Source organism: Geotrypetes seraphini, chromosome 3 (genome assembly GCF_902459505.1).
Source record: "Geotrypetes seraphini chromosome 3, aGeoSer1.1, whole genome shotgun sequence".
In the NCBI taxonomy this organism is placed as follows: Eukaryota; Metazoa; Chordata; class Amphibia; order Gymnophiona; family Dermophiidae; genus Geotrypetes; species Geotrypetes seraphini.
Window position 1 is genome coordinate 333,370,851 of NC_047086.1, and position 144,179 is coordinate 333,515,029.

The following is a 144,179-nucleotide window of genomic DNA, read 5'->3' on the forward strand; positions in this document are numbered from 1 at the left end:
CTAATGCCTGGCAACTAAAATTCAATGCAAAGAAATGCAGAGTAATGCATTTGGGGATTAATAATAGGAAGGAACCTTATATGCTGGGAGGAGAGAAGCTGATATGCACGGACGGGGAGAGGGACCTTGGGGTGATAGTGTCCGAAGATCTAAAGGCGAAAAAACAGTGTGACAAGGCAGTGGCTGCTGCCAGAAGGATTCTGGGCTGTATAAAGAGAGGCGTAGTCAGTAGAAGGAAGAAGGTGTTGATGCCCCTGTACAGGTCATTGGTGAGGCCCCACTTGGAGTATTGTGTTCAGTTTTGGAGACCGTATCTGGCGAAAGACGTAAGAAGACTTGAGGCGGTCCAGAGGAGGGCGACGAAAATGATAGGAGGCTTGCGCCAGAAGACGTATGAGGAGAGACTGGAAGCCCTGAATATGTATACCCTATAGGAAAGGAGAGACAGGGGAGATATGATTCAGATGTTCAAATACTTAAAGGGTATTAACGTAGAACAAAATCTTTTCCAGAGAAAGGAAAATGGTAAAACCAGAGGACATAATTTGAGGTTGAGGGGTGGTAGATTCAGGGGCAATGTTAGGAAATTCTACTTTACGGAGAGGGTGGTGGATGCCTGGAATGCGCTCCCGAGAGAGGTGGTGGAGAGTAAAACTGTGACTGAGTTCAAAGTAGCGTGGGATGAACACAGAAGATTTAGAATCAGAAAATAATATTAAATATTGAACTAGGCCAGTTACTGGGCAGACTTGCACAGTCTGTGTCTGTGTATGGCCGTTTGGTGGAGGATGGGCAGGGGAGGGCTTCAATGGCTGGGAGGGTGTAGATGGGCTGGAGTAAGTCTTAACAGAGATTTCGGCAGTTGGAACCCAAGCATAGTACCGGGTAAAGCTTTGGATTCTTGCCCAGAAATAGCTAAGAAGAAAAAAAAAAATTTAAATTGAATCAGGTTGGGCAGACTGGATGGACCATTCGGGTTTTTATCTGCCGTCATCTACTATGTTACTATGTTACTTATTTATTTATACAACATTCAAATATATAATACTATGATTGTTTACCTTTTATTTTCTTATTTTTTTCAAATGTTAAATATGCTCTTTTTGAATTATACAGTATCCTTAAGTGCAATTGCTTACATGAATTTCACTATTATCAATATAAACTTTGTTGGGTGAAAGATATCTTTACAATGTATTCAGTGCTCCTCCACTCAGGTCATTAGCTATATGTTGAGACCATGTGTGTGACTGCTGGGAACCATCACTGCACATGTATGTTCCCACCTATACATATAATGATATTTACTAAATTGTTTTGTATAAACGCCTGTAAAATCCAAGCAATAAGATTGCTACTTATCTTTAGTGTAGTTATTCCGTGGCGGAGTTTTACGATGAGGTTCTGCAGTCCACAAATTCTTATGTTCCCAAAATGTGCTTGTGCATTGTTGTTTTGACTGGTGATTTATCCTATATCCTCAGTTGAATAAATAACTTTGCAACTCTACTCTAAATCATTCTGCTGTTCTCCATTTTTCGTGTCTTGGTTCTCCATTTTTCGTGTCTTGGTTCTCCATTTTCGTGTCTTAGTTTTCCAACTCCAGCTGAGTTTAGTCTTACATCAGAGAGACTCCATATAGATATATCAATATTATCTAAACTCCCGTTGTCAGCAGCACGCCAAATTGGGTTTATTCAGAAATCAAAATTTGAAACCAGACAAAATTGACAATAAGTGTGATTCTATAAAGGACCAAAATCTTATATAAGTGATGGTGCCTAAGTTAGCTGCATATACTCAGTATTCTATAACTTTGTGCATAACTTTTTGGAATGCCCCTGATATACCCTTGCCTCTCCCATGGCCTCAACCCCATTTTGAGATACACATTATTGGTCTCATAATCAAAACACAAATATGTCTAAAAACCCGCCAAAATCGGCACTTGGATGATCTAAAAGACAGGTCGTCCATGTGCCAATAATCGAAATGGGTTTTTAGATTGTTGCAACCCACGGGCTCCTGATCACCGCAGTGAGCTGGGTTCCCTGCGACCTTAACTGCTCCCAGCGCATTCCCTTCTATCAGGGAATCCTTCAAACTATCTAGGCAACCGCCTAGGGTGAAAATAACAAGGTCCAATGTTGACAGTGAAGACAGGCAAGGGAAAACACACCCACCTAGGAATGTCCAAAAGTAATGGTGTACTTTTATTTTTGACCTCTAGTTAAACTTCCTGGTATTATTAGCAGTTTGCAGTGCTTTTCAATACATTTTGTGTAAGAACCAAAACATAGAGCTCTGGGCCAACCTGGCCACACTGGTTTCACAAACAACAGCCTGGCTCCAATTTAAAACACAAAATCATAAAAGACTTTGTCTGGACTTTAGTCTTTCTACCTCCGTCCTCTTCACTTGCCCCCTGAGATTAGGATAGTCCCAGTAATATTCCCTCACCACGAAAGAGCAGGAGAGAGGAGCAAACAAAACTCTTTCAGTATGAAAAATAAAGTTTTACAAAACCAAAAAGAAAAACTGCTAACCTTGAAGCTCTCCCACAGAATACCTGCAGATAGGGAACTCATTCACATGGAGCTCCTCCGTGTCTTACGTTCCCTTCAGTATCTTATCTCCAACAAATTAGCCTCCAGCTGAGCTGAGAGGGAAGAGCACAAATGCTCCCTAGTTTGGAATGTTACACAGTCCAAGGCAACAGTTCAGGTTCTTGAGTGCTTCAGAGGCTAGCTCTGGGAAGCTCAGACAATTCAGCATACAAACAAACTTAGTCCCAAAACTTTCAGACAAAAAGGTAAGAAACAAAAATAGCAAAAAGACTTCCAACCTTGCTCAGCTTGTGTTCATTGCATCCAGTCTCCATCCAGGAACAACCGGCACACTAATGTCCATGGGTTTCCAGCCTTCTAGCTGCCTCTCAGCTGTAGTCTCAGGCTCATCTGAAATGTCCACCATGTCCCAATCCTTGCCCAGTTCATCAGAATTCAGCTGGAGAGGCAAGCCATGCTGCCTCTGAGGCTCTCATTGCAGCCCCCTTTGCTCCTTCCCCTCTCTGGGTCTCAGCTGCCTGGTTTTAACAGCCTCCAATTTGCCCCTCCCTGCTCTGAAGAGGGGGAAGGGAGAAAGCTCCCTCTGCAGCTGTGTCTGCTTAGCTGACAGCTTCCTTCCAGTTCTCTGGCCTTCTGGGAGATGTAGTTCCCTATCTTCTGAATTTCTTTGAGCTCTAATAGCAGGCTTGGGAGAGTAACCTGCAAATGGACTGAACTCTCCCTGGCAGTCACTGTCTGACTTATCAAAGTTAGTACAAGGGAAGTCAGTGCTTTCATAATCAGCAGGGCCAACCTGGTCAGCTCTCCTTCATAGGGGTTTATTGCTCTTCCTAGCTAACCCTGTGCCAAAGCTAGACGGAGAGCTAGATTTGTCACAAACTTTTTAGGCCTCTGAATACTGCTGTATGCCCAGAGCTGAAAGGGCATTTTAGGAGGAGTGGTGAGGGCAGAATTTTGGTGGGATATGAGCCGACCTAGACTTAGTCATACCATAGGGATAATTTAAAGTTTTACAAGGCTGCCTAGATGGAACTTATACGTTGTGACTTAGGCGATCTAAAAACAAGTCTAAGTGCCCAGAAGATATCCAAAGTGACCAGATAACCACTGCAGACCCTCACACATTCCCCCAATGATCACTGACACCCCTCCCCTACGCCTCCACACACATACACACTGCCATAAAAACCGGAATAAAAAAATGTACATACCTGCCTCCAGAATATTAGCACCTGGCATAGAAAAGCCTAGTAAAGCTACACATAGGTAGCTTAAGTAATCTGGGGGGTGGGCTAGTGAACAATGGAGAGGTGGACCCAGGCCCATAAGCCACTCTAGCCACTGCATTCATGATGGAAAGTGTTAGTCCACCTCAAAAACAAACAAACCTTACTGTACTGTCCTAAAGTTGGCACCTGCAGCCATAAGAGCTATTGGGGTTGTAGACAGGTGGGTTTTGTAGATTTGGGAAGGGCTTACTATAACCTGCAAGGAAGTTGTGATAAAATGTTTATGTGGTTTCCTTTTTGTAAAATTCACAGCAGTGCCCTGTAAGATGGCTCACTACTCTGTTGCCATGTCTGGGTGGCTTGTCCATCACTTTGCTGGTCCCTCCCATATCCAAAAGGTCTTGTTCTAGGCGTTTGGGACTTGGACAAATATTTGGCCAAGAAAGTAGTATAAAGATAGACATACTTGCGATCTGGACAATCAAATAGCTGGACGTAGAAGATGATTTTCAAAAAAAAGATTTTGGATGTATTTTTCGAGAATGGACTTTAGACACTGCCGACTTTGAGCGACTAGCGCCCTAGGCCCAAAACGGACTTAGATGTATTTTTTTATTATGCCCCTCCAAGGGAGTTTGGTGCCTTGCCTTATAAAATAGTGTTCAGACAAATGCACATGCAAATTTTAATGAGCGATAATTAGCATCAGTAATTAATTGTTGGCACCTACTGTAATTATTAATGGATAAGAGCTTGTTAGCCAATTAATCTGTGCGCACAACTCATCAGCGTGTCCAAACTTAAGCATGCTGTATAGAGATAGATTTTAATAATATTTCAGTGATAGAATGGCATGTGAATAGCATAGAGAACCAAAAAAACAACCGGTGCTAAATATTCAATGTAAATTAATCAGGCAGGAGTGACTATAATCTGGTTATCTCATGATGATTGGGCTAGGGCTGATATTCAGCAGAACTTTTTTGAATAGTGCTGCTAAATATCTTCAGTCCACTGTGACTCTAGAGCAAGTTTAAACCTTTTCTGGGCTCTAAGAAAACAATCTTAGAGAAACAGGAGATGAAAACTTCTCAAAGAATGGAAAAAAAGAACAAACAGCGAAGGAAACTCTGGTGTACAATCACTTTTATTGTATCTCAAGAGTCAACACGATCGTGCTTCGGCTCCAACTGGGCCTGCCTCAGGAGTCTGAAAGTTTTTTCAACATATTAGACCTTCACCAACCTTTATCAATCCTTTGACAAAAATGGAATGCCTATATGTAGGCCTCTGAAATATAGCTCTGCAATCTGATGTGAACACCTTTCTTGAAACCTAATAAAAAAGCTCTGAAGATGTGTCACTAAATAAAATATATAAAGCCCAAATGGTATAAACCTCCAAATGTAAAGCTTTGGATCATTAATGCAAGGTTTGGAGAACATAAAGAGCTAAAAAACACACACACTCTCAGGATGTGCCTTCTACCTTGAGACTACCTGGAAAAGATCTTACTCACACTACCTACTGCACCTCTGGAACAAACTACACCTCTGGAACAAACTACCAACCCACATAAGATCATTAGAAGGTCTATTGAACTTCAGGAAGGCAATAACAACTCATCTTTCCCCTTGACTCTCTATGAGAGTGTGCCAACCCAAATTTCCTGGACCCTCAGTGAAAGGACACTGATCCTCCACTGTATTTCACTATCTCTCTTCACTTATCTAATCTAATCTAAGGCTTGTAGAAAGCTCGACTTGGTTTACAATAATTAACTTAAATAAAAACCATAAAAAATTAAACTAAATTTGGGGAAATTAATTTTCAAAATGTTTAGCAAATAAAGTAGTTTTTAAAGAAGTGAGAAGTTTTTAAAGAAGTGAGCCGGAACTCAAAAGAAATGGAAGATCATTCCAAAGTTGAGAAAACTTAAAGATCATGGATTGACTAAAAATCTTGACTCCTTTAATTCCTTTTTTGGAAGGAAGAGACAATTTAAATCGTTGGTTACCTCTTGCAAAAGAAAGTCTGTAAGCATTCCAAGATAAAGGAAGGAGAGGAGCAAAGATACCATATAGGATTTTAAAAACAACACAAGCACATTTAAATTAACTCTAAAATAAACTGGGAGCCAATGCAGACTCTGGAGCAATGGAGTCACGTGATCAAATTTATGTTTTCCAAAGATCAATTTTGCAGCAGTATTTTGAATCAGTTGCAATTTATAAAGACAAGATAGATAACATTGCAGTAATCGAGGCAAATTAATATAATTGATTGAACTAATATGGAAAAATGACGATCATGAAAGAGGTGTCTGACCTTCCTCAACAAACACAGATTAAAAAAACATTTCTTAACCACAGAGTTAATTTGATCCTTAAAAGAGAGACTCCCAAAACCTTGCCAGAAAACTCAATCTGTAAGGAGGATCCAGAAACCAAAGCTACAGAAAGGGGAAGACAATCCAATTTTGGGCCTAACCATAATAATTTGGTTTTAGTTATATTAAGCTTCATCCAGACCGACTGAGCCCAGGCTTGCCTCTACGTTCAGCTGTTTAAACGCCCAGACCACCACTGCGTCTAAACTTATACCATATAATCAACCTAAAAAAGCCTAAGCTCCAAACGTCCTAAACAAGGGCTTTTAGGCAAAGGAGGAGCCAGTTCTTCGCCTAAAAGCTGGATTCTGTAACCGGTGTCTGTCAAAAACAACACTGGTTACAGAATCCACACACCCCCCCGCCACGACATCGGGGCAAGAGGGAGCCCAAGCCCTCTTGCCCCGCGATCTCCAACCCTCACCAATGACATCGAGGCAAAAGGGAGCCCAAGCCCTCTTGCCCCGTGGCACCCTGACCTTCCCCGACTCAATGGGACAAGAGGGAGCCCAAGCCCTCTTGCCCTGCGATCCCCAACCCCCACCGACGACATCGGGGCAAGAGGGAGCCCAAGCCCTCTTGCTCCCCGATCCCCAAACCCTCCGTGCCGGGGCTCCCTCTTGCCCCATCGAGTCGGGGAAGGTCAGGGTGCCACGGGGCAAGAAGGCTTGGGCTACCTCTTGTCCCGATCATACTCGGTGGGGCCGGGAGGGCTTGGGCTCTCTCCTGGCCCGATTGGGGGGTGGATCACTGCAGGAAAGATGGGTCATCTCTCCTGCCACTTTAGGGATCCCAAGTGCCGTGTTTGGTGGCACTTGGTGGTATCACTATTGCAGCAGGGGAGATGACCCTTCTCTCCTGCCCCGATGGTTGCAGTGGGGGGTGGGTAGGTTGCCGGGCCGCTGAGCTGATCGCGCCAGCCGCCATCAGCTCAGTGGCCCCTTTTTCGGCACTTATACCTGTTTTGACTTGGTCTAAGTCAAAACATATAAGTGCCAACTAGGCAACCTGTGAAATGTTTTGGTTATACCTGTTGTACGCCTAGATGTAGGTCTGCCCACCTCCTGCCCACCGCCCACCCTTTCCTCTCCTCTAAAAACACCTCTTTTCTCTCTGTGCGTTTAGAGGCAGGGGAAAGGCCTAAGCTGGTTTTAGATATGTCTAAAACCAGCTTTTACAATCAATAACTGTTCTAATAAATGTCTAAAAAGTTTTCAATAAATTACCTCAGATCTCAAACCCCTTTTTCATACATTGTTTGACCTCTTCCCACACCCCTTTGGGGATTCAGGCACCACCAATTAAAACCCCCTGACTTAGAAGGATAACTTCTAGCCAGATCTCTACATCCCAGCTACAAATGATCTGTGGAATAGTGTTTGTCTTTAAAAGAACTTATGTGGTTAACAACAGATGTTAACCACATAATTCCTTTTGAATATTGACCTCAATGTAATTACCTTGGAGTTTTGGTCAGTAATTGTTCATCTTGAGGGAGCTGAAATAATTCATTTGATCTTTAAGGCAGAAATCTATGGAACAGAGTGGAAGATTGCAACACAGACTGTGGTTATTAATTAGGCTCTGAGCAGTTCTTTACAGCAGTTGAAGAATCTACAGACTGAGTGATTCTTTTGTTAGATAGTATTTCTATGAGGAAAAAATGAAGAACAAGGAACATCAAATTAAAGAATGTAAAACCTTTTGAAATTTCTAGCATTTTCATGTAGAGGTTCTCAATATTTCCAAGGAAAATCTGTTCTGTTGATGAAGGTTCATTATTTATACTCTAATCTCTCTTCTAAAAAAAAAGCGAGCAGGGTCAAACTTGGCAATGGAGGTGGGAGAAATTTAGGGGTCACTTTTGGGTGAGTGTGTGTGTCTTCAAGTCAAATTTTCTCAGATATGATCATGGTGTTTAGAGAATTAGTAATGGTTTTGAAATCAGTTCAAAACTCAACTCACTTGCCCTGACAATGCATTATGTGCCAACAAGAACTGTACTGTTAACATTTTCGTAAAGTCAAATTTGGTTCAGAATATTTTCAGATAACGTTTTAGTTACAACTTTAGCATATATCTTTGTATATTTTGTCCAATTTAAGGTAGGCGAATAAAGGGGTCCTCAGCCCAACCAATATGCGAGTTTTCCCATGAAGGCCATTTTTTTTATCACAGCTGTAAAAATGTCCTTATTGTATTTTTTTGTATTAATGGTCATGCACTGTTGACATTAGAATGTGGCCATTAAAACATTTTACTGCATGAGCACTTACCAACACCTATTTTGTAGATGGTAAGGCCAGGTTTCAAGCAGCATTCCTGCGCTAACCAGATAGCACACGGTAATGTAGCTACAATAACTGATTAGTGCAGGATTGTCCACTCATCACTTCTTGACATGTCCCTCCCCAAAAAATAAAAAAATTCATTTTTAGTGTATGATTAGGTCCTGATTCTCTTTAGGACACTGATCTTGGCAGACATCTAAGAGGCAGCTGCCGATGCCGTGCAATCATGCGTCAGCATCTTAAAAAGAATCACATCTGCATTGTTGAACAGACCCCTTAAATGTAAGCCAGCATTTTGCAGGCCTACATTTATACTTGCATAGATGCATCGGGATGCTTAAGCATGCCTAAGGCCACTTCTGGGTGAAACCATGCCCATATCCCGCCTTGGGTGTGCTTAAGCATCCCTCCGTGTCTCCAAAGATGCACAATATACACCTACAATGTAGGTATCCTTCACCTAAAAAAAAAAAGGGTGACCTGATTAGCTGACAGACTTTAGTAGAACGACTACCGTTGGGATGCGTGTTTGCAGAATCAGGTCCTTAGTGCATGCTAATATGACTAAATATCAAGTTGTGATGTAAGTAATAAGGATAACAGTTGTTGGTGCTGATCACATACTGTAGGTGCTGAAACAAATTTGCTACACTTACTAAACTGCAGAGACCAATCAGACCATCTTGTCTTCCCAATTTTCTGGTCCACACTATCTAGTATGTAAACTATCTACCAGCTGAACAAACTTGACTATATGTAGGATACAATTTCTTATCCAAGTTAGGTTTTGTTTTGCATCTCATTGGTTTCCCGCAGTCCTCAGTAGACAAATATGCCTCAATACTTAATATCCACCATAAATTCTCAATGTCCCCTATATTCTTTATACTTATATAAATTCTATTTAGGGCCTCAGATTTGCCATTAGGTGTCAGACATTTCTATGGTTACCATACAACTTTGGCTATGGCTTCCTCACTAACCCATCATACTTTTTTAATGTTTTTTTATATATAAAGTGCTCAGTGCTATTTTTATAACTTAATTAGTTATTTATTAATGTAAAAACTTGCAATAACTTAATAACTTATCTCAAATCTTTTCTGTTAGTAATATCGGGAAAGGACCTGTCATTCGACATGTTTCGCCCTCAGGCTGTTTCAAGAAAAGTCCCCTAAAAACATAAAAGAAAAAATAAGGGCATTAAAACTCAAGGCATTTTCATGTATATATCCATACAATCTCAATATCTAGGAACAATCTGGTTTAAAAAGTTTAAAAACCTCTTACCCCTTTCCAAATATTTCCTTGTCATCCCGATCTGCATAACATTTCTGAAGAAAAGATGGACGCGGCGTTTTTTGTTCCCTTTAAGTATCTCCTCCCTTTTTATTGATGTCAATGGTATCAGGCAGCCAATCAGGATCATTCCAAAGACATCCACTCGATTTCTTGGTTCAGCCCTCCTGGTTCCACCGTATTTAAAGTGTATATCCATTTTTGCTTACTGAAAGGAAAGAGATAGAGGACCTAAATGGTACATGTTTAAGGGGAGAATTCATCAAAGGGTGCTCACTGATTTAGCATGTGCTAACCATGTTAGTGTGTGCTAACAATAAGCATGCATTAAGGCCCTGATTCTCTAAAGACGCCTAAAAATTTACAAAGGACGCCTATCTTGGACGTCTAAACAGTGCCTAACTTTAGATGCGTTTTGCAGAATCAGGGCCTAAATGGTAAGATGCCCTATGGCATTTAGCATGTCCTAATCATTAGCTCACATTAACACAGTTAGTGCCCCTTGATGAATTCCCCCCTAAGTATTTTTTTAAATAATACTAGATGAATTCAATTATTAATGGCAAAATAGTTTATATGAAAGTTTGAAAGTTCTAGTAGAAATACAAGTAATCACATAGCTAAGGCTCTCTTTTACTAACCTGTGGTAGAGGTTTCTACCAAGGCTCGGGGTGCTAAATGCTCCGATGCTGCTCCGACACTCATAGGAATTCTCTGAACATTGGAGCAGCATCAGAACATTTAGGGGTTAAACCGCCTGCCGCACTAGCCGCTAACACCTGCATTGATCAGGTGTTAGTTTTTTAGCCGTCCACGGGAGTTAGCGCGTGATGAAATGTCTGAAGCACTAACCCCGCTAGTGCGACTTGATAAAAGGAGCCCTTAGTGTTACAGACTGCCGTAGAAACCTGTACCATGGCTTAGTTAAAGGGGGGTAAGTTTGTCTGGCAGACTGCAATGGTAGAATCAATTAAAGCTGACTGTGCAGTAGGTTCTAATACAGAAAATATATAGAGAAAAAGAGCAAAAAAAATTTTTTGGGGGGGGCAAATAAATAGAAAAAAAGTTTGTCTATCTGAAATTACTAGAAATCTAACAAATAGGAAAATAAACTTGTATAAAAGTCCTGTACAACTTTAAATATAGCCTTTGAGGCAAAGGTTCTAAACCGCCCCCCTTATACTAAGCCAAATAGTCACCCTGAAGCCCATTGGGAATTAATGGGCTTCAGAACCATTGCCATGTGGCGGCTTTGTAAAAAAAAAAGAAAAAGGGGGGGCGGGCAAATTTTGTGATATATTTTTCCTTTCAAAAAGATAAGGAAATCAAAGTCATTGATAAATATATGCCTACTTTATACTGTGCAGCAAAACTATCTTGCAGTTTTTATACATTTTTTTTGCCAATTGGCGCATGATCCAGAAAAATATGACTCTATGGGACAGTATCAAAAAACATAGACGTCCACAAAGCATCCTAAATTAGCAGTTGGACATCCAAGTGCCGATAATCAAAACCGTCTTTCTGTACATCTAGCAAGGTGTTCCAACCTCGGTATGTTCAGAGCACAAGATGGGCATGGTGGAGGCATGATTTTGGTGGTCTTTGGGTGTTCTCAAGGATGGGTTCTACACGGACGTCTTGCAGAGATAATCAAACATTTTGCAAGACATCCTGGACGGAACTTATACGTTTGGAACCATACCTGTTTTAGAAGTGTCTAAGTGCCACAAAGGTGCCCAAACTGACCAGATGACATACTGCATGCATCAAGGTAAGACACCCCCACACTCCCCCGATGCTCACTGATCCCCCTCACACCAGAATACAAATGGACATACCTGTCTCCAGAACATCAGCACCTGGTATAGGAAAGTCTAGTACAGCTGCACACAGGTGTCTTAAGAAGCCTGGTGGATGGGCTAGTGAAACATAGAGAGGAATAACAAGCCCCATACAACACTCTAACTACTGCATTTATGGTGGAAAATGTGAGGCCCCCCCCCCAAACTCTGCTATACTGCCATATAGGTGCCACCTGCAGGCATAAGGGCTGTTGGGGTTGTAGGCAGATGGGTATAGCGAGTTTTGGGGGTCTCACTATAACCTATAAGGGAATTCTGGTGAGATGTTTATCTGGCACCCTTTATGTGAAGTTCACAGCAATGCCCTCTAAGGTGCCGCTCTGTTTTGTTGCCATGTCTGGGTAGCCAGTCTATTACAGGACTGGCCCCTCCCATGTCCAAATGGTCTTGTTCTAGGTGTTTGGGGCTTGGATGAAATTTTGGTCGAAAATGTGGTATAAAGATAGATGTCCTGGCGGTCTGGGCATTCCAATGGCCTGAATGAACTTCATTTTTTGTTGTTTTATTTTTCACTAGCTGATGCCCCGGCGTTGCACGGGTATTTAATTATAGCAATAACACTGTAAATGGATTCAAATAAAGATACTTTATAGTGATGAATGAAATTATTTTTTTACAGCTTTATAAAAAGTACAATATTCAAATTATAATGTGAAATATTTGACAAAATGAATTTAATACAACTAACACAAAACTTGATTATAAACAACATTTTTAGTTTCACCTCCAGGAGCAAGAACATATAAATTCTTGGGTGAACCCACCCTTGAGCAAGCAACATAGAGTTGTCCATGGGAAAAACAGGGGGATCTTAAATCCACTCCACAGTATGTAATAGTCTGTCCCTGTGATTTGTTGATTGTGATAGAGAATGCAAGTCTCACTGGAATTTGCAATCTCTTAAACTGAAAAGGAAGATGTGTTGCAAGTTTCGTTCAAATCGGGCAAGCCGTTTTTGCGTTGGCAGCTTTTTACATTTTTTCCATTGACATGAATGGTTGAAATCTGATTTTCTGTTTGTAGCTCCGCCCATGTGTGCAAGTGGGCCGCAAGACCCCCAGAACATATCACCCCAGGTAGTGAGGGATCTGCATACCAAGTTTCGTTCAAATCGGGCAAGCCGTTTTTGCGTTGGCAGCTTTTTACATTTTTTCCATTGACATGAATGGGTAAAATCTGATTTTCTGTTTGTAGCTCTGCCCACGTGTGCAGGAGGGCCGCGAGACCCCCAGAACATATCACTCCAGGTAGTGAGGGATCTGCATACCAAGTTTCGTTCAAATCGGTCAAGTCGTTTTTGCGTGATCGCGGCACATACACACACACACACATACACACATACATACCTCCGATTTTATATATATAGATTGTTTTTATTTTTTTTTTATTGGAACAATAATTGTAGTGAGCAGTCTTGTAGTAAGATTGCCCTCTATTTTGTAAAAGCACACACTTTTTACAAAGAGTATGCACTATTCACAAAGACTATCTTTTTTACAAGAGTGCACACCTTTTGGATACTGTGTGCATAACTGCGCTATTCACACTTTGAATTGTGCATGCATGCATGTATTATGGGGGAAAATGGCACAGAGGGCAGAGCAGAGGGGCATCCTAGGGGGCACTGCAGTGAACTTCACATAAAAGGTCTCAAGTGAACATTTCACCACAACCTCTTTGTGGCTGAGTCCAGTCTGGGTTTTCCTGGAGCCTGTGCACATTCACCCAAACATTCCCAAATAACCACTTAGAAGGTGTAACAAAAGCTTTTCTTGTATTGCTGTACAGCTCTGAGTCTTGTTTCTTCACAGGCTTAGGGTTCAAAGCAAACTCTTAATTCAACACAAAGACATCAATATTTCCACAGACTGAGGCTCTTATAATCATGTGCTTTACCAACTATTATGGTATTCAGCCTTTGTCATGTTCCAAGACACTATTCCATATAGTTTGTTCAGCATAAGGTGATTTACCTTAGCCACCCAATCAGCAATCCAATCAACAACCATCTCACCTTGACTCTCTCTTATTCACTTTCTTCCTAGGGCTCTGCTCCAACCCACAGCTAGGAAAGTCTTCTCTCTCTGAACTTCTCAGCTCAGGGAAGACTCCTCAGTGACCTCTCTCTCTGGGACTTCTCTGGAATCACTCCATACTAGGGCATATATCCTCCTCCCTACCTGACTCCTGTCCCTCTGACTCAATAGGGTTGCATTACTTCACTTCTTGTGGCTCAGTTCTGTGCTGCAGAGCTCAGCTCATTCTGGGACATATAGTTTACCCCCTTTTGGGCTCTCCCCCCTGATGCTCAGTGGAATAATTGCAGCCTTAGTGAGGGAGAACTCCTTATTCCCTCACACCCTTATATGGTATTGTGAACCCTCCAAAACCCACCCAAAACTTACTGTTCCTACCACAACAATAGCCCTTATGTCTGCATCTTTATGTAGTACAATAGGTTTTGGAGGGCTCACATATTTCACCAAAAGTGTACCAGGTATATTGGGATATGGAACTGGGTCTCCATCTCCATAGTCTACTGCACTGACCACTAGCCCACTTCAGTAACCTGCTTGCTGCTCTAATAGGATTGACTATAACATCTGAAACTATCATACAGGCTGATATGTACTGTTTCTTTCACATATTTGGGTGGTAAAAGGAATCACTGACCACCTGGGGAATAAGAGGGTTCATGCATTAATCCCTCCAGTAGTCATCTTGTCAGTTAGGCACCTTTTTGACGCTTTTTTGTTACTGAAACAGATCTTGCCTAAAACATCATTTTTTAATTTTTTTTTTTTTTTTTTGCCCAGATCATGTTCTACAATTTCCCATTATTGTAGAAACAAACCAGAGAGAACTGACCACAGGGAATCCACAGAGAAGAAAGTCCAAGAAAAATTTTTAAAACCCCCCCCACTGTGGAGCATTGCTTTGGGTTTAGCTAAGCAATGCTCCACAGTCTTTCCACGTATCTACCACCATAGGACTCTTAGGGACCTCTGAAGAAGACATTTTGTCAAAATGCGGACCGTGTTGGGTCCTGCGCTATCAGCGGACTAGGTCCTTTAGGTTTTTATGTGGATTATTGTATCTTTACGTGGACTGTTTTATTGTGCATTTAGAACTTTGAGTCTTTCATTAAAGTCCATTTCAGGATCATCGTCGCTCCACAGTGTTTTTTTGATTTTTCCATTTTTGTAGAAAAACATCCAAATGATAATCTTGCCCTAATCCCACCCAAACCACACCCCCAACATGACCCCTTGAGATTTAGATGCACTGCAGACAAATTGTACAGAAAAGCATCTAAAATATGGGTCTTGAAATTAGTGATTTGGACACTTTAACAACAAAAAAGTCCAAATGCCACTTTATGATATTTTTTTGAACATTTTTCTCTTTTGAAAATGAGCCCCATCACATGTTTCATGGGAAGAAGTTGAGGCTTTTTTCCAGACTTGAATAAGGTGAAAGTTTTTAGTTATTCATGATTCATTTTCTCTGTAAATGTTTTATTCTAAGTATATATTCTTTGAGCTCTCATGGCTTAGATTTTTTTTTTTTTTCTGGATTCAAAGAGGTCAAATACCTCATCAATTTTGAGTCTTAATTATAATTTGTATTGTACGTTCAAGGTATATAACCTTAGACAGCAGGGGGTGAGACTCTGTTCTTATGATTTCTTTTACCGTTTTTGCTATAATTCATGCGTAGTTTCCAGGTTCTCCTTTGTTGGATCTCTCTATTTGTGGCTCTAAGTGAAACACATTATTATTTCTTTATTGTTTAATGAATATTCGGTGTATCTTGACTTTTAATGTGCTTCTTTCTATTTCAAGTTCTTCTTGATGTATTTAATTTTTGAAATGCCAACAAAAAAGGAATTCATCTTATTGTTATTGCATAGCATGCTAGAGAATAAAGGGACACACCAACTTTCTTGTCCCAGCATTTGGCACAATTCAGCTCTAATAATAAAATGAATGTGCTGCAGCAAGAAAGAAATCTGTTAAATTAATTTTCTCGTCTGAACATATGGCATTCTTTGAATACTTCCCTAGACATACAGATCAAAATTCAGTGACAAGGACAAATAAAGACAATTATGAAAATGAAAAATCGAAAAGTAGTACTTATCCTCCATCATATACACCCCTAAAGGATACCTTAATCAGAGAATTTAACAGCATGTCAGCCTCAGAAAGTTATTTATTTTAGTTTGAGTAGTTTAGAGGTGGGCCACCCAGTTCACGATCATTTTAACACTGCATGTTCAGCTTTAATCTGATAATTATAAACCTGCTAAAAATTCAAGTTGGCCACAGATGACTCATTTATCCTTAAAACAGTTGCTTTATGAATCCACAGTAATTTACCAGCTCAGGCTAATCACATACAAATTGTTTTCAAATGTACACTAAAAAAAATATCCTGTCCCATTTCTTCTCTACACTGTCCATACATCTCAGTCACAGATTGCCCTTGAAATGGGCTTGTAACTTTATTTGGCACAAGAGATTGACACGGGAACAAATGTGTCCCCGTCCCCGCGGGATCTATTTCCCCATCCCCGTGGTTTTGCCCCTGGCCCTGCCCTATCCCTGCAACAATTAAGGGTTTGAGGCCTATGCAGATGTAGACAGAGCTTGCAGGGATAGGGACAGAACTCGCGGAGATGGTACGGGGATTGATCCCTCGAGGCCGGAGACAAATTTGTCCTTATGTCATTCTCTAACTGGCACTTGTTTGAGTAAAATATATATATATTCATTTCTATTTGTTTTAAAAGTATTCTCATGTAATTTAATTATGTGTCCCTTGGAGTTGAAGGAGACGTACATAGATGGATCAGAAATTGGTTGGCGGGTAGGAAGCAGAGGGTTGGAGTAAAGGGCCGCTACTCGGACTGGAGAAGGGTCACGAGTGGTGTTTCACAGGGGTCGGTGCTTGGTCCGTTGCTATTCAATATATTTATAAATGATATAGAAACAGGGACGAAGTGCGAAATAATAAAATTTGCAGACATCACCAAACTATTTAGTGGTGCTCGTACTAAAGAGGACTGCGAGGAATTGCAAAGGGACCTGAACAAACTAGGGGAGTGGGCGACAAGATGGCAGATGAAGTTCAATGTAGAGAAATGTAAAGTATTACATGTAGGAAGCAGAAACCCGAGGTACAGCTATACGAAGGGAGGGATGTTATTGAGCGAGAGTACCCAGGAAAGGGACTTGGGAGTAATAGTAGATGAGACAATGAAGTCGTCGGCACAGTGCGCAGCGGCCGCTAAGAGAGTCAATAGAATGCTAGGTATAATCAAGAAGGGTATTACCACCAGAACGAAAGAAGTTATCCTGCTTTTGTATCAGGCGATGGTGCATCTGCATCTGGAGTACTGCGTCCAATATTGGTCGCCGTACCTTAAAAAGGATATGGCGATACTCGAGAGGGTTCAGAGGAGAGCGACACGTCTGATAAAGGGTATGGAAATCCTTTCATACACTTAGAGACTGGAGAAACTGGGGCTCTTTTCCCTGAAGAAGAGGAGAATTAGAGGGGACATGATAGTGACTTATAAGATCATGAAGGGCATAGAGAAAGTAGAGAGGGACAGATTCTTCAGACTTTAGAAAACCACAAGAACGAGAGAGCATTTGGAAAAGTTGGAAGAGGACAGATTCAAAACCAATGCTACGAATTTGTTCTTCATCCAATGGGTGGTGGACACCTGGAATGCACTTCCAGAGGGCGTGATAGGACAGAGTACGGTATTAGGGTTCAAGAAGGAATTGGACAGTTTTCTGAAGGAAAAGGGGATAGAGGAGTATAGATAGAGGAATACTACACAGGTCCTGGACCTCTTGGGCCGCCGCGCGAGCGGACTGCTAGGCACGATGGACCTCTGGTCTGACCCAGCGGAGGTACTTCTTATGTTCATATATTCTTATGTTGGTTTATGTACTTTTTGATAAAGTAAATCAAATTTTCAAAAAGCACAAAACCAGGGGGCACTCAATGAAATTACATTGAAGGAAATATTTATTTCAATCAAAGAATAGTTAAGTTCTGGAACTTGTTGTCAAAGGATGTAGTTACAGCAGTTAGCATAGCTGGGTTTAAGAAAAGTTTGGAGAAGTTCTTGGAGGAAAAGTCCATAGTAAGCTACTGAGACATATATGGGGGAAGCCACTGCTTACCCTGAATCAGTAGCATGGACTGTTGCTACTATTTGGGTTTCTGCCAGGTACTGTGATCTGGATTGGCCACTGTTGGAGAATGGAAATTGAGCTAGATAGACCATCTGACCCAATATGGCTGTTCTTATGGTCTTCATAATCAATAAATATCATAATCAGAGATTTTATTCATAAAATCCAAATAGGTAAAATATTGAGGATTAAATAGAAACTCATCTGTTTGCAGGTCAGTAATATTTTTTCCTGCATTGCCAGGGCCTCTTTGAGGCTAAGTGCTATGGAGAAGACTTGTAAAGCAAAACCTATATCAGCTCCAAAGTACTGGTACTTCAAGAGTGAACACATCAGGGCTAATTTCAAGAATGCACAGTAGATGAAACAGTTGTACTAAGGTCAGAGGTCAAGCTATGCTGGGAAAAAGGCAAGGACAAATGGAGCTGTGTGAACTGTTAAATGCAGCAGCATTTACCATAACAGAAACCACATGTCTATTGGTTGAAATACTGTACAGCATACATTTGTAGTATTTGATATATTTTTTCTATATCTGCTATCTGCTGTCGCCTGGTAGTTAAATTAATGATGGGTTTTCTATTTGCGACTGTGATGAGAGCTTAGAATTTCTGAGAATGGGCCTACATCAGCCTTAAGAACAGAAAATGAAGAAAAATCACATATTAATGAAATAGTATTTTCCTTTTTTCCAGAACTTTCCACATAAAAGCATAAGTGTCAATTCTTGAGCGTCATTTGATCTGCTTGTCTGTCTGGCTCTGCATCTGTCTGTGTACACCTGTTTGTGTATGTGCCAGATGAAAACTGAATAGGGCCCCGGTGGCACAAAGCTCTGGTGGAGCTTCCCAATCCTTTGCCAGCTGAAAACTGACAAAATCCTGTGTCAGTTCAAGTGCAAGGCATGGTGGAAGTTCACACTCCTCCACCCAGATTAGAGTTTTGTAGTTTTATTGGTGGATTTATGGTTATGATGATGGAATGCATGGGCTGAGCAATTGGAGTTTTAGATCAGTAGATTTCAACCCAGTCCTCAGTAATCAGCTGACCAGTTGGGGTTTCAGAATATCCAACAAAAGAGAAAAGAAGACCCAAAAATCCACAGTAGAATCAATCCAACGATAAAAACAAAAAACTGTGGATGGTGATGTTCTGAAAATGATTTATTATACGTCCTTTCACAATAAAACCATAAAAACATAAAAATACATAAGTAATAGTCCAACCAGACCCTACACGGTCCGTGTTTCAGCGAACACACCTTCATCAGGGGTCCAATTGATGTCAAATACACAAATAAAGAAATGGACTAAAAACAGTTTACTTATATTAAAGTATATAGTAAGAACTGACTTGAGACAAGCACGAATGGTACAAGAAATAATTTCTTTATTTGTGTATTTGACATCAATTGGACCCCGATGAAGGCATGTTTACCGAAACACGGACCATGTAGGATCCGATTGGACTATTACATATGTATTTTTATGTTTTTATGGTTTTGTGAAAGGACGTATAATAAATTTTTTTCATAACATCATCATACACAGTTTTTTGTTTTTATCGTTTCAGAATATCCACTATGAATATGCATGAGATGTATTACTTATCACCTCCCTCATTGCATGCAAATCTCTCAAGCATATTCATGGTGGACATATTGAAAACCTGACTGGTCAGGTGGTCCCTGAGGTCTAGGTTGAAAACCAGATTGGAGTGGAGGAGTTGGCAACAGGTGCAGAAATCACAGTTGGAAAGATAGTTGGAAGGCTACCCTTGTGCGTAGTGAAAGGTTAGTCTGTGGATAATTTGGTCAGTGAATGGAATGAGTATGTCAGGAATGTAGGACTAAAGTAGTTGAAGCAAGACTGTAGAAGGCTTGAAATGGTTTGGAGGCAGATTATGGGGTGAGGCACAGTGTCAGACACTGAAAACTCTGACTACAACTTATAAAGTCTGGATTAGATATGATAAAAGAGCCTATTTTAGTAATCAGATTCAGTGTTCTTGAAATAATTCTAGTGCATTCTCTGCAGTTTTGCATTTCCTAATGGTTTGTGGGAAGAACCACTTAACTTCTTGCATTTGGGTTTTTAGAGTTTGCTGGATTCTTTGAGCCTAAGGTTTTCACATTTGACAGAGAAACTTGAGGTCAAGGATATGGGGAGAGTTGGGTTATGGAAAAGAGTTATCCTTGAATGGTAGTCCTTGGCCACTGGTTGGGGACATGAGGGAGTGCTTAAAGTTTTCAGCCCAACCAACCAACTTCCTAAATTCTGAACATTATTTTGTCATTGAAATGAAAAGAGCGTTTTCTTATTCCATTAAGTGCCAATTTGCAGAAATTTGCAGAAATTCTGTGCTTCGACATTGTTTCAGATCATTGATTGAACCATATCTGCCATTCTCTTCTTTGTTGGGCTGAGAACTATTCAGCACCCCCTTTTCAGCAACCAATTTTGTTAGAATTCCTGTGACTGTCGAAGCATTTACCTTGCCGGTCCATGATAGAAACCTCTACCGCAGCTTTGTAAAAGGAGCCCTTAACACACACACACACACACACACCTTTTACGAAACTGTAGCACGTTTTTTAACACTGCCGACGGCTGTAACCACCATGGCCGGTGCTAAACACTGCGCTACAGTTTTCTAAAAAGGGAGTAGTGAATTACCTTGGACTTAAATATCTGTTCTTTGTTTCTGAACAATTCTTTTTCTTCCTTGACTTGAGAGGAAGTGTCTGTTTTGAGAGGAAGTGATTTGGGACTGTGTAATGAGCAATAACCAGGAAGCAATCTTGGTAATGCTGTTTCCTGTTATGTATTTTTTTTTTATTGGTTATTCCATTAATTTTCATTCTGCCCCATTTATTGTGCTCTGATATTGAAAGGGATGGATAATTTTGTCTTTTGTGATTTTGTTTCCTTTTTTGCTTACTTTCAGATTTCAATAAGAACATAAGAATAGCCTTACTCGGTCAGACCAATGGTCCATCAAACCCAGTAGCCTGTTCTCACAGTGGACAATCCAGGTCACTAGTAACTGGCCAAAACCCAAGGAATAGCAATATTTAATGCTACCAATCCAGGGCAAGAAGTGGCTTCCCCCTGTCTTTGTTAATAACAGCCTATGGGCTTTTCCTCCAGGAACTTGTCCAAATCTTTCTTAAAACCAGCTACACTATCCGCTCTTACCACAACCTCTAGCAATGCATTCCAGAGCTTAACCATTCTTTGAGTGAAAAACAATTTCCTCCTATTGGTTTTAAAAGTATTTCCCTGGGACAATTTTACATATTATTTTTATCTTTAATCTTATCTATTGTTTTGCCTTTTGTCTTTGTTTTGTTCTATTTCTATCATTTAAATTTCTCCAGAATTCTACTGTTCAACGGCTCCCCCTTCTGCTTCTATTCCTTTCTCTCCTCTCTTCTACCTTCCAAAGTATTTAGATCAATGCTGTCTTGTTAAAATGTTTATTTTATTTTTATTTTTCCTCTAACTCTACTTTTCACTTCTCTATTACCCTCCAGGTACTTTAGTTAGATTGTGAGCCTTCGGGACAGTAAGGGAATTTTTCAAGTACCTTTCTTATTTCTAATCTTAATGTATATTTTCTGTAAACCGCTTAGAACCTAACAGATGTAGCGGTATATAAGAAATAAATTACATTACATTACATTACATTATTAATAATAATAATAATAATAACAGCTTATATATCGCAATACCGTGAAGTTCTATGTGGTTTACAAAGATTAAGCAAAGGTACAAATTGATTGACTTTAAGAGGGGAGGAAGAAAGAGGGTTAATAGGACAGGAAATCCATTTTTGAGGAGAGAGTGATCAATAGAACAAGTTAATCGCTATAGAGGGGAGAGAGAAGAGAGGATCAGTTGTCTAGATACTTTAGGAACAGGTGTGTTTTCAGACGTTTCCTAAATTCCTCATAAGTAGTGGGCGAAAGCAATTGTTCTAGGTCTTTACCCCATGATGCTGCTTGGTGCGAGAGAAGATGTTCATGGTGTTTTTTCAGTTTACAACCTCTCAGTGGGGGGGGGAAACGAAGTTGGAATGTGAGCTTCTCTTGTGTCTGTTGGCTGAGAAAACGAAAAGGTCAGTTATATATTTAGGGGCAAGTCCGTGTAGTGCTTTGAAGCAGAAGCAGGCAAATTTAAATTTTACACGCGCCTCCATTGACAGCCAATGCAGCTGCCGGTAGTAGGCTGTCACGTGGTCAAACTTCCTCAGCCCAAAGATCAGTTTGACCGCTGCATTTTGCATCAATTGTAAACGCTGCATGTTCTTTTGGACCAGTATAAATGCCGGCTTTTCCTTATTATGACCTGGATTGCCATGCAAATGGTTACTTGCAATTGGAAAAATTGAGATCACATTAGTTTTACCTTTTGGTGGGTGAATTTATGTTTATGTTACAAATATGAGAAAATGATGGGGCATTACTATTCTATTTCCCCAACCTTTTGTTCTTCCCTTTAACTGTTTTCTCTTTTACTATCAATTGTAATTTCCAATCCCTTCTTCCCTTTTGTTCCTGTTCGTCCGTGTCTGTAGATCATTTTTTGATTTTTTATTTTTTCCCCTGGTCTGTTTTAGCCTAAATTATTTTTTAATTGGTATAATATTAAGGTATTTTGTACACCGCCCAGTAGGTTCAAGTGGGTGGTATAGTAAATTTGAAATAAACTTGAAACTTGAAACATAATAATTTATTCAGATTAGTTTGGGGTCCATTAACGACTTTTGTTACTTCGGTATAGTTGTCTTTCACCTTTATTTTTCTTTAGATTCATACACACATCCAGGGAGGGGTGGGGGAGGGGCTATCTTTTGTTTTATTCCTTGATTGAATGTACTGGAAGGGAGGGGGGTTATTCATTTTGTATTGTTATTGACTGATTGCAAGTGCTGATTCTGATTATTAATGTATGTAGAATTTTCTGCACTTTGGTTTAGCCTTGAAAACTTAAAAATATATTTTTTTTAAGTATTTCCCTGTAACTTCATCGAGTGACCCCTAGTCTTTATAATTTTTGGCGGAGTAAAAAAATCGATCCACATGTACCCGTTCTACACCACTCAGGATTTTGTAGACTTCAATCATATCTCCCCTCAGCAGTCTCTTTTCCAAGCTGAAGAGCCCTAACCGTTTTATTCTTTCCTCATACGAGAGGCGTTTCATCCCCTTTATCATCGTGGTCGCTCTTCTTTGAACCTTTTCTAGTGCCACTATATCTTTCTTGAGATAAGGAGACCAGAATTGAATGCAATACTCCAAATGAGGTCGCACCATGGAGCGATACAGGGGCATTATAACATTCTTAGTATTATTAACCATCCCTTTTTAAATAATTCCTAGCATCCTGTTTGCTTTTTTGGCCGCAGCCACACATTGGGTGGAAGGTTTCATCGTATTATCTACGTTGATACTGAGATCCTTTTCATGGGCGCTAACCCCCAAGGTGGACACTAGCATCTGTCAACTGTGATTCAGATTATTCTTCACAATGTGGATCACTTTGCATTTGTCCACATTAAATTTCATCTGCCATTTGGCCGCCCAGTCTTCCAATTTCCTAAGATCTGCCTACAATTTTTCACAATCCACATGTTTTAACAACTTTGAACAGTTTAGTGTCATCTGTAAATTTAATCACCTCACTCATCGTTCCAATTTCCAGATCATTTATAAATAAGTTAAATAGCACCAGTCCCAATACAGACCCATGCAGCACTCCACTGTTTACTCTCCTCCATTGAGAAAAATTACCATTTAACCCTACCCTCTGTTTTCTATCCGATAACCAATTCCTAATCCACAATTGAACTTTGTCACCTATCCCATGACTCTTTAATTTTCTCAGGAGCCTCTCATGAGGAAATTTATCAAAAGCTTTCTGAAAATCTAGATACACTATATCAACTAGTGCACCATTATCCACATGTTTATTCACACCTTCAAAGAAGTCAAGCAAATTTGTGAGGCAAGATCTCCCTCAGCTGAACCTATGCTGACTCCGTCTCATTAAATCATGTTTTTTATAATCGTTTCTACCATTTTGCCCAGCACTGAAGTGTGGCTTACCAGTCTGTAATTTCCTGGATCTCCCCTGGAGCCCTTTTTAAAAACCTACGTTACAAATTAGAAATGATTAATCAAAACCAAACTTTGAATAAAAAGTAGCATAAATTCCCTGAAGACACACAAAATTTCAGGAATTTGAAGAGTAATTCTATAAAGAAGCATTTACAATATATGTGCTGAATACAAACATAAATGATCAGAATACTGGCATATATAGTACACAAATATATGTACACATATGTGTGGTAATGCCTAAAAAAAAAAATCTTAAGCGCTGTTCTTTTTAAATTATACATATCTTCGATAGTGTGTATTTGTTGGGTGAGCAGACACATGTAGGTAGAGTCTGCACAGAACTCAGATGTTTGCACATACCCCCCAATTCTGTGTATAGCAACCAAAAATTGACACCAATTAGAATTGCATTTAGCAACTGTGTGTGTCACATAGATTGTTAGGTGCCATCATCTAGAGTTTGAATCCTAGCAACTTGATAATGATATCAAGGTTTCATGGCAGAATACAGAAGTAGATTGCCAGGCCTTCTGCGCAGTATAAATTCGATGTTGTCACTATTGTCACATCAAACACGATCCTCCGCCTCCGACACTGCCCATCTGTTGCTGCCCATTTGGTTGGTATATGATTAGTCTGACAACTCCAGATTAGGTGTACTCATTTAAGCAGCTAAAACCAGGCCTAAAAGACTGTACTTTAGTTAATTAGAGAATGACATGGTGGCTGTTACCCACGACTAGCCGCGAGTAGCCGCTGGTAACCTGCCGAAACCGTGTAGGGGAAAACAGTGCTCACTGCAGGCACGGGGACAAGGCCATTCAACACCCTATGGAGCGGTGAATGGCCTTGTCCCTGCAGTTAAGGGAAGGAACACACATGGTCACTGATCGCGTGCAGCCCCCTTCCTCCTTCCTACCTACCGAATCTATCTCCCTCCCTCCCCCTTACCTTCATGGCGCATTAGTAAAGTAACTCACTGAAGCCAGACGAGCCTGCCTGCAGTCACGTGTGTGTGGGTGGAAGCGTCTCAAGCAGGCTTGGCCAGCTTCAGCAAGTTACTTTACTAACGCGCTGCGAAGGTAAGGGGAAGGGAGGGAGATTCTCGGGCCACATGATGGGTGCTGAAGGGCAGTGAGGTGGTGAGAGGGAAGGGTGGTGGTGGTGAGAGGAAGATGCTGAAGGGGAAATCAGAGTGGGGAGAATATGTAGAAGGGAAATGGGGATTGGGGAAGACAGAGTGGGGAGAAGATGCTGAAGGGAAATGGGGATTGGGGAAGTCAAAGAGGGGAGAAGATGCTAAAGGGAAATGGGGATTGGGGAAGTCAAAGAGGGGAGAAGACGCTAAAGGGAAATGTGGATTGGGGAAGTCAGAGTGGGGAGAAGATGCTGAAGGGAAATGGGGATTGGAGAAGACAGAGTGGGGAGAAGATGGTTTTAGGGAAATGGGGATTGGGGAAGACAGAGTGGAGAGAAGACGCTGAAGGGTAATGGGGATTGGGGAAGACAGAGTGGGGAGAAGATGCTGAAGGGAAATGGGGATTGGGGGTCAAAGTGGGGAGAAGATGCTGAAGGGAAATGGGAATTGAGGAAGACAGAGTGGGTGGAAGGAGGGAGAGGTGGAGGTGATTCACTTGAGAACTCAAGAGTAATCTTGTTAACCTTGCTGTGGAAGTACTCAGCCATAGTCTAGGGCAGGGGTGTCAAAGTCCCTCCTTGAGGGCCGCAATCCAGTTGGGTTTTCAGGATTTCCTCAATGAATCTGCATGAGATCTATTTGCATGCACTGCTTTCATTGTATGCTAATAGATCTCATGTATTTTCATTGGGGAAGTCCTGAAAACCCGACTGGACTGATCGAGGAGGGACTTTGACACCCCTAGTCTAGGGAGAAAGTGAAGGAGGAGTCGGTGCTGAGGGCACTTTGAGTAGAGAGGAAAGCATGGCAAAGAGACGGTGAGGACTGGAACCAAGAGAATCAGTCAAGCGGGTGTAGTAGTCTTGTTTTCCAAGTGAAAGGGTGGATTAGAAGGGTCATCAGGAATTTGAAGTGAACAAAGTCAGTGCGAGTGTGGGATTTTAGCCAGTGACATTCCACAGATCTTAGAGGTCAGCCAGGGCTGAGGTTTGGTGCGTCGTACAGGACATGAAATGGGAGAAGCAAGCATATCCAGGGCAGAGGAGAGGATAGTATTATAAGAAGAGACTGCTTCATTGACAGATTTGTATAGTGTTGTGTTTGAGAGGGGGAAGATAATGGCAGCGAGAGTGCACAGGTCGATAGCCTGAAAATTCCTGAATGTATTTGTGAGGTTGTGTTTGGGGGTGTCGAGTCGTGAAGGTTATCAGATGATGGCCAGAGAGCGGGAGAACAGAGGCATAGAAATCGGCAACTGAGGAGGACAAGATTAAGGCAGTGGCCTTTTTCGTGTATGGGAGTAGTAGAGCACAGCTGAAGATTGAATGAGGATATTAGAGCAAGAAACTTTGAGATGTAGGCGTTAGAGATGTCCTCAGCATGAATGTGGTTGCATTCAGGGGTTGCATGAGGGATGCGCTCTGTGTATCTGGATGGTGGTAGTGTGGTGTGCATCTGTGATGGTATACCATCACACATGCACACCACACTACCACCATCCAGATACACAGAGCACATCCCTCATGCAACCCCTGAATGCAAGCACACAGATAGCTTATGTGCATAAATTTCCTACCAATCGGGTTTTACATGCTCGTTTTCCTGGATATGGGGGTTTTACATGAGTAGTTTCACACAATGAGGGATTTTACAACCATACTTATCCACACATAAACAGAAAGACACTAACACCAGGTGCACAAGACAAATCCTACACTCCATGTAAAGAACATCTAATAGCACACAAACTGCTTTTTCATATTTAACAGGGAAGTCGTAAACATGTAGCATGGCAAAAATAATTCCCTGGATGGAGTCCTGACAGAAAGGAGAGATAACGATGGAGCCCTTGTGTGGTATAAGAGAAGTGTGAAGTCAAGTAGTGGGTTTTATGGCATGCCTCTCTTATTCTGTGTTTGCAGGTGATAATGACTGTGCCTTGCTGCCCTGGCTATTAACTTCATTCCTCCATCCATCTCCAGGCTCAGAGAACCACTATAATTCAGTTTACTGTTATTACCAGATCTAAAGCCTGAAGATCTAGCCACTCCGAGGAGCTCTAAAAATTGCACAGAACATGCTTTTCTGTCCCTGACAAATTCTAATGCGCTACACTAATGAAAGTCCATTAAAAGGAAAATGTATGCATTTTTTTCCTTCCCTGCCTTGAGCGCAAATAGTGGAAAGGTGAGCTACAAATCAAAAAATGGCAATAGAAAACAAACAATTGTACCCTTAAGTCTATAGTACATTTACACAATGCATGTTTAGCATCCGGAAAACCCACTTTTTTTGCCTTCACCATACCGATGGCTTAGATGCAGTGATAACATTGAATAGGGTGAGTGTGTATATGTGTGTGTCAGAGAGGTAGAGAGTGTGTGTGTGAAAGTGAGTAAGTGTGAGAGAAAGAGAAAGTGTGTGAAAGTGAGTGTGTGTGTGTATGTGTATGCGAGAGAGAGAGAGAAAGTATGAGTGTGTGAGTGTGTGAGAGAGAGAGAGAGAATATGTTTTCTTAAGCTTTCCTGTATTTCAGGTAGCATGATTTCAGCATTCTTTTATAGGATGGGTTCTCTTTCCTCTTGCCTTTAACTTTGCTTTCCAGTGTTGCTCTGAGTAATTTTACTGTAAGCAAGAAGGAAATGAAAACACCAAATTGGTTGATTATGGAACCTAAGTAAGAAAAAAAAATTGCTTTGTCATCTATATTGCAATTTTGGAGCAATTTTTAAACTGACTGCAGTGCCACAGGTACATTGTTAAATCTACAAACAGATTTTGAAAGAAAAATCCCATTGGGAGGGCCCCTTTAAATATGTGGTTGGAGAGAGAAATGCAGGTTCAATGCACTGATTTTATTCATGTGCACAAATAATGTTCCCAGTTGTGGTGCTATTTTTCAGTGCCAAAGGTGGTAATCTATAAATATCTTCAAATAGATAAACATTTCTTTTTTTCAGCTTTGGATGGGGCAGTTTTCAGTGGGCTTTTCTTATAAGTAAGCAGTTCTTCACTAGTAGGACAGTCTTTGGGCCTGATATTCACAAAGGTTTGAACTGCTAGGCTCTTAAGTTCCTAACCTAAGTGGCCCTTTTATTCAGCTGCAGTAGGCCCTAAAACAGGGCTGCCCAAGTCCGGTCCTCGAGATTTACTGGCAGGCCAGGTTTTCAGGATATCCACAATGAACATGCATTAGAGAGATTTGCATACCAAGAAGGCATTGCAGACAAATCTCTCTCATGTACAACGTACAAGCTCCATCCAGGCAGCCTCGTTAAACTTTCGGTTATACTTGCAGTACAACTAAGTCTAGTTCGGTCCACGTCCCGCCCAAACCCCGTCTTCACCACTCCTCCTAAAACATCCCTTTTAGCTCTGGGCGTACAGCAGCACTGAAAAGGCCTAAGCTGTTTTTAGGTACGTCTAAAACCCGTTTTGATTATTAGCACTTGGACAACTTCTCTTTTAGATCGTCCAAGTGTCGATTTAGGCGGGTTTTTAGATGTATTTATTTTATTATGAGCCCCATAGGCTTATACACATAGAGTCAGATTCTTTACCAGGAATGCTGTGTACATAAAATAGCAAAAGTAATGGGGTTCATAATTAGGGTTACCAGATGTCCGTATTCCTTTTGAGGACATGTCTGGAGGTTTGGACAGCTTTTCCAAAACCTGACACTTTGTAACTTGTCGCCCTGGTCTCCGGGTAGAAATATCTTTCCCACCTTCATGTTGAACATCGCCCCCAGATGTTCCAATGATTGCAAGGGAATGAGAGCTCTTTGGAAAGTTGATGACCCACCCCAAAGATTGAAGAAGGGAGATCATCCTTTGGGTCACTGTCAAACTCTCCTCTCTGGAAGACACCCGAATCAACCAGTCATCCAAGTAAGGTTGTACCTAAATCCCCACTAGTCTCTGGATTCATCTGCTGCTGTTGCTAAGGAAGGAAAAAATTATGTTCTTACCTGTTAATTTTCTTTCCTTTAGATGCAGCAGATGAATCCAGAGCCTCACCCTTTCTGGATATTTGCTGTCGATTACTGTTTCGGGAGTCTCAGAGGTTATGTTATGTTGGTAGTTGTATTCTGTTTTATCACCGCCTGGATCAAATCGTGCACTCAGCACTGTTGCGCTTACCTTTCATGGTCTATCGTGGTACAATGATGACACTCAGGCTTTTGTCAACTCAAGTGGAATTTATTTGGCCGCAGCCATACAGCACTATTACATAAACTGTTATCAAACTTATCAACGTAACATTATAGTCAAGCATGAACGGTGATGAACTGTACACTGTAACCGCACTTCAGAACATGGCATAACACACAATGTACATCACCAGGCAACATATCAGTAACTGCTGGTCAGGCGCACAGCATCTGGCTCTCTATTCCGCACAATGGGGGGCGCCGTCACAAGCTTCCCCAGCTCGCCGGACCCTTCCCGTTCAAGGAGGTGTCCCCTCATCAGCGGTACCTTGTTGCGAAGATCATGGCCTGGCCCCCTGCCGTCCAAGCAAGGCGACGTGCCCCATGTCTTAACCACTGTAAAGATGTCAGCCTTCTCCCCATAAGCTGTGCTTACCTGCCCTGCCTGCTGACTGGCTGCGACTGTAGTGAAGGGTGGGCGGGCGGGAAGTCGCGTCTGTCTCCCTGTGTCTCCGTTTGAAAAGGGGCGACTTCCTTTCCGCTTCCCCTTCTTCTCCTAAACCCCCCCCCACCCCCCCCGGCTTTCCCTCGCTGATTGGTTCCCTCTCCTCCTCCCTCCCCCCCCCCCCCCATTTCCCCCCTCCCTTTTCCGCTCCGGCTTCGGCCGATTTGGCCTCGCTCCTCCCTATACGGGATCGGAGCTTGTTCTCAAATCGTGCACTCAGCACTGTTGCGCTTACCTTTCATGGTCTATCGTGGTACAATGATGACACTCAGGCTTTTGTCAACTCAAGTGGAATTTATTTGGCCGCAGCCATACAGCACTATTACATAAACTGTTATCAAACTTATCAACGTAACATTATAGTCAAGCATGAACGGTGATGAACTGTACACTGTAACCGCACTTCAGAACATGGCATAACACACAATGTACATCACCAGGCAACATATCAGTAACTGCTGGTCAGGCGCACAGCATCTGGCTCTCTATTCCGCACAATGGGGGGCGCCGTCACAAGCTTCCCCAGCTCGCCGGACCCTTCCCGTTCAAGGAGGTGTCCCCTCATCAGCGGTACCTTGTTGCGAAGATCATGGCCTGGCCCCCTGCCGTCCAAGCAAGGCGACGTGCCCCATGTCTTAACCACTGTAAAGATGTCAGCCTTCTCCCCATAAGCTGTGCTTACCTGCCACTACCCGTGATAGCGAAACCTCGCTTATCGCGGGTTCCCCCCAAGTGTCATGGCTGCGGCCCCGCACGCATTAACATAGCGTCTATGCCATCCTGTATTGCACAGGTAAATATATCCAGTCCGATGTCAGAGAGGTGAACTCCGTCTGGCCGGTACAGGCCTGGACAGCTGTCTTCGAGCAAGTCATGTGTTAATGTTAAACCACGGACAGTGGGCATAAATTTTGTCATCCACTTATTTAATTTCTTGCGCGTTCTCTCCACGGCTGTGTGAGATCTTGCGCCTTTCCATACTAAACGGGGTATAATATGGGACCACAGTAAGATCGTGTGGGGAAGCATTCCGGCTAAGGATAAACAGTCGCTCTGTATTTTTTTGACTAATTGTATACTGTGCGTACCTGTGATGTCGTTGCCGCCCAAATGCAATATGATAGCATGTGGACGGCATCGGGAACGTAGAGCCCCTAGGATCGATGGCATAAGCTGGTCCCATAACATTCCCCTGGTGCCCATCCATGTGACCACTACTTCGGTCATCGGGAAACCCAGATTCTCACCCCCTGGTCTCACCAGGGATCTTCTCTGGGCCCAATGCACAAAGGAGTGGCCGCATATCCAAACGTACTTCTGAATACCTGTAACGCACAGATGGAAGAGATTAGTAGCTGATAGGTTTAGTTGTCCGAGAATGGCCGTATGTACTTCCGAAATGCGTTTGACTTCCATCTCCCAAGGGTTTTAATTTGATTGTCGGATAAGCCATTCTCGGCGGCAGTAGAAGCCGCTCCAATGCGGAATGAATGGGAGCGAAATTGTTTGTCCTTCATGCCTAACTTGGTGAAGGATAGGAGTAAAATTCTAGAGAATTGAAAACGTGTAAGAGGTGAACCGTTTGAATGCAGTAGGAGAAGACCGGGTTTCACCGGCCTCTTGGCCATGTAACACAATAGATTGTGTAGAGGGCAAACTAGGGGTGTGGAAGAGGAGGCTAGCGATAGCCAGGCCCCTCTGGCGAACTGGTCGGTTTTAGATTGAGGTATCCGTATGTCTAAGGTGGAGTCAGTGAAGTGGACATTGGATAGTAACATACCGCCGGCCGCTCCCGGTCGTTTGGAAGCCGGGACGAGTTCACTGACTCGTAGTGCGCCATGGAAAGCGAGTGTATAGGCACAGCGGAAGAGATTAACTTCGTATGCATCGTGGCAGATTGTCGGTAATATTTTAAGGAGCATGGCTAGGTTGTCGAGTGATATAGGAAGGCGGCGGTCCGGGAGGGATGCTTGCTCACGCTCCCAACCCTTCATCATGCGTCTCACCACGCAGGCCTTAGTCGGGTTTGGGGTGCCTGTCGCGTCGGTGAAGAAACTAATGCTGGATAGCGTGGCCGACACCCTAGTCCTCTTTGCACCAGCTAGTTTGGATTGACAGATGAAGTGTACAAGGGAGTGGACCGTGTAATCTGTCTCTGTCGCCGTGTAGGCTTCAAACAGCTGAATATATTTTCGCCGTGTGGATTTCGATAACGACTGAAGCATCAGGTTCCAAACGTCGGGGGTCCAAACCGCCATAATTCCGTGGGAATCGGAGTCGGATGAAGGTCTGCTGCTGGGGCCAGCGCCCGGAAGGTGAACATCTTAGAACGAGATAATGAATCAGCGATAACATTTTGGGCTCCGGGTATGTGCTGAGCTTTGATCGTAATGTTATACTGTAAGCATAAGAGAACTATGTGTCTCAATAGGTTGATAATGGGTAGGGATTTGGCGGTCAAACGGTTAATGGTTTCGACCACCGCTGCATTGTCTGACCTGAAGATAATGGATTTATGTGCCAATTGACCTCCCCATATGGTTAAGGCTACCATAATAGGGAAGAGCTCGAGGAAAGAAATGTTTTTGAGGATGTCTGAGTTAAGCCATTGAGTCGGCCACGGGGCTGAGGACCATGACCCTTGAAAGTAAATCCCTAGTCCCTCACTGCCCGCTGCGTCCGTGTATAACTGTAATGCGTCAGCTGTTTCGATAGATGATTGCCAAAAGGCGAGCCCATTAAATTGCGTGAGGAATGTGTCCCATACTTTGAGATCGTCCCTAATAGCTCCCGTGATTCTAATGTGATGGTGAGGTTTTGTCGCGCCTGATGTCGCTCTGGCTAGGCGCCTGGCAAATACTCTGCCTATGGGGATCACCCTAGTGGCGAACCCTAACAAACCCATGAGTTCCTGGAATTGGCGCAATGTGGCCTTCTTCCGAGCACTCATGTCGTGTATAGCCGCGCGTAGTTTTTCTATTTTTTCTGGAGGGAGGCGGGAGACCTGGTTGATCACGTCTAACTCTATTCCTAAGAATGTGAGTACATTCGCGGGGCCTACTGTTTTTTCATTTGCTAAAGGAATGCCAAAGTGGGTAGCGAGTCGATGGAAGGAAGCCAGCAAATGGTCGCAGTCTTGTCGACTCTGGGCAATAAATAAGAAATCATCTAAGTAATGAACAGCTAGCCCTTGAGCTGTTAACTGGCTGAACACCCAATTGATGAATGTGCTGAATTGCTCGAAATACGCACAGGACACTGAACAACCCATGGGCATACATTTATCAAAATAGAACTGACCCTGCCAACGAAAGCCCAATAGGGGGAATGAATCTGGGTGTACTGGCAGAAGCCTAAAAGCTGATTCGATATCTACTTTTGCTAACATGGTACAAGGGCCGGAGTGTTTGATGAATGCAATGGCTTGGTCTAGAGAGGTGTACTGGACGGAGCATAAAGCCGGGTCTATGAAATCGTTAACTGCCGCCCCCGCCGGGTAGGAGAGGTTATGGATGAGACGAAACTTGCCCGGCTCTTTTTTTGGTATGACGCCGATGGGTGAAATAATGAAGTTTGAGAACGGAGGGCGGTCGAAGGGGCCGGCTATCCGACCGAGTTGTGACTCTTTTGTGAGCTTATCTTGGACTATTTGAGGGTGTGCAAAACAGGAGGTAGAGTTGTTAGGGGGCTTATGAACTTGTGCGAGCGGCCCCGAGTAGGGTATAGCAAAACCCTTGGTGAAGCCTGTTTCTATGGCTCGTGCGTCCTCCCTCAGTGGGTATAACCGGAGCCACGGGAGCAGGGCGTTAGGCTTAATGGGGGAGGGGGCCAGCTCCATCCATGTAGGGATGGGCGGGTGGAGTAGAATTTTTGCGGTCTCTCCCTGCTTTGCAGTGTACGGCAGGGTGTGTGCCTCCACATTTGTTGCAGACATGTCTAAATTTACAATTGGGCCACGTGCAATGGCCGTTATTGTATTGCCGGCAGACCCGCTTCCCGGTGTAAGGTCCGGCTTGTCGATGAACGTATGTAGGCTGTGTTGGAGGTCTTTCAACTGGCCCAGGGGGCCAGCTGGGGAGTTTATCGGGAAATCTATCTGGCTGAAATGGGCGTAAGGCGGACATTTCGTCCATCCATAGATCAAAAACTCTATGTTTCCATGTTATGGACTTATTCTCGGCCATACTTTTACGGAATTTAATATCATAATTTAGCCACGCCCATCCCCCAAACTTTTTATGTGACCTAATGATTGTGTCCGAGTATCTGATTAAGTAGGGACTCATATCTGGCTCCCTTTCGACCACCACGCTCATAAATACGTGAAATGCTGATATCCAGTTCGCTAAGGATCTATAGATCTTTGGTTTTTTTTCCCGCTCTAACTGGATGTAAATCCTATCCGTTTCAACGAAATAGTCTTCATCTGGCTCTCTTTGTATTAGGGAGAACATGTCGATATAATCTCTCCTCCATATTTTCTCTTTGATAGCCCTAGGGACTGATGATGCAAGCGTGGTAACCCCACATGTAATATCACCAGGGGCCCCTGGGGAAGATGTGCCCGCCATTACTAATTGTGGGGTTGTGTTAGATCTCTCAAAGGTGGCTATTGCCTCCCGTATGACTTGAGCTAATGATAAATGGTCCCTTACTGACCCACTAGTGGAGGGGATAGCCTCCCCCGTAAAAGGGGGGCAACTTGTGTTGTGAGAGTTACCAGGGTCCTGAGAGCTGGTATTCTGTGGTGCTAAGTGTTCAACCGATGAAGTAGAAGGCACCGGTGCTCCGGCAGGAGTCGGGTGTATTGGCACTAATGTATCTTGCTGTGTGTTGTCAGGTGGTACTTGTCGTGGTTGGTCTGTTGGTGCTTGCAGTGGCTCACCTGGGACGGCCGCTGGCCCCGCTAATAGACGTTGGCGCACTGCATTAACTCCATGCAGGGCTATCTGCTGTTGGACTTCAGACATTAAGTCGGCGAGCTCCTGCTGAGGCTGTACCGCCGTAGAAGCCGTCGCAGCCGTCGCAGCGCGTGTGGTCCTCTTCCTTTGTGTGTTGGCCGCGGGCTTCTTCTGCGCTGGCAGCTTGGATCTTGGCTTACGCTGAGCTGGCATGGCTACAACAAATGCTAAGAGAATAATATTGTAAGTACAGGAATAAGTGCAGTGGAAACCCGATCTAGTACAAGGATGTTCTGTATAACTTTGTTGAGGAATGCTGGCAAGAAATAAAGCCTAGTTGCCTCGAAACTTAATAAAGAAATATATTGATATAGGATTTAAAGTCACTCTGAAACTTAATAAAGAAATATATTGTTATTAGATTTAAAGGTTGACCGTGTAATAATTAACCGCCCCATATTAGATATGAATGTGCTAGACTAATCCAGCCAAGCATAATAATAATAGATTACAAGGGTAATAAATCATGTCTCACTACAATTGATAATTATGCACATGGTGTGCTAGCCTTTTTTTTTTTTTTTTATATAAGTGTTTTAACTGTTAGAAGGACTGCAGTATAACAGGGAAGAAAAAACCGGTTGCTAAGCTCACCTGACTGGTCTATTAGCTTTTAGGGAAGCCATGCTTGCGGTGGAGGGGGAGCGTCCCGGCCCACGTGGCCACCCTACCTCAGATCAGGGACGGCGCATGACCCGGCCGCCAGCATCCCTTAGACCCGCACGGCTTTCTGGCCTCTTAGCCATGAGGGCGAGGGTGCCCCAAAGCCCCTAGGGAGCTGCCATGGCCCACGGAGGTCGGTACATGGGGGGGGAGTAGTGTCCGGCGTGGCTCCTCACTCACTCTTCTCGGCCGCCCCCACGTGGCAACGCAGGTCGCTCTTCCAGGCCCCCCCACCTCCCGGAGTAAGGGGTAGAAATTCCGGTCGGCGGTTTATTATTAATTTATTTAGTTTATGTGTGCCCTTGCCGGCGGCAGTCCGGAAGCCCCGCAGGGGTCCACCGCAGCGACGACAAAGGCCGGCGGCGGGCCACGTGGCGCCGCACTCGCTCCCAGCGGGTGCCCCCTCCCTCCTCTCTCGGCGCGAGGGACAGAAAAAACACAGGCGGCGAAATTGGGGCTTTAGAGGGCCGCGGGTGCCGCGGTTTTTCATCCGCCTACTCCTTACACACTTACCAGAAGTGCAAAGAAAGGTGGATGGGCTGGCGTCGCAATGGGCCTGCTTCCGAGAGATGCGAAGTCGCTGTAGGTGGGCTGCCTAGAATGGTTCTTGTGGCCTGCAGGCGAAACTTTTCGGCGTGAGAGGAAGGTAGGCAAGTCGCGTCTGTCTCCCTGTGTCTCCGTTTGAAAAGGGGCGACTTCCTTTCCGCTTCCCCTTCTTCTCCTAAACCCCCCCCCACCCCCCCCGGCTTTCCCTCGCTGATTGGTTCCCTCTCCTCCTCCCTCCCCCCCCCCCCCCATTTCCCCCCTCCCTTTTCCGCTCCGGCTTCGGCCGATTTGGCCTCGCTCCTCCCTATACGGGATCGGAGCTTGTTCTGTCCAGATAGACGAAAATGGACATTTCTCCACTGCCGACTTTGGGCACCTAGTACCCTATGTCCAAATCGGACTTAGATGTATATTTTGATTATGCTTCTCAATGTATAGATACAAGTATATTCCCTGGGGTAATTTGCAAAGATAAAGTGTTTGGGATGTATATTCTGATTGAATTGAAAGGAATTTCATCCATAAAAGCAGCTTTTCTTGGTTTGGAATTTGTGAAGTGAGTGGCTAGGGTCATCCAAACATGAAGAAACCTTGTCAGCTGATTGGTTCACCAGCGCCTATAAGGAAAGCATGCTTCTAACCCAGAATAAGCAGAGCCACTTTGGATGGGGCAAGGAAAGAGCAAGGCCAATTGTGTTCCAGCACATTCTAACTGGCCCATCTCAGCTGAAAGTTGCATGCCATCATTTTTTTCCTTTTTTTTTGAGCCGATAGTAAAATAACATGCACTTTGAGCAATGCCTAATTTGTTCAGTCATTTCACAGCTGGATCTCAGAACAGGCAGGCTAGAGTGAAGCGCCTTGTTCAGTTAAAAAAAAATAAATTTAAAGACCTGTAGTTAGATTTAGGATCTATAAAGGAGAAAAGTCAATTGCTTTATTTACCCAACTGACATGTTGCCAGTAGCAGTGACTTGGGGTGCAGTTGCTACATTAAAGCAGCAGACATCTATACTGGGTAAGGGCTGGGGAGAGTGTGGCACAGTGGTTAAAGTTACAACCTTGTGGGTTCAAACCCACACTGCTCCTTGTGACCCTGGGTAAATCACTTAATTCCCCCACTGCCCCAAATACATTAGATAGATTGTGAACCCACCAGGACAGACATGTGAAATGCTTAAGTGCCTGAATAAATTCATGTAAGCCATTCTAAGCTCCCCTGGTAGAATGGTGTAGAAAATTAAATCAATAAGCTTAGACTGCTCTACTAACTGGTTGGAAACAGTGAAGGTACAAACTAGAATGAAGACAGAGTGCACCTATCTGACAGGTTAGAAATAACAGAGTTTAAAAAAAAAAAAAATTTCTAGTTTTTATTTTTCTGTGTTATAGACGCTGCATAACTCAGTTATAGTGTAGCCATGTGTGACTTACACTGTTCACTCATTTCACAGCCCCATGACGGTAGTTTACACTGTTCTATCAGAAAAGTGACTGGCCTCAGTAGTCTACTATCTGTGCATCCACTAAGGGGTCCTTTTATCAAGCTGCGGTAGGGGTTTAACGCGCGTAATACTGTGTGTTAAACCGCCTGCCGTGCTAGCCGCTAACGCCTACATTGAGCAGGCATTCGTTTTTTAGTCGGCCACGGGGTTTAGCGTGTGATGAAATGTCCGACGCGCTAACCCCGCTAGCGCGGCTTGATAAAAGGACCTCTAAGGTACACAAACATTTCTACAAGCAAAAGTTTCAGCTCGCCAGTGTTCACCTCTCTGAATAAATGCACTTTCCCATATCACTAGCATAAAATCTAGCTTGTTGGGATCAAGCTTGGTACTTGGGACTAGGGTGGGCCACTGTTGGAAACAGGATACTGGGCTTGATGGGACAGTATGGCAATTTTTATGTTCTATCAAGTTATTCAAACAACAAAAATCCAACAGGAGAAGAACCCACGGGTTCAAAATCACACAAAAAGCAGTGGGAACCGGACAAAAAATAAAGAATGTAAAAACAGACTTCTTTATTTCAAAACAAAAGAACAAACGTCAACTGTGGACCCGACACAGTACTGTGTTTCGGCGAATCAAAACGCCTGCATCAGGGGTCACTGTAATATTGTAATACACAGGTAAACAAGTCCTTTGATGATACAAGGCTGGGTCAAACCAACGCAAAAAAAAGTCGAGCACTGAAAAGCTATCAAAGCATTTGTCCTTTTGTTTTGGAATAAACAAGTCTGTTTTTACATTCTTTATTTTTTGTGGAGTGTTCCCACTGCCATCAAGTTATTCCACACTTTTCTTGACACTTGCCGTTTCATTTCATATCATATCATTTAAGCAAAAAGTGTCAAGAAAAGTGTGGAATAACTTGGAAGTTTCACAGCTCCACACCATTCTCTTCTTGGTTGGGTTGAGAACTTTTCAGCGGCCTCTCATATTTCTTCAGCATTCAGATGCATGTCCAACCTGTTATGCTGGCATTCTAGATGAGAAAGTAGGCATATAGTCCTGGATTCTCTAAATGGCACCATTTAGTTTTAGAATAGTAGGATGTAGCGAGTAATAAAATTTAAAATAAAATAAACAAATACCGTATTTTCACCCATATACCGCGCACACGGGTATAGCGCACGGGGAACAGAAATTTATGTTAAAAAATTTTACTATAGCGCGCACATGCGTATACCGCGCATGACGCCCCGACTCTCCTCTCGCCGCCCCGACTCTCTGTTCGCTGCCCTGACTCTCCTCTCGCCGCCCCGACTCTCCGTTTGCCGCCCTGAATCTCCTCTCGCCACCCCGACTCTCAGTTCGCCGCCCCGACTCTCCTTTGTGAAGGATCACTCGCACCCCCACCCGAAGGACCGCTCTCATCCCCACAGCCTCCCCCCCTCCCCCTCCCGCATGGAGAAGCTGCCTACCGTTGTTTCCGGATGCCAGTGAGCCCAGCTGCTTCCTCTGCCGGCGGTCCCGTCCCTTCTCTGAGCCCTGCGCTACGCTGCTTCCTCTTCCGGCGGTCCCGCCCTTTTTCTGATGTCAGAGAAAGGGCGGGATCGCCAGAAGAGGAAGCAGCGCAGTGCAGGGCTCAGAGAAGGGGCAGGACCGCCGGCAGAGGAAGTAGCTGGGCTCATTGGCATCCAGAAACAACGGTAGGCAGCTTCTCCATGCGGGAGGGGGAGGGGGGGAGGCTGTGGGGTGCGAGCGGTCCTTCGGGGTGGGGGTGCGAGCGGTCCTTCGGGGTGATGAATTGGACGTCGGGGGGGGGGGAAACTATGTAAAAAAAAAAATTTGTACAACGCGCTCACGCGTATAACATGCATGGTTATGCACGGTTTGTAAAATCGTGTATAACGCACGCGTTATATGCGTGAAAATACGGTAGGTGCTAGTAGGCACCTAAACTCAGTAAAAAACAAAAAAACATTGAAACAACATTTATAACTGAGTTTCAAGGTGCTTACTAGTGCCTAAAAAAAATCAGCACCAGAATTGCATCTCCGTAAGTGCTTTAGGCCACTGTGGGTATAGCTAATGCCGGAAGTGGTGTTAGGCAGCCTAAAGTGCCAACCGAGGCACTGGAGATGTAGGCCTGGAAAACTCTAGCCTACATTTCTAATGCCTACTTTTGCCGGAGGCGCAATTCTGTACTCAGTGCTGTCACATGATTGACGTGATATCGGCAGCCACTTTTAAGGTGGCAGCCAACAACGGCGCTAGTTACAGAATCAGGGCCATACTTTCTTTTATAAAATAAGTGACATGTAAGTTGTCCCATTACATAATTAAGTTTCAAGTTTATTAAAGGCTTGATATACCGCACATCCGTTGTCTGAGCAGTTTACAATTTTAAAAAGTTATAATAGTAGATGATGGCAGATAAAGACCCGAATGGTCCACCCAGTCTGCCCAACCTGATTCAATTTAAATTTTATTTAAAATTTTTTTTCTTCTTAGCTATTTCTGGGCAAGAATCCAAAGCTCTACCTGGTACTGTGGTTGGGCTTCAACTGCTGAAGTCTCCATCAAAGTTCACTCCAGCCCATCTACACCCTCCCAGCCATTGAAGCCCTCCCTAGCCCATCCTCAACCAAAAGGCCATATACAGACACGTGCCGTGCAAGTCTGCCCAGTACTGGCCTTAGTTCTTCAATATTTACTATTAATTTCTGATTTTAGATCCTCTGTGTTCATCCCATGCTTCTTTGAACTCCGTCACCGTTTTCCTCTCCACCACCTCTCTCAGGAACGCATTCCACGCATTCACCATCCTCTCTGTAAAATAGAATTTCCTTACATTGCTCTTGAATCTACCACCCCTCAACCTCAAATTATGTCCTCTGGTTTTACCATTTTCCTTTCTCTGGAAAAGATTTTGTTCTACGTTAATACCTTTCAAATATTTGAACGTCTGAATCACATCTCCCCTGTCCCTCCTTTCCTCTAGGGTATACATATTCAGGGCTTCCAGTCTCTCCTCATATGTCTTCTGGCGCAAGCCTTCTATCATTTTCGTCGCCCTCCTCTGGACCACATCAAGTCTTCTTATGTCCTTCGCCAGATACAGTCTCCAAAACTGAACACAATACTCCAAATGGGGCCTCACCAACGACCTGTACAGGGACATCAACACCTTCTTCCTTCTACTGGTTACACCTCTCTTTATACAGCCCAGCATCCTTCTGGCAGCAGCCACCGCTTTGTCACACTGTTTTTTCGCCTTTAGATCTTCAGACACTATCACCCCAAAAACAAATACCAGATAAGTAACAATAGGAAAGACGTGATAGAAATTTGGTAGGATAAAATAGAAAGGGAAAAGGGAAGAACTCAATTTTTATGATAGGAAAGGAAAAAAAAAAAAGGGATAAAAGAAAATTAAAAATTATTTTAAAATATGTTTATGTTTATTCAAAGTTTTAACCACACTTCGGTTTACCAACAGCATGGTGTACAAAATATATAAAAATGAAAAATGAAAAAAAAAACGCCATAATAAAAATAGGAAAGCAAAAGAAGAACAGTTAAGAAAGAACAGAAGAGAAATAAAATATAAAAAATTTAATTAAATCTAAATAATCAAATCTTAAAGAAAACTAAATTTGTTTAAATCTTGTTTATACAATTGCCAGAAAACAGGATCATAATTTACAAAACATTCTCACAGAAATGCTAAACCCAAAATGTGTCTTTACCATTGATATAAATAGACCATAATAACATACTCATCTTTAAATAAAAAGGCTTTCAAATAGGTTCTGAATTTGACTAAGAAGGTTTCATGGCAAAGATTGGACGGTAAAGTAGTCAATAAAGTAGGAGCTATAACATTAGCATTCGCATTCCCATCACCTGCAACTGAAAGCTAATCACCATCAATCAATAATCACACAACTCAGTTTTATTGGAATAAATATTTGGCCGCAGCTTTATTATCTATCTGAATATTATCTTCACTTACAATACAATCTGTGTCCAAAAACCAACAAACCCCCAATGCATATTTCACACATCCCCAGGGAGCTATTTGGTGTCGAAACTAGCTCCCGTTAAGTCTTTAAATTTATAACATTCCCCCAAATATGGCCCACGGTGACGCAAGGCCATGCTTCCCCTCGCAGCGGTATTGAATGTTACATTTATTTGTATAAATGTATACGAATGCTACATTTATTTATTTATTAACTGCTCATCTCCCAGATCCAACTGGGCCAAACCCCATTTTCCGCCCCACCCAAAGCTGCGACCATCTCCCCCCAACCCCATAAGCTCCACCAAATCCACCCAAGTCGACATATAACATGTACATTCCCCACCCCACCCCACAACACTAACACAAAACATAACACCAGCACAAATGGGAGGGAGGGAGGGATAATCTTTTCCTGAAGAGACTACTCTACTGTTCCCCTTTCCTCACAGAGTTCACTCCAGCCTGCCACAACATCCAACCAATCACGTGACTGCTCCACCCCATCACCTTAGAAACCTCCCTAATCATTTTTCTTTCTTACAAGCTCTGTCTATTAACCCTTTCTTACTTCCTCTTATAAAATTGTCAATCCTTATTCTACAGACCCTTGATAACACCTCATATATTCCCCTTACCCTCTGTCCCCCCTCCCCCCATCATTCAATAAATATTACCAGCTGGTGACATCAGCTCAGCTAATGTTATATCACACCAGATGAATCTGGTGTTCTTCTTTACAGAAGAAAATAGATTTTCGAGTTGCATCATAAGTTATATGGCGAGCTAACGGTACAGTAAGGAGATTTTGTTGACTTGATCTAAACAGCAGCAACCTAACAGAAGAGCATATCTTTAAAAGGATAATTTATCTGTGGAGATCTAAATAGACAGCTTATGCACATACAAGTACATTTGCTCTGCTGGCCTGCCTTTGAATACTGATACTTTAAAAGAAAGATGAAAGAAAAACACAAACCAGTGACATTCTAAAATAAAACTAGAGTAAAAGTAATAAAAGAGGTTGTAGCTTCTGACTGTGAAATAATGGGAGAATTTGTGTTCTGAAGCAAAGTGAAAGTGTGGTCCTGGTGTATATTGTGGCTATTCTCACCGTTTCCTGCAGGCCCCTTGACCTTGTCCTGCAAATCTACTCTTGTGCATCTGAAGTTATCAGGCGCTACCCTGACTAAGAATCTTCTTTGGACTTTTGTCTGCATTTCGATTACTCAAGTGCCACAAATAGCTGTCATTTGAAGATTGAATGGAAGATTACACTGCCTGAAAATTATGTTTCCACATCCCTTACAATGCCCCAGTTAAGAAAGATCCAAAAGCGCCCGAGTGCTAAGTCCTCTTGAGTGAGATTGCATTGTGACTGCAACTTACTACAGAAGTATTTTAGAAACATGTACATCCATGCTTTTCCGTACAGAGTTCTGTCCCTGTCCTTGCCCCATTCCTCCAAGCTGTACCTTAACTGCACAGGCCTCAAATATTTATGATTTTAAAGTGTTTGAAGCTTATGTAGATGAGGACAGAGCTTGCAGGAATGGGGCGAGGACAGGGACAGAGCTTGCAGGGACAGTACGAGGATAGGGTGGAAGGCTCGGCACAGGGGGGGGAGGGAGTGCTGTTGCCAGCAAATCCAGGGATGGAGTCAGGGACATTCGGCAGGGGCTTCAGGGGCGATCTAACTAGGGCTTATTTTGGGGGTAGGGCTTATATTAAGACCTACCCCAAAAATCATGCTAGGGCTTATTTTCGAGGTAAGGCTTATTTTAGGGGAAAAACGATAGGTACTTGGAACCTGGGTTGGCCACTGTTGGAAACAGGATACTGAGCTTGATGGACCTTCGGTCTGTCTCAGTAAGACAATTCTTATGTTCAAGGATTGCAGAATTGCCAGTGGGGTGTGTGTTAATGGGATTCACAAGAAACTTTCCCAGGTCACCAACTCAGTGAGGTACCCCTTACAGCAGGGGTGCCCACACTTTATGGGCTTGCGAGCTACTTTTATAATGACTAAGTCAAAATGATATACCAACAATAAAATTTAAAAAAAACACAAAGCACACTGAAAGACAGAGAAAATGTTAATTATTCATATTCCGGGTTTTTTCAAAGAGGTCACGGCAGATGTCACCTCAGTAACAAAATACAAAAATAGACAAATACACCCCCTCCCTTTTAACTAAACCACAATAGTAGGTTTTAGCACAGGGAGTTACGCTGAATGCCTTGCACTGCTCTCAATGCTCATAGGCTCCCTGCGCTAAAAAATGCTATTGCGGTTTAGTAAAAGGGAGCCATAGTGCAAAATATAGACAGCAGATATAAATTCTCAAAACCGACACATTTTGATCACTAAATTGAAAATAAAATCATTTTTCCTACCTTTGCTGTTTGGTGATTTCATGAGTCTCTGGTTGCACTTTCTTCTTCTGACTGTGCATCCAATCTTTCTTCCTTTCTTTCAGCCTCCTGTATGTTTCCTCTCCTCCAGACCTCATTCTCTCCCCCAACTTTTTCTTTCTGTCTCCCTGTTCCCCCTTCTTTCTGTCTCCCTGTCTGCCCCCTTTCTTTCTTTCTCCGTGCCCTGCCCCAAGCCACTCGGTTTGCTGCCACCGTCATCAGGGAACAGCCCCCAAGCCACCGCCGTCCCAAGCTTTCCCTGCAGAAGCGTCGCGCTGACCAGCATTCCGCTCCCTGACGTCAATTCTGACGTAGGAGAGGAAGTTCCGGGCCAACAAGGCATTTCTCCTCATTCCATCCAGCCTGAGCCCCATCTCTCCTTGATCCAGCATTTCCCTTCTGTGTCTGTCAGAATTACCATTCCACCTATTTTCCAGCATCACCCTTCTTTGTGTCCATCTCACCTATATCCCTATCTCACCACTTTTTCAGAATCTTCATTTGTCTCTGTCCTTGTCTTTACCCCATGTTCACCATTTGCCCTTTCAATGTCTTTATCTCCCCCCCCCCACTTTTTCAGCATTACTTCTATGTCTCTATTTCACCTCCTCTTCCCCTTTGTATCTCTATCCTTATTCAGTAGGTCCTGCTTACCCTTTCTCTTCTTGTGTCACTATCTCCATTTTCAGCTTTCTCCCCTTTTCCTTTGTTACTGCACCCTGTAGCCAGAATCTTTCCACCCTCCCTCCACTCCGGCTCAGCCCAGTATGAAATATTTCCTTTTGTTTCCCTCCCCTCTCTCTTTCTCTCTCTCTTCTCCTCCCTCACCCACGAGTCCTGCATCTGGCCCTCTCCCTTCTACCTGCACCTGGCAACACCCCCCTGCTCCGCGGCTCTCTTAAGCAACTCGTCAGCAGCGGTGATCAAGACAAGCTGCCGACATCGAGGCCTTCCCTCTATGAGTCCCGCCTTTGTGGAAAAAGGAAGTTGAAACAAGCGGGACTCACAGAGGGTAGGCCCCGACGTCAGAAGCTTGTGTCGATCGCTGCTGCTGAGTTGCCGAAGAGAGCCGTGGAGCAGGGGGTGTGGCCGGAAGCAGGTAGAAGGGAGAGGGAGATAGGAAGGCTGTAGAAGCTCCGGAGCATGACACTGACCCCGGCCAGGATGATTTATTTTTCAGGCTGCTGCTGCCACTATCACGCTCCCTCTCCTTCCCCCCCCCCCCCCCGAAATGACAAAAACAGCCTAAAGTGGATGCCCGGCGTCGGCATCTTTGACGTTGGGGAGAGGAAGGCTGATAGGCCGGTAGATCGGGACGGCAACACGAGTCTATCACGGAGCCCGGGATGGGCTCTGCGATCGACTCACGTTGCCTTCCTGAGCTACTAGTCGATCGCGATCGACATGTTGGGCACCCCTGCCTTACAGTCTGTTCCTTTGTCTCAGAGGGGGCCTTTTTGTCACAAAAAGGTTCCCCAATTGTGTTATATTTTATCAACTATAATCCAACAAATTATTTTTCAGTCAGTTTGTTTTTTAGTGAAAACTGTGAAAATATTTTTTTTTCTGGTTTGTCATGAGTAAGGATAACGGGAAAAAGGGTTTTCAATTTAGAGGAAGAAGCAGGGCAGAACAGTACTTGTTATACCACTTCTGAACATTTACCTTTCTTTTTTGATAAGCTACTCACTGAAATGCTAAATTATTACATGGATACTGAAACCAGTAACCACTTCAAGGAACCTAGAGAAACAAGGAGCACTTTGACCTGGAAAAATCTGATCATTGCTCACTCAGTACATCGCAATAGATGACTGCAGTAACTGAATTCAGGGAATGAGAAAAGAGAGAATTTGAAGACAAAACTATTATATAGCCCCCCAAAAAAGTACAAAATGAGAATGTAAGTATCATTTTTGTCTTTAAAAGAAAGGAGGAAATTCTGTATAGGATGTTGGTTTCTGCAGCCACTAAGAAGTGGCTGAGAATCGCACATCTGTGTCCTGTGCAGAATTGCATCTGTCCTAAGGGACAGACTCCTTACCCCGCCTAACCGACCCGATTCTCTAGCCAGCACCCATATCACAGGCACCGGTTAGAGAATCGCGTCTGATCCCTTTCCATCAGCTGATCTCTGCAAAGGAATCCCCCTGCCATGATAAACTGAGCAGCTGCGACAGGGAACCCCCGAACTCCTCGTGAACTTGACCAGCAGGAGGGATGTCCAATCCCTCCTGCCACCACCCCTGAACCCCACCCCCTTGAAGTCCCACGGCAGGAGGGATGCCCATTTCCTCCTGCCAAAACCCCCAAAATAACCCCCCCACACCTGCGATAGACAGGAGGGATGCCCTTACCATCCTGCCAGCAACTCCCCCCAAACCCAGACCTGAACCCCCCCACCCTGGCCCATTTTTTTAACAATGGTGGACCTTCCCCTTCTCGATATATCCTGGAACCGGTTTAGCAAGCACTTTAAAGGCAGATTATAATTTTGAGATTTGCCCCTTAGTGTTTACAAATTGGGAAAGTATTTCTGATGTTACATTGGGTGATCATCTGGCATCCAGTAATCACTGAATGGTGTGGTTTAATATTAACACATATATAGTGAAAATCCAATTATATCAATATATAACTCTTTCATACAGACAGTGCAAGGTATAAAACAGTGCTTATACACAGGCCTGAACTGATACTGTATATAAAAGGTAGAAAAAGCCTCAGACGACAGACCTTCCCACCATCCACAAAAGGGATTTAAGGTGTTCTGGCTAAACCTCAAAGGCATAAAAAAAACCAACCCTGACAATGTAAAACAGGCTCTGTGCGGTGCAAAACAAGAATTAAAGCTTTTGAGGATAGATGAAAAAAAAAATCAACTTATCTCACAGGACTGACCGGTACACCCACGATGGCCAGCGTTTCACATTACTGCTGCTTCAGGGTTTAGCAGTTCTGATTGATAACTTTAAACCGGGACTCTCTCAAGTGTCTCCAAACACAAAGTGGTTTAATATTAAGACAGGTGTAGAGAGGGCTCATTCAAAAGTAAATGTTCTAGACTTTAAAAAAACTAACATTCTTCAGATGAGGGATTACATCAATGAATTGTCTGGATGGGAACATCTGGATGAAGTAGGAAAGCAGTGGGTAAAACTGAAACCCTTATTGTTTGCGGTTTTGCACCCGCTAATGTTGGCCCCACTAATATTGGCCATTAAAATTGATCAGTGGATTAGCCCTTACCACCACTTATTTTGTAGATGACAAGGGCTCATGCTTAAAGCGACCATACGTCCCGTTTTGAACGGGACCATCCCGTTCGTAGGCAGCCTGTCCCACTGTGACGCCAAAATGTCCTGTTTCATAGCGCAGAGGTGCCGATCGTCACGTGACAGGGAGCGGTGCAGGACAGGATGGTCTGTGGTTGTGTCGGATGCGTGTTGCTCAAGTACCGATAGCACTGTTACGAGGTCGCTGAGCAGTGGCACCACTCTGGGGGAGGGGATCGCTTTACAGAAGGTGTCCGGAAGGAGGACTGAGACGCGTGCACGGGAAGACCCGGCAGCATGGCGCGGTGCCTGCAGTCGTCCAGGAGTTTCTGCAGCATGCCTTCGTCCCCTTGGTGGCTGTGTTGTGCAGCGACGAGGTGGAGAAGCTTGTCTGCAAGAACCACCTCAGCTTCGCCGAGCTGATGAGGCCTTTCTGCCTGCTCAACTCGGAAGGTGCATGTGGAAAGGGAGAGGGAATAAGCTTGGGGACACAGAGATACATAGGAGGATGTGGCTCTTGCTCTGCCTAATCACACACCAAATGTGCTGCGGCTTGGGGCTTGTTGCCCTGGTCTTTCTCTATATTATTTTTCCAACTCCCCTTCTTTACTGTTCCTCTTCGTATCTTCCTGCCAAACAGTGTCATGAAATTTCTTCCACCCTTATGAAATCGGCGGCTCCACCTTGGGAATCTCCTGCAAGCAGGGTCAAAAGCTGCTGTTGAGGGTGACCCATCATTCATGTGCATGACAAAAGCACGCCGACAATTGCTCGTGAATGTTCCAGTACTGTTTTGAGTGCTTGTTTCGGTCCTGCGTTGGCTCTAGGGTGCTGCCCCCCATCCCTCATGATAAAGTGTAGGCTTTGCCCCTTTCACTCCCTCTTGTTTACACCCGAGTGCTCCCTGAGTAGCTGTGGCCCACTTCAGATTTGATAAAAACTTAGTAGTAAATTGGGAAATAGAGGGAGCCCTAGAAAAAAGTCGCACTGTTAGCTTCGGCAAGCAGGAATTAATTTGACAGTTAAATGTGACTTCACAATACCAGGACACCACAAGCCAGGTTGAACTTTGTTACACTGAACAATGGTTGATAGGATAAATAGTGTGCTTCTCTCTAGGAAACAACAAATACATCTGACAGACTCAGTGTGGAACATTGATATGGGGTAGAAGTGCACAATTTCTGTTCTCATTGCACGCACCTGGCCTGTTGCTGCATCGGCGGTGGTGGCTTGGAGAAATTGGTGTCAGCGGCTTGGGGAGTGCAGGGAGAAAGAAAGGATGCACAGTCAGAAGGAAGTGCAACCAGAGACTCATGAAATTACCAGACAACAAAAGTAGGAATTAACATTTTCTCTGCATACAGTGTGCTTTGTGTTTTTGTTTTTTTTAATGTTATGGTTACCATTATGAATTAATGGAATCGACTTCCGTCTTTCTTAAGAGAAGAAAGACAGTTAGATAAATTTAAAATTGCTCTTAAAACATTTCTATTTAATGATGCTTTTTAGAATTAAGTTCAGAAATGGTTGTAATTATCCACTAACAGGGATATATAGATAAACTCTTTAAAATACCAGAAACTAACCTTATAAGGCTAAAAAACCTACCCTCCCGTAATGTGTTTACCTTGAATGTTTCTTTGCTTTTAAAAATTGTAATTCTCACCCTTCTTTCATTATGTCTCTTGTAAGTCAGTATTAACGTTAGTATTGTTTATATGTCTTATTTGTAAATATTATTTTTAATGTAAATCGCTTAGAAATTATATAAGCGTTTAATCAAATTTTTAATAAAACTTGGAAACTTGGATATTGTGTGTAGCGCTGCGTGCATCTGGTAGTGCTATATAAATATTTAATTGTAGTAGTACATGAAAAATTAATGGGAGAAATTGAGGGCTGAGGTGGGGCTAGGGCGGGATTGGGAGCGGGACTGAAAATTAGTAGATGTCCCGTTTTGAGGAAAAAAATAAATGGTCACGTTACTCATGCTATAATCACTTGCTAATCAGTAAGCGCGTGGGAATGTAGCTGCACTGACTACTGCAGGCATGCCCACTCTCAGCCCCAAGACATATCCCCTCCATGGCAAAAATATAAATAATTTTTTTACCATGGGGTGGGCACACACTAACCTGGAATTTACCACAAGATGTCTGAGTGGGGTCTAGGGCAGTTCATTGTGGCCTTTTCATCATGGCCAGTTTACCATGATCGGATTCAGCATACCCAGTCGTTTCATCGCAGCCATTTCATGGCTGGAGAGCACTTACCTCGCTGAAGTTGCCATTCCATCAGACATATATTGTGGTGAAAGAGGCTGCATATCAAAAAAGGTTTCCCCACCACCACCACCACCACTGGTGCTTAAGTCTCAATTGGACAGGTGAACGAAGGCCTCCAGGGCAAGCCCCATTGTCCCCCCACACTGGTGCTTCATGCCCAATCAGACTGGTGAAAGAGAGGGGCATTGCCCCTCACCCCCCCACACTGGCGCTTCATGTCCAATTGAACTGGTAAAAGAGGGGGGGCATTGCCCCCTCAACCCCCACCGTTGCTTAAGGCCCAATTGCTTCAAGGTTTGAAAGAGGGAGCAATGCTCCCCTCACCCCTTACTGGTTATCTGAGACAGCAGGTGAGCTAGTCAAGGGTCAAGTCAGTGCGATGGGCTGACTTGAGATAGCATCTGTCAGACTCCAATAGTGTACACTCATACAAAGTGATTGATTTGGTCTAAAATAGCCTGTGCAATTTTGGTAAAGTTCCATGCACAAAAATACACCAGAAAATTACTTTTTTAGAAGCACAGCATGGTCACTGTGAAAGTCTGTTAGATGATTATTTCATGCAGAAAGCCAAATTCAGAGCACTATGTGAGCTTCCTATGTGAAACTTATTTTATGATGACAAGTAGAGGCCTACTTGTCTATATAAGATACTATAAGTGACAGGGTTCAGACATTTACACCAGACCTAGAGTTGCCAACAGTTGTCTAGTAAGCGTTTAAATTATAATATTTTATAATCTAGGGACCAGATTCTATAAATAGTACCTAAATTGGCAGCCACCTACAAAAGTAGCTGTCAATCACTCAGGCGCCATTTAAAGAATTGCCTGCCAGAAAACTTAGGTGTCTGCAATATAGGCCATGGTTTTCCTGGCCTACATTGCAGATGCCTAAGTTTTTTTTAGTGAATCACGCCTGATGGTGCCTAAACCTTGCTCTGCCCCTAACCACGCCCACGCCTACTTAGGCATTAGGCACTATTAGGCATCCTGCTGTAGACACAATTATAGTCCACCCTAAATATATGGTTTTATCACTTATTATACTTGAAATGTCTTTTAGATAACTCAAATTCAACAATATTTCAAGAGTTTCATATAATATATGAAGACCTCAATTTTTATTCTTGTTTCACACATGCATTCACCACTCAAAATATCTCACTGCGATTTAGCTTTATGTGTCATATCGACACAAATCCATATTTATATATACTTTATACGTATTTTTCCTTTAGATATATCAAATTTTCATCTAATGTACAATGCTTTAAATACTTTAAATATATTTTGAATAAATAATGTTAACTTATCTTTCAAAGTGCCCTTGTCTACGGTCTGGGGAAATTTAATCCCAAAATTACACAATTAAAGCATCTGTACTATAGACACCTCCTGGCACCTACTTTTTTAAATGAGTTTTTAATCTGTGCTAACACAGTCAAATTACCACATCAATTAAAGCCAATTAAAACAATTAAGTTAGGCAGTGGTAGAGCCCTAAGTGTGTTCTTGTATACTGCACCCCAGTCCATTAAAACCTCCGCCCTCTGCATGCCCACTAGCAAAGTACGCACCATTATTTCACAGTGTGCACTTTTGCACCAGTCAATGTTTTATAAGAGGTCATTTACAGAGTGTGTGACCATCTCTACAATGCAGGAACAACCTGATGGTTAGTGCAGTGGGCTAAGAACCTGGGGAACTGGAATCAATTCCCACCTCGTCTCTTTGTGATCCTGGACAACCCTCTATTGTGCCAGGTACCAAAGAGAAAAAACAAGCTCCGAGCCACATAGGGAGGAGCGAAGACAAATCGGCCGAAGCCTTGGGGCCAATCGGCTAGGGGTAGGGGGAGGAGGCAAGGATAGATTAGGGGTGAGCGGAGGGGAGGTTGCCCCTCTCGATCCAGCATCACACATGATCCTGGACAACCCTCTATTGTGCCAGGTACCAAAGAGAAACAGACTTGGATTGTGAGCCTACTGGGAACAGAGAAAATACCTGTATATAATATGTGTAAACTGCTTAGATTGTACCAAAGAAAGGTGGTATATCATATCAGTGACCCTTTACCTAAATGATTAAAATACAGTGGGTGCATATTTTACTGCTTAGAGTATATGCCCCCTTAAAATATTACCTTCATGGGTGTAATTCTATAAGAAGACACCTGGAGTTTGGTGGCAAGAACGAGCGTTCACATAGGTATGTAGATGACCAGTATCCTCTAAGTAATCCCATATTTGTATGTGGGCACTCAGATGGGTAGGGTGAAGTTTGGGTTAAGGTTACCACACCCCCTAGATCCACCCTCAGACCCACCCAGTTCCATCAATCCCTGCCCCGTTATGCCCCAGTCCCGCCCCAAATCCCTCCCTAGCCTCACCCCCTGCTGCCTGCTCTCGTCAGGCAGGAGGGCATATGTGGATACCCTCCTGCCCGACAGTGATTTGTTCCAAACTTTTCAAAACTCCAGACAAAGTGCCAGGTTTTGAAAAGCCGTCTGGACCCCCGGACATATCCTCAAGAGGAGCACATGTCTGGGGAAATCCAGATGTCTGGTAACCCTAGTTTGGATAAGCTTATTTGCACGATAGAATGACACACATGCAGATAATGTGAGAGATTTTCAAAAACCCTATTTATGTGCTTAAAATCCTGCTTTATGTATGGAAATGGCTTTGAAAATTGCACTCCCCATGAGACTAATTCCCACTGGCTAACTTGATGAAAGAGCTGCACAGAACTATAGTTTCAGCTCTCAACTGTCATGATCGCCAGTGCCCAGAAGGTCCATCTCACCTCCTTACATTCAGCATTCTTTAAATATCTGCTTTCATTCTGCCCTAAATTAATAAAAGGAGGAAAAAGATTTATTGCATGGACTAAATTGTCAGAGAAACTGAAGCTGTGCATGGTTTTTTTTCTGCTGTCAGAATATATTTTTTCATGTATTTTTATTTATGTGAAGATTTGTTAAAAAAAATTGACCATTTTACCAAGGTTACCTCAGGATCTGTGAACACAGTTCATTATCACTCATGTTAAATTATATATTCTTACATTTTCCTTGTGAAGCCCAGTTTATTTAGTTAAAAAGACAAAAAGGAAAAAAAAAGTTCTAATGAAGCTGACTATAAAATGAAGTGGCTAATAAAAACCCTTATGTGATGCATTAAAATCTAAAGAAGGATCACCTACTCCCCCTTTTACTAAGCCGTGTTAGACGTTTCTACTGTAACCCAGAGTGCTAAAGGGTGGTCAAACTGACCAGATGACCACTGAATGTATCAAGATAAGATAACCCCACACTCTCCCAGTGCTCACTGACACCCTCACACCCACAAAGCTCAGAATACAAACATACACACCTGTCTCCAGAACATCAGCACCTGGTATAGGAACGCCTAGTAGACCTGCAAACAGGTGTCTTAAATTACATTACGTTACATTATTGATTTCTATTCCGCCGTTACCTTTAGGTTCAAGGCGGATTACAAAAAGGATCTATCTGGCCATTTCCAGAGGAATTATAGAATAGTTAGAGAGTAGTCAACTTGGTTAATAGAGATGAGGTGGTTCATGTGGCGTTAGGTTGTTTTAGAGAGTGGGGAGGCGTTAGGTTGGTTTCGATTGTTGGGTATCAGGGATTTTTTAAATAGTATGGTTTTTATTTCTTTTCTAAATGTTCTGTAGTCAAGGGTCATTATCAGCAAAGTAGAGAGTTGGCGGTCCAGTCTCGCCACTTGTGTGGCCAGGAAGCCATTATACTGTTTTTTCCGTTTGACTTCTCTGATTGGGGGGGTATGTGAATGGAGCGTGGGTTCTCCTTTGTCTGGTTGAGGTGGTTCAGATTAGATGGTTGTTTAGGTATATTGGGCTGTTTCCATTCATGGTTTTAAATAGAAGACAGTAGAACTTGAATTGTATTCTTGCTTGGATTGGTAGCCAGTGTGAATGGAGGAACACCTCGGTGATGTGGTCATGTTTTCTCAGAGAGTAGATGAGTCTCAGGGCTGTGTTCTGGATTGTTTGCAGTTGTTTAATCATGGTCGCGGGGCAGGGTAGATAGAGAATGTTACAATAGTCTAGTAGACCCAGCATTAGGGCTTGAACTAGGATCCGGAATTGAGTTTTGTCGAAGAATTTTCACACTTGTCTTAGGTTTCTCATGATTGCAAAGTATTTCTGTATTATTTTGTTGATTTGTGGTTGCATGGTACAGCACCTGTCAATCGTCACTCCCAGTAGTTTTAGAGTGGTTTGAATGTGGTTGAGTTGATTACTAGGTTTGTAATGGATGGTGTCCTATCATTTTCTAGGAGAATGAATTTTGTTTTTTCTGATGGGTGGACTAGTGAAACAGAGAGAGGAGTAGCAAGTCCCATAAGACACTCTAACCACTGCATTTATGGTGGAAAATATGAGCCCCCAAAACCCTACTCTACTGCCAAATAGGTGCCACGTGCAGCCATAAAGGCTATTGAGGTTGTAGACAGGTAGGTATGGTGGGTTTTAGGAGGAACACCATAACATATATGGGAGTTCTGATTAGATGTTTATCTGACACCTTTTATGTGAAGTTCACAGCAGTGACCCCTAAGGTGTCCCACTGCTCTCTGCCATGTCTGGGTTGCTAGTCCATTACAGGACTGGCCTCTCTCATATCCAAATGGTCTTGTTCTGGGCGCTTGGACTTGGATGAAATTTTGGTCGAAAATGTGGTATAAAGATAGACATGGTCTGGGTGTCACATTGGCCTTGACGTACAGATAGAGGATTTAAAAATACTGTATATATATATTTCTAGACGTAGGGTAGTTTGCCTTTCGAAAATAGGCATTTTCTTACTTCCGACTTTGGACCTCTAGCACCATATGGCCAAATTGGACTTAGACGTATGTTTAGAAAATGCCCCTCTTTGTCTCAAATCTTACACTCTAAAACATATTTGTGAAACAAGTTGTCGAAGATTTCCAAAATTGTACATAATTAGACATTCTTTTAGAGTTAGAGGTGAAGAGGTCCAAAATTTGACAGCTTAACAAAGAAAACCAGTCAATGAAATATGTTTATATTTTATTTTTCAAAAAATAATGATTATATTTTAATTTCCAATATACCTGGAACTCTGGTCAATATCCCAATTCAATATGCGTTCCAGGTGTATCCAACTTAGATTTAACTTAGATTTGAGTTCTATACCCATATAGCGGGAAGAATTGCGTGTATCTTTGTCACTTTATCATTCAATTTAATATATTATTTGGCTTAACTTCAATCTTGAAATTTTAACTGATTATTGTATACACAGTTAAAATTTCAAGATTGAAGTTAAACCAAATAATATATTAAATTGAACGGGCCAGTGACAAAGATACACATAATTCTTCATGCTATACAAAGTCGAGAGAGCGGTGGAGTGGTGGTGCTGAGGCCTGAAAATATATGGGTATAGAACTCAAATCTAAGTTAAATCTAAGTTGGATACACCTGGAGTGCATATATTTTATTTTTGACATACTAACATAATGAAGAAGAAGAACATGTTTTGAGGAAGTCTCAAGACTTCTTCCTGAGCTATAATCATCCATCATATAGGCTGGTGCATTGCCACGAAGCATCAGAAATAACAGTAAGTCTTTTTTTAACCTCATGTTTATCCCTTAGGGCTGCTTGTACTAAACATCACTAGAGGTTTTTAGTGCAAGCTGGCAAGGTAAATGCTCCGATGCCTAGTGCCATTTAGTAAAACCCTGCAAAAATTGTCACTTGATAAACGCTAAGATACCCATAGTATGAAATTTAATTCTTAGCATTTAGCACGCACTAAGCTTCAGTAAGAGGGCCCTGTAGTGAAGAAAAGGTTCTGTTGTGAAAAAGGATCACACAATATACTGAGCATGCATAAGAAAACATTATACAAATGTCTTGAAGTTTAAAACATTGCAGGAAAACTATAACAATACAAAAAAAAAAACCAACCAACAACAACAAAGCAACAAACAAATAAAAAACTGCATACAGTCTGTTACAGCTTGCAATGTGATACGCAAAGAACTGACACCCCCTTCCCACCCCCAGTCAAATGATTTTGAACCAGGAAATGATCATTGGGGTATTTAAAAAAGCTTGTGACTAAAACAATTTTCTTCACTCTTTCCCATGTTTGCTGTGATCTTCAATGCATGATTTATAAATGCTATGCCCTTGTTGTTCTAGGTGATACCTCTTTATTCAGATCACCTTACCCATCTGGATGCTGTTAGAACCTTATTTTTTTATTATAGAAAAAAAAATGCTAAATTTATAAACACCTTGCATTGACCTCCAGTCATGTTTGTACTCAGATGGTATCTTTTCATTAATATGTGCTTAGAAATATGACTTTAGAATTCTCTCTGTTTCACCTTAAAATGTAGCAGGGGCGTAAAGAATAATGCCAATTAATAGTCTAAGTTCAGAGGCACAGATGGAGATAAGATACTGTCAGTGTCACTTTTTCCCCCCCCCTAAAAATCTGTTGCAAGTATGGATTAGACTTTGTAAATTTTTAACATTCCTGTGCCACACTGCATTCTGTTATACAAAGACAGCTGTGCTTGTGAACTATTAATACCCATCAATTAAAGACCAACCTCTTGGTGTTAGTTCTATGAAGAGAGGAAGAACCAAAGTTTGAAAATCCTTTGAACTACAATGCAAAATATACCACTTTTCCCTAACCTTCAGCATACATTTAGCTCCCCAGCCCGCGATAACCTCTACCGCCATTTAATAAAAGGGTCCCATAGAATTTTGTTTCTGCAAATTAGCACTTAACAAAATAACCCCCCCTCCCTCCTATTTTACAAAAGTGCATAAGAGGTTTTTAGCGCCATTGACTGTTCTGTGCTGCTCCTATGCTCATAGGAACTCTATGGCCATCGGAGTAGCGCAGATCATTCAGCGTGCTGGCCAGCGCCAAAAAACTCTTCTGTGCTTTTGTAAAACAGGCAGGCTGGAAGGGTAAGATAAGACTTTTTGCGGTTACAGTGGCAAAATAACTCTCGAAATTTAGGAAGTTGGTTGGTTGGACTGAGACCTTTTCTGCACCCCCTCGTAGTACCTAACTATAGATACCATTTATAGAATTCCCCAGTATGGACTAACCCCCCTCTTTTACTAAGGCGCACTAGCCGATTTAGCGTGCGTTAAATATTAGTAAGCGCTAAATGCTAACACATCCATAGAATATAGTCGACTAGCGCGCCTTAGGGCTCCTTTGACAATGGAACACTAGCGGCTTTAGCGCACGTGCTAGCCGCTACCACTTCCTTTTAAGCAGGCGGTAATTTTTCAACTAGTGCGTGCTATAGCGCGTGCTAATCTTGTGCGGGCGCGATAAACGCGCACCTTTGTAGAAGGAGCCCTTAGTAAAAGGACCCCTCAATTCTATAACTGATGCCTAAAAAATGAGTGCTGAAAAAAATGGTGCTTAAAGTTAGGCGACAAACAAAGCAACAGGACACAAAAATCATACAGTCTATGGCGTTAAACAGATGGATTTATTAATGAACAAAGGTTGACAACATGATTCCTTTTCCTTGATGCTTTTGTAACTTAAACTGTCCTTTTAAGGACGACTTAGAAAGATTTCTTCTTACAGTTCCCCCTCCTTTTGTTCTTCCCCTTACGTGTTCTTTTTCTCTCTATCAGTTGTAGTTCCAATCCCTTCTTCCTTTTTGTTCCCGTTTGTCATTGTCCTTAAAAAAATGGTATTTTCTCTTGGTTTGGTTTTGTTTACTTTGTATTTTAATTAGCACATTGTTATGGCGTTTTTTCTACAATGCCTAGAAGGTTTGAGTGGGCGGTATAATAAATTTTAAATGAACTTGAAACTTAGTCGCAAGGCCTACTTCAAGAGTCGAAATACCTAAAACCAAAAATATAGAAAATATAAACAAAACAAGAAGAACATAATAAAAAATATATCTATTAAAAAAGTGAAAATTTGATATATTAAAATATTAATTTATTAGAATATTAGAAAATCATTATAAAAGTATTGATTTGTTAGCAGGTTGAAATATCAATATGAAAGTATTAAAAAAAGAGATGCCTTTTTAAATAGGCAATTCTTAGAAATAAAAAAAAAAATTAGCCAAAAATATATCAACTGTGAAGCTGGGGAGTTCAAAGCATTAGGTTTTGGAAGAGTTGTTTGCTTGATGTACGTTTTATATGTTGTATGTTGACTGTACGCTGTTTTGGTTTAAAGCGGTACATAAGTTTTTAAATAAATAAATAGAACTCTAACAAAGAATATACAACAATATGAAATATAAACTAAGAGGGGCCCGCCAGCCTAGACTGGTGGGTGCACGACATTAGCTGAATCCCTGGCACTGAAGGAAAAGGGTTGAGCAGTGGGGAGGGAGGAAAAAAATAGGACTAGGAGAGGATGATAATATAAGGAGCATATAGATTGGAGAATGAGTTGTTAGGGAAGGAGGAAGGAATAGGTGAGAAGTGTAAAGTGATTAGGCAAAGACTGAGAGGTTGGTGTTTGGCAGAGAGGGCATTTTGGCAGGTTGAAGAGCATTCTGATGGTGTGTTGAGATTGGGATGGTTGTGTGAGGAAGGAGAGCATGGCTTACCAGTTGAGTGTAGTTTTGGTGGCTCTGTGATGTCTTCCTAGGTAAGGTATGATTTTTGGCTTTCATTTTCTGATGGTCCGGCTTGGAGGAGCTGGCAGGAGGTAGAATTCAGGCTGGGGAGGGGAATCCTCTGATTCATGGGATTCATCTGATCCTTCTTCTTTGGAGCCTAATAGAGTGCTTGGACATTTGCAGTCAGTTCTTTTAAGTTTGTCGGCTCCAATGTCTGGAGGAATACCAGTTGTTTGTAGGCAAGGCCATATACTATGTGCTATTGCACCCTTGGATTGCATTATTTTTCAAAGGTGGAGCAACAAATTTTGAAGGGCAAATATATTGATTTGTTTGCATTGCTTGCACATGACGTTGGTGGTGGAGATAAGAAGAAAGAGGGAGGGTTAGATGAGGGTAAGAAGAAGGTTAGTAAAGTGCTTAAAACTAATTTTAACTGGCTTTTAGGTTTCAGTGTTTTTGCTAGTGTTGTGGGGGAGGACAAACCTTCTTTATACCCTGGACTGATGCAGCATTCATATCTTATCTTGTGTGCTTACAAGACTTATGGTAGGTGATCTTGGCTCAACTATGATGAACAATTTAGAAAGAACATGATGCGTGATAAGTCTGATGCATGGAGTGTGCGTGATGCAAATTTATACATGGCAGGAATGACTCCTCTGCATGGGTGGTCCTTTTGATATGAGGCCCCCGCTTTGGGAGTTTCGGCAGTTGGGGGGCTGTCCAATTTTGCACAGCAATTGGGAGGGGTGTGGCCTGGGGTTTTGACAAGGGCTTGAGTATATGCTTGAATAGCTAGAGATGTGCTGGTCAGAAATATCTGCTTCCAATTTAATGGGGGTCGGTGCAATGGCCGTCATTTAGATTCTGACATTCCTCCAGTCAGTGCTCTGGAAGTCATTCTGCCTTCCGTTGCTAAGGAGGCAGCTCTGTGGGTTGGGGGCTTCTTCTCCATGAGTTGAGAGTCATAGGCAAGGGTCTTGTTCTGTAAGATGCCTTCCTCTGTTAATTTGGAGGCATTAGAGAGATAATTAGTCAGGTATCCCAATCAAAAGGATGCATACTTACTCTGGGAAAGGTTTTCTGAGGGTTTTCCAATTCCTTTTGAGAGTCCTCCTTTGTTGCTTAAAGGCTGCAATGCTAATTCAGTTTCTTAATAACCTGATGTCGTAAAGGAGAAGAAAATGAAAGCATTATGGCTGGGTCATATAGAGGGGCCATTTCCTGACCCTCCTTTGAAGGATTTTGAAGTATTGCCATTGGGTGTTATAACATATATAACATATTGCCATTGGGTGATCTAACGTATTTAAGGGTTATGTTTGTAGTGCAGATAGTGATGGGATATATCATTAATAATTGGTTTTCTACCAGTTTTTCTTCCAGATATCTTGCCTGATCCATTGCTTCCAGACATATGTGTATGCCTCTATGGACATTTTTATTGATTCTGGGCAACAAGCATGCAGTGGAGCCCTGTTGGGGAGCAAACTTGGGCCTGGCGGAGCATGGGATTCACATCAGATGGCTGGGAACTCATGATATGTTGTGGGATCAACTTTTGTTGATTTTAACTCAAGTGAGTCAGTTTTCTTTGCCTGCATTGATATGAATTTATTGGGGGGCAACAGTATCTGTAATGTAAAAGAGATTGATTTTATTAGAGGTATGAAGAGAGATTTGTACTCTCCTATTTGCTCTTTCCCCAGTGCTCATATGGTATGGTCCCAGGTTATTCCTCAGAGAATATGGAAGGGTATTCATAATGTGGTGGTGATTGAAAGACTGAGTAAATGCTGAGGTTGTTTTGTCTCTTGGAGGGTCTGGTGTTATCTCATGAGTTGCTTAGGGCAGACTGCCCAGGATTATACTGCCAAGATGGAGTCCATTTATCACACATTGGTTTAGACATTTTTCTTATTGCATTGCAAGATTTATTAGATGACTGTTTGAGGAAGGGTTTGGCTGCAGCTTAGATATATGTGTGTGGTGGTGGGGAGTGGTAACAAGCAGATGGCTGTCACCACTGGTGGCCGATTTGGGGAGTATGTTAGATCTTTATGCAGCTGGGTTTGAGTTCATGTACAAGTGAAGTTGGGAATGAGAACAGAATCGCTTGTGGGCATCACCGCCATGAGAGGTGTGACCTGACGATGCCATGGGTCATGTTATGGTGTTAGGTGGCAAGGGGTTGCCAAGAAGTATGAGCTAGTTTCATCACCGAATAGCTCATTGGGGGGATAGATAGTTGCATTGGGAGCTCTGATTTGTTGACTACATTAAAGGATTGTGGGAAATAAAGCTGTGGCCAAACATTTATTCCACAATTACAGGGTGTTTGTTATATTTAGAATGCTAGAGTTATGGATGAAAAGTGGAGGTGACAGGGTGTGAATGCTAATGTTATGGACATCAAAATATCTTATAATCTATAAATCATATGAAGCTAAAAGTGGTAAAACTTGGAGAAAAAGATGAATCAAGAGAAGAACAACACTATACAATGAAAAAATACCTGAAATATCGATGAAACTATTTTTGTCTGTTTATGTTTATTAATTATTATGTATTGTCTTATACTCACATTTGTACTCTGCTAATCTCCCTGCTATGTTTTATTTTATTATATATGTATATATGTGCTTATGTATTTTATCAATTATTTTTAATTATTTCATATTGATATTTAAGTCTTACATATTAATACTGTTATACTAATATTCTAATATATTAATATTTTAATAGATCAGGGTTTTTTACATTTCTAATATTTCTTTTAAATTATGTACTACTTATTTTGTATTTATTATGTACTTCTTATTTGAGGCAGGCCTTGCAGCTGTAACATGAATTGTGTTGAATTTACCTTTATGACTTAATAAATCCATCTGTTTGAAAGCCATAGACTGTATATTTTTTTTGTCACCTCTGCTGTTGCTTTGTCCGACTTCTAATTTGTGGTGGATTTGCCTTCAGTTTTGTGCTGGCTTAAAGTTAGGCGCCATTTACAGAATAACGCTTAGCTCCAGCAACCACACCTATCTTTAGGCATGGCCATTTATAGCTAACTGAAACATGGTGTAAGCATTTATGCCTAATGCTGGCTTTCATTAAAACGTGTTAGAGCTTTTTACCGCGCGACAGCAAGGCGAATGCTCCAATGCTCATAGAAATTGAATGGAAATCGGAGCATGTACTTCACCGGCCTGTGGTAAAAAGCTCTATAACAGTTTAGGAATTTAGGTATGGATTTCCCTTATGCTATAACTAACTCATATGTGTATAAATTCAAGGGATGCCCCTGCTATACCCATAACCTTCCCGTTTCTGTGCCCCTTTATGGACCTGCATGTTAAATTTAGGCGTGTAGATTTTAATTAAAACCAATTAGCACCAATAATTACTTGTTACAATCCCAATTATCCACACTAATTGGATCATTATTCAATTAAATTGTACATGCAAATTGGGCACACAGCTAAATTTGCACACTCAGGGCTCCTATTACTAAACCACGGAAGAGCTTCTTACCACGGGTTGGCGAGCTAAAGGCTCCAGTGCTCATTCAGTTCCTATGAGCGTCAGAGCATTTACCTCGATGGCCATAGTAAGAAGCTCTTCTGTTGTTTAGTAAAACCCAGCATCAGTTCTTAGTGCTTTTTATAGAATTTGGGAGGCATATGTTCAAAACAATTGTTATTCTTTTTATATTTAAAAGTATGAAATGCTTCCTAAAGCTTCATAAATTTATGGGCAGAATATAAATAGTATGAACTATAAAGAGCAAGAAAACATTTGAATTTGGATTTTCAGTATTTCAGTACTTACCCTCGAAGGAAATATATACAGGTAGTTGTTTTATACAAAACAAAATGGTCATTTTATAAAATTTAAAAAAAAGTGATTGAAGATCCTGACATATTTTTTATTTAAATAGCTCCCATAACAATGCACATTTTCTATTTAAATATATCACATGATGGCTCCTAGTCACAGAAAATGCTACCCTCCTGTATACGAATGATACTCTTTTCAAGATTTACTCTATACAGCAGAGGGCCTGCCTCTTTTTACAGTCAATCTATATAGGTTTTATTTGTATCCAGAGCCTGAATAGCGAATTGCATGATATGTTGGGTACAGTGTGGCATACATAAAACAACACAACGGATGTAGATTAAAAATGTAAATTTGGCAAGAAAAGAATTCAAACGCCTTAAATCGTCAGCAAAAGGAAAGCGAACAGAAGTACGGACATTAAAAACCCACATAAATAGAGCTTCAAGACTGGCTATGTTAAATAATTCAACAGTTAAGTCATAAGCATTCTTAAACTTAAGTATAAAAATGCCCTTGACAATATTTCACAGCCCTGCATTTCTTTAAAATATTTAGCATTCTCATTAAAGAGAATGACTGTGGTTTATATATTAGTTACAGTCACGCTTGTTAATATGAAAGAATTTGAAAACAGCAAGCATTCTTACGTATATAAGAATGGAACAATTTGCATTTCAAGCTAAAATACTCCCCTTTAATTTATGTTATATATCTACACATAGATATATACAGTATTTAGTCAAATCTGTCCCTTAATGTGCAGTATTAATATTTCCTGCCACTAAGTGCCATTTGCTAATGCCATCATGAAGACAGGTTCATTCAAAGCGACAAGAAAAGTTCCTGCTTCTAAAAGACTTAATGATCCTTATATTTTTGGAATACTGCACAGTGTAAAGCTTATTACATATTCATCACCAGGGTGGAAATGTTCCTTTAACTCTGAGCTCCCTGGTCTCATTCACTGTAAAATGCTGTCAACAGTCACATGAGACTTTCATTCTAAATTGTGACTCTTGCTTGCAGGATGTAATAGGAAGGTTTAAAGTAGAGGAACCAGTGGAATATTGGTCCATTGGGAACAGTTCTGACAGACAAATGGATAGATAATACAATTTCTGACATAATGGGATGAGAAAAGTTTATGCCAGCTAGAACTGAATTAAAGTTATTACTTTAAAGGAATTGTGAAGTTTGCCACTCTGCAGGCCATTAGTATTTCCTCCGTGTGTTACAGTTTACTGCACATATGCATAACAGATTTTTAAACAGAGTGGCTGTCAGTTGATTTATAAGACTACTAACAAATCCACAACATTTTAGTGAGACGCAGTAAGAAACAGCCTGAGCGATACCACTCTTTCAGCCCACTCGCAAAGCTGCTCTCATTTCACTCCGGCTGAAGATAAGCCTTGCTACCAAGTGCCAACGACTACACTGAGTGAAAAAAACGTTACATTGGGACGACCGAGAAAGAATAAAATTGGGACGGTGAGCCTTGGGAACATGCAGAGATCAATGCAACACTTTCTGCAACAGAAATTAAGCATCGTGATGGTTTTCCTTGTTCATCTTTAGGCAAGGCAGAATTTTGGGGAACCTGTCACGACGGACACTGTTATTATGTACAGAATCATTCTTGATTACAACATTTAAAGTAAAGAGCCAGATGCAAGATCATATTCCCAGAGAAAGTGCTCAACACTCCAAGCCAAATTAAAACTTTAGTTTTTAAGGTTGAATGGTGCTTCATGTTATGTATTAAATGAGACAGTACTGAAATATATGTCTGTACACACAAAGTCCATTATTAAGGTGCTGAAGATTATCAAAAACAAAGGGCTCCTTTTACTAAGCCGTGTTAGGGCTTTAACGTGTGGAATAGCATGCGCTAAATTGCCGCACGCGCTAGACCTCAATGCCAGCACTGAGCTGGCGTTAGTTCTAGCCGCGTAGCGTGGGTTTAGCGCACGCTAAAATGCTGCGTGCGCTACAAACGCTAACACAGCTTAGTAAAAGGAGCTCAAAGTGGCTTGACTTGTTTTGGGCAGCTTTTGCATCCAACTTAGCCCTTTTTTGAAAGAATTTCACTGGCTGCTTATAGAGAGAAGAATTCCTTTAACTATTTTATTGTTAACATAAGACTTTGAAACAGGACTCAGATTTCTATCTAGGTGCGAGCTTTAAAAATCTATCATCCAAATAGGGAATTGCGATCGGAGGATACTTGTCACCTTTTTTTTTATCCCAGCATTGAAGAAAGTCCATTTTGAAGAGACCAGGCAATGCATGCTTTCACTTGTTGGTCCAATATTGTAGAACAAACTGCCAGTACAAATTATAACAATAAATGATACGGTACAATTCTTTTAAAAAATGTTAAAAAATACATGTGTTTGTCAAGCATTTTAGGGGTATGCAGTATAGCAGGATTTTATTAATAATAATAATAATAACAACAGTTTTTTTATATACCGCAGGACCGTGAAGTTCTATGCGCTTTACAAAGATTAAAAGATGGTACAAATTGAATGAACTTAGAGGTGAAAGATAGTGGTTAACAGTTCAAGGGAATCGTTATTGAAGAGAAAGAATTGAACGGGTCAGCTGTCTAGATACTTCAGGAACAGATATGTTTTTAGGCGTTTCCTAAATTCCCCATAAGTGGAAGGCGTAAGCAATTTGTTCTAGATCTTTACCTCATAATGCTGCTTGGTGTGAGAGAAGGTATTGGTGATGTCTTTTGAGTTTACATCCTCTAACTGGGGCAAGGTATTGGCGGAATAGAAATCACTAATGTAATGTAATACTGTTATGCCACAATTTAAAGGAAGACAAGGAAGTCTTGAAGTAGTTGGGTTAGTATATAGTTGTATTTTGAATGATTTTGCATTGTTTTAATGTGTTTTTTTTTTTCATTTTTGTGTTCTGTGAATTATGTATACATTGTTCCCTTTCATCATCTACATAGATAAATAGGTGGAATATAAATTAATAAACAAAATGAAACAAGGAATTTTGAGGTGTAGCTATGAACATGGACTACCATTAAGATGTGTTATTTTTTCACTAACTCTTGCTTTAATATAGGTCCCATTTTATGCAATGAGACCTAGTCGCTAATAACTGGAATTAACAATAAAATAACATATTTAACAATAACCACACAGATAACTACAGGTAGTCATCGACTTACAACCGCAATTAGTTCAGACTGCTAAGATGTAAGTGGATCAGGACGTAAGTCGGCTTATGTTAAATTAAGGCAAGAATATTAGACTGGGTAATGATATTTTAATCATCTTAAAGCAATCTGTTAACAACATTTTCTTTCTTTCTAAGTCAAACAACAATTCAATTGTGGAAAAACTGACAAAAATAAGAAATACAGTACAGTAAAGTACATTTAAGTCATGGCACCACTGGTGCTTGGCTGCGGATTGTCAATATCTTCTTCATTAGGCGAGGCTGCGGACCCGGTGATGGGTGGAGTTGCTCTTTTCATAAACATAGTGAGCTTCCTCTGAATTTTTTGCTTTTTTTTCCTCTTCAAAAATTTCGCAATAAGGACGAAATGTGTCGCGTGCCATCCATTCAATCCTCGCAAATCGTTCAATGTTTGGGTACATGTCTTCAAATCATGCTGCAGACGCTTCAAAAATTTTTTATCACGTAAATGCTTCACAACAGATCGCGCAGCTGGACGCACCCGCTGCTGCCCCCTTGTGACACGCCACTCGTTGCAGCACCCACCCCCGCCAAAACATCCATAAAAGCCCCTACAGACTCACCAGGAAGATCCACAGGAGCAGGAACTACAGCAGATGAACCAGGCTGAGAGGAAGCTGTCACCCCAGAGGCCCATGCACCAGAGGCCCGAATACCTCGAACCCCGCCCCGATGAGGCACAGAGCCCCGTTGCACAGCTGGGCCGGAACGCTGAGTCCCAGCTGAAACAACACCAGGAACGGCACCAACCACTTCTGCAGATCTTCCCCTAAGAGCCCTCCTAACTGAAGGACCCCGTGTAGGAGTGGGCCACTTCCTAGGAGCCATACTGTACCTAACCAAGAAAGAAATCCTGCTCCCACTAGAAGCACACACAAAACCCAGACACCTAGCACCAGCTCCCCAGCACCGGATACACACTCTGCACTTCCCAGCCCCACAAGAGCCACCTCGCAATAAACCCAACCAAACCGTACCCACACTTCTACTCCCTAACCTCCACCCCCTCCCCAACTACTATCCAAAGTATCCCACACACACCCTTCTGACCCCAACAAGGCACACAGGCAAGGAAAACAAAACTCACATCAAACTACCCACAACAGCTGTAACAAACGAACCTTGTCGTTGGTAAGCCAACCCATCCGGCTCAGACTGCCAGGAAAGTAGACTTTGTTCAGACGCGCGTCGCACTGACAGCACGGCAAGCAAGCAGGAAACAAACAAACTAAGCCACTTCCTGTTTGCACACTGCCGGCCCCCGTGCTCACTGCCACTGATCTGAAAACCTCATTCACCGGGGCAGCGCTGACCGATAGAGCAGGGAAAAAAGGCGCGCAGTGCTGAATGTCCCCCACCTATGGCCTATCACGCTGACGTCCTTCATACGCGTGTCGTCCAAGCAACCGCCGAAGAGCCAGAAACCAACGCGTGATGCCAGAGCCGTCCCCACTCTGCAAGCAATGCCGGCTCTGCCACAACGCGCTACCCCGGCCCGGGCAACACAAACTACAAAGCAGCCCGACAAACTATCCACAGAAGAACCAGAAAAACCGACGCGCGTTGCCAGAACCGTCCTTCAAACCGCAGGCAGTGCCAGCTCCACTACAACGCACACTCTGGTTCAACAACACCACAGAAACCAAGGAAAAACTCTGTACCTGGACACCAGCTCACTGTTCCACAGCACCTGCCTCACTGGAAAACCAAGCCACCGCCGAAAAGTAAGGAACCACAACAACAAATTTAACTAACTCTACTTTTCACTTCTCTATTACCCTCCAGGTACTTTAGTTAGATTGTGAGCCTTCGGGACAGTAAGGGAATTTTTCAAGTACCTTTCTTATTTCTAATCTTAATGTATATTTTCTGTAAACCGCTTAGAACCTAACGGATGTAGTGGTATATAAGAAATAAATTACATTACATTACAACCCTTTCCACACTCCCACCCTTCCCAAAAATGATTTAACCCGCCAAATTCACCCTTAATCCCATACCATTCCTCTACCAATCACCCTTCTCCCTTCCTAACAACCAATCCTCCTGTCCTAGCACCCCAACAACCAATCCCTGCCACCCTTCAGCTCCCACTACCAACCCTCACAAACTAACCCCCCCACCCCCAGCCCACTGTAACCACTGTACAAGGGTTCACTCAGCCACTGTTATCAGCTTACAGCTAAACTGTAAGCTCCCGTAAGTTTCATGGTGCCACATCATTCTCTTCTTAGTTGAACTAAGAACTTTTCAGTGACCCCTCGTATTGTAATGCCATAATGCCTCATTCCACCAATGTCTAAGCCAACCTCATTGGTGATGTCACAATAGCTTGTGCCCATTTGCTAGATGCATTTGCCTCATTGAAATGAAAAGTGTCAAGAAAAGCATGAAATAACTTGTAAGTTTCACGGTGCCACATCATTCTCTTCTTAGTTGGGCTGGGGTCCAATTGCCAGACTGAATCAAAGAAGAGGACATTCCTACCTAGTACATGACTAGCTCATGATGAACAGAAACAGACAGCCATGCCTGTGGGGAAGCAAAATGTACTCTTATCCATTCTATCCAATATTTTAAACTTCTCCAAAACCATAAAATTAGCAGCCGTACCAGCCTATCAAAGGTCTTCACCACATTCACTAAAGCACACAACCATCTTTGTGCGATGCATTATATTAAATAGCCTTCTAGTATCATGTGCAGAAACCTGACCCTGAATAATATACCCTTACATACCCCTATGAAACAATGAGCAATAAAGTACAGGTAGTCGTCGACTTACGACCTATCCAAGTTACGACTGTTCGACCTTACGACATGACTTCCGCTCTCCGAAGTCTCACTATGCAGCGTGATAACATACGCAGGGGTGTTGCCCCATGTGAGTTTGTGTCTTGTTGTTTTGGTGATTTCATGCAGTAAAAATGACAACGAAGAGGAAATTGTCTCTGTCCACTTCTCAGCCTTCCAAAAATGAAAGAAAGGCCATAGATCTAGACACCAAAATGATAATAAAACAGTATGAAGGAGGAAAGAAAGTGAATGCCATTACATGTGATATAAAGTTATCACACTCTACTGTGTCGACTATTATAAAGGACAAAAATAGAATTTGTGAAGCTGTGAAAGGTTCTGCACCTTTGCGGTCAACAGTGATTACGAAGCAATGGACTGGACCCATCCATGAAATGGAGAAATTGTTAAACATTTGGATGGAAGATCAGATTCAAAAGCAGATGCCCTTAAGTCTCTTTAAAGTACAGTCAAAGGCTAGAAGTCTGTTTGGGACTTTAAAGGAATGCGCTGGAGAAGACTATAGTCAAGAATTTGTGGTAAGTACTGGTTGGTTTAAGAGGTTTAAAAATAGAGTCCAGTTGCATAATGTTCAGGTGACTGGAGAAGCAGCGAGTGCGGATGAGGAAGGAGCTAAAAAGTTTGTTGATAGTTTAGAAGAAATAATCAAGGTGGAGGGTTACCTGGCAGAGCAAATTTTAATGTGGATGAAACAGGGTTATATTGGAAGCGGATACCAGGATACACTTACATCCACAAAGAAGCCAAAAGCATGCCAGGATTTAAAGCACACAAGGATAGATTCACTCTACTGCTTGGAGGGATATCAATGGGTTCAAGCTGAAGCCCTTATTAATTTACCATTCTGAAAATCCACTTGCATTTAAGAATGTGAACAAGCACACTTTGCCATTTTATTATAGATCAAGCCATAATGCCTGGATGAACCAGGCTTTATTTGAGGATTGGTACAGCAATAGTTTTATTCCTCAAGTGCATGAGTACTGTTTGGAGAAAGGAATCCCCTTTAAAATGTTACTGTTGCTTGATAATGCGCCTGGACATCCACATCACTTAGCTGATCTCTATCCCAATGTGAAAGTGTTATTTTTGCCCCTGAGCACTACACCACTTATTCAACCAATGGACCAAGGGGTAATTGCTACTTTGAAGGCAAACTATCTCAGAACCAGTTTCGTCTAAGCCATAGCTGCTATAGGTTCCGATCCTGAACTATCACTACGTGACTATTGGAAACAGTATAACATTCTTAAGTGTATAAAAAATCTTGCTACTGCTTGGGACTCAGTGACGGAAAAGTGTATGAATGGTGTGTGGAAGAAGTGTGTTAAGCGCTCACGTGAATACCTTTGCTGGATTTAACAGTGAACAAGAAGTTGATGAGATTCGTGAAGAAATAGTGAAACTGTCAAAAGACCTTTGATTGGAATGTGAAATGGAAGATGTTGAAGAGTCGCTAGAGCGGGAACCTTACGAATGAAGAGCTGATAGAGTTAGAAGAAGAAAGAGTGGGGGAAGAAAAAATAAGAGAATTAGAGAAAGACCAAGAGAATGAGGCACCACAACGAATGTTCACCACAAAGGGATGTCAGCAGGTTTATCTCTACTTAATAAACTCCTTTTCTTGACACTTTCTGTTTCATTTCATATCATTGAAACGGAAAGTGTCAAGAAAAGTGTGGAATCAACTTGTAAGTTTCATGGCGCCGCATCATTCTCTTCTTAGTTGAGCTGAGAACTTTTCAGCGGTCCCTCGTATTGTGAAGCCATACAGGTAAATCAAAGCCCGACTCATCCATTCCTAGTAACCAAAAATGTCTTGGATATCTGCCAAAGTTTTCAGTTTATAACTGTTGCTATTTGAAACGCCTTGATAGCCCGAGGTATTTTCCTTGAGAGGCCCAGAAGTCAGGGGGCTGATTCAAGTTGTTGCCATTCGACAACTAAAATCAGCCTTCCTTTCTGGACTGACTTGAAATTGTATGTGTACCTCAGATTTAGTAAGTGGTTTTGCTAAATTTCAGAGATGAAATTGACAATTTGGCTAGCGTTACATGAAATATCAAAGGGTAATTATATGCTGGGTAGCATTTCTCAGCACAACGATGAATGCAGATTTGTAGTCAACTGCTTACAGCACACAGCTTTAAAACTAGGAAACTACAGCCCTAATCTTACGTTCAGCATTCAGAGTGTGACCTTTATTAAGCTACTTAAGCTCCTTGGGGTCATATATAGATTGAAAAACCATTGGGGCAAAGAAGCTGTGATTTTTTTTCTTGTACAGTATTGTGCTGGGGGATTGCTATCAATTACTGCTGCTACCACTGCAACTCCTGTTGCTAATAATGATATTAAAGGATTACAAATATTCAGACTTTGCCTACACACAGTAAAACACGCTTCACAGTCATGCAAAGAAGTAGAAAATTGAACACTCTTAGACAAGTGTCCAGTGTACTTTTTTGCATGACTGAAGTGTGTTTCCTTGAATGTAGACTGTAGGCAACGTCTAGAACTCTTTCTTTCTCTGTGGAGTAAGAGAAAAAGGTCTTAGAGCACCCTTATGTAGGTTGGTCTCATGTGCTAAGGACAATTTTGTGGCAGTCATTTAAACAATGCCTTTTTTTTTTTTTTGTATTCTTGTATTAACGGCTATGTGCGAAAGTAAAGGGATGTAAACATAAGAAATTTCAGGAACGATTGCTATCTTTTCAGACAGCCTTATGGACTAGGGATTTACATTACATTACATTAATGACTTCTATTCCACCTGTACCTTGCAGTTCTAAGCGGATTACAGTAGAAGATAGCTGGATATTTCCAGGAAGTTACAATTTAGGGGATGGTTACATAGTAGAGGCATAGGGAGTTTCAATTTAGGGGACTTTAAATAGTAGAGGCAGAGGGAAGAAATTGAGGAAGGGAGGAGGATTGAGGATTAGTAGTAGGGAAGATGTAGTTCCGGGCTGGTTACTTGGAAGGGTCATTGGAGAGATATTAGTAGAGGGGTAGGAGGTCAACTGGAAATTTGCATGGAAGGGGGAGGATGCGAGGGGGGGGGGATATATTCATATATTCATATTCCCAAATTCGTATCAACAATTTTGATGTGTCTTAAAAACGTATCTTTTTAATGAATCTTTCGGAAGTTAGATATTGGATGTTTATTCATTTGTATTACTAGTCTTTGTGAACTGCATAGAACTTATTGGTATTTGCGGTATACAAGTGAGTTTTATGTTTGTTACCTTTAGTGCATATTTGTTTTTAAAAATTACCCTAACAGCACTTACTGCCTCCTATCTACTAGCCAGTCAGTGCACAGTTATTTTTATTTATTTTAGTATTTATAAACTGCTTATAGCCCTAAGCAGTTTACATTCAGGTAATCAAGTATAAAGGACCCATCAGTAGCTGACTGGTGGGAACATAACATTAGATGAGCTTGACACCATAGGTTGAGATTTAGAGATAATTTTTTTTTGGGGGGGAGGGGTAGAGGGAATGAATCTGGGCACTAAGGCCCCGATTCTATATAGAATCGGGCCTACACTAACCCCAATTCTGTAACCGGCGTCCATGTTACAGACGCCGTTTACAGAATCGGGTTAGAATAGATGCGATAGGTATAGCGGCAGCAGCCGCCTGTCCCCCACCTATCTCTAACCACCGGAAGGAGGGTACCCAACCCCTCCTGCCGGAGGACGCTCCCTCTCCGGACCCTCCCCCCCCCATGCTAACGCCCCCCCCCGCCACACTAACACTCCACGATGACCCTCCTAATCTCCCCCCCAAACTAACCTCTTAATTGTTGGCCGGACGGACGGGTCTTGCTGCCGTCCAGCCGGCAGGCCTGCCTTGTCGAAATGAGGCAGGCCCACCCCTTCCCAGCCCATCCCCACTATGCCTAAGGCCTGATGGGTCCAGGCTTCTAGAGCCTGGGTCAATCAGGCCTTAAGCTTAACGGGATGGGCTGGGAAGGGGTGGGCCTGCATCATTTAGATGAGGCGGGTCTGCTGGCTGGACGGCAGCAAGACCCATCCAGCTGGCCAACAATTAGAGGTTAGTTCGGGGGGAGGTTAGGGGTGGTCATCGGGGAGTGTTAGAGCAGCGTGGGGCGTTAGTGTGGGGGGGTCCGGAGGGGGGCATTCTCCTGCCGGTGATCGAGGGTGTCGGGTGGGTGGCATTCCAGCAGGGGAGTTGGGCACCTTCCTGCCGGTAATCGGGGGTGTCGGGTGGGCGGTGTTCCAGCAGGAGGGGTTGGGCACCCTCCTGCCGGTGATCAGGGTGGGGGGACAGGTGGCTGCGGCCACTATACTTATCACGGTAGGGAGATCCCTTGCCGCGATAAGTATAGCAGCTGCATTTACTTACAATGTAAGCCAGCATTTTGCTGGCCTACATTGTAAGCCTCTCTTCCTCTACTAGGGAGATGTGTAGGGCCGCCTAGGTTTGCTTAAGGCCCTTAGGCAAGCTTAGGCAATCTTGCAGGCCTTCCTAGGCTCCTTGAGGTGCCTTCGATATAGGCAGCCTGCCCAAGGAGCACTTTTTTAAAAAACGTGCATCTCAATTGGCTGATTAGACAGCTGGAGGATGCCTACAGCTGCCTAAAATTGGGACACACTTTGCAGAATCAGGGCCTAAGAGCATAAAGATTAGGTGTTGATTGGTGAAGAAGTTTGTTGTTGGAGAAAAGTAATGAGGCTAGTGGGAAATGGTGATTGTAAGGATGGGAGATGAGGATTGGTCAGGACTGTGTGGGCATGTTTGGCAGGAGTATGGTTATTTTGGCTGTGTGATGGGAGCAGGTGGACGGTTGGGATGTGGTGTGTGAATGTGTCTTCCCTCCCTCCCACCCTTTGGGTACTTTGAACTGGGGTTTGGGGTTGTGGAGATGCCCTTTTGATGGGTGGGCACAGGGGAGCAGTCGCAGCTCTTCTGTGGGTGCCTCAGCTGAATTTAGGGGTAAATATGATGAAATGCAGCTGGGGGGACTGAATTAATGTGCATGTTAAAGGGAAAATTTGGAATGAATCACTCATGGGCGACATTGCCATGAGGTGGGGAATTCAATATGGATCACTCATGGGCATCACAGCCATGAGTTGGGGGGGAGGGGTTATGACCTGACGATATCATGGGTCATACTATGGTTGAAGTGACATGGGGTTGATAAGAAGGATGAGCTACTTTTGTCACCGAATAGCTCATGGGGGGAGGGGGTGTGGGGATAGCCGCATTGTGAGTTCGGAATAAGAACATAAGTATAGCCTTACTGGATCAGACCAATGGTCCATCAAGCCCAGTAGCCCGTTCTCACGATGACCAATCCAGATCACTAGTACCTGGCCAAAACTCAAGATGTAGCAATATTCCATGCTACCAATACAGGGCAAGCATTGGCTTCCCCCATGTCTTTCTGAATAACAGACTATGGACTTTTCCTCCAGGAACTTGTCCAAACCTTTCTTAAAACAAAGCTATGCTATCCGCTCTTAGAACATCCTCTGGCAACGCGTTCCAGTGCTTAACTATTCTCTGAGTGAAAAAAAATGTACTCCTATTAGTTTTAAAGTATTTCCATGTAATTTCATTGAGTGTCCCCTAGTCTTTGTAATTTTTGACGGAGCGAAAAATCAATCCACTTGTACCCATTCTATTTCACTCAGGATTTTGTAGACTTCAACCATATCTCCCCTCAGCCATCTCTTTTCCAAGATGAAGAGCCCTAACCGTTTTAGTCTTTCCTCATAAGAGAGGAGTTCCATCCTCCTTACCATCTTGGTCGCTCTTCTTTGAACCTTTTCTAGTGCCACTATATATTTTTTGAGAAAAGTAGATCAGAATTGAACACAATACTCCAAATGAGGTTGCACCATGGAGCGATACAGGGGCATTATGACATTCTTAGTTTTGTTAACCATCCATTTTTTAATAATTCCCAGTATCCTATTTGCTTTTTTGGCCGCCACCACACATTGTATTGTCTACATTGACATCCAGATCCTTTTCTTGGGCGCTAACCCCCAAGGTAGACCCTAGCATCCGGTAACTAAGTAACTATGATTCAGGTTATTTTTCCCAATGTGCAAGTTAATAGAGATTTGTGAAGCATTGTTAAAGCTGTTTGGAAATAAAGCTGCGGTCAAAACATTGATTCCTCTATAATTTATGTTGGATTTATTCTATGTACTGGTAAGTTTCCATTGACAATAGTGGTGGCTGAGTTGGAATTCTTTTTTTTTTTTTTAATAAATCTTTATTAAGTTTCAAACAATCATAGTGCATAACAGTTATTTACACAAATAATGTAACAGTAAAAGCACTTTTAACTAATATATATACCTAACAATCACTGTAACCCCCCCCCCCCAAAAAAAAAAAAAGTTAGCTGAGTCCAAATTCTAATGTGGGCTCACAATCTAACGCACCTGGGGCACTGGAGTGTTAAGTGACTTGCCCAGAGTCACAAGGAGTAGCGCTGGGCTTGAACCAGCAACCTCAGGATGATGCTGAGGCTGCAGACCTAACCACTAGGGCCACTACTCAGATCACTCCCATTTGGGCAATTTTTTGGTGCAAAAATAGGAATAGCTGTGACACGAGTCATCCATAGAAACATAGAAACATAGAAATAGACGGCAGATAAGGGCCCACGGCCCATCCAGTCTGCCCACCTTAATGTCCCTCCCCTACCTTTGCCCTGTGAATAGATCCCATGTGCCGATCCCATTTGGCCTTAAAATCAGGCACGCTGCTGGCCTCAATCACCTGTAGTGGAAGACTATTCCAGCGATCAACCACTCTTTCAGTGAAAAAGAATTTCCTGGTGTCACCTCGTAGTTTCCCGCCCTTGATTTTCAACGGATGCCCTCTTGTTGTCGTGGGACCCTTGAAAAAGAAGATATCTTCCTCCGCCTCGATGCGGCCCGTAAGATACTTGAACGTCTCGATCATGTCCCCCCTCTCTCTGCGCTCCTCGAGCGAGTATAGCTTCTTTTTTCTTTTTAAATATACATGTTTGCAAGTTGGGGGTCTTAGGGGCACATTTACTAGGCTGTGGTAAAAATTGACCTTAGTGTACCCTTACATGGGATTTTTCTAGGCACTAAAACCATTTTTGCTGCATCTGTAAAAGTGGCCATTTGTATATTTTTTTATGTATTAATGGTAATGCACTAATGTTGCCATTAGATGTGCTCTGAACCACTTCTTATTTATGGAATGACTTCTGATCAGTTTAAACAGGCATTTCTTCAGCACAGACAAGCATCAAACATTTACAACTGCAAAGATACTGTGACTGCAAAACAATAAGATGCAAAGTATGCAGATGCATGCAAAGCACCTCATTATTATTTGGATCATATAATGCTGCTTACATTGATCTCCACAAGTTATGTTATTCCAGGAAAAATAATGCTAGCTGTAAGCTAACATGCAACCTGATCCTCTCATGTGCCATCTTAAAGAGGCTGGTGTTATCAACAAGATGTACAGTATGTGAGTTCACCCCTCCCTAACAACGACCCCTCCCCCAAAATACTCTGAAACTCCTAAACCCTCTACCCCCTGAAGACACAAAAGGCCTAAGTGCTAATCCCTTCCCCCACCAATGTTAGCCCCTCAGACTTCTTTCAACAATGAGACTACCACCAGAGGTGCCATTTTGAAACCAGAACAGCAAAGACAGGAGTTCTACAGGGATTGTTCCTGTCCTGCAACCCCTGGACTACCAATGACTACTAAAGTAAAGCCCAGGGGACCTATAGAAGGTGAAGGATCTTAGGAGTGGTGGTCTGAGGAGTTCTACAGGGAATGAGGATGTGGTTTAGAATTTGAGTCTTCTGTGTCTCAAAGGGATGGATTATTTTGTTTTTTTTAGGAGGAAGGAAAGAGCGGTACCCCTCAGGTTGTTCACCTTTTAAGAGAGGCTCTCCAAGATCATCAGGCCTGAAACTCCTTCAGAGCAGAATAACACAGTATATAAGGTTGATCAAAATTAGCATTATTCCTTTATCACAAGAGTCACTAAACAAGTGGTACCACATTGCTGGTTAGTAACTCCAGCTGAAAACTAAAGACCTGGCATTTAAAAGGGTTTAAACCAGTGGTCTCAAACTCACGGCCCGGGGGCCACATGTGGCCCACCAGGTACTATTTTGAGGCCCTCGGTATGTTTATCATAATCACAAAAGTAAAATAAAACAGTTTCTTGATCATATGTCTCTTTAGCTATAAATTACAATATCATTATTAAGACTTAGCCAAAAGGAAAGATTTATAAACTATAAAGAGTTTTACCTCATGCAAAATTGTCATTTCTTTAATAAGGCATTAACTATTTTTTTCTGAGGCCCTCCAAGTACCTACAAATCCAAAATGTGGCCCTGCAAAGGGTTTGAGTTTGAGACCACTGGTTTAAACCTAACAGGAGAGGCTACTACCTGGTTAAACCATGCTAAACTGGCTGGGAGGGGATATTCAGTGGCTCTTAACCATACAGTTCCACTGACTATCTCCTCTGCCCACTGCAACACTGTGTAAGAAGTGCCAGGGCAGTCCGTAGGCAGAGTCAGGGTGGCCCCACAAGTTATTCAGGCTCCAGCAATATTTATTGCTAAAGCAACTTATGTAGCTAACTTACCCCCTCCTTTATTAATGCGTAGCATGGGTTTTAGCGCCATAGCAGCATTAACTGCTGCGACACTTATAGGAATTCTATGAACGTTGGAGCAGTTACCGCCGCTGCCGGCACTAAAACCTGTATTACACGTTAGTAAATTAGGGGGTTAAATGGCTAATCCTAGAAAAATTGGAACAACTGTGGGAGCATGGCACTGAATATTGGCCATACCTGCATAATTTCTGGGTATCACCACTCACTCAGATTTTCAGTGCCAGTGCCCAGACAAAACCTGGCATTGAGGAGGAAATTCTGTGTGGCACCTACATTGAGGATGCCTAGCAATACTTAACAAATCTGCGCCTAAGTTAATTGGTTTGTTTTTTTTTAATGGTGCGATATTGACTGTGTTATTAAAAAACTATTTTAAATGTTAATTTGGGATGCGGATGAAATACCACATGGTGCCTAGTGTCACCTAAGTTGAAGTGTGCTGCAATGCCTAATGATGCCTGAAAAATAGGCATGGTTAGGGGCAGAGAATAAGGGTGCTTGACTTAGGCTTTGAAGGGCGTCTGAGGTAGGCACCGGGAAATTAGTACCTGGCACCTACCTCTAGGATACCTAGGCACCGCTGGGCTTGATTCTACAAAGAATGCCTAGCAGTTGATTGACAACTGCATGGAATGGCATCTACAATTTACTGTAGATGCCACTAGGTGCTGTTTATAGAATCAGGCCTTGAATATCTGAGACTAATTTGGCTGGAGGTGATGAGCTTTTTAAAGAATGCTTATTGCCACCAGCTGGGGTAAAATGTAGAATTTCCTTTCTTTCAAATTTTTTTATTCATGGTGACATGCTAATTTTGCCATTAGTGTGTGGCCATTAAAACAGATTAACACATGAGCCACCTGTTCCGTTAGGCATTAATGGCTGACATGCTAAGCTCATGTTAATTGCTTAGTGAGTGGCAATGAAGCTGCACTATCAGATTAGCAGAGAGCATGTCCACTCTCTGCTCCTAGACATGCCTCCTGCACCCAAAAAATGAATTTATTTTTAGTGCACATGTAGTATACATACATTCCAAAATTACCACAGGACAACTCATGAAACCCTGTGGTATGTCATGTTTTAAACTTTATAAAAGGATCTCTTAGACTTGTATGCTTTTAAAAATGTCACATTTTATATGTGTACTTTCTAAAATACCAACATGTTCATGTAATGTATGTATTGAGTTGTCACCTTTGACATTAGAGATGTTGACATTGCTAACCCACAAATGCACATCCATTCCTACATGTATTTTAGAAAAGACACCCCCACCCCCACCACCACCACCTGCTTTTTTTATTTTACTGGAATTAAGAGACATCCCAACATGGTGCTCTCAATTCTGAAATCTATGTTCCCTCTAAAATCTGCCTTTGTACCTATGAATGAGATGGGGAAGTCAGCAAATGATCTCCAGTTTGAATGTGAATTAAATAAAAAATATATGAATACTAAAGGGTCAGGTTTAACAAAAAAGTATGTTTAAATGTAAAAATGTGGCTTCTTTAAGTAGCTAAGGGGGCTTTGGGCTGGATTATGCAAATGGTGCTATTATCGGCGGCCACTTACAAAAGCAGCGCCATCTGTGTGTCAATCATGCTACGGCAATAGTTGTAGAATTGTGGCCACATCAAAAGTAGGCGCTGGAAATGTAGGCCAGGGTTTTAATGGGCCTATATTTATGGCACCTCCCTGTGACAAGAATTGTGTCTATAGGGGTGCTTACTGGTACCTATGTCCACTTCCAGCACAAACCTTGCCTATTTTTACGTAGGCGCTGGTAGGTTTCTCTATAGATAGAACTTGGATGACATTCTTTGTAGGTGCCTGCAAGCACCTACATTTTTAAAAATTGCTTTTTAATTGCTTTTAAATGTGCAGTCAATTACCACGCCCTTTATCACCAATTAAACCAATTACGTTAGGCAGTGGTAGGGCACCTACCGCTACCTAACTTACAGCATAGTTTTGAGAATCAGGGTGTTTGTGTGTGTAATTGCTTGCTTAACTAGTCAATGCATACATGTAGTCAATAAAGCCCTGTATACATGTAGTCAATGTATACATGTGTAAATGAAACCATTTTAGGAATGCTGCTACCTGTACGTGTATTAGAGAATGACATAAGGACAAAGTTTGTCCCTGTCCCATCTGTTGCAATTCCCATGGACTCTGTCACCATCCCCGCCCCATCCTTGAGGACTCTGTCTCCATCTCCTCCCCTACCCCCCGGTGAGCTTTGTTCCCATCCCTGTCCCGTCACTGTGAGCTCTGTCTCCAGCCCAGCCCCGCAAGCCCTGTCCTCATTTGCACAAGCATCTAATACTTATGATTTTATATTTAAATATTTTTGTTAAAGTATAAAAAAGGTCAATATTCTGTAAAATTGTCTATAAATCACAAATAGAGCCTTCCATTTTGAGCCTTCCCAATGATTCAGTTGCCTATGGATTGTCTTTTAGACATGGATGTAGAAGAGAACCTACACTGTAGTGGATAAACAGGAAAATAAGTGTCTATTAAATGTTGAAAATACTCCTTGATGCCAGCAAGGATGGATGAGTCTGTTGCAGTAAGATTCTTAGGCAGCTGGGCACGTGACGGAAGGACTTTGCAGATGGTAGGAGTCTGATTAGCAGACAAGACTGTTGCCACTTCAAAGGCAAACAAGACACAAAGGATGTCATTTAACAGTAGTTCATTTAAATCCCAAAGCAGCTTCTGCTGTTTTTTTAATCATTGAATTCAGTTGCCAATTCTCTAAGATGTGTTAAGTTTTACATATTGCTACTAGTCTCAAGATTTTAGAGAATAACAGGGGGACAAAGTTTGTCCGTGTCCCTGCAGGCTCTGTTCCTGTCTCTATCCCTGCCCCGACCCTGTGGGCTATGTCCCTGTCCTTGCTCTGTGGGCTCTGTCCCCATCCGAACCCCACGGTTAACTTCAGTTACCCATTCTCATATCATTCTCTAACGTGTATAGTCACAGCACTCACAGTTTTAAAGTAGGAATATTCTTTTTAAAAAATTCTCTTTATTCAGCAATAACACGGGCCAACAATTTTTTTTTCTTGTTGCCTTGGGTTTTTGACCTGTTCTTGGGGTTATTTAGGGCGTTGAATCAGAAAATTGCATTGGATAGACTACATCAGCTCTACTTTCTTAGATATGGTTGAATTTATTCATTTTTATACCGCTATGTCAGAAATTTTCTGAAGAAAATGGGTCTTTCGAATATAACCCAAATGAATGGTATCTTTTCATCAACAGTTCAAAACGTAGTTTTAAATGTGTTCTTTTGAATAACAACAACAAATATGGTTCTATTCCAATTGGTCACTCCACCAGGATGAAATAAGCATACAAGGATATCTCTTTATGCGTAGATCTGGTTGGTTTTATTTTCCTTCAGTGAAATTGTGCCGCTTTAAGAAATTCCTAGATAGGACTATGGCGTTTCAAGCAGGAGTAATGAATTCATGTTTGAATACTCTTATTTCTCCAGCCCTCACTTATTATCAATTTTGGAAAGATCTTAAAACCACCTTTTTAAACAATACAATATTTAATCGATTTCAAAATTATCTTGATAAGTGGATTTCTTATTATCTTTATGGAACAATGTTTACAGTCTCTTATCTATTTTAGTATAAATAATTGTATTGTGCATATTTTATCTTTTACTTTGAGTAAGTTAGGGTCGCATTTTGTTAGTTAGTATTTTTTATTGAATTGTGTTCTTTCTTTTATAAGATATTGTAATTTGGATCTGTATTTTAATTACCTGTTGTAATTACTATTGTGCAAACCGCTAAGAACTGATAGTTTGGCAGTATATAAAAATAAAATATTATTTAGTCTTGGAAAAGATAAATTACCAAGAACATCAATGGGTGATTTGTGTAGACTTGAAGATGGTTATTTTTCTTCTTGGTCAACAAAGTGGCTACAAAAAGTATCCTTACTTTTTTATGCCTTTGGGATAGTATAGCCAAACATGAACATTGGTGGAAAAAAGATTGGCCTCTGAGGGAATATATGGTGGTTGGAGGGCAAAATGTAATCAGTGAACCTTTGGTAGCATGAGATAGAATCATACTACCACTACTACATATAAAGCTAGGCCTAATGAAACAATTTGTAAAGGATTTGAATAAAGATGTTTTTTTTCATTAAATACATAGAGGGGCATAATAAAAAAAAAAAGGCTAAGTCTCCTTTTGGCCTAAGGCCTTAAATGTTGAAAGTAGAAGCAGGAAAAATGTCCATTATCAAAAAACACGTCCAAAAGGAGGACTTTTTTTATAATGGCCTGCCTCTACGTTCAGCTGTTTAAACGCCCAGACCACTACTATATCTACAATTACTACATATAATGAACCCAAAAAAAGGGTTTTTAGGTGAAGGAGGAGCCAGTCCTTTGCCTAAAAGCTGGATTCTGTAACCAGTGTCTGTCAAAAAGAACACCGGTTACAGAATTCCCTCCCCCCTACAACGATCCGGGCAGGAGAGAGCCCAAGCCCTCCTGCCCCATGGCACTCCAAAACCCTGACTAAGATCTTGCCCCGCTGACTCCCTGACCAACCCCCAACAGCATCGGGGGCAAGAGGGAGCCCATGTGCCTAAAGCCCTGCCCACAGGAGGAGCCTAAGCCTACTGGGCCTATTCCGGTTGGTTCAGACGCCTCAGGCCCCACCTGTGGGCAGGGTTTGAGCCACTTGGGCCAATTAGGCCCTAAGGCCAACCATTCAATGGATGACTGGTCTGCCGGATGGACAGGCTTGGCACCCATCCATATGGCCACCGATTTAAAGTAGGGGGAATTGGGGGTGGGGGGATCGAGGGCAGGAGGGCCTAGGATCCCTCCTGCCTGTATTTTAATGGGGGTGGGGGGTAGGGGGTGTCGCCGGGCCAGGAAGGCTTGGGCTCCCTCCTGGCCCCATCGTAATCGGTGGGGAGGGGGGAGGGGGTTGGGGAACACTGGGGCAAGAGGGCTTGGGCTCCCTCTTGCCCCCGATACTGTTCGGGATGGTCGGGGCTGTGGGGGCAAGAGGGATTGGGCTCCCTGTTGCCCCCGTTGCTGTCAGGGACGGTTGGGGTGTCACCGGGCAGGAGGGCTTGGGCCCCCTCCTGCCCAATCGTAATCACCGGGGGAGGGCTGATCGCTGCAGGAGAGAAGGCTCATCTCTCCTGCCGGCGATGGTGATCGCCCACCCCTCCGAACCGCAGCACTTTGGGGTGAGGATCGCCGGCAGGGGAGATGCCCTGCCGCGATGCTCACCCCGAAGTGCCGTGGTTCGGAGGGGGTGGGCGATCACCATCGCAGCAGTAGAGATGAGCCATCTCTCCTGCAGCGAAAGTTGCAGTAGGGGGTAGGCAGGTTGCTGGGGCCACTGAGCTGCAGCAATCACCTCAGCGGCCCCTTTTCGGCACTTATACCTGTTTTGACTTGGTCTAAGTCAAAATGTATAAGTAACAACTAGGCAATCTGCCTAAAGTTTTGATTATACCTGCTGCATGCCTAGGTCTAGGTCGGCCCACCTCCCACCGCCCGCCCTTTCCCCTCCTCTAAAAATGCCTCTTTTCGCTCTTGCATTTAGACGCAGGGAAAAGGCCTAAGCTGGTTTTAGATACGTCTAAAACCAGCTTTGATTATGGGTACTTGGACGATCAGGCTTTTTGATCGTCCAAGTACCCATTTAAGCCACTTTTTAGACGTTTCTTTAAATTTTATTATGAACCCCATAGTGCAAATGTTACCTGGACTTATGGAAAAACCGAAGGCAGGAATTTTCGATCGTCCACAGATCAGACAATTTATAAATGACTCACATTTCATAGCATCAATGAATTATGTGCCTGGTCTTCATTTGTTCTTGTTGTGAAAAGCTTTCTTACAACAAGAAATCAGACAACTAAACACAATTAATAGAGGATATGCTCTTTTATTTCAACAGGCTTGGCTGTAACATGAGAGTTAAAGTCCATTATCTGCACAGTCACTTTGATTGCTTTCCAGAGGACCTTGGTAACTTAAGCGAAGAGCAAGGTGAAAGATTTCACCAAGCTATAAAAACAATGGAAGCCAGATATCAAGGAAGATGGAATGCACACATGATTGCAGATTATTGGAATCTTATGCAGGATTGTCCTGGTAGCTCCCACTCTCCGAAGTCTTACAAAAGGAACTTCTTGTGTGTCGAATGACAGGAAAGTTTGTATCATAAACTTGTGCTTTTGGTATGAAATAAGTAGATTTTCATGTTGTACATGTTTCTTTTAATTTTTAATATGTTTCCTTCATGCTTAAAATATATTAATTTAAACACCATAGAAACGTAGAAAATGACGGCAGAAAAGGGCCACGGCCCATCAAGTCTGCCCACTTTAATGACCCAACCCCCTAACTTCTTCCCCTAAGAGATCCCACATGCCTATCCCATTTTTTCTTAAAATCTGGTATGCTGCTGGCCTCAATTACCTGCAGTGGAAGTTCATTCCAATGATCAACCACCCTTTTGGTGAAGAAATATTTCCTGGTGTCGCCATGAAATTTCCCACCCCTGATTTTCAGCGGATGCCCTCTTGTGGCCGTGACTGCATTAAAATATCCTGATTTTTTTAATGGGTGAGCAGAGTGAAGAGTGGTATATAGCATATGTTCTGTATCTAAAAACTAGAACTGATAGGAGAAAACTGGTGCAGATTTTGGAATCAGTGGGTCAAATATACCTGGAAACAGGTCTAACATTTGAGGCATCAAAATGAGTGTTGGCCAGTGTAATCGGCAGAAGAGAAATGTTCAAAAATTACACAAGTTATAAAAACAACAGTTGAGTAACGTTACGCTATGTAACAAATTTTTTGTTGTTGTTCCTAGGTAATAAAGGGCTCATAATCAAAATTTAAATTTGTCTAAAAATCCACCCAAATCGGAACTTGGATGACCTAAAAGACAGGTCATCCAAGTGCCGATAATCAATCAAACTTTCTGGACATGTCACGGGATTTTTTATGCTTCTGAATGCCGCTGTGCACCCATCTGGAAGAGTAGTTAGGGTGGTATTTGGGTGGGATGTGGGCTGATCTACACTTAGGGCTCCTTTTACGAAGCTGCATTAGGGCATTAACACGCGGAATAGTGTGCGCTATATTGCTGCGCGCACTAGACGCTAATGCCAGCATTGAGCTGATGTTAGTTCTAGCCATGTAGTTCATGGTGTAGCACGCGGTAATATCCTGCGTGCGCTAAAAATGCTAGAACACCATAGTAAAAGGAGCCCATAGTCAATCTGCAAGGATAATCAAATGTTATACGAGACTTCCTGGATGAAACTTATACGTTGTGAGTTAGACAATGTGAAAACAGGTATAAGTGCCAAAAAGGTATTCAAAGTGACCAGATAACTCTGCAATAGGTGTCTTAAGTAGCCTAGAAGGTGGGCTAGTGAACCATAGTGAGGAGGACCCAGGCCCATAAGCCACTCTATCCACTACATTTATAGTGAAACATTTGCATCCATCAAAACCCTCTAAAACCCTACTCTACTGCCATATAGGTGGGTTTGGGGGGTGTTTTGAGGGGCTCACCATAACCTATAAGGGAGTTCTGATGAGATGTTTATCTGGCACTCTTATTGTGAAGTTCACAGCAGTGCTCTATTGCCATGTTTGGATGGCCAGTCCATCACAATGCTGACCTCTCCCACATCCAAATGGTCTTGTTCTGGACGTTTTGGACTTGGATGAAATTTTGGTCAAAAATGTGTTATAAAGATAGACGTACTGGCGGTCTGGACGATCATTCACCTGGACGTCCAGATAGACGATTTTCAAAAATTTTGGATGTGTGTGATTTGCCTTTCGAGAATGGACATTTTTCCAGTGCTGACTTTGGGCATTTAGCACTATACATCCGAATCGGACTTAGACATATGTTTTGATTATGCCCCTCCATGTGTTTTTTCAGAATTGCCTTTGGTTTTGTGACCAGGACATTGATATTTTGAAATTTACCATTTTTGCATAACATTCCAGATTGATTCTAAGCCATACTGCCTGTCTCTTCCATTGGCTCACTCAGTGCACCTCAAAGAGGATTACAACATCAAGACCTTAGTGGATGCCTTGAAGTAAGATGAATACGTAGACTTCAAAATGATGGTATTCCTAATGGGTATGCAAAGCGGTTTTATCAAATTTCCCTGCTCTCTCAACCTTTAGACAGCAGGGATCCAAAGGTGAACTACCAAAGGCAGGACTGGTCACAGCGGACCAGATTCTCTGTGGGGAGAAACAACATCAAATGGGAGCCATTGGTAGACTCTCGGAAAATGCCGATGCCACCACTGCATATCAAATTGGGCCTAATGAAACAATTTGTCAGAGCGTTAGATAAGGGAAGTAGAGAAACAGTGGTCCAAGTTGAAAGGTGCAATAAAAAGAGCTACTGACCTTTATGTGAGGAAAATAAATAAAAAAGGAGAGAAAAAGGAAACCAATGTGGTGCTTCAAACTAGTGGCAGAAAAAATAAAAGCAAAAGAGTTGGCATATGTGAAATATAAAAAAACTCAAGAGTACAGAAACTGGAAGAAGCCAAGAGATGAAACTGGAAGAAGCCAAGAGAGAGAGATACGTCTGGCAAAAGTGAAAGCGGATGAGCAAATGGCTAGAAATATAAAAAAGAGAGACAAACATTTTTTCAGGTATATTAGTAAAAAGAGGAAGACAAAAAAATGGAATTATGAGACTGAAACAAGGTATAAACCACTATGTGGAGAGTGATGAGGAAAAAGCAAACATGCTAAACAAATACTTCTGTTTGGTGCTCATGGATGAAAAACCTGGAGAAGGACTATGATTGGTTTGTAAAGTTACACCTGAGAATGGAGTGGATACCGCACTGTTCATGGAAGAAAGTATTTATGAACAATTTGAAAAATTGAAAGTGGACAAAGCTATATGACCAGCCGGGATCCATCCCAGGATACTGAGGGAGCTCTGAGAAGTTCTGGTGGGTCCTCTTAAAGAGTTGTTCAATAAATCTTTAGAGATGGGACAGGAGAAGAGTTGGTTCAGACCCTCGTCTCAAAAGTGGTCAGAGATGAATTGGAAAAATAATGGAAATGTTGCTGAAGTGAAATTCTTAGAAATTAATGGATTATAAGATCTGAGGCAACATGGGTTTACAAAAGGTAAATCATGCCAAACAAATCTGATTTTAATTTTTTGACTGGCTGATTAGAGAATTGGATCAAGGACATGTGCTAGATGTAATTTACTTAGATTTCAGCAAAGCCTTTGACACAGTTTCTCATAGAAGGCTCATAAATAAACTCCATGGGCTGAAGTTAGGGCCCAAAGTGGTGAACTGGATTTGAAACTGGTTGATGGACAGATGCCAGAGGGTGGTGGTTAATGGAATTTGCTCGGAGAGAAAGGTGAGTAATGGAGTGCCTCAATGATCGGTGCTAGGACCAGTTCTGTTCAATATATTTGTAAGTGACATTGCTGAATGGTTAGAAAGTAAGGTTAACCTTTGTGCAGATGATACCAAGATTTGTAACACAGTGGATACCCCGGAGGGAGTGGAAAACAGGAAGAAGGATCTGCAAAAGTTAGAATAATGATCTAACTTCTGGCAACTAGAATTCAATGTGTTGAAGTGCAGATGATGCATTTGGGGGGGTAGAAATCCGAGGGAACCATATGTGTTAGGAGGTGAGAGACTGATAAGCACAGACGGAGAGAGGGACCTTGGAGTGATAGTGTCTGAGGATCTAAAGACATCTAAACAGTGCGATAAGGTGGTGGCTATAGCCAGAAGGATGCTAGGCTGTATAGAAAGAAGAATAACCAACAGAAAAAGGGAAGTGTTGATACCCCGGAATAAGTCATTGGTAAGACCACACTTGGAGTATTGTGTTCAGTTTTGGAGGCCATATCTGGTGAAGGATATAAAAAGATTTGAAGCAGTCCCCAGAGGAAAGCGACAAAAATGGTAAGGAGTTTGAATCAAAAGAAGAATGAGAAGAGACTGGAAGAATTAAACATGCATACTTTAGATGAGAGGAGAGACTGGGGAGATATGATACAGACATTTAAATACTTGAAAGGTATTAATATAGAACCAAATTTTTTTCAGAGAAGGGAAAATGGTAAAACTAAAGAGCATAACTTGAGGTCGCAGGGAGGAAGACTTAGGAGTAATGTTAGGAAATTATTTTTCATGGAGAGGGTGGTGGATGCTTGGAATGCCTTCCCAAGGAATGTGGTGGAGAGGAAAACAGTGATGTAATTTTAAAAATCATGGGATAAACACAAAGGATCTCTAAATAGAAAACAGATGATATAAATTAAAGAAATAAGGCTGGTATTGGACAGACTTGTATGGTTTATGTCCCATATATGGTGATTTGGTGAAGGATGGGCTGGGGAGGGCCTCAATGGGAACTCCACTAACTTGTAACATGAAGACGTTACTGGCCAGACTTTACAGTAGATATCCTGCAAACAACAGGAGGTTGGATAGGCTAGAGTGAGCTTAGATGGCAACTTCAGCAGTTGGAAACTAGGACAATACCAGGTGTACTTTATGGCCCAGAAATATCAAAGAAGAGACAAGTTAATTTAATCATGTATTTTTAATGAGAATAACTAATGGGCAGACTGGATGGACCGTTCAGGTCTTTATCTGCTATCATATACTATGTTACTAAGTTATAAAGATTTGGTAGCCTTCAAGTACCTTCTAGACATCTTCCCTAATCTGTCTGAGGCAAAGGAAAAGCTGGTGTCTTTGCCAGACCACAGATAAAGAAGATCCAGGAGCACAGAGAATTTTCCAAGAAGCTTGGAACAGCTTTGTTGCAGTGGATTGGGGCTTCTTGGGCAACCACAAAGCTGAAAACTACATGGAGTTGGTTGATAATCTGGTGATGAATTACAGTAAAATGAGCTGTAGGATGTCTCTCAAAGTCCATGTCCTTGATGCTCATCTTGGGACATTCAAGGAAAACATGGAAGCATACTCAGAGAAGCAAGGTGAATGGTTCCACCAGGAAATACTGGACTTTGAACGCCACTACCAACGATAATACGAGGGCTGTTCAAAAAGTATCAGACCTTAATTTTTTTTGCGTAAACAAATAAAGCTAGGGAGGCGTGGTTTGGTGCATGTATGTAGGTGACCCTAATGCGCATGCTTGAATTTTTTCACGCCTACAGAAGCTGTCAGTCGCCGGCAGACTGATGATGAGCGAGGAAGTGTAAGTGAGCGCCATCCGATTTTCATTTTTGACAAAATGATAAAAAAGTTGAACAAAGCTACTGCTAATCTAATCTAATCTAAACCTTAAGTTTATATACCGCATCATCTCCATGAGTATGGAGCTTGACACGGTTTACAAGAACTTAAAATAGTGGGTAGAGAAGAAGAAAAAGGATTACATGAACTTATTTGTAGAAGGGAGGAGAGAAAGGGGGGAAGGATAGAGCTACAATTTGCTGAAAAGCCAGGTTTTCAGTTGTTTGCGGAATAACTGAAGGGAGCTCAGGTTCCGCAGTGGGGTGGTGAGGTCGTTCCAAAGACCTGTGATTTTGAAGAGAAGGGATTTTCCTAGTTTGCCTGCATAGTGGAGGCCGCTTGGAGAGGGGAAGGCTAGTTTAAGATTTTGGGCAGTTCTGGAGGAGTCGGGACTGGAGGAGTTGAAAGACAGTGGGATAAGAGGAGGGAGGATTCCGTGAATGATCTTGAAAGCCAGGCAGGAACATTTGAAATGGATTCTGGAGATTATTGGGAGCCAGTGAAGTTTGGCAAGGAGTGGGGAGGCATGGTCAGATTTGCGTTTTGAGAAGATCAGTTTGGCTGCAGTATTCTGGATTAGCTGGAGTCTTAGAATGCTTTTTTTTTTATAGATTTAAGTAGATGGCGTTGCAGTAATCTAGTCTGCATTAAATTTTGTGTAAAACTTGGTGATTCCCAAGTGGAAACGTTCCACAAGATTCAACAGGCCTTCAGGGATGAAGCAATGGGCACCACACAGATAAAGGAGTGGTACAACCACTTCAGAGATGGCCGCACATCAGTGAATAGTGAAGCATGTTCTGGTAGGCCCTCAACATCCAGAAATTAGATAGTCATTGACAAAGTGAGGACCCTGGTGATACAGGATCATCGAATCACGATCAGAGAACTTGCAGACAAGGTGAGCATCAGCGCTGAATCCGTTCATTCCATTTTAACTGAGATTTGGGCTTCAGGAGACTTTCAGCGAAGTTTGTGCCAAAGCTGCTAACGATTGAGCAGAAGCAACTGTTTGGAGATCGCACAGGACATGCTGGAGATTGTGAACAGTGATACCAACTTCCTCAGCACAGTGATCATTGACGATGAGTCCTGGGTTTATGGGTATGACCCAGAAACCAAGTTGATGTCATCACAATGGAAGCATTCAACATCCCGAGGCCAAAAAAAGCAAGGCAGGTCCGCAGCATTGTCAGTAATGCTGACCATCTTCTTTGACTCCAGTGGCGTGGTTCATCATGAGTACGCACCACATAGCACAACCATCATCAAGGGGTACTACCAAGAGGTTCTGCGTTGCCTTCGTAATGCTGTGAGATACATATGGCCGGACTTGCGGGCAGCAGGCAATTGGCAACTCCATCACGATAACACACCTGCCCATTCTTCACATTTGATACAGAATTTCCTGGCCAAACACAACACACCTGTGATTCCTCAGGCTCCCTACTCTCTCGACATGGCTCTGTTTGACTTCTGGCTTTTCCCCAAGCTGAAAAGGCTCCTGAAAGGGACCAGATTTCAGTCAAGAGGAGACATCATGCAGAATGCAACAGACCAGTTGCAAGCAATCTCAAAAGAGGCAGAACCATTGGAAGAAGTGTGTGGCAGCTCAAGGAGACTACTTTGAAGAAGATTAGTATAAGATTGTTGTATCTGAATATGAGTATTTTTTATGAATAAAGGTCTGATATTTTTCGAGCAGCCCTCGTATATAGATAGATAGATAATGCCACTGAGTCAGCCTAAAGATGCTTATAAACCTGGCACCTAGACTGCATTTACAGTGGTGCCTAAGGATGCTTAAGGTTGAATTAGGTGTGACTAATGCCAGAAATGACCTTAGGCATCACCATAGACATGATTCACGGGAAACATAGGCACCAGAAATGTAGGCCTCGAAAACCTTGGCTTACATATCTGGCGCCTATGCTTGAGATAGCTGCAAGTCCACAAATGCCATTGTATGATTGACATGACCAGTGGCCGTCTTTTAGGCAGCCGCCGATACCGGCACTGTTTGTAGAATTCTGCCCTAACTGATTAGCATAGCATTAATGCTTGAGCCCTTAAAACCTACAAAATAGGTCGGTAAGGGCTCACCTGGTAATGGCCACACACTAATGGGTAATAAATATATATTGAATACGTATTGTAGAATATAGTTACTAGCAGGGATTCATTCAGGCCACGTACATAAGAAAGGTTGACATAACATAAACTATATGTGAAATAATAATAGTATTAAATCGGAGAAAAATAAACCTCAATTGTGAGAGGTTGGGACTACACAAGTACCCAGCCCTCAACACATCATCACGGGTTTATAAAAAAACTCCGCATACATAGAAATAAATCGGGCTTCCATTCATACCAAGTCACATTTTTTTCAAGAACTTTTTTGTATAATGACAGTTATAAGCACCCAATTCTATATATTATATGTGTCAACAATTAGTGACCAGAACTCCAAGCTTGACTACCGTATTTTCGCGGATATAACGCGCGCGTTATACGCGTTTTTACGTATACCCCTCGCCCCTCCATTCATACCAAGTCACATTTTTTTCAAGAACTTTTTTGTATAATGACAGTTATAAGCACCCAATTCTATATATTATATGTGTCAACAATTAGTGACCAGAACTCCAAGCTTGACTACCGTATTTTCGCGGATATAACGCGCGCGTTATACGCGTTTTACGTATACCCCTCGCGCGTTATATGCGTGAGCGCGGTATACAAAAGTTTTTAAACATAGTTCCCATCCCGCCCGACTCCCGATTCACCCCCCCAGCAGGACCGCTCGCACCCCCACCCCAAACGACCGCTCGCACGTGCTCCCACCCGCACCCGCATCCACGATCGGAGCAAGAGGGAGCCCAAGCCCTCTTGCCTGGCCGACTCCCCGACGTCCGATACATCCCCCCCCCCCGGCAGGACCACTCGCACCCCCACCCCGAAGGACCGCCGACTTCCCGACAATATCAGGCCAGAAGGGAGCCCAAACCCTCCTGGCCACGGCGACCCCCTAACCCCACCCCGCACTACATTACGGGCAGGAGAGATCCCAGGCCCTCCTGCCCTCGACGCAAACACCCCTCCCCCCAACGACCGCCCCCCCCAAGAACCTCCGACCGCCCCCCCAGCCGACCCGCGACCCCCCTGGCGACCCCCCACCCCTCTTCCCTGTACCTTTGGTAGTTGGCCGGACAGACGGGAGCCAAACCCGCCTGTCCGGCAGGCAGCCAACGAAGGAATGAGGCCGGATTGGCCCATCCGTCCTAAAGCTCCGCCTACTGGTGGGGCCTAAGGCGCGTGGGCCAATCAGAATGGGCCCTGGAGCCTTAGGTCCCACCTGGGGGCGCGGCCTGAGGCACATGGGCCCAACCCGACCATGTGCCTCAGGCCGCGCCCCCAGGTGGGACCTAAGGCTCCAGGGCCTATTCTGATTGGCCCACGCGCCTTAGGCCCCACCAGTAGGCGGAGCTTTAGGACGGATGGGCCAATCCGGCCTCATTCCTTCGTTGGCTGCCTGCCGGACAGGCGGGTTTGGCTCCCGTCTGTCCGGCCAACTACCAAAGGTACGGGGAAGGGGGGTGGGGAGGTCGGCCAGGGGGGGTCGCGGGTCGGCTGGGGGATGGGCGGAGATTCTTGGGGGGGGCGGTCGTTGGGGGGAGGGGGTTTGCGTCGAGGGCAGGAGGGCCTGGGATCCCTCCTGCCCGTAATGTAGTGCGGGGTGGGGTTAGGGGGTCGCCGTGGCCAGGAGGGTTTGGGCTCCCTCCTGGCCCGATATTGTTGGGGAGTCGGCGGTCCTTCGGGGTGGGGGTGCGAGTGGTCCTGCCGGGGGGGGATGTATCGGACGTCGGGGGGGGGCATCAGGCTTTCAGGATGGGGACAGACCTTCAAGGGGGGACAGGACTTCAAGGGGGGACAGTGCACGGAAAGTCAGGGGGGGTGAACGGAGAGTCGGGACAGCGCACGGAAAGTCAGGGCAGTGCACGGAAGTCAGGGGGGGTGAACGGAGAGTCGGGACAGCGCACGGAAAGTCAGGGCGGGCGAAAGGAGCGTCGGGCATCATGCGCGGTATACCCGTGAGCGCGGTATACAAAAGTTTTTGTATATATCATCGTGATTTCTGCGCGCTATACCCGTGTGCGCGTTTTACACGGGTGCGCGTTATATCCGTGAAAATACGGTATATTAGTAATGAAGGCTACAGCTCCGTTTCAGTTGTGTAAGTCATTTTGGAGGCACGGAATACAAAAATCACAATTAAGGAAAAAATACACTCATCTGAAAGTATGAAATTTCAACAGAGGCTTTCAACTCATAATCCCGACAGAAAAGACTTTCTGTTTCGCCCAAAACAGGCTACTTCAGGGGAAATATGCCATCTTCGAATGTCTCCTTGCTTCTTACAATCCGATGGAAATGAGGCCGGCTCCTCTCAAAATGGAGTTAGGACTGTGAGATGCGCCCGGCTCGAATAAAAACCAAAAACGAACCGGGCATCATGACGTCATCACAAAACGTGATGCGTGATAGGCTAAACATCGGCAAATACACAAATCAACCAAAAATTAAAGAATAATGCTTCAATTCAGAAAAAAGGCTGCCATTCATAAGCTGTATTAAGACCCAATGGTTCCACAGTCTGTAATCTATTAATCCACAGTTTATGACTGGCAGCCTTTTTTCTGAATTGAAGCATTATTCTTTAATTTTTGGTTGATTTGTATATTTGCCGATGTTTAGCCTATCACGCATCACGTTTTGTGATGACGTCATGATGCCCGGTTCGTTTTTGGTTTTTATTCGAGCCGGGCGCGTCTCACAGTCCTAACTCCATTTTGAGAGGAGCCGGCCTCATTTCCATCGGATTGTAAGAAGCAAGGAGACATTCGAAGATGGCATATTTCCCCTGAAGTAGCCTGTTTTGGGCGAAACAGAAAGTCTTTTCTGTCGGGATTATGAGTTGAAAGCCTCTGTTGAAATTTCATACTTTCAGATGAGTGTATTTTTTCCTTAATTGTGATTTTTGTATTCCGTGCCTCCAAAATGACTTACACAACTGAAACGGAGCTGTAGCCTTCATTACTAATATAGTCAAGCTTGGAGTTCTGGTCACTAATTGTTGACACATATAATATATAGAATTGGGTGCTTATAACTGTCATTATACAAAAAAGTTCTTGAAAAAAATGTGACTTGGTATGAATGGAAGCCCGATTTATTTCTATGTATGCGGAGTTTTTTTATAAACCCATGATGATGTGTTGAGGGCTGGGTACTTGTGTAGTCCCAACCTCTCACAATTGAGGTTTATTTTTCTCCGATTTAATACTATTATTATTTCACATATAGTTTATGTTATGTGGCCTGAATGAATCCCTGCTAGTAACTATATTCTACAATACGTATTCAATATATATTTATTAGTCATTACGATTGTATCCCAGAAATTTGTTAGTCACACACTAATGGGTCCATTATTGCAGAAATAGGAATTTCAGCTATTTACAGGCAGCACTAAAAGTGGCCTTAGCGCATTAGAAAGACCTCTGCTGGGAACAGCGCAGACTTTTTAGCACTGCTTAATAAAAGGGTCCCTATATCAGTACTGCCTACTCTCAGAAAACAATTGAAAGCAAGGCTTTATTTCAAAAATATTAATAAAAAGATGGCTCTTTGTATTAATTGTAATGAGTGTATTGTTTGATGTTCTGTATATTGTTTTATCATTTTGTATATTTTTAGTGCTAGACTTGGAGATAATGCTGGATATAAGAAGTTTTAAATCGCTAACACCACCCCCCCCCTTTTACAAAACCGCGCAAGAGGTTTTTAGCGCTGTGCTGCTCTGACGGTCATAGAGTAACTATGAGCGTCGGAGCAGTGCAGAGTATTCAGCACGCCGGCCAGTGCTAAAATCCTCTTGCGTGGTTTTGTAAAAGGGGGAGGGGGCAAATATATAAGTAAATAAATGACCATGTAGAAAAATAAATATATATCTGTGTCTGTGTGTGTATCTACACCTATATTTATATAAATATCTACAGAGAAAGAGAGAGACTGATTTATCGAAAACTCCACCTGTGCACAAGCTGCTGTACAAGAGAACTCACAGTGCTTTAATGTACCTCCCACCAATAAGCTTACAGTCTTAGATTTGAGCTCAGAGATAGCAAGTGATTCTCCTACTGTCGCTACATGAGCGCTGGATAGGGTATGACCCAGGATCTCCAGGTTTGCAGCTCTGCACTATAACCACATCGCTATACTGACAGATAACCTGATGTGAATATTATCTGGCCAGGGACAAGAGTAGGAGTAGAAAGGATGGAAACATGCTCAAAAATCACTGAAGCATTTGAAAGGGTCATACCCTCATCAAAACTAATTATTTTAACCCTTTACCTCCAGGTTACTGCAAGCTGGAACACACTGCTCTACCAGCCCTCTCAAGCATCATTCCACACTCTATTAAATTCAATTGAATAGAGAAATACTGTGCATCGAGATCTCTCTGGTCCCACAGCACAGGCAAGTTTAGTGTTCCTATCGTGGGATCCATATTAAAAAAAAAAAAAAGGCTAAAGGAAAAAAAAAAAAAAGGGCAGCTGAAATAATGATAACTCTTAAAATGAAACAGAAAAATGCCTAGTTGTAGCATAATAAAACCTTTGAGGAAAGGTCAGGAAAATATATTATAAAATTACAGAGTACTTCTCACAGACTCATAAACTAGCCACTGGTTCTACAGTGTCTCTATGGTTTGTTAATGCTGCAAATAATGTATGGCTGTGTGTGTTTCTGTGAATGCACATGTGCAGAGGGGAGACTCCTGATTGTAATCAGTGATTCTGGCTTATTTTCTTTTGGAACAAAAATCAATAGATTAACAGAGGCTGACAGGATATACAGTATACTACTTTACTGCATCCATTTTGAACTGTGCTGTTTAAACCTCCCCACCCCCTTTTATGAAGCCATGTTAGGGATTTTTATTGCCGGCCGCAGTGGTAAAAACTCCGACGCTCATAGAATTCCTGTGAGCTTTTACCACCATGGCTGGCGATGTTCTCTGCCACACACTAGCATTAGGCATCTACCCATGATGCACTGCTAGGTACTTGGGACCTGGGTTAGCCACTGTTGGAAACAGGATACTGGGCTTTATGGACCTGTGGTCTGTCCTAATATGGCAATTCTTATGTTCTTAAATTCTTATCCTTTTAAAGAGTATCACTAATAATAAAACCCTAAGCGCGCATGCGCACTCCTACCTGCGTGATCCGTGATCCTTAGCTCTGTGGCAGGTAGGAGTGCACATGCGCGCTTAGGGTTTTATTAGCTTGGGAGGAAATTCCCAGGGTCTCCGGAGCACAGAGGGGCGGCAGCGACAAAGGTGGCGCGGGCCGACGGGTGGCGGCAGAGGAGAAGCAGTGGCACTGGTGGCAGGAGCAGGAACTCTGAGGGGAGTGGGACCAGGGAATTGACGCGAGGCGACAGGTGATGGAGGAGGAGGAACGGCAACAGCGGCACTGGCGGCAGGATCAGGAACTCTGAGGGGAGTCAGGGTGGTAACATGACGGGAGGCCTACTGCTGGACAGGGGGAGCAGGGAAGTGGTGCTGCTGGACAGGAGGGAGATAAAACGAAGGGAGAAGTGCTGCTTCTGGACAGCGTGAGCAGACAAGGGGTAGTAGCGGACAGCCGAGGAAAGAGAAAAACAGAAAAAAAGAGAGACAGACAGACAGAAAACGGCCAAGGAGAGAGAGAGAGAGAGAAAGACAGACACACATCTATTCTAGCACCCGTTAATGTAACGGGCTTAAAGACTAGTGTTTTCAGATATTAACATCCATAAAACTGTATTTGTTTAATTCATTCAGCCTACAGCATTCCTGGAAATTATTTCAGAATTCAAAACCATTAAAATATTAAACTTTAATATGCTAGCAGTGACCATGTTGTGCATCACCTCGTTAATCCATTTATTGGCCAGTGAATACCGAGGTCGACTAGTTTAAATGGAATCAAGAATACTGATCCTCTTTTACTGCATACGGTCAGGGAAAGAGAACGATCCGGCTACTGATAGCAAAGTTGGCAGATCAATATTTCTCTTGCCAATTGATGTGCCACCTGATAGAAACACTCAGCATTATGGATGATGCCATTATCTCCTGTGCCTAGGTTATATCTGAATCCTAAACCAGCAGAAGAGCTCATTTTCATGAAGATGAACTTATCACTACCAGGCTATAAATACAAACTGAATTGTAATGACTTTTGCCTGGTATTGCAAGAATATAGATGCAAGTGCAGGGACTAGAAATGGAAATACACCTACTAGACCCATCTCACCACTCTATCTTTTTTGTAAAGATATGCAAATGAGCTCAGTATGCAAGTACAGGTTGTAAATTGCATCTTGTAGTTATGTCTATCTATGTGAGTCAAGCAAAGGAGCAAGAAAGAATATAGATATCATTATTCCTTCTTCTTGCTTTTGGTTTGAGTACCTGTGAGCCTGGGATTTCAGTTCAGAACTGACTGCAGTTAGCTGTGCCAGGTCAGACTGGGTCAGATCAGTTGCATCCAATTTAGAAATACTTCTGCCTTACTCGCGCTCATAAATATTTGTTTTTCATTGTGGATGTCTCATGGATGTTGTTCACACATGCTGTTATTGTCTTCTCTAATGGCATGCAGAGAACATCTGATGAAACCGTTAAAGTAACTGTTTATGCTTCTAAAAATTCAGCCATATTATATAATTCATGCTGGAAACAGATGCCGCTTCTAGAGAAGCAGTGCAGTCAAAACTGCTCAGTGCTTCAGTGCCTGATACTGATAACTAGTGAAGATCAGATTTAAGGAAAGCATAGAGGATAGTGGTAAGTATTTGTTAATGCACACTCAGTGTATTAGTGTATCTTTAAAATACAGTACTTGATCAATTGATTGAAGGACAGTTCTAGAAGGACAGTTCTACTGCATCCATATTTACATGCCATGTACATGCAGAAATGTAGAGAATATCAACACTTATGTATGAGAGTGCAACACACTGGTCAAAACTCAGCCAATGGTCAGAATTAGACCCCAGTATTAAGGTCTGGGCCATGTCTCAGCACTGGAACAGAATATCAGAGCTTGACCTGCCAAGAATGGGTCTCTGCCAATAATCAAACAGGATCCATTAAAGGTGTTTATGTTGGTCCCAGCTACATATCAGCTGTGATCTGTGTAAAATGGTGTGTCATTCCATCTCCCCTCCCCCCCACACACACATATACTTCTCTTACCATGACCCCTTTATAATCCCTGATTCCCTAATTTTGATAAGGGTGCTAATACTTTTAGACCCCGGAGCTGACAACGCAGGTGTGGTAAAAGGATTGTTCCAGATCCCACTAGATCCCACAAAGCGCCACTGGCTAAGTCCCAGGGGTGACAGAGGGTTCTAGGGAGGTCTTGGGGATATCAGGAAAAAGTGGAGCGTAAGATTTTGGAGGGGGTTCTGCATTAAAGACAGAACAAGGGTTGGAGATTGCAGAGGGGGCAGTGCCATCTCTAGTCAAAAATATTTCAGGTGGCAAAATCAAAGCAACATTTCTGCTCATCATGCCCACTTTTATATCACAGATCCTCTCCCCCCCACCCTCACACTCCCATTGTTAAATTACCAATATAAGACACCAGAGCCTTCTATGCAAAAAGAAACTCTTTCCCTCCAGCTAGTTTCAGTTACTCAGTAAAACCACTATTATAATTGATATCATCATTCAACACATTTTTCTATGTAGCAATGGTATAAATTCTCTACAGAATTAGACAGAATCTCAATATAGACCCTGAACTGTAAGTTCTGAATCACAAATTCCATATTCCACAGTAATGGAACTTTAAACTTTAGAACCCACCATACCTTTAACGGCTTTAATAGAAGTAACTGTGAGCATTTGAACATATTACTTTTCCTTATAGTCCCCATGCAAGACGATGCTTTTATTGTATTTCTCAACTAGTTTCTGCATTTCTCCAGAGAAGAAGTTTTTCGGCTGCTCCCGAAGCCAGGTGAGCACCGCTTCCTTTATTTCATCACTTTGTCTTTTGCTCTCCGAGTCGCAGTGATGCACCCAATTGAGACACCGTTATCCATCGGTCTTCTCTAATGAAGGCATCCACTTATCAATGTGCTTTTGTGTGTGAAATGTTGATGGGCAACCAGAATGACCTTCGTCGGTTACACCTGTTCTTCCCATTTTAAAACATTTTACCCACTCATAAACTTTTTGTTGATTCATGGTGCTATGTCCATACTGAGTCAATATCCAATGGTGAATTTCCACAGGTTTCACACCCTCTTCCCCAAAAAAGTACACTACTGCACATTGTTCTTCAATGGTGCAATCTTGCAATGGAGCATCCATGTTTCTGACCTCATGGCTGCAACACTACTAAAGGCCAAGTGCTGCACTGTGCATGGATGAACTATCCAACAGGCAATGTACAAGTACATATGTTGCATTTCACTGGCTCTGTTTCAGTTATCACGTATTTTAATAATGGCCTTTAATTTTTGATTCACCTTCGTATATATTGTTACCTCCTCAAGAATAGCAGACACTCATTCTACTGCTAGACATTTTATTTAAATTAAATTTTCAAGATCACTAGCTTTGAACATTTTTATTTTAGATGCCAAGAGGGGCATAATCAAAACTTTAAAACATCCAAAAACCTGCCTAAGTCAGTACTTGGACGTCCTAATAGCATGGACGTCCAAGTGCCGATAATCAAAACAAACTTTCTGGACGTTCAGCAGCACGTTTAAGCTGCTGTGCATCCAGAGCTCAAAGGGGAATGTTGGGAGGTGTGTTATGGGTGGGAATCAGGCAGGCTTCCACCTGGACATCTTGAAGCAATAATCAAAGCTTTTCCAGGACATCTTAGGTGAAATTTACACGTCAGGACATAAACCAAACTAAAAAAGGTCTAAATGCCCCAAAGGTGACCAAATTGACAAGATGACCACTGGTCATGACCCCCTTCCATCACCCAGAGATTGGGGAAACACAGCACATTGAGGGCTTGCCATCAATTGATCGCAGCAGAGAATTTCACATCTGCTGAGCCAGTTTTAGGGATTTCTGCCTGCTTGGCTGATAGAGATTCCCCCTGCCAGGATCAGCTGGAGCCCTACACCCCTCCCCCTGACATCTCTGGACCCCCCCCCAAATCCCCCTATATCCCCCAACATTCATGGACCTCCCAAACAAATCACCCGACACCCCTGACATCAAGAACCACCCCCACATCACCCGACACCATCTGACATGAGGCAACATCCCCCCATATCACTCAACACCCCCAACATCAGGCAGCGTACCCCCACATCACCGAACACCACCCAATATGAGGAAACACCCCTGATATCATCCAACACCCCCGACAAAAGGCAATACTTCTCCACATCACCCAACACAACCCAACATTAGGCAACACCGCTACCATCATCCGCCACCTCCACAAAAACTCATAGCAATTTTTAAGGTACATCAGAAACAGAAAACCTGTGAGGGAATCTGTGGGACCATTTGATGTTCAAGGAGCAAAAGGGGTGCTCAGGGAGGATAAGGCCATAGCAGAAAGACTGCTTCAGTCTTTACGGAAGAAGATGTAAGAGATGTACCTGAACCGGAAATGGTTTTCAAGGGTGATGATGCGGAGGAACTGAAAGAAATCTTGGTGAATCTGGAAGATATACTAAGCCAAATCGACAGATTAAAAAGTAATAAATCACCAGAACCGGGTTGCATACATCCCAGGGTACTAAAAGAACTCAAACATGAAATTGCTGACTTGCTGTTAGTGATCTGTAACCTTTTGCTAAAATCATCTGTAGTACCTGAAGATTGGAGGGTGGCCAAAGTTACGCCGATTTTTAAAAAAGGCTCCAGGGGAGATCCGGGAAATTATAGACCGGTAAGCCTCACTTCAGTGCCAGGCAAAATGGTAGAAAGAATTATAAAAAATAAAATTGTGGGATCGGGCTACTGGGCTTGATGGACCATTGGTCTGACCCAGTAAGGCTATTCTTATGTTTTTATGTTCCGATGCAAAAGCAACAGGAGGGAAGTCCATTTCCTCCTGCCTACAGGGCCACGTGCTTAGAATGATGGGCCTTCCCTCTCCCAATGCATCTTGGGATGCAGTGGGAGGAGCCTTAGGCATTGGGAGAGGGAAGGCCCATCATTCTTAGCATGCGACCCTGTAGGCAGGAGGCAGGAGGCTTCCCTCCTAGGAATAATTTTAGAAATGATTTCTAGAAGTAAAATCTAGTGTGATGAAATGCCTTGGCAAATCTTAGCTCCCCTAAGGCACATCCTCCCTTGGTCACTTTAACAGGGTTAAGACTAGGAAGCCTATGTAGGAGGGAAGGTCTGGCCTAGATCAGAAAGGATTAAAAATATTAGAAAAGGAAAGTAGGAAAGGCCCAAGGAGAAGCTGAAGGAAGACTTCAAGCCCAACCAGTAATAGCTGAGGGACTGAGGACTGCTAAGAAAACAAATTTGAAGCATTACAGCCTACAAGGCAGATACTGGCAAACTGCTAGAGAATCTATAGAGAATGAACTAGTAGGCCTTTTCGGAACCTGGCCTTTATTGTATATGCATTAAAATAATCTTTATGGTGAACCTGAATTGCCAGCCTCAGAAAGAAGACAGGCTTATTTGTATGTGTTCATCCTAACTACATGAATAAATAATTTATTATGCTGCTTTTAACTGTGGCTTGGATATGTGTTTAGAACAGGGGTGCCCAATACGCCGATCATGATCGACCGGTAGATCGGGACGGCAACGTGAGTCGATCGCGGAGCCCATCCCGGGCTCTGTGATAGCCTCGTGTTGCCGTCCCGACCTACCAGGCCGATCAGCCTTCCTCTCCCCGACGTCCCCCACTGCTGCCCCAAACTCTCCCTGCAGAACCGTCAGACCGACCAGCATTCCTCTCCCCGACATCAATTATGATGTCGGAAGAGGAAGTTCTGGGCCAGCCAATCATTGCCTAGCTGGCCTGGAACTTTCTCTCCGACATCAGAATTGACGTCGGGGAGCGGAATGCTAGTTAGCACGATGCTTTTGCAGGGAAAGCTTGGAGCGGCGGTGTCTTGGGGGGCCTGTTCCTTGATTGCGGCGGTGGTGGCAAACCTAATGTCTTGGGGGCCTGTTCCCTGATGGTAGCGGCGGCAAACCTAGTGGCTTGGGGGAGGGCAGGGAGAAAGAAAGAAGGGGGGATAGGAAGACAAAGAAAGAAGGGAAACAGAAATAAAGGGGGCATGGAGAGAGAGAGAAAGAAAAGGAGGCAGGGAGACAGAAAGAAAGAAGGGGCAGGGAGAAAGAAAGAAAAAGTTGGGGGAGAGAATGATGTCTGGAGGAGAGGAAGCATACAGGAGGCTGAAAGAAGGGAAGAAATATTGGAAGTACAGTCAGAAGAAGAAAGTGCAACCAGAGACTCATGAAATCACCAGACAACAAAGGTAGGAAAAATGATTTTATTTTCAATTTAGTAATCAAAATGTGTCCTTATTGAGAATTTATATCTGCTGTCTATATTTTACACTATGGCTCCCTTTTACTAAACTGCAATAGTGGTTTTAAGCACAGTGAGCCTATGAGTGTCGAGAGCAGCGCGGGGCATTCAATGCAGCTCCTTGCACTAAAAACTTCTATTGCGGTTTAGTATAAAGGGAGGGAGTATATTTTCTTTTTTTGTATGGTTGTTACTGAGGTGACATTGTATAGAGTCATCTGCCTTGACCTCTTTGAAAAAAACCCCGAATATGAATAATTAACATTATCTCTGCCTTTCAGTTTGCTTTATGGGGTATTTTAAATTTTATTGTTGGTAGATCATTTTGACATGGTCATTTTAAAAGTAGTTCGCACTTCCAAAAAGTGTGGGCACTCCTGGTTTAGAAGCTCAAAACCTAATGTTTAATTTAATAATTTAATTTAATATGGTATCTTATACTGTATACCACTAAATCTCCCAAAGGAATTGAAGCGGTTATGTAATGGCCAAAAATCACACTCATGCTATCATGCTCATGTTAGTACATGTAAAATTTGCCACCATCTACATTTATAGAAGTATACATTTAACAGTGGTACAATATACATATTTATATGTGTATAAAGTAGACATTTCCATTAGTGGAGTTGGGCAGAGTTTGTTGTTTACAAGTGTTAATATACTGCAGTGTTCTTCAATGCAAGGCCTGGGAGCCACTGGCAGCCCCCAGAGGTCTCTTTGGTAGCCCTCATTGGCTTTTTGGGCTTTTTTTCTGCTTCTCTGCCTCTCTACCCAGGCTCAGGTCACAAAGGGAAAAGTAGATGGGAGAAGGAGGGCATGTGTCATGGAGAGAAAGTATGTGCTGAATGAGTTCGTTTGTCCTGATGTAGTGTATAAAACATAGCTATGTTGGTATTTGGCTGTCCTGCACAGTCTACAAGATAATTTTTTTTGTTCTTCCTTTTTATTAAATTGAAGAGAAATCCATATAAAGTATAATCAAGAATCAGCACATTTCATGACCATAGTAGTTCCAGAAAACAGGTGTGGCTAGAAACTAGGAGTGAGGCAACCAGCCACTGTAAGAAGGAACTGCCAAGAAGAGAAAGGAGAAGAAAGGTCGGTCGGAAAATCCCTGGATTATTGATAGTACCAAAAGAAATAAAAGGCCAGAGGTAGGTGAAAGTCTGGGAAATTGTTTGGGAAAGTCTGGGAGATTGTTTGAAACTACCTTGGGGTGAGAAAGGGGGGTTTGAATCTGCCCTGTGTTATAAGTAGGGTCGAGAAATACCCTAGATTGAAAAGGGAGTTTGGAACTACCCTGGAATGTGAAAGGAGTTTGAGCACTGCTCTTGGTTAGGAAAGGAAAGAGTTGTTTGGGGAACTGCTCTTGAGAAGAAAGACTAGCCCTGAGATAACCCAGCTAGAAGCTTGGGAAGTATGGCATATGAGAAATAGGAGAAGATATGTTTGGAGACCTCATATGTTGTATAACGTATTTCCTACAAACTTGTAATAAGGAGTATGAGTCTAGCTGACTTTCTATTATACAAGAAGCCACTGAAAAGTTCTCAGTTCAACCAAGAGAATGATGTGGAACTTACAAGTTTGGGAACCAGTTTGGAATGTTGTCATAATCTCTGCGTTTTGACTATTCTATTCTGTTCTACACATTCAGAACTGGAGTCAACAACATACTGTATCAAAGATATATATCAAAGTTGGGTTAAAATCAGCTGCCAATCAGTTAGAATCAAGACCACTGTGCCATATGATCAACCACTAACCCTTAATTCATCAGGAGATCTTCCTAACTACTAGTCACATGAAAATGGGATTTGAGAAATTATATTCTATTTGGATTCTTATATTCCTTAACACTATCTCTCACTAGATTTAATGCGGATCAAAACCAAAAAGACCCTCAATAAGGAGAATTACAATTTATTTATTTAAAATATTTCTAACCCGCTTAAACTTAAGTGGTTTACAAAATACAAACTTAATTTTTATATAACATAGAAAACATGCACATAAACAAAACAAACTCATCTAAAATGTGCATAATTAGTATCCTAGCCTACTTAATTAAAAGTCTCCATAAACAAAGTTGTTTTCAAAACCTTCTTAAATTTCTGGATATCAGAAAGTAACCTCAATGGTCCTGTCAAATTATTCCATAACTAGTCTTATAGCCCGTTACATTAACGGGTGCTAGAATATGTCTGTCTGTCTGTCTTTCTTTCTGTCTCTCTCCCTCCCGCTGTCTGTCTTTCTGTCTCTCTCTTTCCTCGGCTGTCCACCACCACCCTTTGCCTGCTCCCCCTGTCCATCTGTAGCCCTTCTCTCTTCCTTTTACCTCCCCTGTGTCCACCACCACCCCTTCACTGCTCCCCCTGTCCAGCAGCAGCTCTTCTCCCTTTGTTTTACCTCCCCCCTGTCCAGCAGCACATCTTCCCTGCTCCCCCTGTTCAGCAGTAGGCCTTCTCCCTTTCTTTTACCCCCCTCTCCAGCAGCACCCCTTACCTGCTCCCCCTGTCCAACATTCAACTTTGCCACAGCTCAACTGCCTGCAAGCGCCGACAGCCTCCTCAAGATGCCGCGGCCTGCACGTGCCGACAGCCGCCTCAAGTCGCCCTGGTACTGGCCCGCTCCAGGTATCACTGCCACCGCCGCCATCCATGCTGGGTGGGAAGGTGGGCTCATGAGAGGCCCACGGGGCTGAAGCCGGTCAGCGTGGCTGGTGCTTGGGAGGAAGAGTCCTGGTGTCTTCTAGCGTGCATGTGCACTCTTGCTGGCCACAGATGTACAGATCAGGGTCACGGAACATGCCGGTAAGATTGTGTATGCACGCTTAGGGTTTTATTATAGTAGATTGTACAGTATACCTGCAATTGAAATTACAGATGCTCTCGTGTTTGCATAATGTACATGTGATAACTCTGATAATGTACATGTGAGATCTGAGAGGCTGGTAGATTTTCATCACTTGTGGAAAATACCAAGGAATCTTATAATGAATTACTTTAAAAATGACCACTAGAACTTTAAAAACAATATAAAATATGACTGGTAACCAGTGGAGATTGTTTAACATGGTGTAACATGTTCAAATCTGCTCCCACCGCATATCAAACATGCTGCCACATTTTGAATCACCTGCAAAGCTCTACACCATGAACTGTGACGCCGCTATTCTCAGATAGAGGGCATTACAGTAGAATAGTTTTTGAATTATCATAGCTTGGACCACCAAACGGAAATCATAACCTGATAACATAGGTTTTAACCCAGTGTTTTTCAACCTTTTTACACCTATAGACCGGCAGTAATAAAATAATTATTCTGTGGACCGGCATTGGTCCATGGACTGGTGGTTGAAGAACATGGGGCTAAGTCGTGGGCAAGACCCCGCCCATCTCTACCTAATCTCCACCCCAGACCTCGCCCCCATAATAGTACTAATTGCATCTTGCATGTCCCGTGCCTCATCTGGAAACCTTCCCTCTGACGTTGCAACATCAGAGAGAAGGCTTCCGGTTCAGGTGCAGGATGCTCGTAAGAGTCACTGCCCGTGGCTTTGTGCACTGAATCAGTTAGGAAGAGGGAGCTAGCTCGAAGATAACGCCGCATCGATCGCACCATGGACCGGTGGTTGAAGAACACTGTTCTAACCTACTCAATAATCATGTGTGGAAGAATTCAGACTTGACTACTGCCCACACCTGATCTTTCATACTTAACATCGAATCCAGCCAAACTCCTAATAACTTCAATTGCTTATGTATTATGTCTCATGCTGTTAACCTCAACATACTGAGGACAAAATGGGTCTTCACATAGTAGTTAACAGCAGTCATAATTAAATACATTGTGCTAGCTAAGAGTATGATGAATCAATAGAAAAGCAATTTTGATGAAATACTAAACATAAAGGCAACAGGTACATGTGTCAGAGGCATCCCAGTGGGTAGTTACATATCCATGTGCACAAGGCACTGTTTTGTAAGGTTGTTTATGTTACGATCCATAAAAAAAAATTTTCAGTAATAACGCCCACATTATGGAACTCCCTCCCTTTGAATTTGAGGCAGGAAACCAATGCTGCCAAATTCAAAGCAAGCCTCAAAACCTTTCTTTATAAAGATGCCTATGGGGTATATATCAGGATTTTGAATCATTTCATTCCCACCGCCTTTTGTGCTTTCCCATCCCCATCTCCACTTTTTATTTTTAAATGAAATAATGTAACCCTTGCGGTTCTCCTTTCATATCATGTCATCCCCCTGTTGTCTTAATTGTTCATGTTTGCTCTCCATTTTTTAGATTTTTATTTAAACAATGTTTTTATGTAAACCGCTTAGGACTTTTTAAGCGGTATACCAAACCATAATAAACTTGAAACTATAGCATGCTGCAAGGGATATATAAGTGGATGGAGCAGAAGAGGGCTATGGGCAAATCTCCAGATATCATGCATAACTTATAGGATGTCTGTCAGATTTCTGCATCACACAATGCTCTTAGGTACAGCCATTTATGTCATCCAATGACTTGATAGACGTAGGTATGCCTAAAACAAGGTACACCAATGCCGACTCATGCCAATATTCCATTCTAAAATCTTGGCTTCAGCTACCATTATAAATGAAGGACTCGGTGTGCAACATTGAGGCCTAAGATGAGGTACTGTGTAACAGACTCGCCCCACTCCCTTCCCTCCCATCATGATATTTAGTACTGGCAATGATCAAATAAACTAAACACCATCTGCATTGTCAAAACAGTTCTATATATTCAGCACCAAAGAGTTTATTTTAGAAGCATCTCCATGTGTAAGCAGCAGCATTTACCTGTGTACATTGCATACATGTGTAAATAGTGATTTCAGAAATTTGTCAACATATGGAGATCCAACAACAGTAGCATCAAGTCAAGGATACATTATTTAGAATGGTATTCCATCTATCAAGGAAATGTGTAGCCTTAGCCATCCTTAGAACTCTGGGGGAGCCATACATTTTTTAATATAGTGTATTAACAGACAATGTAACTCTGCTTGTGTCAAAATTCCAAACTGCCAATGGAAAGGCTCGCAAATGGGAGTGGACCGAAGTTCCACAGGGAAGGACCAAAGTTCCACAAACAAATCGAAAATATCCCAAAACACATACAATATGGAACAAATTCCTGGACGGTCAGGAAGTTAATATATAATGATTTATTAAACAAACATTGTAAAATATATAATATACAAAATCATCAAATAAAACAATACTGCAATCTGTTTCAGACATTACAATAATCACACTTTGTTTTTGATGCTTTGCTGAAGGCCAGACCCAAAATCATCAAATAAAACAATGGGTTTTGTTTCGGTAAATGATTTGCCTTTCTCAGGGGTCCTTAAAAATATGGAAAAACAAAATAATATATATGGAAAATATTAAAAGTGTGAAAAAGGACACTGTTTGTAAAAGTGATGGAAGGATAGAGCCAGATCGGGAGGGTGTTCCTTAAAGGACGCTTTTGCTGTTCCCACCGGCTTCTTAGCCTTTTTTGAACCGTAGCAGTGGCGTACCAAGGGTGGGGGGGGGGTCAAAAAAATGATGGGCCCCGGGTATCACACACCCTAGGCACGCCATTGATTTACTGTATTAATTTTATAGTTATTTATGTCTACAAAAAATATAACTAAGGAACACTGTAGTTAGGTACCTTTTAATCTTCATCTTCCGATCCATGCAAATTAGTAAAACCCCATGCAAAATAGCCAAGCGATAGATGCTCTAACATCTCTTAGCTAATTAGCATTGGGTTTTACCAATCTTAAAACCTGATTGTGTATGTCGGTAACTAGGAGTCCTGATTGGCTTCAGGAAAGAACCTAAGACCATAACAGCAGACATCCAGAACTACAGAAACTATTTGCGATTACTATGGTATTGCAATCATGACCTCAATCAGGAGGTTGTAGAATACAGAATGAAAGTTCATGTCTTTGGCAATAGTCCATCACTGGAAGTGACAACATATGGGCTTAGAAGGACAGCTCAAGAGGGAGAGAGAGTATGGCACAGATGCCAGGCACTTCATTGAAAAGGACTTCTATGTAGATGACGGTTTGAAATTCTTGCCTACAGCTGGCGAGGCAGTGGATTTGCTAAAAACACCACCACCAGAGCAGTGGCATTAAGTGCCAACAAATCAGAATCTAGCAGACTGTACGACCAGAGCCATGCCAGCATCCTGGCAAATGGAAACTACCTGGCTAACAGGACCAGAATTTTTCCTCAAACCTGGTGACAGAGACTGTGTCTGAATTCAAGAAGGCATGGGGTAGGTACGTGGGATCTCTTAGAGAGAGGAATGTTTACTGTGGGTGGGCAGACTAGATGGGCCATTTGGCCTTTATCTGCCCTCATGTTCCTATGTTTCTTCTGATATGAGGAATGGATGGAGATGATAGAGCTTTTCTGCACTGAAAATAGATGGTTGAAGGGAGATATGATTAAGATCTACAAAATCCTGAGTGGTGTAGAACAGGTAAAAGCGAGTCATTATTTTATTTTATTTTTTTATTTTTTAATGCTTTTAAAAATTATAAGACTAAGACAAATAGGAGGACATATTTTTCCCCTGAATGAATAGTTAAGCTCTGGAACTGATTGCCAACAGTTAGTGTAACATGGTTTAAAAAAGGTTTGGAATAGTTCCTGAAGGAAAAGTCAGTAGTCTTCTATTGAGACAGATATAGGAAAAGCTACTGCTTGCCCTGGGATCAGCATCAGAAAATAATGCTACTGTTTTGCTTTCTGCCAGCTATTTGTGACCTGGATTTGCCATTGTTGGAAACAAAGATGCTGGACTAGATGGTCCATTGGTCTAACTCAGTATAACTATTATGTTCTTACAAGTGTGCACTAATATTGGCAAATTTCATTTTTTCATAAATAGCCTTTTCCTAATATGTGTGTGTTTATTTGTATGTAAATAGATAATAAATAGCTATATACAGACACCCTTTCAAATCTGAAACACTTTACATCTAATTAGAATGTGGATTTTCAGATCTGAAACACAACATTGCTGTTTTGAAGTTAAAAACACTTGCTTCCAACAATCCATGACATTTAATTATTGATTGGGCAGATCCACTTTTGGCAAATACAGAAAAAAAAAAAAAATCTGATTAGCTCAAGCAGAAAAAAGCATCCTCTTTCCCAGTTTCTCCTCTCTTCCTAAAGGCAGTGCCTTTCAGAAAGGAGGGGGGGGGGGTGAGTAGTCATATGCAAAACACGGCCTCCATATCCAAAGTAGCCTGCAAAATTAGGTGTCAGGATGCAAAGCTTATTGATGTATGAATGCAGAAAATGAAAGCCGGCAGTAGACAGACGGGGCTAAAGGTGAGTCAGCCACAGTGAGAGCAGCTGTACATCTACGTCAAGGTGTTGCTATACCAGCCTGCTTTTCTCTGAAGGGCCACAGCCTAACAAGATATGCTTGGCCATAAAATGGTGAAACAATACAATGTAGCTCACACAGTGAGAATACCAAATGTGTTGACTTGGTCTCCCCTTCAAAGTGTGCCTGTGTATTCATTAATAAATTCATATTCTGAGTTTTCAATAACAAGAAGAAAATGCGGTATAAACTGGAGTTACTTAGTGACACCCAGCTCATTGCTTTTTATTGTTGCTTGCAGCTACGAGGCCTTCACAGTGCACTAGTAGAATTTATTACTGTCTGTCTTCGTGGCAAGTTGGCGGAGTGTGCCTTTTGAAGAAAATTGACCGGCACTTCATGAATATGATGAAAAATGCCAATAACACTACAAAGACTAAACTCTTGACATTAGTCTGCACAGAGCTAAGAGACAGTAATGAAAGTAGTGTAGTAATACCCTGTGCTGTGAATGCATCCTCTACAGCACCAGACTTCTCTGTACTTTATCAGAACTACCGTGGCCACCAAACTTCACAAAAGCAGTGAGTTTTCCTTTTTATTAAGAAACTGTCTTCCTCCTTTGCTGTTTCTTATGACGTGCACCTTTGGGTGTATGGGAGTGTGAAACTGCTGGAGCAGATCAGACATAGGCATTCTTTGGACATGACATGGAATATATCAATGTGTAATGATATACATCCTAAGTCCAAACAACATTCAGATTGGTTTAAATTGATTTAAAGGCCTCAGTAACACACCTCCTCCATTCAGCATTTCATTTTCAGCCATAGGGATTTGTATGACATCGTCACTGACCCATATCATTTTAAGTTTTAAAATATGTAATAATTTAAAGAATTAACTTATCTCAAATATTCTTAAATATTCTTACATGAGCTTCAAAGAATATGGCCCGGGAGGGTGGGATCCATCATGTTTCGCCTTAGCATTATAAATATCAATTTGACATTATAAGATATTGGTGAGTTGGATGACAAAGAGCGGCTTTGGGGAGCATCCTTGATAAAGCTGAGGCGAAACATGTTGGATCCCATTATGCAGTGGCATACCTAGCATATGTGACACCCAGGGTCCATCATTTTTAGACACCTCCCTCATCTATATGAAAAATATGATTTTATATTAACAATCCACATATCGCACAAGAGTGTACCTAGGAAAAGGCAGCATCTTAAACACTGCATTGAGCACTAGAAAACCAACACACACATTGCAAAACTAAACAAGCCAGATTCTGTACAGTCAATGCCAACAGAAAACCATGTCCTTTTCATACACAGAGAATACAGATACACCCTCGCCAATAATCACAAACTAAAAATAGAAATATGTAGACAAAAGTTAAACTGAACCGCCAAGAAACCAGACTCTGCATACAATGTAACACCACAGAAACAGTGACACATGTCTCCTAATACTGTGCAAAATATAAAGACAATAAATGTAAATTTGAAAAAACTAATACATAATCACCACTTTACAAATTAACAAATAGAAATAAAACAAATAATGATAAATAAGAAAATACCATTTTATTGGACTAATCCATTTTTTCAATTAGTTTTCAGAGGCCAAATCTTTCTTCAGAACAGTACAGTATATTGCTGTTATGGTATCCTGTCCTCACCTGAGGAAAGGGGTTTAGTCCCAAAAAAAGATTGCCTTATTTCCATTTCCTATTTATAAACTTTTATCAATACTTTCTTTAGTTTTTATTTAATTATTGTAAACTTTCTTTAGTTTTTATCTAATTGCTGTAAACCGAGTCAAGCTTCCTTAGGTTGATGATCCGGTATATAAAGTTAAGCTTTAGTTTAGTTTAGTTTAGTTTACAGATACAATACAACTTGATTCTAAGTAAAGCAATAAAAAAGTCTTTCTACCTTTTGTTGTTTCTACTTTAATCATCTTCTCTTTGCTCTCTTCTTTCTATACAGCATTTGTTCACAGAAGACAGAGGTAGAAAAAAATTTTCTATTTATTTATTGCTTTAGGAGACATGTGTCACTGTTTCTTGGTGCACTGTATGCAGAGTCCAGCTTCTTACTGGTTCAATTTAACCTTTGTCTATGTATTTCTATTTTATCCCCCCCCTTTTACAAAACTGTGGAGCGTTTTTTAGCGCCAGCCGTGGTGGTAGCAGCTCTGATGCTCAGAATTCTATGAGCGTCAGAGCTGTTACCACTGTGGCTAGAATCCACACTACAGTTTTGTAAAAGAGGGAGGAGTTAGTTTGTGATTACATATGCCATACTAGGCGAAGGTGTTTTCTGTCTGTTCGAAAGACATGGTTTTTTGTTAGGATTGACTGCAGGATTGATCTGTACTAGTCTGGCTTGTTTAGTTTTACAATGGGTGTATTGATGTTCTACTGCTCACTGCAGTATGTAAGATGCTGCCTTTTCCTAGGTACTCATGTGTGACATGTGGCTTGTTACTAAAAATCATGTTTTTCGTACAGATGGGGGGGGGTTGTAAAATAATGATGGGCCCCGGCTAGGTACGCCACTGAAGTTGCTGGTCTTTGACCAGAGGGCCGCCGCGTGAGCGGACTGCTGGGCTTGATGGACCACTAGTCTGATCCAGCAGTAGCAATTCTTATGTTCTTATGTTCCCTTCCATGCAACATCTGTCCTCTATTTGCCCTTTCCACCCAGCTTCTGCCTTCCCTCTCTACCCCTTCTATCCACTGCCCGCCCTCTCTGCTCCTTCCATCCACTGTCCACCCTCTCCCTCTTCCATATGGCATCTTCCCTCTTTCAATGTCCCTTCAATAAACTGTATATCCTGTACCCCTTCTCTTTCTTTGTACATGATTAATTTCATCTTCACCCCCTCTCCATTTTCTGTCTCCACCCCCTCCCCTATGTTTTGGCATCTTTCTCTTCTTCTCCTTCCTTCCTTCCTTCCCTCTCCACACCATGGTCTGGTCTCTCTATCTCCTTCCCTTCCCTCCCCCATGCCCTGGCATTTCTCTCCCTCCATGCTCTGGCATCTACTCTTCCTCCTTTCCCTCTGGTCTGGCATTTGTCTCCTTAGTTTTTCTCCCCTTCCCCCATGCCCTGGCATTTCTCTCCTCTCCTTCTAACTTCCCCTCCCCCCTGCATTATCTGGCATATCCTCTTCTTCCTTTCTCTTTCTCCCTCCCTCCTTCCTTCCTTTCCCCTGGTCCAGCACCTGTCTCCATCCTTCCCCCCATGCCCCGGCATCTCTCCCTCCCCCTCCATGATCTGGTATCTCCTTTCCTTCTTTCCTTTCCCTCCCTCCCATGGACTTGGCAACTCCTCATTCCTCTCCCTTGTCTTCCTTCTCCCTCATTCCCTCTCTCTCCCCAATTGAGCACTGCAGCAGCAGCATTTTTCTTCCATCCCCCCCTTCCCGGAACAGCAGCATTTTCTTCCGACCCCCTTCCCTTCCCGGTGTAGCAGCAGCATTTCTCTCCCCCTTCACTTCACTTCCCTGTGCAGCAGCAGCATTTATCTTCCCCCCTTCCCTGTGCAGCAGCAATATTTCTCTCCCTCCCCCCTTCCCTGTGCAGCAGCAGCATTTCTAGCTGGTTCCTTGTTACAGCCGGTTTCCATTCAAAGCTGCAGGTGTCGACAGCTCGCGCGATCCTCGGCTGCATCGGAAGCCTTCACTTTCATGTTATGACATCAGAGGGGATGCTTCTGACGCAGCGGCAGATTGCGCGAGGAGCCGATGCCCGCGGCTTTGAGCAGAAAAACCACTGTAGCAGGGGAGCCAGCCAGAAGATAAAAACCCGCTAGAGAGAGCACAAGCTGTGCCATGGACACCCCTATTTTAAAGTTTACTGCCGCTGCTGCTGGTTAAGGAAAGCAGCAGCGGCAGAATAGAGAGGGTAGTCGGCTGTGCACCTCCTTGGGGCATGCACCCAGGGTGGGCCATCCCCCCGTTCCCCCTTTTTACGCCACTGTCATTATGGCTTATGGATTATGGCTGCCAGATGACTAAGTCTAGGTTGGCCCACTTCCCGCCCACCTCCTGCCCTACCCACTCCTCCAAAAATGCCCCTTTTTGCTCTGGGCGCACAGAGGCAGTCAAAAGGCCTAAGCTGGTTTTAGATACGTCTAAAACCCTGTTCGATTACTTGGACGACCTGTCTTTTTGATCATCCAAGTGCTGATTTACACGGGTTTTTAGATGTATTTTTGTTTCAATTATGTACCTCACAGGCTATGGCTATATGCACATGGGGTTTAAAATATGCTAATCTACGAGAGACCTTGTATAATCTAGGAATTGACATTTACACCTAGGGCAAGTGTAAATGTCTGTACCTGCAAGGTAGGTGTGATTACTGCTGCTTATACAAGTGCATTCAAAAAGAGTCTTAAGTCCCCAAAAAGGTATCCAGTTCATAGTGACTAAAATCCCCAGCCATCTCACAGTCATAATCAAACAGGAAAATATTATGGCTGAGATGGACATTTTTGCACTGAAAATATCCAAAATGAACAGCCATTTTCTAAAGTGAAATCTCTAACATTTGAATGACAAAAATCCTGGAACATGAATATCTGTCTAGCATCATTTTCAAAAATATGGCCACACAGATATCCCTACAGGAGTAGCCTTGTGGTTAGAGCAGTGGACTGCAAACCAAGGGCCACAGATTCATATCCCCTTAAAATTTTGTTTTGTAAAAGTGATCCCTCCAGGACCTTAAAAATGCCTACTGTGCCTGAATGTACACCACTTCAGTAGCCTTCAGGCTTGCAGATATATTATATATTTAGGTGCATTAGGTATTTTTCTGTTTCTGGAAGGCTCAAAATTGTTGAAAAAAAGATGCAGTGGGATTTGAACCTAAGGATCCCTTGGTTCACAGTCTACTGCATTAACCACTAGGCCAGTGGTCTTTTCTCATTTTTAAGTGGGAGCCACTTTGGATCCAAATGAGCTGAAGGAGCGCTACCAATGATCTTCCCATATGGGGCCATGAGTCCGCTGACCAATATATGTCAGTGACATCTACCCCAACAACCTGCATTCAAGACCTTTTATTCGGTGTATAGTCAAGGTGGTGGGCATTTCAAAATGCATTCTCCTCATCTACTGAGAAATATCTCGTCCTTCAAAAGCATGTGGACTTTCCCTTCTGTCATGAAATTAAATAGAGAAGGAAAAAAAAGCCAGAATAATGCTGAGGGCTGCCTCAGAGGTCTCCAGGGGCTGCTATTGGTCCCTGGTCATTGCATTGAAGAACAGTGCACTAGGCTATACCTCTGATCTATTTACTGTTTTGTCTAGAATGGCCTTAATACATGTAACTGATATAAATCCTGGCTTTCCTCTCTAGTTTCAGTTTCAAGGGAGAGGAAAGGGGACGGTAAACACTGGGGGATTGAGGAGGGGGTTATGTCTTAATTCCTCTAGTCTTCAGCTGCTCAATTAGAGCAACATTATTGTAACTTGGATGCGACTGTATTGGATCTAAATAAAAACATCCTTCTTTTTAGACATACTACTATTAATTATTTCTATAGTGCTACTAGACGTACGCAGCGCTGTACAGAGTCACAAAGAAGAAAACAGTCTCTGCTCGAAAGAGCTTACAATCTAAACAGCCAAGACAGACATGAACATGAACGTTTCTTTGCATTCGAAAATCACTGCTAACCGACCTACCTTTGGGCCTTCCTTAGTCCTGCCCAAAACACACCTTCAACACGCCCCCTTGCTATTTTTGGATGAACTACAGCATGAAAAGTCCAAATTCTGACTTTCCAAAATCAGGACTTGGATGTAGTATTTTTTTTTTTAATGCATTTTAAAATATCTTCTACTTTAAAAATGAGCACTATAGGTGCTTGTGCACTTTTATGAAATAGCGCTTCAGTAGGTATCTCTTAAACCAGACACTCTAGTTATAAAATTACAATGCTTAGTATATGCAGAAAAATGTACAGATTTATGGAAGCTTTTTTTTTAATCATATGTTGTCCTGATTCAAGTTTGACATTCCTTGAACTCTTATAGAAAAAATGATGTTACGTTTTTACAGAATGTTCAGAGAATTTCAACTTGGATTCATGAAAGTTCAAGGAAGAAGTAGCAGTCTGAAGATATTTACAATGCATTTCCTCAGATCTGGTTCAAATGTTTTCAGAACCGCTTCAAATGTAGATGCTAATGTAGCCTTTTTCGCTTTCTTTTTCATTCCGCAACAGGCATTTTCATGCTCTACCACTGGGCATTGTGTGACAAAAGGAAAGACACCCAAAGGTTCCATCTGAATTACTGAACTCCCCTTTTTTTTTTAGTTCTAGCCTCCCATGATGAAAAGGCAAATTATTTATTTTCGAAATACTCTTGTTGATTGCAGTTTAGAGTTCATTTTCAAAGATTTGTCCTGCCAATTTGGGGAGTTAGCTGAACAAATCATTGTGGTTGAATTTTCCTTCATAATGATTAGGTGCATTTTGTCTAAGAAACCAGTGCCCAGACAAAAATTTGCCCTCATAAGTAGGGATGAGGGGGATGCCATGCCCAAGACAGCAAGTTTAGACAACTATATTTAGGTGAATATAGAGGTCCTACACAAAAGGGTGTCTTAAAATTATCCAGATGAAGTTATCCAGTCAATTTTGTCCAGGCTATTGAGTGCCAGACTGTACCCTGATAACTTTACCTCTTGCTATGTTGCTGTATATTGACCTCCAGATGTTTTTTTTTTTGTTTGTTTTTTTCTAGGAATGTTGCATGTGTCTCAGAGATGAGTGAGAGTGTACGATTATAAGATACGTCCTGAAAGCATATACTGTTATGTTTCAGAAGAATTATGAATGGTGAGGTGAAGGGAACAGGTGGCTGGTGTACTGAGATGCTGATGCTTGCGCGAGGGTTTGGTAGTGTCTGGCAGGAGGGACTGGGCATACCTCCTGCCAACGATGCTTGCAGGGGATCGTATAGGGCGCCCGGTCTCAGAAACCGCCTAAATGGCTTTTGAGAATTGCACACAGGTGGCCTATACAGAATCACCCTAAGCCACCTAACCACCACAACTCTCTAACTGGCGCTCATGTTACAGGCACCGGTTAGAGAATTGCTTTGCCGCTGAGCTAATCGCAGCAAGGGAATCTCACTTTAGCAGCTGTGCCAACCCGTCCCCCGTGAAGACTACCAACAGGAGGGATACCCAATTCCTCCTGCCAGAAACCCCTCCACCCCCAAATATTGTCAGCAGGAGGGATGCCCAGTCCTTTCTACTAAACCCTCCCCCCCCCCGCCCCACAAAGATCGCCAAAAGGAGAGATGCCCAGTCCATCCTGCTGGACACCCCCCTCCCCAGCAAACATCATCAGCAGATTCCCCAATCCCATCCAGACCCCCCACAAGCCCACCTCATCCAGGATCCCCCCAAGCCCACCCAGAACCCCTCCTACCTTATTGAGATGGACAGCTGGAGGCATTCTTCCTGCCTCTAGCTGGCCAGTATGCCTTCACTAGAATGGTGAGTCTGCCCCTTCCCAGTGCATTGTGAGATGCACCAGGAAGAGGTCTAAGGCCCTGATTGGCCCAGGCACTTAAGGCCCCTCCTACACCTGAGCCAATCGGAATCTTAGACTTCTCTCACAGTGCTTTCTGTGATGCACTGGGCATGGCCTAAAATTCCGATTGGCCAGATCCCTTAGGCCACTCCCAAGGGAGGTGATCTAAGCGATCAGGTCTGCCATTCTAGTGAAGGTGGGCCAGCTGGCTGGAGGCAGGAAGGATGCCTCCGGCCGGCCATCTCAATAAGGTAGGTAGGGGGCTCGGGGGGGGGGTCCAGCAGGAGAAATTGGACATCCCTCCTGTTGGTGGTATTTGCGGGGGTGGGGATTTTGACTGGAGGGACTGAGCATCCCTCCTGCCAATAGTCTTCACGGGTGGGGGGGGGGGGTTGCCATGGCCACTAAATTGCTTATTGTGGACTTAAGGAGGTGCCTAGGGCTGCCTAAGCTTGCCTAAGGCCATGTCCTGGTCAAATCACGCCCACACCTAGCCTTACGTGCCTCCCTAGGCTCACAGAGGCACCTATAATGTAAGCGGCCTTCCCGGGATGATTTTATTTTTTTTTTTTATTGGTGGTTAGACAGTAGTAGGCTGCCTAAAATTGGGGCCCCGTACTGAATTGGGTCTGAATACCCGCTTCATAACTTTATTTGAGAAGTACAAACCCATGGCGTACGAGATGATAAATCAACCCCAATAAATAAATAAATACAAATTACAGCCACATGGTACAAAATAATGGATTTAATCCTATTCTGTGCCTGTGAAAAAAAAACCCTCTTTATTAAGTAAGACCCATCCTTCCCCCTCCCCCCCCCCCCAGCCCCCTTTATGAAGCCATGCTAGGGTTTTTTTTTAATTTCAGGCCATGGCGATAAAAAACCCTAATACGGCTTCATTAAGGTGGGGGAAAGTTTGGGGTTTTCACATACATGCTATAACTTTTTATCTGAACAAAACCATTTTGGTGAGGTGGAGATTGTTTAAAAAAAAAAAAAGCAGCATTCAGTTTGACAAAAAAAAAAAAGAAAATTAATTAGAGAACAACTGGCCTGTCTTCACTACACTCGATGTATTTCTTTATGCAGCCACATCATGACCGCTGATAAATAAGTCATGTTGGATAGCTGACTGTTGTTGCCTGACAGCCAGCTACAGTTTTGGCCAGAGGGCCATGACGGGCTTTAGACATCTGCTTGAAATGAGTTAAACATATTAGGTATTATGAAGGCACAGAAGCCTTGAGAACGAGTGCTGAAATGAGTTATCAAGGTATGCTCCTGGGTGCACAACTTGCAAAGCAGATGTCATTCTAATAATGTGTGATATAGAACATGCCTGGCCTAAACCCTCCTGGATGAAATATGAAGCCCGTTGGTGCAATTTAATACCATTTTATGAGGTGCCATCTTATGAAGACAATGCCCACCGTATGTGAAATGCTTAAGGTGGTTTGCCAGGAGTACAGGATGCAGATAAACCAAAGAGAAATTTTATTATTTTATAAGCCTTTACTTTGTAATATTTCTGTTTTTACATTTTTCCCCCCTGATAACGTGTTGCTCTGCCTTTGTCTAGTAACTGTTTTCATTAAAATTGCAATGCCATCTTTGTCAGTAAGGGGAAATTTTTATCTAAATGGATTTACTAAGAAAAAAGAATTAGAGCAACACATATTCAAGCTGAAAGAGATTTAAGAATGTACGAAGGGGGTGCTGAAAAGTTTTCAGCCCAGCCAACCAACTTCCTAAATTCTGAGCATTATTTTACCACTGTAGCTGAAAAGAGTGTTATCTTATTTTATTAAGAGCCAATTTTCAGAAACAAAATTTTAAGTTTTTGACATTGTTTCGGATCATTGATTGAACCATATCCACATCGTTCTCTTCCATATCCACATCATTCTCTTCTTGGTTGAGCTGAGAACTTTTCAGCACCCCCTCATAGCAACATTCCAGAGCTGAGATTGTGAAGTCATAATGCTTCATTCCACCAATACCTAAGAGCCAACCTCATCGGTGATGTCACAATGGCTTGATTGTCCTATACTTGGCTCACTTTTTTTACATACGAGGGCGTGCTGAAAAGTTCTCAGCCCAACCAACCAACCTCCTAAATTCAGAGGGTTATTTGGCCACTGTAGCTGAAAGGAATGTTATCTAATTTTGTTAAGTGCCACTTTACAAAATTCTATATTTTTGACATTGTTTCGGATCATTGATTGAACCATATCCGTGTCATTCTCTTCTTGGATGGGCTCAGAACTTTTCAGCACCCCCTCTCGTAATATACAAATAATTGCAAAAATATATGGATGCAGTTACCACAAATGCTGAAGTATTTCTGTTTTATAACCTTATTCCCACCCCCACCCCCCTTTTTTGGGGAGGGGCATGTTTTTTTTTTATTTTGGGCTCCTTTTATCAAGCAGCAGTAGAGCATATTACCGCGGACCAGTGATGTGAATGCTCTGACACTCATTCAATTCCTACAAGCACTGGAACATTTACCTTGCCAGCTCATGGTAAAACTCTTTACCGCTGATTGATAAAAAGAACCCTATATCAAAGGAAACAAGTACTGTATATTTAATTACAAAGACATTTTTTATTTTTTTTCCAATGAGATAAAAATCTAAATATAAAATGGAGTTGTTCAGCTCTGATCCTTAAGGGCTACAGTGCTTAACATTGACATTTGCACGCTCTTTTCACCTCACCATACTTCAACAGAGCAAAGAATTTCTACACATCTTTATTTGTGGAACAACCAGTCGCAGCTTTATTAATCAGCTTTAACATTGCACTTAATCTGGAATACACTTTTAACAGTACCGTAGAACTTGTAACATTTCCTGTCAGTCAGTAATGAACTGACCCACAAATATGTAACATTTCTTTCATTGTCCCATCAGGCATGGCCTGCAGTGATGCCAAACCATATCCTTCCCCCTCCCCCAGCTCGATAGTGGTACCACACATGGGACAGTATGGCACAGTGGTTAAAGCTACAGCCTCAGCACCCTGAGGTTGTGGGTTCAAACCCACACTGCACCTTGTGACCTTGGGCAAGTCACTTAATCCCTCCCGTTGCCCCAGGTACATTAAATAGATTGTGAGCCTACCAGGACAGATGGAAAAATGCTTGAGTACCTGAATAAAGTAATGTAAACTGTTTTGAGCTCCATTGTGAGAATGGTATAGAAAATTGAATAAATAAATAAGCCATTCCTCAAACCCCTCCATATTCATTCCCCAAAAGTACTCTGAAATTATTATCTTGTGTAAAGGAAAAGTTGGTCACACCCTGCCACAAGTGGTGACAGCTTAGCTTGTCACCGCTTCCCCACTACAAACTGCTGTGGACCAGTTGGGCTGAACACAAGCCTCTAACAAATCTTGTATTCAAAACAAAAATATATACAACCTTATTTCTGAAAGATGTATCCCATCACCCCCAATATAAGCCAGGACAACTAGAAGTAATCAAATCATGTAACAAAACTGTCCCACCCCCGAAACATAGAAGCAAATGGAGACACTTCGGCATTAATTCTCTTCCAAAGCCTCTCACTTGCTTTAACCTTCCGAGCCCCTTTCCAAATCCACCTGGGAATGATCTGGGACCAAATTAGGTGGGCCACAAGATAATAACAATGAGTCACTAGGAAAGCCCTCTTCATCTGTTTAATGAGATCTACACCTTAAGTGTACATAGATCATTGCCTCACAGATGAATCAATGTGATAGTTGGCGAAGAAAAATGACATGCCTGAACATAGTAACATAGTAGATGACGGCAGATAAAGACCCGAATGGTCCATCCAGTCTGCCCAATCTGATTCAATTTAAATTATTATTATTATTTTTTTTCTTCTTAGCTATTTCTGGGCGAGAATCCAAAGCTTTACCCGGTACTGTGCTTGGGTTCCAACTGCCGAAATCTCTGTTAAGACTTACTCCAGCCCATCTACACCCTCCCAGCCATTGAAGCCCTCCCCTGCCCATCCTCCTCCAAACGGCCATGCACAGACACAGACCGTTCAAGTCTGCCCAGTAACTGGCCTAGTTCAATCTTTAATATTATTTTCTGATTTTAAATCTTCTGTGTTCATCCCACGCTTCTTTGAACTCAGTCACAGTTTTACTCTCCACCACCTCTTTACTGAAGAAGTAAAGGGAGTAGCTGCTCCCAAAGCATTCCTTGAATCCCCAGCCATTGAATTCTCATCCCCAAGTGAGGGACAGATGAGAATCCCAATGCGACTCCACTGCTCTCTTCTGAGTCCAAAATACAAAAAAGCGGCCTCATAACCACACAAAGATCTCAGCAACTGGAGACTCTGGAAAAAAAACAAAAAAGCATTAATCATTGCCAGCACCAAGAATATCCCAAAATACCCTAAGAAACTACAAAAGTGTCAGGAGAATAACATATTTGGGTGACTGAAGAGGAGACTTTTACCTGCTCTAGACTGTCGCATCGGAAGTTTTGTATTTCTTCCAGCCAGCTGGTGATTTGCTTGGAGCCAGGACTTTCTGCTAGCACTGGAGGAGACGGACGGTTGACCTCATCTGGGTCCTTCTCCTCCATGTTAAAAAGCTGCTGCAGTTGAGGCACATGGCCGCAGGGTATGGCCAAAGGGGTGTGCCCCAAGGGGCAAGCTAGGCCTCTTGGGAGCCCCTTGGAACCACGAGGAGCCACGACTAACGATGACCTTATGGGGATTTTGGGTAAGACTGTTTTGATAAGAGAAAGAGAAAACCCCAAAACTCGATACCTGCAATGGTAAGCCCTATGGACAAATACCTTAAATCATTTAATATGGTACCATTGTTAAATATGGAGGCTAGTTCACTCTCTGTAGCATTTTAAAGTCCTCTTGATAGGAATCCTCCACTTCCCTTGATAGGAGTCCTCCACTTCCGTGCTTAGACTACTGCAACGTAGATCTCTCGGGCCTCTCGTGCACCCGTTTCTTGCCTCTTCAATCCATTCAAAATGCTGCTGCGTGACTCATATTCCATGAGAGCCGCTATTCTCACATTACCCCTCCTCAAGTCGCTTTATTGGCTCCCCATACATTTCTGAATACAGTTTAAACTCCTCTTCCTGACTTATAAGTGCATTCACTCTGAAGCCCCTTGATATCTCTCCTCACTCATCTCCCCCCCCCCCCCCCCCCCCCGGTGATCTCCGCTCATCGTGCAAGCCCCTCGTATCTGTATCCTTCTCTTCCACTGACAACTCCAGACTCTGTCCCTTCTTTCTTGCGGTGCCATATGCCTGGAAAAGGTTACCTGAATCAATACATTGTGCTCCGTCCCTGGCAGTGTTCAAATCCAAGCTAAAGGCCCACTTTTTTAAAATTGCTTTCAACTTAACTCCCCCTCACTGCTGGCAGATACCTATACCCACTATAATCTCCCCAACCCTGAAATGTTCTGTCTAAATTAGATCGTAAGCTCTTCTAAGCAGGGACTATCTATTGTATGTTAATATGTACAGCGCTGCATACGCCTTTCAGCGCTACAGAAATAATAAATAGTAATAGTAGTAGTAAGTGGCATCCAGTTTGGACCCCTACTGAGATCTCTGGGAGAATTAAAGCCTCTCATACTGCCTCTAAGTTGGAGTTTACCTCTTTACCTAAAGCAATAGTTTGAGGAGAAGACCCGAGACCACACAAGATGTTACCTTAAAGGATTTGTGGTTGATTATTTCTAGAGTGGAAGGTTTGTTATAATCAACAGTTAAACAGTCGGTTACTTTTTCTTAGGATGTTGTCCAGAAGCTTGAAAATGTTGACGCTAACTTAGGACATCTATTTAAAAGGCTATGGGGCTCATAATCGAAAGAGAAAAACGTCCAAAAACCGGCCTAAGTCGGCACTTGGACGAACATTTCCCAAATAGGTCCAAGTGCCGATAATAAAAACGGGTTTTGTACGTATTTCTAAACGACCTAGGCCTTCATAGTGCTCCTGAAAGACCAAAGCTAAACGGGGCATTTCGAGAGGAGTGTCGAGGGCGGGAGTTGGGTGGAACGTGGGCCGGCTTAGACTTAGTCGTACTGCATGTATAACCGAAAGTTATACAGCCCAGGATCGACAGAACTTGGACGTTGTGACTTAGACCATGTAAAACATGGTCTAAGTCATAAAAACCCACCTAAAGTCACCAGATAAACACTGCAAACACATAAAACAGACCCCCACACATTACCCCAGTGATCTCCGACCTCCCACCCCCATAAAATATTAATCATACCTTTAAAATCCAGCCTCCAGACCATCATCACCTGGCCGCCTGGCATATTAAAGCCTAGTTGTCCAGCAGAGGCGGCTTAAGCCGTCTTGGGGGTGGGTTAGGGACTCATGGAGAGGAGGACCCATGCCCATAAGTCCCTGTAATCACTGCATTGTTACTGAAACATGTGCATATCCCCTTTTTTACTGGCATATAAGTGGCTCCTGCAGCCATAAGGGCTATTGGGGTGGTAGATAAGTAGGTCTAGGGGATTCTGGAGGTGGTTTGGGGGGCTCACCATGACCTATAAGGGAGCTGTAGTGAGGAGAAGACATGGCACCCTTTTTGTGAAGTTCACAGCAGTGGCCTGTAAGGTATCCCACTATTTAGGTGGCATGTCTGGGTGTTCAGTCCATCACTTTGCAGACCCCTCCCAAATCCAACAGGGCTTGTTCTAGGCATTTTTGACTTGGACGAAAAGTTGGACGAAAATGTGGTATAAAGATGGATGATTTAGTGACTTGGACGATCAGATCGGCAGGACGTATAGTTAGACGATTTTCGAAAGAAAAATAAATTATGGACGTATTTTTCAAAAATGTGTCCTAGGCTGATTTTTACTTTGGATGAACACAAAGCAGAAATAATTGCTAAGCAGTTTAGCTTTCTAAGGATAAGTTTCTTCATATTTATTCTCTTCACCCTTGAGCCTCACAATGCCATTTTGGCACTTCCTCCTATCAGTAACATTCCTAAAAAAAAATTGTTTAGTCCCCCAATTTTACCATATTGGCTATCTTTTCTTCCATTTGCATCTTTGCTTTTCTGACAGTTTTTTAAAACTTCTTGTAGCTTTTCCACATATTTTTGTCTGTCTTCCTCTTTTGTGGTCTTCTAATATATAAAGGCTAACTTTTTTCCCCTTACCTTTTCCAGCTACTACATTTGAGAACCAAAACAACCGTTTTTCCTTTTACCTTTATGTACTTTCCTCTAAAGCAGGGGTGCCCACACTTTTTGGGCTTGCGAGCTACTTTTAAAATGACCAAGTCAAAATGATCTACCAACAATAAAATTTTAAAAAAAACACAACGCACACTGTACGCATAGAAAATGTTAATTATCATTCCTATTCCAGGGTTTTTCAAAGAGGTCAAAGCAGATGACTCTATGCACTGTCACCTCAGTAACAACCATACAAAAATAGACAAATATACCCCCTCCCTTTTTACTAAACCATGATAGCAGTTTTTAGAGCGCAGGGAGCTGCGCTGAATGCCCAGCGCTGTTCTCGACGCTCATAGGCTCCCTGCGCTAAAAAACACTATTGCGGTTTAGTAAAAGGGAACCTTAGTGTAAAATATAGACAGCAGATATAAATTCAGACACATTTTGATCACTAAATTTAAAATAAAATCATTTTTCCTACCTGGTGATTTCATGAGTCTCTGGTTGCACTTTCTTCTTCTGACTGTGCATCCAATTTTTCTTCCTTTCTTTTAGCCTGTATGCTTCCTCTCCTCCAGACTTCATTCCCTCCCCCAACTTTTCCTTCCTCTCTCCCTGCCCTTTCTTTCTCTCTGCCTCCCTTTCTTTTTTTTCTGTTTCTCTTCTTTCCTTCTGTCTCCCTGCCTGCCCTTTTTCTTTCTTTCTCCCTGCCATCCCCCAAGCCACTGCCATTGGGGAACAGGACCCAAACCGCCACCAGTAACAGGCCCGAAAGCCGACGCAGCCCCAAGCTCTCCCTGCTTCGGCCGACCAGCATTCCTCTTCCCGACGTTAATTCTGCCGTCGGGGAGAGGAAGGCTGATTGGCCCAAGATCGTGATCGACCTATTGGGGTAAATGCTGCCGGGTCCTGCCTTCGCGGAAACAAGAAGTAGGCAGAACCCGGCAGCAAGAAGAGCAAATGCTTCACTAACCTGTCTCCCGCCTTAGCCCATAGCGAACGCTTGCTTCAGGGCTCTCAACATGTGCGTGCCGGCTTCCCTTCTCCCCCCCCCCACCCCCGGACATAATTTCCGGTTTCGGAGGGAAGAGAAAGGAAGCCGGCACGCACACGTTAGAGCCACGGAGCATAAGTTCGCTACGGGCTGAAATCTCCAAGACGTTTTTTTTTTTAATGTTCAGCAGCGGCGGCAGCAGCAGATGACAGCTGGGCGGACCGCCCAACTAAAAGGCCCAAGGGAGAACACTGGAGAGGAAGGCTGATCGGCCCGGTAGATCAGGACGGCAACACGAGTCTATCATGGAGCCCGGGATGGGCTCCGCGATCGACTCGCTTTGCCTTCCTGAGCTACTGGTCGATCGCGATCGACGTGTTGGGCACCCCTGCTCTAAAGTATACATACTGAGATCTTTAAATCTGTCACTATATGCCTTGTGACAAAGACCATACACTATTTTAGTAGCCTTCCTCTATACCGACTATATCCTTTCTATATCTTTTTGAAGGTGCGGTCTCCAGAATTGTACACAATATTCTAAATGAGGTCTCACCGGAGTCTTATACAGGGGCATCAATGCCTCTTTTTTCCTACTGGCCATACCTCTCCCTGTGCACCCTAGCAATCTTCTAGCTTTCGCCATCACCTTTTCAACCTGTTTGGCCACCGTAAGATCATCACATACAATCACACCCAAGTCCCGCTCTTCCATCGTGCACATAAATTCTTCACCCCCTAAGCTGTACTGTTCCCTTGGGGTTTTGCAGCCCAAATGCATGACCTTGCTTTTCTTAGCATTAATGCCCAAATTCTGTAACTGGCGCCTAATGTTAGGCACCGATTTTGGAGGCGCCCAACTAGATAAGCGCCTATCTAAATTGATTAACAAGCTCAATTAAGCTTTTTAATCAGCAATAATTGGAACTTAGGCACTTATCAAGAAAGAGCGATTCTGCAATAAGGCACCTCTAAAAATTTAGGCAGCCTTCAAAAAATAGGCGCTATGCATGTTAAGCATGGGCGTGGCTACATGTTAGGTGCCACATTGCAGAATCACTGCTTAAATTTTAGCTGCCAAATTTCAGACCATTCTTCAAGCTTCACCCGGTCTTTCTTCATGTTATTCACATGTCTACTTTATTGCAGATTTTGGTATCATCCGCAAAGAGGCAAATGTTACCTGGCAGCCCTGCAGCAGTATCGTTTATAAAAATGTTAAAAAGAATAGGCTCAAGAACAGAACCTTGAGGCACACCACTGGTAACATCCCTTTCCTCAGAGCAATTTCCATTGATCACTACCCTCTGTCGCCTTTCACTCAACCAGTTCTTGACCCAGCCCGTCACTTTGGGACCCATCCTGAGGGCACTCAGTTTGTCAAAGGCTTTGCTAAAATCTAAATACGACACATCTAGTGCACTACCTCTATCCAATTCTCCAGTCGCCCAGTCAAAGAAATTGATCAGATTCATCTGATAAGACCTACCTCTAGTGAATTCATGTTGCTCCAGTCCTGCAATCCATAGGATTCCAGAAACTTGACCATTCTCTGTTTTAAAAGTGTTTCCATTAATTTGCATCCCACAGAAGTCAGACTTACCAGCCTGTAATTCCCCACTTCTTCCTTACTTCCACTTTTATAGAGAGGAACCACATCCGCCCTTCTCCAGTCCTCTGGTACCCGACTCTAGAGACTCATTTAAAAGGTCAGTCAGTGGAGCTACCAGAACTTCCCTAAGTTCCTTCAACACCCTCGGATGTGCACGATCTGGCCCAATCGCTGTGTCTACTTTAATTTTAGCTAGCTCCTCACGAACACAAGCCACTGAAAATTGATCAGGGTCTACCACTCCTCCATCCCTATTCACATTTGTCTTCTGTGGTCCCAGTCCCGGCGCTTCAGCTATGAACACAGAACAGAAATATTTCTTAAGCAATTCAGCCTTTTCTTTATCAGCTTCTACATATTTCTCCCCTTCACCTTTGAATCTCACAATGACACTTTTGCACTTCTCCCTATCACTAATATATTTTAAAAATGTTTTGTCTCCCCGTTTTACCGTGTCAGCTATTTTTTTCTTCCATTTGCATCTTTGCTTTCCTGACTACAGGACCAGCCTCTCTTAACTTTCCCAGATATTTTTGTTTGTCTTCCTCTTTCTGTAATCTTTTGTAGTTTATGAAAGCTAACCTCTTATTTGTTACCTTCTCAGTGATTACTTTTGAGAACCACAACGACCTTCTTTTCCTTTTACTTACTTGCCTCACAAAAAGGTTTGCTGCTCTTACAATTATTCCTTTCAGTTTTGTCCACTGCATTTCTACTCCTTCCAGATGTTCCCATCCAGATAACAATTCCTTGACGTAATCCCCCATCCGAACAATGTTAGTTTTTTAAAAGTTTAGAACCTGTGCTTTTGAATGAGCTGTGCTTGTCCTCAGTGTATCTATCTGTTTGAACCATTAAAAAAAAAAAAAAAAAAAAAAACATCCAAAAGAAAAACTGACAAAACAAGCTTTAGGGATATGGGAGGGGCCATAATTTTTAGTGGAGTGGTCACACAGACATCCCAGCAGAGCAGTGGGGCACCCTAGGAGGCACTGAAGTAAACTTCACATAAAAAGATCCAGGTACACATCTCATCATAACCCCCTTATATTATATGGTGAGTCCTCCAAAATCCATACAAAACCTACTGAACCCAACTGTATACTACATCAATAACCCTTTTGGCTGTAGGTGTCAGTTATATGCAGATGCAGTAGGATTTGAGTGGGTTTTAGAAAGCTCACATATTCCATCAAAAGTGTAGCAGTTAGAGTTGGATATGGGCCTGAGTCCCCATCTCTATGGTTGAGTACATATATATAACGTAACTTTACTTCACTACTTCATTCAATGTGTTCATTCATATGAAGCAGTGAAGTAAAGTTACTTTATATATATGTTTACAAGGTGTTTTGCCCGTATCACTCTACCCTTATTTCCTTGGCATTTTGAACAGTTCACATCACCCTCTGGGTCTCTTGAGAAAGAATTTTGAAACATGGTCCATGTCGGGACCTGCTGACACAGTTGAAAGCTAAGTGGGAACTTCTTTCTCTCTTTTGCCATTGAAAATTAGTTGAGCATTTGAACAGTATGTTCTTTTTTAAGCTCTTTTTCAAAATAAGTCATACACAGTGATGGGGCGGTGGGTTTGTCTATAGGAGCTAGCGCTCTTGGTCAAATTTCACAATTCTGAGTGTATGTGAACACTTCACTTACTTTATAAGCCAGACATATATTTTGCTTATTTGTATACTGAGAAGTCTCATCCAGTTATACATCTACTCCTTTATGCCACTTTTTGGACATTCTTCTTTTTTTTGTAAATGAGCCTCTTGGTCTCACAAACTCGAAACATAGTCCAGAATCAGGAATGGAAGGCTTATCTTTCAAAACACTATCTAGTCTACAGCTCAGTTATTTCCATCTAATGTAAAGCTCTGCTGAAACCTTGCGCACATTCACAGATTTTTGAAGTTAGCAAAGCTTCAGTTCTTGTAAATTATGTTTGTGATTTTTTTTTTTGGGGGGGGGTCAGGGGAAACCATGAAGTGAGTTAGTCATATGATGTGGTGATTCTAAAACTGGAAAGCATGCTTGGTTATACTCAGAGAGGGGCTGTTCTGGCAACTGAAGCTTGGTCTCAAAAGGTGCAAGCAGTGTTGTAAAGCATGGTTACCCATTTGTTCTTCTGCTGCTTCATAGCGTTGCAGATATTCTGCAATATTCACCATAAAAGCAAGGTCTTCCAGCCATTCATTATCCTGCAGTTCAGGCATAACTTTCCCTGTGTGATTCAGAAAAAGCTGTATGTCATAGAAGGATTATAATTTATCCCCTCTTTTACTAACCGATTAGCGTGCGCTAATCAAATTAGCATGCACTAAATGCTAATGTGTCCATAGACTAACGTGCATGCATTAGTGTTTAGTGCACGCTAATTGGTTAGCGCACCTTAGTAAAAGAGGCTGGCGCGCTACATGTTCTGCACTGCTCCCAACGCTCATAGGAAATCTATGAGTGTCGGGAGCAGCGCAGAGCATTCAGTGCGGTTTTGTAAAAGAGGGGGGGGGGGGGGTCATTTTCTATACCATTCTCTCCAAGGAGCTCAGAACAGTTTATATAAACTTATTTATTTATTTTATTTTCAACAATTTAATCCACTTAATCCTAAGGCATGTTGAAAACTTACCTCTCTGCTCCAAGCAGGCTCACAATCTAAACTAAAGTGCCTGAGGAAACAAGAAGATGAAAAATATTATAAATATATACATATCTGGCAAAAAAATAAAAGAAACAGAGGAAATTAAACAGGAAGGCAAACAATTAGAATAAGACTCACAGAATAAACACAAACTAATATGAAAAGCATAAATAAGATAAATGGGGCTCTCACTGTGTGTATATAAGACCTCTTGCTCAGATAAAACTAACTGTTCTTATTACTACACACATCAGGACTACTACTATTACTACTACTAATCACTTATATAGTGCTGAAAGGCGTACACAGGGCTGTACATTTTGACATTTATAAATGGGACCTGCTCAGAAGAGCTTACAATCTAACTTGGACAGACAGACATGACATAAAGGGTTGGGGATGCAGAACCCTAGGTGAGAGGAGTTAGGAGTCGAAAGCACCCTCGAAGAGGTAACTGGGCCTTCAACACTGCCATCTTCAATGTTTTATAATAAAGGACTATTCAGTATAAAATGAAACACAAAGAACCAAAATGATGTTCTGAATTGATAACTAGCAATTGTTCTTTTAAATTAGCTGCACGTCCAGTTTTTCTATCCACCCTTTGAGATATTCTGGGGCTGTCAAACCATTTGTAGTCAGACTCACAGATCCAGTACTGTCTACATCTAAGCTGTCCAAAGATCTATGCAAAGCACTGAACATATATTAATCATTGGATCCACAATTGCAACTTGGGTCACATCATTTACATTCATGATCTTATTGGCTACAACTGAAAAAGCAGTAAAGATGACTTTGTCCTTCAGTTGATAATCAAGTTTGTCTAGCCCAGAAGGCCTGGTCATTTAAATCACCTGTCTGGAGCTAATGGGACATACTCAATAGCACTTAACCGGATAATGCTGTCAAAAATGTCTGGTTAGTGCTCAAGCCAAACCCAGCTATTTAAGGGACATTTGGGGGGAATTTAACTGGCTAAGGTAACCGCTTAAATAGGACCGCATTGAAGTCAGTCCTATCTTTATGCGGTTCACCATGTCAAATAAAGGCAGAATATTGCGCTTTAGTGGCTATGTTTTTGCCATACTTGTATACCCAGAAATTCAGTGCCAGAACCAGGAGATGACCAGGAATTGAATTTTTAGGGATAACAGCGACAGCAGTCAGCAAAACGCTGATCTCTGTCTGATGAATATGAAGCCAATGATTTTTTTTTTCTCTCAGCAATTCTGTTTCATGGGAGGCTTCTATTTCCAAAAAGCGTGATGTTTTATCTAGACCAGGGGTGGGCAACTCCAGTCCTCAAAGGCCAGAATCCAGTCGGGTTTTCAGGATTTCCCCAACGAATATGCATTGAAAACAGTGCATGCATGCAAATAGATCTCATGCATATTTGTTGGGAAATCCTGAAAACCCGACTGGATTCTGGCCGTCGAGGACCGGAGTTGCCCACCCCTGATCTAGACATATTAATTCTGCTCTGATTAACATTCATTTCTTTAGAAATTCCCCATTTGAAAATGATTTCAATAGTCAGGCTATTTCATATGCAGTATATTTTGTATATAGCTTGCTTTATCTATGGCTTCATTTACTTGACCAGCTTCTTTCAAATGTGTGTCGCTATTTTTCAAGGACAGCTCCAGTACAGCAAGTTTATCCTCATGCAGCTTTCCAATATATTTATCATACTTCCCAGCATGGCAAGTTTCTCTTTGGTAACAGCTACTCACTGTGACCAAATCAGACATGTTGGTTTCCCATTCACTCCCACAAAGAAATAGAAAACTCTGCTTTTCTTGGTTCATATGACAAACTCCATCAACTCTTCTTTTCCTAGACAATAATATTACAGTTTATATTGGTCTTTCCTGGATTTCCCTGCACCTATCATCCCTGGGAATTATGCAACTGAAGAGCATGAAATTATGCAGAATTTTAGAATAATCATAAATCAAATTTACATGACTATCTATTAGCTGGTGCCAAGGTGTAGGCATAAATAGTTCACCTACTTCATAGAATAGCAGTGCTTATATGTGTGATTGGCACCAATAAACGGTTACGCTCGTGACTACTAGACACTATTCTATAAACAGCACACCTACCTCAGAGCCAGATTTATTAAATTATGCCCACAGTAAGGTGTCATCATTCTATGGAGCACTCTGTGCAGAGCACCTTTTACAAAAAGCTATCTCAAATGCTAATCACATGCCTAACTTTGGTCATGAGCACTTAGGGCCTGATTCTACAAATAGGTGTCCAGATTATAGGTGGTGGTAGGCATCCTACCACCATCTAGCAGACAATCAGGATGCACATTTTTAGAGAAAACATTCTCATAAGAACATAAGCAATGCCTCTGCTGGGTCAGGCCTGAGGTCCATCTTGCCCAACAGTCTGCTCACGCGGCGGCCCAACAGGTCCAGGACCTGAGCAGTAATCCTCTATTTATACCCTTCTATTCCCTTTTCCAGCAAGAAATTGTCCAATCCTTTCTTAAATCCCAGTACCATACTGTGCCTTATAACGTCCTCTGGAAGCGCATTCCAGGTGTTCTCCACACTTTGGGTAAAGAAGAACTTCTTGGCATTTGTATTGAATCCTCTTTCAACTCTTCCGAATGCCCTCTTGTTCTTTTATTTTTTGAAAGTTTGAAGAATCTTTCCCTCTCTACTCTCTCTATGCCCCTTATGATCTTATAAGTCTCTATCATATCCCCTCTAAGTCTCCTCTTCTCCAGGGAAAAGAGACCCAGTTTCTCTAATCTCTCAGCGTATGAAAGGTTTTCCATCCCTTTTATCAGACGTGTCGCTCTTCTCTGAACTCTCTCAAGTAACGCCATATTCTTCTTAAGGTACGGCGACCAAAACTGGACGCAGTATTCCAGGTGTGGGCATACCATCGCCCGATACAGTGGCAGGATAACTTCTTTCGTCCTGGTTGTAATACCCTTCTTGATTATACCTAGCATTTTATTCGCTCTCTTTGCGGCCGCTGCGCACTGTGCCGTCGGCTTCATTGATGTATCCACCATTACCCCCAAGTCCCTCTCTTGGGTACTCTCATTCAATAACATCCCTCCCATCATATAGTTGTACCTCGGATTTCTGCTTCCCACATGCAATACTTTACATTTCTCAACGTTGAACTTCATTTGCCATTTTGTCGCCCATTCCCCTAGTTTGTTCAAATCTCTTTGCAATTCCTCACAGTCTTCTTTAGTCCAAGCTCCCCTAAATAGTTTGGTGTCATCTGCAAATTTTATTATCTCACACTTCGTCCCTGTTTCTAGATCATTTATGAATATATTAAATAGCAGTGGCCCGAGCACTGAGCCCTGCGGAACACCACTCGTGACCCTCCTCCAGTCCGAGTAGTGGCCCTTCACCCCTACCCTCTGTTTCCTACCCGCCAACCAGTTTCTGATCCATCTATGTACGTCTCCGTCCACCCCATGGTTCTTCAGTTTCCGGAGTAGTCGTTCATGAGGCACTTTGTCAAAGGCTTTTTGGAAATCAAGATATATGATGTCTATGGGGTCACCTCTGTCCATCCATTTGTTAATTCCTTCGAAGAAGTGTAATAAGTTAGTTAGGCACGATCTCCCCCTGCAGAAACCATGTTGGCTGGTTATCAGAAGTTTGTTTCTTTCCAAGTGTTCATAGATGTTTTCTTTTATCAGTGCTTCCGCCATTTTCCCCGGAACCGAGGTCAGACTCACCGGTCTGTAGTTTCCCAGGTCCCCTCTTGATCCCTTTTTAAAGATGGGCCTGACGTTGGCTGTCTTCCAATCCTCTGGGATCATGCCTGTTTTCAGGGATAAGTTGCATATTTGCTGCAGTAGTTCTGCTATCTCCTCCTTGACACGCACCCCCAAAATCAGCAGGCGGGATGCCTACTCCCTAACACTGCTTGACATCCCCCCCATTATAATTGACAGGAGGGATGTCCACTCCCTCCTGCCACTAGTTCCCCAAATTTCAGATACCCCCCAATCCAAGATTGGCAAGAGGAATGCCCACTCCCTCCTGCCGCCAGCCTCTTCAATCCCCCAGCAGATGGGTCAATTGGAGTCTTATGCCATGCACAGTGAATCCCATGATGCACCAGGAAGAAGGTCTAAGGCCTTGATTTTGTTCCAGGTGCCTAATAACCCTCCTATGGGAGGGGCCTTAGATACCTGTGTCAATCAGGGCCTTAGAACCCTCCCCGGTGCATCCCAGGATGCACCAGAAAGTGGAAGGTCCACCATTTTGAAGAGATAGCCCTGACAGCTGGAGGGATTAGGCATCCCTCTGGCTGGCCCTACTTCATAAAAGTACAGGGGGTGGGCTAAGGAGTGTCAGGGTGGGATGCTGAGGTTTGGAGGGGTGTCAAGGTGGGGGGTTGGGATTAGGGGGTATCAGAGTGGGGTGATTGGAGCTTTGGGGGATTTTGGCGGTTGGGGGCGGGGTGTTGGGAAATCGAAGGGGCAAGTGGCAGGAGGGAGTGGACATCTCTCATGCCAATTTCAAATTGGGGGGGTGTTAAGGGTTCATAATTGAAGCTCATAATTTAAAAAAATATATTAATTGGGCAATAGGTGCGATTCTAAAAAAGATAGGTACCTATTGTATAGTATCTAGTGGCACCTAACTCCATAGCAGGCATGTTTAGGGTGGATAAGGAATTAGGCACCACTAGGTGTGATTCTCTAAAGGACTTAGCTGCCTTTAATGTAGGCTTTTAAAAACCTGGCCTACATTACAGGTGCCTAAGTTTTAATTTAGACACCATTACGCATAATTCTGTAAACGACACCTAAGTGTGATTGACAAGCGATAGGCGCCTATCTTTTTAGACGCCATTTACAGAATTTTCCCCAAAGCATCCACCCTTGAACTGGGAAAACTGATATCTCTGCTAGTGATTGGGGGATTTTTTAACCAAAGAGATTTTTAACCAAAGAGAAAGAACTCATTCTGCCCGAATGACATCACTACTACCTATGTTAGTGCTCAGTGAGATTAATGAGCTTCGTGGTCAATATGTGTAAAATCTTTGGACTAAACTATCAGTACTGTATATATCAGCCCTGAGTACTGCCTATGCTATATTAACCTTTGTATTTATTTACCACCCCTTACTAAGAAAGGTGCTTCTCTTTGCTTCTAATATGATCTTGAGAAATATACCTCCAAATTCTATAAATGATGCACAAAATAGAAACACAGTTATAGAATACAGTCAGTTATGTGCTTAACAATCCCTCCCCCCTTTACAAAACCACAGAAGCAGTTTTTAGCATAGGTTGACATGCTGAATGCTCTACACTGCTCTCGATGCTCATATGAACTCTATGAGTGTCAGGAGCAGCGCAGAGCATTCAGCGTGCAGGCCAGCACTAAAAACTGCTTTTGCAGTTTTGTAAAAGGGGGGAAAAATTAACTAATGGGCACTAAATTGGTAATATATATCAAAGATTGGATTAACAAGCATTAATTGGTACTAATTTGGCATTGTGCATATAACAGACTTGCACCCCTATACTATAAACAGCACACCTAACTTCTTACATGCACAAATGCATGGGAGATGCATGAGCATGTCAGAGGTGTCAGACTATTTTTGCTTTTCCATTGGTAAAGAGTCATTTATGGTGCACCGACATATGAGCGCAGGACAATTGCACTCCGACAAAAGCACCCCAACAATGCTAAAAAAGATTAAAACTAGATTTAAATATATATATATACAGTATATGCCCGCAAATTTGCAGTCCGCAATTCGCAGACTCAGTAATTTGCGGGTTTTTCCACAACCTACAACGTGCCCAGTCACAGGTCCCAGTTGTTCTCAGCCGGCATGCACTCTGCAGTGAGCATAGCTCCTCCCCCTTCCCTTCTAGCAAACAGTCGTGTGAATACAACAGCTGTCCTGCCTTGCCAGAAACAGGAAGCAACCTCGGAAGAAGTTGGGACCCCAGAGAAGGGAATGATGCGGGTGATGTAGGTGAGTTTACATTATTCGCAGTTTTTCAAAATTCGCGGAGGTTATAGGAACGTAAGCCCAGTGAATTTCAGGGGAATACTGTATATATATATATATATTTGCAGGTTTAATAGGTAAGACACGGATGAACAGAAACAAACCAATCAAGGGGGAGGCAAGAGTAAAATACATCGAGATAAAAGAAATAAAAAGATGGTCTGCGCATGTGTCTAAGAGCCGTCAAAGCCGCAATTTTTTTATTTTTTTTCAACTTTTTCTAATCCAGCAAGCCCATAGTTTTAACCCGCTTTAAACCCACAGGTTAAAACCACAGGCTCGCAGTGCAGAGAAAGACAGGAGAGTCAGAGGCAGGAGAGATTCGGGGCAGAGCAGGGCAGCAGGGAGGAGAGATTTGGGGCAGAGAGATAATTTTTATCACTATTTCAAAAACAGTGTTTGCTCTTTGTCCAGTGAAATAATAATAAAAATATTAACAAATTAAGAATTCTCCAAATGACAAGGGGAACTAAACAGAATATCATGCTTTGCCTTGAGTGCTCCTAAATAATGTCGGGGCAGCAGAGAGCAGGGCGTGCAGAGAGCAGGGCAGAGAGCAGGGCGGCAATGGAGCTGGACAGTGGAAAAGGACGTTTGCGGCTGGTCCCTAGCAGTCGCTTCTTGGGTTGATCGGCCAGCCCAGTCGGTTTGCAAAATTTGTTTTGTGAATCGTGTCCCTGCCTACTTTGCATGCCGTTCCCCTCATTTGCATGCGCGGATCGGAATCGGATTGGCAGAGAGGTAAGTGAATTGGGCCGGAATAAAATCGGGTCGCAAAGGGGTCACAAACCGATCGGTACATGATTGATTTGCTTAGTGAATCTAGCCCTTAGTTAGCTCTGTCTCTTACCAGCAGTTCAGGAAATTATTGAAAACCTACTTATTTAAGTATTTTTTTTTTGGTAATTTCTAGGTCATTTGTTTTTATTGTCAGTGTTTCAATTTTCTTTTGTAAACCGCATAGAACTTCTAAGGTACTGTGGTATATAAATACATTTTTATGTTATGTTATGTTATGTTATAAATAGTTCCATTTAAACACCTGACTACCACATTTCAGCACCACCATTTATGTCAACCATAGTTAATGTATACCTCTGGATTTATGCTAGTATTCCATAATAGGTTTGGCATGTAACTTTGCCATTACAGAATACTAGCATACCACCGTTTTTTTTGGCTTCTAAATTTTAGCAACGTATACTGAATGTACCCCAAGGAGTTTTAGAGATTTTGTTATATTTTTACCAGATGTTTCCTACATGTTTCCATTTTTCGACGAGTGTGAGTCTAAATTGAATGCTCTGTCAGAAAGTCCCCCGAAGAAGCCAATAGTAGGGCGAAACGGGTCCCGTCGGGCTCTTATTTGTGAACAGATAAGTGCATTACATTTTTTGTTTCAACTATCTACCGATTGAAAGAGTTGGGTGCTATAGACACTATTATAAAAAGTTTTGTCAATCGGGTGGTGGTGAGGGTTTTATGACCAATGATGGAAAATCTGTCCTGCTGAAGAAACCATTGCTTGGATTGACTATTCGGTGCATGGAGCAGGCTTCTGAGGTCTTTCCCTCTTGATAAGGTATAAGTCAATTGCATGAGGAACCTGTATTTGTGACTCTAATATACTTAACATCTGTGTCATATGTACACCAAATATGAAACCTATGTTATCTACTTAGAAACATTTTTAAGGGTTGATCTTTTCATTCCATGTATTCTGTGAAATAGTATTAACATGGAAAAATCCAAACGGGTATGTAACGTTTGCTATGTCTGGTTCTTATTTGGAAAACACTTTCCCCTATTCCGCGTTTATGGAGCAATCCTTATTGGACGAAGACTTATGTCCAAAATCTTCTTTATCCTTCCTGTGTTCAGAGTATACCTTGGAAACTTCCAGGAACAAAATCTAAAAGCTTTGTTTTATCAATTTTGTAATCCAGGTTTTCTATAGCTTAGTGCAGATGACAATACAGCTCACTCTTTCTTCATTTTGAAATAATGAAAAGAGACTTTTCAAAGTGTTTGCAGTTGAGGGACATTCAATCATGACACAATCTGTATCCAGCCATGCTATGGGCTAGAAATACAAAGTGTTGGGAGGGGGGACCTTTTGTAAATCCTGGCACATATTTTGCAATTGTGACCATTAAGCAGCAAGAAAGTTTCCCTGTAAAAATACACAGGACAAGGGGGAGAGGTATTTTCATACAAACAATCTGTGCTCAGAACCTGGCATGCAACACACTTGTGCTATAATGGAGGCATTATTGATGAATCCATTGTTAGGCCTTCTTTTTCTGTTAAGAAAAGAAAAAAAGAACACCCTGTGCCCTGAACCTATCTATCCAGCTGTGTTGACGCTATGTAGTTTCAGTCATAGGCATTGGGACGGTGAAGGCCACAGGGGCCGTGGCCTCCCCCAAAATTGCATGTAGTAATAGGGCTGACAAGGATCCTATGGAAAGAGAAACACCAATTGAGGGGGCAGCCTCGGTATTCTCAAGGAAGTGGCATCTTGCTGCTGGCCAGCGTACTTGCTGGTCAGCTCTCTCTGCCATGTTCCTTCCCCGAAATCTACTCCCCCTCCCACACACACACATCTACCCTGAATTTCTTGTACACTTGCAAGGCAGCAGAACCTATTCACAGCATCACTCTACCGCCAGTTCTGGCATTTTATCTCCACTGCGGCCTGTCCCAGTGTAAACAGGAAGTTATCAGAGCGATGCTGTGAATCGGTTCCGCCACCCATCAAGTGTTACAAGAAATTCAGGGTTGCCTAGAAATAAAGTCCCTATCAAAACATTTCAGATTCGGGGGAGGGGTAGAAATTAGAGAGGGAGCAATATAGGTCTTGGGGAAGGGAGTGGAGGAAGGGAGAAATGTTGGACTCAAATGAGGGAAGGAAGGAGAGATGTGAGACTCAGGAATGGGGTAAGGAAAGGATGGAGGGATGGAAAGAGGGCAGTTTTGTGAGGGACAGGGAGAGATGGAATTGGGGACGGCAGAGGGGATAGAAGGGGAACATCACTTCCTGGTCATGGGATCAGGACATGACATCAGAAGAGAGCTGAGGCTGGTTTGAGCAGCAGGTGTAAAATGCTGTTCGTGACAGCAAACGTTTCAAGAGGCACCTGGGTGGCAGGGGGCAGGCATTCAAGCAGCGAGGGAAGGGGCGCTCAAACAGCAGGGAATAGCATAATTTTTAGAAAAGCAGTTCAAAAATACACAAAATAACCTTTGGACTGGCAAAATTGAATAACAACCAAAGAGTATAATTATATACTACAAGTTGACAAAAAAAATGTCAGGTTGAAATGAAAAGAAAGGTGCATGTCTTATAATAAGGAAGGAAACAAACATAGAATATGTATGTTTATAGCCAATAAATGTATAGCCAATGAATATGTATGTTTAAAGCCAATAAATGAGATTCAACTTTACAGACAGGTAACATTTGGACCACTCTAAAAAAATATGTCAGTAACAGATTTTAAGAAAAGAATGGTGTTAATACTATTCCCTTCTTTTCTAATTAGAATGTCTAGAAATTCTTTCTGACTATTATGGTAAGATATAGTGAAGGGACGGAACAAGAATTGGAAAGTTTCACTCAGTGGATTAACACCAGAAACATCTTCAATTCACTACATCTTACCATAATAATCAGATAGAATTTCTAGACATAGTAACAGATTTTAAGTCATCTTTTGCTCATACCTGACCTGAAGAAGAAGGTTCTACTTTCAAGAGCTTATTAAAAAAAAATATATATATATATATAAAATGCATTATTATAACTTAAGTTTACCAGTGGGGGGGGGGGAGGAGGAGGAGGTTGTTGAGACGATTGGGTGGCCTTCTGCAGAATCAACAGGGGGTTATCTGTTGGACATGTTTTGCACTGTGAGGTTTTGGATGGGTTACTGTTTGCTAATTGTGTTTGGATATCTTGGTGCAGGTGTGGGGTTTTGAGAGCTGCATTTAGAGTTTTTTTCGGATTTGAAGATTGTTTTATTACTGTTGTATATTGTATTTAAAATTGTACTGATATCCTGTTTTGTGCTGTTTTGTACTTTACTGAAAACTTTAATAAAAAGGGAAATAAGGTGCTACATTTTTAATTAGACTAATAATGCATTGTTTTTTAATATTTAAAACTTTAGTAAAAACTTTTAAATATTAAAAAAATGCATTATTAGTCTAATTAAAAATTTAGCACCTTATTTCCCTTTTTTTCCCTTCTATTTACTATCTTGTTGGACATGGTAAGAGCAGTGATTCCAGATAAAACATTACTGTACTGTTCCTGTGTCAAGAAACAAGAACAGAGATCGTAGGTGTTGGCCCTGCAAACGCCACCAGCTATAGGCAATGAAATCAGAAATTCATATGCTCTATGCTGTGCCTCAAAGGAAAAAGTATATCAGACAGGCCAAAGAAACGATTACAAACAGCAAGGATGAATTGTGATAGCTCTTAGAAACATTGATAAGCAAAGAGCTCAGTTAGCAACACTGATGTGGACACAAAAAGTAGGACGGAGAGGGGAAAACCTGCAGAATTGGGCTGGTTTACCAAGAGCAGAGAACACTTGACAAGTCAGAGCACAACAGAGCTACAGAAGCCTTTTCAAATGAAGCATAAATAACAATCCATGGTTTTCAGCAGACTAGGAAGAGGCAGGTGGAGACATACAGAACCATCTGGGAAAGAAAAGATTGGTGCACTGTGTATCACAATCAGCAGAAGACAAGAGTTGTGGAATAGGAAACTGCTCCAGAATCCACGTCACAACAGAGGGGGAGGATACAATAGTTTAATGCACAGTAACTAGTGGATGTAAATATGAAACTAAGAGGGCTGGGAGGACTTAGCCATCTAAATGTTTGCCATATTTTCAGATGAAATCATCTCTAGATATATTATCAGGATCTCTAGAAGCTCACTAGGAACAATTATAAAAAATAAAATTATGGAACACGTAGACAAACATGATTTAATGAGAAAGAGTCAGCATGGGTTCAGCTGACCTCACCAATTTGCTTAACTTCTTTGATTGTGAAAAATTGAAGGCAGACCTTAGAAAATTGGAAGACTGGGCATCCAAGTGGCAGATGAAATTTAATGTGGACAAATACAAAGTGATGGACATTGGGAAAAATAACTCAAATCACATTTACCGGATGCTGAACCGCAAGGTAATGGCGGAATAGAAATCTCTAATGTAATGTAATGCTAGAGTCCACCTTAAGGGTTAGCACCCAAGAAAAGGATCTGGGGGTGGCATTGTAGACAATATGATGAATCCTTCCACCCAATGTGCGGCGGCCAAAAAAGCAAACAAGATACTAGGAATTATTAAAAACGGATGGTTAACAAGACTAAGAATGAATCGATCCATGGTGCAACCTCACCCTCGAAAAAGATATAACCGCACTAGAAAAGGTTTAAAGAAGAACAACCAAGATGATAAAGTTGGATGGAGCTCCTCTCATATGAGGAAAGACTAAAAAGGTAAGGGCTCTTCAGCTTGGAAAAGAGACGGCTGAGAGGAGATATGATTGAAGTGTACAAAATCCTGAGTGGAGTACAATGGGTACAAGTGAATCGATTTTTCACTCCATCAAAAATTACAATCGATGAAGTTACAAGGAAATATTTTTTAAAACCAATAGGAGGAAATATTTTTTTCACTCAGAGAATAGTTAAGCTCTGGAACACATTGCTAGAGGTTGTGGTAAGAGCAGATAGGGTAACTGATTTTAAGAAGGGTTTGGATAATTTCCTGGAGGAAAAGTCCATAGTCTGTTATTGAGAAAGACATGGGGGAAGCCACTGCTTGTCCTGGATCGGTAGCATGGAATATTGCTACTCCTTGATTTTTGGCCAGGTTCTAGTGATCTGGATTGGTCACCGTGAGAGCAGGCTACTGGGCTTGATGGACCATTAGTCTGACCCAGTAAGGCTATCCTTATGTTCTTATTTTGGGGGGAAACTCTTTGCCTTCTGTTAACTGTTTTTTTTGTGTGTGTTTGTCTTTGTCCTCATTTTTGTATTCTCCATTTTTTAACTTTGCATTTTCGCCTAGAATTCAGGATAGGCGAGCTATCAAATTTTAAATAAATTATGAAACTATGAACAAACTTGGAAGTCTTATTTTGAACAAGGTCCTCCTTAGGAGCTTGATTGTATTTGTTCAAATGATTTCTACAGGATATCATAGCATCTACTTTTTTCAATCTTCTCTCTATTCTTTTCACAATGTGGAAATAGTCAGTGTGCCAGGCAGAGCCTTTACTGCTATCACTTTTTCGTTTTAGTGAGGTGATTCCAGTCACATGCTCGTCAAATGCCAAAATTCCAGCTGTGGAATATATCAGGCTCAGAATTATCACTCATAGAAAGAGGACAATATTCTAATTACCTCACAACATTTGTGATAGTCAAATTAGGGTAGATTCTGTAACAACACCCAAAGTTTAATGTGAGATGCACTAAACGTAAATTCCGTAAAGGCCGTTCAGTTAGAAAAATGGGCGGAGAAATGGCAAATGAGGTTCAACGTGGAGAAATGCAAGGTAATGCATTTAGGCAGTAAGAATAAGGAATACGAGTACAAAATGACAGGTGCAACTCTGGGAAAAAGTGAACAAGAAAGAGACCTGGGTGTACTGATAGATAGGACCCTGAAGCCGTCGGCACAATGCGCGGCAGCGGCAAAGAAGGCAAATAGAATGTTGGGCATGATAAAGAAAGGAATCTCGAGTAGATCGGAGAAAGTAATAATGCCGCTTTATAGGGCAATGGTCAGACCTCACTTGGAATACTGCGTCCAACATTGGTCTCCCTACCTAAAGAAGGATATAAAACTGCTGGAGAGGGTGCAGAGACGAGCAACTAAACTAGTGAAGGGTATGGAGAAACTGGTATATGAGGATCGACTTAAAACACTGGGATTGTTCTCCCTTGAGAAAAGGAGACTGCGTGGGGATATGATCGAGACCTTCAAAATACTGAAAGGAATTGACAAAATAGAGCAGAGAAGATTATTTACATTGTCCAATTTGACACGGACAAGAGGACATGAAATGAAGTTAAGGGGGGACAAGTTCAGGACTAATGTCAGGAAGTTCTGCTTCACACAGAGAGTGGTGGACATCTGGAATACTCTCCCAGGGGAGATTATTGCGGAATCGACAGTCCCAGGCTTCAAAAGCAAACTAGATGCATATCTCCTTGAGAAAGGCATATAAAGATATGGTGGCTATAAATAAACCAGGTGTATACCTGGCGGGGCCTCCGCGTGTGCGGATCGCCGGACTTGATGGACCGAAGGTCTGATCCGGAGATGGTGCTTCTTATGTTCTTATGTTCTTATGTTCTATTTCAGTTCCTAACTTTCAGCTACTGTCACATAGGCACACAAATCCAAGTATCCTATAACTGTGTGCCTAATCCTGGAAATGACCCTGATCCATCCCTGCCCATCCCTTAGCCACACCTCCTCTAGAGTTGCATGCACGTTATAGAACAGAGTGCAAGGCAGATCTACATGTAACTCCTAATTTCTGCTAAGTAAGGGCTTGTTAACACCAATTAGGTGTTAGTGTCATGTCTTTTCAGGGGAGGTTTCTTGCTATGAAATATTTGTAATTGATAAAGTTTTATTTATGGCTGTTTTTTCTTTTCGGGCAGCTTTGGGAAGGGGCTGTGCTATTTTATTATTGTATATCTTTTCTTAATTATTCTTTTGATTGTTAATATTATAAACCGCTTATATTCCTTTGGAAGTGAGAAAGTGGTAAAGAAAGTCAAACTTGTACCATATTTCCCCATGTATAGGCTGCCCCATGTATAGGCTGCAGGAAATGCCGATTTAGGTTTTAAAACTCTTAGATAAGCTGCTCCATGTTACTAGCTGCAGTTTTTCTAAGAGTTTTAAAGCCTAAATTGGCCTATATAATGGAGCAGCCTATACAACCCTCTCCCCCCTCCGCCCGGTAAATACCTCCGTTGACTGCCTCCCGCCTCCTGCAATGTCATGGCTGCAGTGCAGGGCAGGAGCGATCTTTTAAGCATCCAGCCGTCCCCGCGCTGCTTCCTAAATGCCTGTGTCAGTTCTCACGGGATTTGCGAGACTCGCAAGTCCCATGAGACTCATGAGTTCTTCGAGTCCTGCGAGAACTGATGCAGGCATTGAAGAAGCAGTGCGGGGCTGGCTGGATGCCAAAAAGATTGCTCCTGCCCTGCACCACAGGCCGCAACATTGCAGGAGGTAGCTGGGGCCGTCCAGGAGGGAGCTACAGGTACGGGGGACTCTGCAGCTGATCTGCTAATGGGGCGGCTTATCTACGATGTCTTTAGATAGGCCGCCCCATATAAGAACATAAGAATTGCCACTGCTGGGTTAGACCAGTGGTCCATCGTGGCCAGCAGTCTGCTCACGCGGTAGCCCCTAGGTCAGAAACCAGTGCTCTAAATGAGCCCAGCCTCACCTGCGTACTTTCCCGTTGAGCAGGAACTTGTTCATCTTTGACTTGAATCCCTGGAGGGGAAGCCATACCCACTACAGGAGACTGTAAAACCCATGGGGAAATACGGTAAACTTAAAAAAAAAAAAAAAATCTTTATTCATTTTATAAACCAACACAAGGGGCTCCTTTTACTAAGGTGCACTAGCATTTTTAGCGCACACAGGATATTACCGCGTGTTAAGGTCTAGCGCGCACAGCAATTCAGTATGCGCTATTCCACGTCTTAATGCCCTAATGCAGCTTCGTAAAAGGAGCCCAAAGTGCATCATATTATCAACAGTTAACAATATAGACAGCACTAAATTCCATCAAATGACATAATAAGTACATATCCCTCCCCTCCCCCACCCACCCTTTCATACAGTATAAAAACAATCAAGAACAATACAAATGATCAAGGTAAACAAAATTACAACAAATAATTAATTACATACATATCCCCACCCTTCCTGGATGTATATAATCAACAGGCAAAACTAGTAATCAATCTTTACAAAATTTTGTCAACGGGTCCTTCAACGGTAAACTTCTTAGTAGCTAGTTTACATATGGATCTAGAATCTGTGCCCAGCCCCCCAAATAAGGCAACCTCTATGCAATCTGGGGGTTTATACCTATTTTTAACCACATAAGGGACTTTAGTCAGT

The 144,179-nt window shown here is 42.5% G+C and overlaps 1 protein-coding gene and 1 long non-coding RNA gene across 3 annotated transcripts; one reads left to right on the plus strand and one right to left on the minus strand.

Moving 5' to 3' along the window:
- Positions 1-29,254: 29,254 nt before the first annotated feature.
- On the minus strand, positions 29,255-36,075 carry LOC117356910. Its single transcript, XM_033936832.1, has 3 exons — positions 35,913-36,075; positions 30,458-34,903; positions 29,255-29,706 (listed from the first exon to the last, which is right to left on the minus strand). Exon 2 carries the CDS (start codon positions 34,887-34,889, stop codon positions 33,588-33,590), a length of 1,302 nt encoding a protein of 433 aa, XP_033792723.1. The 5' UTR covers positions 34,890-34,903; positions 35,913-36,075; the 3' UTR covers positions 29,255-29,706; positions 30,458-33,587.
- LOC117356911 lies at positions 35,923-110,117 on the plus strand. 2 transcript variants are annotated; one of them, XR_004538734.1, is made up of 3 exons: positions 35,923-36,045; positions 102,504-102,700; positions 109,231-110,117. It is a non-coding gene; the product is annotated as an uncharacterized LOC117356911 (long non-coding RNA). The 2 variants fall into 2 exon arrangements; XR_004538733.1 differs by lacking the exon at positions 35,923-36,045 and adding an exon at positions 95,184-98,021.
- The last annotated feature ends 34,062 nt before the right edge of the window (positions 110,118-144,179 follow it).

Coding starts and splice junctions, on each gene's coding strand:
- LOC117356910 (XM_033936832.1), bottom strand. CDS start 34,889: ATGCCAGCTCAGCGTAAGCCAAGATCCAAGCTGCCAGCGCAGAAGAAG.